Source organism: Ceratotherium simum, chromosome 17 (genome assembly GCF_057802395.1).
Source record: "Ceratotherium simum simum isolate JZ-2026a chromosome 17, ASM5780239v1, whole genome shotgun sequence".
Classification (NCBI taxonomy): Eukaryota; Metazoa; Chordata; class Mammalia; order Perissodactyla; family Rhinocerotidae; genus Ceratotherium; species Ceratotherium simum.
The window spans coordinates 49,785,122-49,929,300 of NC_141916.1; the positions used below are offsets into that span (position 1 = coordinate 49,785,122).

General features: G+C 35.7%; 3 protein-coding genes across 14 annotated transcripts; all 3 read left to right on the forward strand.

The window, feature by feature from the left end:
- Window positions 1-4,026: 4,026 nt before the first annotated feature.
- On the forward strand, window positions 4,027-59,450 carry LOC101388598 (killer cell lectin-like receptor 2). 12 transcript variants are annotated; one of them, XR_015554999.1, is made up of 14 exons: window positions 4,027-5,081; window positions 6,743-6,835; window positions 7,948-8,129; window positions 9,527-9,643; window positions 10,991-11,080; window positions 12,018-12,257; window positions 14,303-14,445; window positions 16,033-16,139; window positions 19,049-19,209; window positions 25,731-25,853; window positions 32,470-32,561; window positions 57,168-57,259; window positions 59,047-59,142; window positions 59,273-59,450. XR_015554999.1 is itself a non-coding variant. In XM_087442756.1 (10 exons), the coding sequence occupies exons 4-9, from the start codon at window positions 9,529-9,531 to the stop codon at window positions 19,194-19,196; spliced, it is 843 nt and encodes a 280-aa protein (XP_087298882.1). In that variant the 5' UTR covers window positions 4,027-5,081; window positions 6,743-6,835; window positions 7,948-8,129; window positions 9,527-9,528; the 3' UTR covers window positions 19,197-19,209; window positions 19,291-20,157. The 12 variants fall into 12 exon arrangements, 1 of the variants encoding a protein (XP_087298882.1); XR_015554995.1 differs by lacking the exons at window positions 57,168-57,259; window positions 59,047-59,142; window positions 59,273-59,450 and adding exons at window positions 37,490-37,607; window positions 39,655-39,778; XR_015555002.1 differs by lacking the exons at window positions 57,168-57,259; window positions 59,047-59,142; window positions 59,273-59,450 and adding exons at window positions 37,490-37,607; window positions 39,655-39,778 and having other exon boundaries at window positions 8,027-8,129.
- Window positions 59,451-75,250: 15,800 nt separating this feature from the next.
- On the forward strand, window positions 75,251-79,414 carry LOC147914804 (C-type lectin domain family 12 member A-like). Its single transcript, XM_087442757.1, has 5 exons — window positions 75,251-75,400; window positions 76,581-76,732; window positions 77,536-77,641; window positions 78,680-78,756; window positions 78,982-79,414. Exons 1-5 carry the CDS (start codon window positions 75,331-75,333, stop codon window positions 79,060-79,062), a joined length of 486 nt encoding a protein of 161 aa, XP_087298883.1. The 5' UTR covers window positions 75,251-75,330; the 3' UTR covers window positions 79,063-79,414.
- A 20,333-nt stretch (window positions 79,415-99,747) lies between these two features.
- LOC147914805 (T-cell surface glycoprotein YE1/48-like) lies at window positions 99,748-115,186 on the forward strand. The gene is made up of 8 exons (XM_087442758.1): window positions 99,748-99,849; window positions 101,269-101,385; window positions 102,972-103,061; window positions 104,014-104,253; window positions 105,983-106,125; window positions 107,924-108,030; window positions 114,095-114,256; window positions 114,341-115,186. Exons 2-7 carry the CDS (start codon window positions 101,271-101,273, stop codon window positions 114,240-114,242), a joined length of 843 nt encoding a protein of 280 aa, XP_087298884.1. The 5' UTR covers window positions 99,748-99,849; window positions 101,269-101,270; the 3' UTR covers window positions 114,243-114,256; window positions 114,341-115,186.
- The last annotated feature ends 28,993 nt before the right edge of the window (window positions 115,187-144,179 follow it).

The window sequence follows — 144,179 nt, forward strand, 5'->3', positions numbered from 1 at the left end:
ATGTGGTTTTTATTCCTTGTTTTGTTAGTGTGGTGTATCACATTATTTGATTTGCAGATGGATGTTGAACCATCCCAGTGTCCCTGGTATAAATCCCACTTGATCATGGTGTATGGTCTTTTTAATGTATTGCTGTATTCAGTTTGCCAATATTTGTGAGGTGAGGATTTTTGCATCTATGTTCATCAGCAATATTGTTTTGTAATTTTCCTTGTTTCTATTGTCCTTGTCTGGCTTTTGGTATCAGGATGATGTTGGCCTCATAGAATGTGTTATGAAGTGTTCCATCTTCTTCTATTTTTTGGAATAGTTTGAGAAGGATAGGTATTAAATCTTCTTTGAATGTTTGGTAGAATTCTCCAGAGAAGCCATTTGGTCCTGGACTTTTATTTTTTGGGAGGTTTTTGATTACTGTTTCCATCTATTTACTTGTGTTTGGTATATTCATATTCTCTGTTTCTGTTTGATTCAGTTTTTGGAGGTTATAAGTGCCTAAGAATTTTTCCATTTCTTCTAAATTGTCCAATTTGTTGGCATATAGTTTTTCATAGTATTCTCTTATAATCTTTTGTATTTCTGTGGGATCCGTTGTAATTTCTCCTCTTTCATTTCTGATTTTATTTATTTGAGCCTTCTCTTTTTCTTAGTGAGTCTGGCTAAGGGTTTGTCAATTTTGTTTATCTTTTCAAAGTGCCAGCTCTTAGTTTCGTTGATCCTTTTTATTGTTTTTTGGTTTCAATTTCATTTATTTCTTCTCTAATTATTATTTCCCTCTTTCTGCTGACTTTGGGCTTTGTTTGTTCTTCTTTTTCTAATTCTGTTAGGGGTAATTTAGGATTGTTTGTTTGAGATTTTTCTATTTTGTTAAGGGGGGGCCTATTACTATGCATTTTCCTCTTAGGACTGCTTTTGCTGCATCCCATGTTTGTTGGTATGGTGTATTTTCATTTTCATTTGTCTCCAGATATTTTTTAATTTCTCCTTTAATTTCTTCAATGATCTGTTGGTTGTTAGGTAACATGTGGTTTGTCTCCACATCTCTGTCACTTTCCCAGTTGTTTTCTTACAATTCATTTCTAGTTTCAAAGCATTATGGTCAGAATAGATGCTGGTTATTATTTTAATATTCTTAAATTTATTGAGGCTTACTTTGCTTCCCAGCATATGGTCTATCCTTGAGAATGTTCCATGTGCACTTGAGGATAATGTGTATTCTGCTGTTTTTGAATGTAGTGCTCTATATATGTCTATTAAGGTCATCTGGTCTAGTTTTTCATTTAAGTACACTATTTCCTTATTGACTTTCTGTCTGGATGATCTATCCATTGATGTAAGTAGGGTGTTAAGGTACCCTACTATTATTGTATTGTTGTTAATATCTCCTTATATGTTTGTTAATAGTTGTTTTATGTACTTTGGTGCTCCTGCATTGGGTGCATATAAATTTGTAAGTGTTATGTATTCTTGGTGGGGTGTCCCTTTTATCATTATATATTGCCTCTCTTTGTCTCTCATTGTTTCTTCTATCTTGAAGTATACTTTGTATGCTATAAGTATGGCAACACCCGCTTTCTTTTGTTTTCATTAGCTTGGAATATCATCTTCCATCCCTTCACTCTAAGCCTGTGTTTGTCTTCAGAGCTGAGATGTCTTTCCGAGAGGCATCATATTGTTGGGTCTTGTTTTTTAATCCATCCTGCCACTCTGTGTCTTTTGATTGGAGAATTCAATCTATTTACATTTAGAGTGATTATTGATATATCAGGACTTAATGCTGCCATTTTATCACTTGTTTTCTGGTTCTTCTACATTTCCTTTGTTTCTTGTCCCATGTTTTTCTGAATACTAATTCAGTTTGGTAGTTCTCTGTGATAGTTTTCTTAGTTTTATCTTTATTTATCATTGGTCTCTCTGTTCTGATTATTTGGTTAATGGTTACCATGAATTTGTATAAAAAAATCTCATAGATGAGATAGTCCATTTTCTGATAGCCTCTTATTTCCTTAGACTAAGTCAATTCCATCCCTTACCCCTTCCCCTTCTAAGTTATTATTGTCACAGCTTATTCTATCGTGTCTTGTGAGTTTGTGGTTAAATTGACAAGATTATATTTATTTTTGGTGTTTTCCTTCCCTTTATTATGGTGCTATACTTAAGTTTTGCTAACCTGTTCAGATAGAGAGCTGCAATTTTTCTGGTTTTGTCCACCAATTTTTCTCCTTGATCAAGGCTTTGTAGCCTCTTTTGGTTTTTTTTTTCCCCCCTGGTATGAGGGATTCTTCAGTATTTCTTGTATGGAGGATCTTGTGGAGATGAACTCCCTTAGCTTTTGTTTATCTGGGATAATTTTTATTTCCCCATCATATCTGAAGGATACTTTCACTGGATAGAGTATTCTTGGTTGAAAGTTTTTGTCTTTCAGAATTTTGAATATATCATTCCACTCTCTCTTAGCCTGTAAGTTTTCTGCTGAGAAATCCACTGAAAGCCTGATAGGCATTCCTTTGTAAGTTATTTTCTTCTGCCTTGCTGCCCTTAATAATTTTTCTTTGTCATTAACTTTTGCCAGCTTTACTATTATATACCTTGGAGAAGGTCTTTTTACATTGATATAATTAGGAGTTGTAACAGGTTCTTTCACTTGTATTTCCAGCTCTTTCCCCAGGTTTGGGAAGTTCTCAGCTATTATTACTTTGAAAAAGCTATCTGCTCTGTTCTCCTTCTCTTCTCCCTCTGGAATTCCTATAATCCTTATGTTGCATTTCCTAATTGAGTTGGATATTTCTCAGAGAATTTCTTCATTTCTTTTTAGTCTTCTCTCTCCTTCTCCATCTGAAGCATTTCTATGTTTCTGTCCTCCAGCCTGATGATTCTCTCCTACATAATATCAGCTCTTTTATTTAGAGTCCAGATTTTTCTTTATCTTATCCATTGTGTTTTTCACCTCCAAAATTTCTGATTGGTGTTTCTTTTTAGTTTCAATCTCTTTTGTGAAAAAGTTCCTGATTTCATTGAATTTTCTATCTGTATTTTCTTGTAACTCATTGAGTTTATTTATGATAGCTATTTTGAATTCTGTGTCATTTAAATTATAAATTTCTGTGCCTTCAGGATTGATTTCTGTGTGCTTGTCATTTTCCTTCTCTTCTGGAGTATTAATATATTTTTTCATACTTTTTGATGGTGTGGATTTTTGCCTCCATGTAGTAATAGTGTCTTGTTGCAGATTCCACCTGCCGCCACTGGGCGGGGGTCAAGATCTGTGTATTCTTAGCCCACCATGTTCCCTGGCTTTCTTGCTCACATCTGCTGCTTTTCTATTGTATGCATGTGTGCTCTGGCCAACTGGCTGAGCTGGAGTGCCGGGTTGGGGGAGGGGAGCTTTCTTTCACCTGCACGATCCCTGGGATGTTCTCACTCTGCCCTTACTATCTGCTCTATTGGGGTGCTGGCTTGATGAAGACACTCCCATAATAGATTTGTTACCTCTGTGTGAGGCTTTCCCATAGGCTGTGAGGGAACTTGGAGAGTGAAGGTGTTGCCGCTAAGGGCCACCACTCCTCAGTCTTCTGTCTGAGCTGTGTGCGTGGCCCCATGTCCTGGGTCACTGCCATGGGGGAGGGGTAGGAGATCCGTTTACCTCCTTCTACTTCCTCCAGGGGTCCAGCACCTGCACTTTCAGATGTATGGCTGCATGGGTCTCTCATACATCTTTTGTGTTGTGTGAATGTCTTCTGTTGGTATATGAGTGTCCATTTCATTGCACCTTAGGGTGGAGAGTCTAAAGGAACTGCTCACTCCACCATGATGCTGACGTCATTCTCTCAAAATTCTTAATTATAGCACTACTATACAGAACTAATTTCCCTTTCAACCCGTGAATAGACTTTATCCCTTAGTGGTTCAGAGCCCAAATAGCAATCTGAAATATACTTTTTTTGCCATTATTTTTTCATGCTTACGTATTTCCTGAGATGGCCCTCTCATTCAGTTACCTAGAAATTCGAGGAAGGATGGTTACTGTCTGGCTGCTAGAAGCCATTCGCGACAATATAGAGGATTTCAACTCTAGAGCATAAGAATAGCTTTTATTGTAAATAGAAGAAGGGCAAAATTGGGTAACAAATAAGGGGAACAAGAAACCTCAAACAAGAGGTCTTTTGAGTTTTTACTCTAAGAGCCAGGAAATTTGAAATCACTCAGTGGCATAAAGGTTAGGCATTAGGACATTAACCATGGAGGTATAAACCTGGCCAGGTGAGGTTACTCCTCACAATAGAGTGATACAGATCATCTTTCTTTTGCAGCTCCTGGTTATTCTAGGCATTCTTTGCTTCAACTTAGGACTGAAAGAATAGCATGCTGTTGTGAAATAATAAGGCACTGAGGTTTGAAGGTGTGACCAGAAAGCTTGAAGGTGTGACTAGAAGCTGTGTGCTAAGTTTCTAGCTGACAAAGTTAATATTGTCAGCAAAAGATAGGTATTACGTGTGGTTTCCCAAAAGAAAAAAGGCTTTGCAGCAAAGCAGCCAGGAAATAAACACTTGAATGCTTTATTTAGTCATATTGTGTATGTGGATGTGTGTTTTGCAAAAATGTAAATATGGAAGGCAAAGTTCAAGGGCATTCAAAACATTCTTCAAATTTCTCATCTTTCTGTTTTATTAACAGTTGTTTGGATAGATGATGTTTTGTGCTTCCAATTTTGTGCTTCTCTGATCAAAGGGCCGTGCTGGGAGTTTCAGTTAGTCCCATCTGAAGTTACTGCTATTATCTTCTGATGCTGGTTTTCTTCTCATTTAAGAAGAAATTTGCCTTTTCCAGAAATTTAGAGCTTAGTAATAAAAAGGAACTAGAGCTTAGAGGGAACAGCTACACAATTTGGCTTTTCAATCATTACTCTCATTCTGCCTCCTTCTAAAACTGAAAAATCTAGATTTTGTAGTCAGTTTCTCTTAACTTGAACATGTTCATCAAGTGCACATGTAGGATCGCATCTCTTCCATGTGATGCAGTTATAATAATGAACAAGACAGATGTCCTCACCCTATGGGGTTCTTACAGAAGAGACAGACAACTGTGTAAGTATAAAAAAGTATTCTACACCTGTCCAGCTTCCATCATGAGAACTATCTACCCTCCACCAGCCGTAGGGATGTAAATCAAAACAGAAAAAAAAGCTCAACATTACCAATATCTCCATGGGGCAGTAAGATGTTAATAACCAGATCTGAGGTTACAGAATGGCTTTTCTAGAGAAGTAGCGATATGCTGCTGCATGTTTCCCAGCTCCTAAATTATAATAACCTGTGTCCCCTCCCCCAATACATGCACACTTTCCTCCAAGCATCTGCACTCCAAACATGACACGTTAGGATGGAGAACCCAGCTCAGTGTGTCAAGATTTCTGGGTTGCAGTCCTGGCTCTTCCACTATTTATAGAACCTTGGGAAACAAGGAAAAAGTGTCTAAGAAACTCTATCTGTAGTGATAATCTCATTGAATTCTTCCAAGTCTAGGAAGTGAGTGATATTCTTATTGACCATGTGAGGAAAATGAGGCTAAAGATTTGGGGTGACTTGTTCAAATTTTTACAGCCAGGAAGGATTTGAATCTTAGACCTCAAATAATAATGTTTAGCATTTAATGAGTGCCTACTATATATTTTCCAGGTCTAGTGAGGCACTTTATATACCCTATCTCATTTAATCCTCACAGCAACCTTGGAAGGCAAATGTTATCCCTATTTTACTGTGGTGAATCTGAGGTTTAGAGAAGTGAAGTGACTTGCCGCAAATCACACATAGAAGCTAGGGCTAGTGTTTCAAGCCAGATTGCCTGGTTCCAGAATTCATGATTTGTGGCAGAGGTTTGTTGAAAATCCAGGCCATTTGAATCCATAGTCCATTTGTGCTCTATATATTCAGTTATGCCTGATTTTAAACATGGGTCAAGCATTAGCAATAATGTGTCCTTTGGCAAGTCAATTAACCTGTTTACATTAATTTCTTCATTTGCAAAATGGAGATGATAATAAAAGGCAGGGTTGAGTTGAGAGGTTTCAATATGGTTATACACACAGTAAATCCTTCAATAAATGATAGTGTCTCTCTCTGCCACCTTTTGGCATCCATTACTTTTTCTCCAACCCCTATACCCTATGTTCTCTCAGCAGAGCTTCTTTTATTTCTTTATTTTTGGCATTGGGATAGAGAGCTGGGGATCTTTCTCTGTTTTGAGATTGACAAAGCCAATCCAGGATTAGGGTAAAGAGAAGGAAATGCCCAGCAGCAAGTATTCCTGAAGTGTCCAGACTCCACTCATGAATCTTTGCTTATATTATTGAAATAAATTAGTCTCTGGGAGGTATTTCAGTTGACCGCCTGCACGTGGTTATAAGTGGCAGACCTCAGTGGTGATTCAGAGATTAAGGACTTCATCGGGGGACAGAAGTAAGCCAGTTGAGGGTAAACAACAGGCAGAAAACTAGACTGGGTCCTAGTAGTGAGGACACTCAGTAGACCATGTCTGTGAAGTAGTTGGGATGAGAGGTGGGGGCATGAGCAAACTGAAGTATTGGGAAGCCTTCTAAAGTGTGACGGTTTAGTTGTGCCTAGAAGTGGGTAAGAGAAGAAAAGAAAAGCGAGGAATTTGGTCAGAGCCTGGTGAAATAGGAGTGGGTTTGTCTCTGCATAATCAATTTCCTCTTCTGTTCCATATCTCACTCTTTCTCCTCTACAAGCCATATTAACCACTATCACTGATTTGAAGAGCAATTTAAACTGGCTTCATAGAGCTGTACGTCAGAAGATTGACAAGCCTGTGTCAAACGAAGGTAAACTTCATGAGAGATTTAGTTGTATTTCAGCAGGGTGTCGCTCATAGAAACAGAGTTCTAGAAATAAATCTCTTTTACCTGGAAGGTTGTAGGTCTTCATGAAGTGAGATTCATACACAAAACTCAAGTAGAGGAATAATTCACCAGTATGTCTTAAATCAATAGTGAACATTGTCATATACAACTAGTGGTGTATAAAGGGGAACAACTTTTCTGGAGGTCATTTGTTAATATGTGTCAAAGTTCTTTACTGTAGATACCCCTTGACCCCATAATTTGATGTTTAAAAAGTTTTCATAACAAAATATTGGAAAGTACAGACCAAATAGTTTTTATGCTTGGGAACAACCTAAATGTCCACCAGTATGTGATTATCTAAATAAATTGTGGTATAATCCATATGGGTAATAACTATATATGGTTTTAAAATCAAATTTTAGATAAATAGTTTTTAATTGAAGAAACACTTACTTATTAGAAAATAACAGATCAAAAACATTGTGTATGGAATGACAACAACTTTGATAGTAAACATAATATACAGATAAAAATCTAGAAGAATATAGACCAAAATTTTTATAGTGGAATTACGGATGTTTTAAAATAATTTCTAAAATACATTTATCTGCAATAAACATAAATGGAAAAAAGAAATAATCTATTTTTCAAATAGCAACATGTAAGAGAAAGTTTGTACCATGTTATTTAAGAGTTAAAAAATTTAGTGATAATATTTCACGAGAAATATTATTAAAATACATATTAAATATATACATTAATAAAATTATACATTAGTAATATTAATACATTAATAAAATTATACTTTAATAAAATTATACATTAATAAATAATATTAAAATATACATTTTAATCATTTGTTTTTACCAGTAGTTTCTTTTAAGTATGCTACTTTTTGTTAAAGATATTAGTATTCATTTTTTTCCAAAGCTGTGTTCCTTTATCTTTTCAGTCCTCAAATATAGTTTTTGAACGTTATTTTGCAAAGAGTACTAAGTGGTTGGTTAGTTCAAATGGAGGAAGGTATAGCTCATGACCATTTTTCCTTTCCCATCAACCTCAGCTTTTATCATACAATTTCCTTTTACCAGTTTGGTCAGGAGGAGGGGCAGAGAATTTTGAGTTGTGGTACCACTCAGAGACAATTCATTTCTGCCTGCTGTCTAGCAGCCTCTCACACATCCAAGTGATCCAGGATTGGAAAAGCTAAGTTCTCCCATCTCGTTTTTGGGTCAGCTTCCTCCACCTGCATGACTGCATGGCACAGACACAGGTAAAGTCTACTTTTATTCCTTCAGATCTTTGTACCTGAGTATACTGTTAGTCCTACTTATAAAGAAAAGATTCTAGGAATATGGCATTTTATTACAGATGACTTGGCATGAACATGGGATTGATGGGAAAACATTCTCTATTGATTGCTTTACAACTGCATTAACTCAAGGATGTGAAAACCGTAGTTCAGCATTCATGGAAAGTAGTTTTCTTTTTCTGAATATGCTACGATTTTAGCTTTGTGTTATCTAAATGAAGAGAGATTTGTGGGATTAATTACTTTTTATTTGGGTCTAATGATTTACATATTATCTTATAAATCTTAAAGGATTCTGTAATAGAAAAGACTCCTTTTCCATAGGAAATTAGAGAAAATGTGAATAATTAGGTTTAGAAAATTTTATAAATTAAAAAAACTTTTAAAAGAATATAGTTACATGTGCAATTTGTTTTCCATATTTCTTATTTTCTGGATGTCATCTTTTCACACTGATGAATATAAGCAGTAAGGTAAATTTCAAATATTTACTGTTTAAAAATTTCTTTTCATATTAATATTCATTAATAGATTGAATCCTTTATGGATAATAACTAATGACTGCCCGCTGACAAATTTTATTTTCACATAGGCTTCTCTGGCAACATCATACACTAGAAGATTATTTCTAAAATTTTAATATACATGGAATCATTTGGGATTAAAAATACAAGTGTCTAGGTTCCAACTTAAGAGATTTTTATTCAGCACTTCTCACATGGGGCACTGGAATCTGGAATGTTAACCAGTCTGCAATGGTAACCCTCAATAATTCTTTTGCAGATAGTGTATGGGATACACTCTGGCAGAGTCATGTTGTAATTGAAAATAATGCAAGATCTTTTTAATATTGATATGTAGATCTGAATGTGTATAATTTTTTTTAAGGAAAGAAGTTTATATTTTTTCAGAATTTCAAAATCATAGAATTTTTATTTTTTGAATCGATAGTTTAAAATCGTCTCAGTAATGTGGGATGGTATCAATTCTGCATAACATTTGTATATATATGTTGAACATTTTGAGCTATATTGGCTGGATTAGTAGGACTCAGCCTATTCAATCAATTGGTAGATTTAAAAAAATTCTTTCTGTATTTTCTAATAATTATGGCAGTAATCACTAGGAATATAAATGACTTTATCAGAGATATTGAAGGTCTTCCATTTCTTATATAAATCAAACTCAGTCTACATGCTTTAGGCACTTAAAGGAGTTAATAAACACACCCCCACATACAGATATACACAATACCTCTTAATCCTGGGTATGTTCCTATAGACTGATGTTCAATTTTTCATTAGAAATCATCCTGTTTAAAAGTTTTAATGCAAAACATATTTCTCTTCTTACTCTAGACATGAGCAATCAGGAAGTGATTTATTCTTCTGTGAGATTTCTTCAGTCTCCATCAGAGTCACAAAATAGATTAAGGCCTGGTAGTACTCAAAGGCCTGGGAAAACGGACAACAAAGGTATATGTTTTAAGCATCTAGATTCGCCTGTCTCTTATGGATTGTCAAACTTTAGACGTTTGAAAAAAGTGTTCCTATCTGTACTTCAAGTTCTCAGATGGTAATATGAAATCATAATTGTGTAGACTAGTAGAACAAATCTTTTATCTTTTAAGTTTGTGAGAATGGAGAAATTAATGAATTCTTTCAAATTTGAGAAGCTAATGTTTTCATTCAAATTTGTATAAGAGCAATTCGTGAAGCCTTTAAAAGTAAAGGACAGAGGCAGCCTGCTTGGCCTAGCAGTTAATCTTCGGCCTGCTCTGATTTAGCTGCCCAGGTTCGGTTCCCAGGTGCAGAACCACACCATTCGTCTGTCAGTAGCTGTGCTGTGCCAGCGGCTCACATAGAAGAACTAGAAGGACTTACAACTAGAGTATACTACGATGTACTGGGGCTTTGAGAAGAAAAAAAAAAAGAGAGAGTAAGATTGGCAACAGATGTTAGCTCAGAGTGAATCTTTCAAAAAAAATTAAAAGTAAAGCACAGACTAGAGTCTCAAGAAAAGATTGCATTTTCTAGAGAGATAGAAGTCTTAAAGAATGAGAAATGAAAAATATGCAGTAGAAACACTGTTTTTATTCAGACAAAAGATATTTTTGGTATCTTAAATATTTACCAAACCTTAATGGCAATGAAGAAGCAAAAATGTTCAAATCAAAAGGAGCATTCTAATTTTTCTATTCTTTCTCTCTCCCCTCAAATATTGTTACAAACTCTTAAATGAGAATAACTTGTACTTGTTTAATTTAGTGACAGAGATACAACTTTTAGATACCGAGGACCTCAGAAGTAGGAGGATAAATATACTATTGACTAGAGAAAAATAGAACTGATGAAAAAGAAAGGAAAGTTGATTTCTAGAAACTCCTTTAAGGATGAACCCCAATCACATTTGCAGCTTCAGAATATCCACTATTGGCCACAAAATTCTCAAGAATATTGACTGCTTTCTCCTTAATCTTCATGGTTAATTGTGATCATAGGAAGGAGTATACATGTCAGTGTGGATTCTCATATATGTGTATTGTGTCTGTTGCCATCTGTGCTTTTGTCAGAGATCTAGTTTTGAAATCCTATAGGACTGTTCTTGTGTGTAGGATTTCTACAATGGGTGTATGTCAGTCAGTAATCTGCAACTTTAAAACTGTAATGACTAGATCACAAATTTAAATCCATTTGTATGATATATTATTGTAAAATTTTTAAAGAAGATTGTCTTTTTGTTCCAAATTGTGTCCTAGGTGAAGGTTAGTAGTAGGCCAGGCTGTATTCCTAATGATTATTTTCTTCCTTCCTTATTTAAAGAGTTTTCAGTGACCTGGCATCTCTTTGTGGTGACTCTTGGGATCCTCTGTCTACTTCTTTTGGTGACAGTCACAGTGTTGGGGACAAAGTGTGAGTAACTGAAATAATCCTTTAAGTCTGAGTCATAGCAGTAACCACTAACTGTGCAGGTATTAACCAGACTCCAACAATTGTTCCTTGTCTGTAATTGGAGAATATCCCAGGTGGCTCTTTTTTGGTGATTTTTCCTCAGACACATCACAATGTCATTTTCATTTTACTTACCTATCCCACTGACTGCATCTGTAAAGAGCTGTCTCATTCTGTATAATACATGGTAACATTCCTTCTGATAAGGACTTAGTAATATTCTGCCTTCTGAGTTTAGATCATTGTGCATCTTAGGGAGACATTCTTTGAGAAGCACTCTTGAAAAGAAATTATGACTTTCTCTAAGAATACAATGAAGAAATGGTTTAGTAAAAAAAGTGATTTTATACATGGACGTTAGATGATCTTCAATTCACCGTTTATCTTCTATTTGAATTCCTTGACATCTTTAGAGAAAATCACTAATATGTTACACTCAGATAAAATTACATAGTTGGATCTTCCTCTCTTCTCTCCTATGGATATTCCGTCTACTCCAATAATAATGGTACCATTTCTTCATGTTGTTAGTGCAGATTTTCATACTCAGATGATGTGTCACTAAATGTTGATTGACTGATTTTTACTTTGGTGCCTATTTGTAAATGATGTTCTAACTGTTAAAAAGAAACTAAATTGAACGGTAAGGTGTTACCATTATAAGTTTATGCAGATATCTTATTTTATTTAATATACACTTAAGTTGCTAATAGTGAGAAATTTGATGATTCTATTTTTGTGGTCAGTTTATTGAGGTGTTACTTTCTAAATGTCAAATTGCTAATTAAAGTAATGAAATGGGTTGGTTGTCAAAGTGAGACTTTTTCTCTTGTATTAAATTTCAACATTTAAGCAGTATGAGTACTTTTTTGTATTGTATCTATGTTATTAATTTTAGTTTTTCAGTATATTCAAGAAAAACATCAACAGGAGGAAATTCTACGAAACCTCCGTCAAAAGAACGACATTATACAAAATGAAAACTACTTAAAGGAGCAACTTTTGACAAATAAGACTTTAGAATATGACATTCTCAAAAATGAAACCCTTCAGCAGAAAAAAGAACTGGACTCACTCTTTATAGAAAAGAAGAGATGTCATAGAAAACAGATCTTTTCAAAGTCTTTGCAAAATACAGGTACAGAAGAACTCGTGAATGAAAGACAGCATGATTTTCTTTATTTCTTCCCCCTCCAGAAGCTTTGAGGCCTAATAAAAGACTTATGATATATGCTAGTGATCTAAGGCTACTAAACAACTTTAATTTGTGCCTCTTAGATGGAGTTTGGGTATTTGGGTTTACTGGTTTCAAATATCGATTACAACCCCAGAAGCCATGTTTGAATTAGTAGAGCCCTATGTTTCCAGAAACTCAGTGGCATTTTTTGCATTCCTACGGCTCCCAGAAGGTGAAATAGTATGTCAGCTCCCCTGAAAATTTGGGTCATTTTGGAACTGTCGGCAAATTAGGCACGCGCACTTTGTTACTGACATGAAATATGGAGGCTATCAGTGAAAATATATTTAGGCAAAAATGGGCACAAAGCCTTTTATTCTGATGCTGTTGTAAAGATAATTGTGTATGTGTATGTGTTTCCATTCTGCCTTGACTTCAGGTATTTGGTCTATTTGTGATCAATACATATTCCCTGCAGCACATCTGCAAGATTCGCCGTAGTGTTGATGCTTGTGCAACTCTGTATGATGATACCATTAAAAATATCCAAGAGCTAAGAATATTAAATCTCATACAGTAAACTCTGTTATCATGCACAACAGTGAAATGAATTGACCTGGTTAATCAACAACTACTAAATATTTGTTTAGGATTTAGAGTTTACAAAGACATTTTGCATATTTAATATCATTTAGGTATGGTAGTTAGTAGAAATTCACTGTCTCTATTACTAGAGGATCAAAAACATTTTAAAAATTTGGTATACTGGGCCGGCCTGGTGGCTTAGCGGTTAAGTGTGCGCGTTCTGCTACTGGCGGCTGGGTTCGGATCCCCGGCGCACACCAACACACTGCTTCTCCGGCCGTGCTGAGGCTGCGTCCCACATACAGCAACTAGAAGGATGTGCAACTATGACATACAACTATCTACTGGGGCTTTGGGGAAGAAAAAAATAAAAGGAGGAGGATTGGCAATAGATGTTAGCTCAGAGCCGCTCTTCCTCAGCAAAAAGAGGAGGATTAGCTCGGATGATAGCTCAGGGCTGATCTCCCTCACAAAAAAAAAAAAAGAAAAAGAAAAAGAAAATCATTAAAAAAAATTGGTGTACTGTAAAATACATGTAGAAAAGAAACAAATCCAAAGAATACTGTTTATTTTATTTAGAAGGCATTTCAGAATCTTCTTTTAAATTTTATTTTATTGTTTTTAAAAACAGTTTTATTGAGGTATTATTATTATGCAAAGAACTGCACATATTTAATGTATGCAATTTGATGCACTGGGGCCTGTGCGTATATCTGTAAAACCATTTACAATTAGGGTAATAGACATATCCATCACCTCCAAAAGTTTCCTCCTATTCCCTTCTATTTTTATTTTTGTGGTAAGAACACTTAACATGAGATCTACCCTTTTAACAAGTTTTCAAGTGCACAATTCAGTATTGTTAGCTGTAGGCACTATGTTATACAACATATCTCTAGAACTTATTCATTTTGCATGACTGAAACTGTATACCCATTGAACAACAACTCCTCATTCCCCCCGGCCCCTCCCCCAGGTCCAGCAACCACCATTCTACTCTCCGTTTCTCTGAGTTTGACTATTTTTTATATCTCATATAAGTGGAATCATGCTATATTTGTTCTGTGATTGATTTATTTCATGTGATTAGCATAATATCCTCAAGCTACATCTATGCAGTCCCATATGCCAGGATTTCCTTCTTTTTAAGGCTGAATAATATTCCATTGTATGTATATACCACATTTTCTTTATCCATTCATCCATTGATGGGTTGTTTCTATACCTTGGATATTGTGAATAATGCCGCAATGAATATGGGAGTGCAGATATCTCTTGGCATTCCAGAGTATTGTTGGACCTCATATTATCTTTATTGATAGCTATTAAGAGTTTATTTGTTGAAGGCTGATATATATATTACTCTGCTTAACAGAATACCAGATGACAACAAGTTTAATGTTTCACCTTATGTGTTGTAGGCAAACTCTATGAAGACCGCTGGTCCTGTTGTGGAGGAAAGTGTTATTATTTTACCACTGAAAAAAAAGACTGGAAGGGATGTAAACAGACTTGCCGAAATTACAATTTATCTCTTTTGAAGATAGATGATAAAGATGAACTGGTATTATGCATTGTTATATTCACTTTTGTTCTCTTGAACTCTGTCTCTCATTCTTGGACCTAAGATATTGATGGGGGAATCCAGAAAGAGGGACCTTCAGTTATTCTTTGTGTTGTGTCTCTTGAGTGAACAAAAACTGTATAGTTAAGAGTCAACCAGGAGACCCCTGCCTGCTAATAGGCATATGATCTTGTTACTAAACATTCAATACATATTATCTATCCTGATGACTGTTATTATTTCTAAAATAGAACTCTCCTTGAAGGTACAGTTTGGGTCTTTGCAATCATCTCCCTCTCTAAGGAGTCTGCAGGAGACTTGCTCACAGCAAAGTATGCTTTTCCTTCCATGAAGTACTTAACCCTTTGATAAATTGCAGCCTGGAACCAGCAGTTATGTCTCCCTATAAAGTGGTAACTAAGAACCTGGAGGTGATATAGTCTAGTAGTTACTGTTTGGAACACAGGAGCCAGACTGCCTAGGATAAAATTCAGTTCTGCCACTTACTAGCTGGATGACCTTGGGTAAATTACCTAACCTCTCTGGGCCCCAATTTTCCCATTTGCAAAATGGAGATAATAATGAGGAACATAAGAGTGATAACAGTTTTACAAGTTAGCTTTATGATGATTTTCATTGCATCTGTAGGTAACATTTACTTGATCGGTATTCTTATATGTTACATCAAGATGTATGTCTTTCAAAAAGAATTATAGAAAGAGAAAATACAGTGACAATAATAGCAAAATTATCTTTTTAATTTATTACTGATAAAACTATCCACACAGACAAAATGTGTTTTTATAGAGAAAGGTTTGCAAAGATCAGCCTGAAACCTCTGCCATTTAGGAAAACAACACAAAATTTATATGCAAATCTAATAGATGTTTTAAATCACAACACAAAAGAATTTGTGATATTATGTCATAAAATAACTTTATATTTGTTGCAATAAAACAGTTAAAATTAAACCTAAATTTTAAAATACATTCAGTCATTTAATCAGACGTTATATAACATGTCACTTAGCTACGTTACATTTTTGGACAGTAAATACTTCCAAATACTACCACTTTTCCCTTCATCTCTTCCAACTACTGAACTAAAGCCAGGCTTTTTCTTATGAGGCTGAAGGCTGAAGGCTCTCAAGTACATCTCCCCAGGTACACTTTTGTTTTAATAAATTTATTTTGAAGATTCCTTTTTCACTTAAGAATGTGTAATGATCATTTTTCTACATCCTTAAGTATTTTTCTGGGGCATGATTTTGAATGATTTCATAAAGTATCATAAATTATTTAACAAATCTCCTATTGTTAAATATTTAGATTTAAAATTTTTCCATGTTTTAAATAATCTATGAGACTGGCAGCCATTTTTAACATAAATAAATAATCCTGGAGATAATTACTTTGAGAAATGATAATGCAGGGATTGAGGGGAGGGCAGGTTTTCTAGGAAGAAGCGATGAAGGATGAGGTAGCAGTGTAGTGGCCGTAGAAACACCTGGGCCCTTTACCTATCCTTCTTTTCATTCATCTAACAGGTGGGAATTTAGTCACACGATATGTTTTGTTTCCTTTATAGGCCTTCATTCAACCGCAGACTTATCCTGATAACTACTGGATTGGCTTATCATATAATGCAAAGGAAAGTAAGTGGAAATGGATTGACAGTGGCACATCTTCTGGAACGTAAGTCTCTGGAATGCATTCGAACTCTAACATTGGTGTTGGGGTTGGAAGGATTGTATCTAAAAGGAATCTTATTTCACACAGCTTAACTCATTTTTAAGTAGAGGTCATTGGTAAGAATAAGTAGAATGATTAATAAAGTGTTTTAGGAAGTATAGCTAAAAAGGAACGGATGCATCATACAGTTATTAATAATAATAAGATTATGATGCTAAACACATAGAAGTGTTTAACACTTAACAGAAGAGCATAACACTCAGAGGTATGTGTTATGAGGTGCACAAAATAAAACAAAATCATAAAATAAAGTGATATGGAGAGATTAGACCATCCTGACTTAGCGATAGTGATCCCTCCCACAACCTCAAATGAATATCTTGAGTATCCTCAAAATTCATTTGAAACTCCTTTACATGATTAGTTTATATTATTTATAAATATAAATATACGTGAATATGCACACAAACACGTATACCTTCACTATAGTTCTATTTTGAAGTATAGTATTTAGTAAACTCTTGAGTTTACATTCAATTATAATCTACTGTTAAACTGTTACATGATTTTTTTTATTGATGTCATAATAGTTTATAACCTTGTGAACTTTTAGTTGTACATTAGTGTTTGTCAGTCACTGTATAAATGCCTCCCTTCACCCCTTGTACGTACCTCCCAACCCCCTTTCCCCTGGTAACCGCCAAACTGTTCTCTCTGTTTGTATGTTAGTCTATCTTCCACATATGAGTGAAATCACGTGGTGTTTCTCTTTCTCTGTCTGGCTTATTTCACTTAGGATAATACCCTCCAGGTCCATCCATGTTGTTGCAAATGGGATGATTTTATCTTTTTTTATGGCAGAGTATTATTCCATTGTGTATATATACCACATCTTCTTTATTCAATCATCAGTTGATGGACACTTGGGTTGCTTCCACTGGCTATAGTGAATAATGCTGCAATGAACACAGGGGTGCATAAGTCTCTTTGGATTGTTGATTTCAGGTTCTTTGGATAGATACCCAGTAGTGGGATAGCTGGATCATAAGGTATTTCCAATTTTACTTTTTTGAGGAATCTCCATACTGTTTTCCATAGAGACTGCACCAGTTTGCATTCCCACCAGCAGTGAATGAGGGTTCCCTTTTTCCCACAACCTCTCCAACATTTGTTATTTTTTTCTTGGTGATTGTAGCCATTCTAACAGGTGTAAGGTCATATCTTAGTGTAGTTTTGATTTGCATTTCCCTGATTAGTGACGTTGAACATGTGCCTATTGGCCATCTGTATGTCTTCCTTGGACAATGTCTATTCATATCCTCTGCCCGTTTTTGATCCAGTTTTTTGCTTTTATTGTCGTTCAGTTCAATGATTTTTTAAAAATCTGAACAATGTATTATATTTTTTATTTCCAGATGTTCTGTTTTATGTTTCCAAATCTTCTTGCTAGTTACTCATGTTTTCAAGCTGTCTTTTATTTCTTGAAAGATACTAAACGTTCTTATTTTATATTTGGTATCTGGTAATTCTTATATTTGAAGTTTTGTGGGTCCACTCAATTGTTGCTGCTGGCTTTCATTCATGATGCCATTTTCTTTGTAGTGTTGAGTGATTTTTTTTCTCCTTTTTGAGCTGCTGTGGAAATTATTCAAGGACTGAGATGAAGGTGGCTCCTCAAGAAAGAATTTGCTTTTGTTGGATGCCTTGGGGCACTATGAGTCAGGGCCACTTTTAATTCTAAATATGAGCCCTGCAAGTAGTGTAGTTCTGGGCTGCAAACCTACAAAAGATGTCATGCGGGAAATTACCTTCATGTAATCATAGCCTGTAAGTACACTTTCAGGAAAACAATCTCAGAGGTCACAGAACAGAGGCTCATGGGCCAAATTAAGATGCTCAAATTGCACAATTAAATCAATTTAAAACACATCGTACTATGCAAGGGGAAATAAATGGTATTGCTATCGCACTTGGATGGGATGGGATAGGTTGTCACACTTAGGATGAGGTGCAAGTCGGTGAAAGGATCACCTGGATCCTGGGTCATGCAATCTTCATATGGCCTGCCTTTCTCTGCTGCATAACCTTTTCCTGATGATGGAGTGGTTTCTAGCACCAGACTTGAGGTTTGAGTAAAGGGGCCCAACAGACAGAAGGTTCTTGTGGCCAACATACACATTTTCTCTATCCGGGAGATGCAGGTGCATGTAAGATCAGCCACGGCCGCAGCTTCCTAGTTAACCTTATGAGCAGCTATGGATTTTATTTGAGTTTCTTAGACAGAGGGCCAGAATGAGTGTCACCAATGGGTGGGGAACTTAAGACCTCATGAATGTTGAGTATCTATGTGCATCAGGTATATTTGGAGTATTATATTTAGTGTCTAGTTGGTTCTTTGTTCCTTTCCTATGTTCAGCACACACATGCTCTACTTAATGTATCTATACCTAATATGTTTCATAGGTTACTAATTTTCATATACATACTTAACACATCTTATGTGTCATGCCTATGCCTCACAAGCTACTTAGTTTCATTTATCGTCCTTGTTTATTCCTCTTTATTGCTGTAGCATATTTGAATATTTTTTAATATAGCAAATGTAAATTACGTGAGGGATGCTGTATGATTTTGAACTCTTTGGTGGGATTATCTGTTTAAGTCCAAGATTCAAAACAGTTCTTGGGTGGTTTGTAGCGAAGATATATCCCTTTGTGATCTCAACTCTGTGTAGCTTTTCTTCTATTCAGAATCTTGGGTGGAATTCATTATTTAGCCTACTACATCCATTAAGGGAAAAACTGACTTCAGAGCTTCATGTAAAAAGTGCAAAAGACTTAAAAAGATTATGATTTATATTATTGTAAGCTGAAGAGTTCAACAGTTGACCATGTATGTTTTCTGTCCCACAGTAATTTTATAATAAGGAGTTTGCCTTCTGGGAGTAGAAGATGTGTGTTTTTAACTTCAACAAGAGTAACAGATATTGATTGCTCTAATACCTATAATTGTATCTGTGAGAAGAGACTTGATTGTGTTTCCACTGCCTGCTTCAATTGACATAAAAGACAAGGTGAAAAGGAATTTTGCCATTTTTTTCTTTGTTTCCTGTGATAATTTGTGATTACTTACAAATTAATGTTTTTGACAGCAGATCTTATTCCATTATGGAAACAGAGATGAGTTGGAAGAGGAAGAATATGCTCTTCTGGACTATGACTTATGAGATCAGATGCCAGCTGTCTTCTTGGAGAAGAGGGGAAGGTTTTGCTTTTGGAAATCAGTTATCCCTCTCTTAATGGCCCTGAGAAATTCTCTCTTTCTCTTTCCCTGAACCACCCACAGAGCCAATTAGAGAACTCTGGGTCTTTTCCTTATCCATAGGCGAAATCATTTCAATAGCCTTAGGCTTGGAGAGATAGCACGATTAAGAACTAAAAAATAGTTATACTGCCCATCCCCCATCTAGATGCTTATTACCTCTCATTTAAAAAATTTTTTTTTTATTTTGCTATGATTTCAAACTTATTGAATTGTTGAAACAGTAGTACAAGGAACTCTCATATAACCTTTACCCATAGTTAGCATTAGTTTATGTTTAATAAACTAGCTGCGCTTTATAGTTCTCTCTCTCTCTCCTTGCTAGTCCATTTGATAATAAATTGGGGGCATTATGTCCCTTTGTCTAAATATTTTACAAGAACAAGGACTTTGTCTTGTCTAACCATGTACAATTATCAAAATCAGGAAATGTAGCATTTCTACAGCACTATGATTTCATCTATAATCCATATTCAAATTTTGTCAACTGTCCTGATAACGTCATTTATAGGATCAGGCACTACATTTAGTTGTGATGTCACTTTAGTCTCCTTCAATCTGGGATAGTTCTTCAGGATTTCTTTTTTTTGTAAATTCATTGTGGTGTTTTTTTTTTTTTTTTTTTTAAACATCAAATTCCAGTACAGTGCATCTGCAGAAAGCAGGCCTGGGAAAGAATACTGGAATGAGAGTTAAGAGATCAGGTTTTGTTTTTTTTTTTTTGAGGAAGATTGGCCCTGAGCTAACATCTCTTGCCAATCTTCCGCATTTTCTTTTTTCTCCCCAATACCCCAGTACGTAGTTATATATCCTAGTTGCAGGTCCTTCTAGTTCTTCTATGTGGGACGCTGCCTCAGCATGGTTTGATGAGTGGTGAGTCTGTCCACTCGCAGGATCTGAACTGGTGAACCCTGGACCGCTGAGATGGAAAGCTTGAACTTAACAGCTGTGCCATCAGGCCAGCCCCTCTTCAAGATTTCTTTGTCTTTCATGACATTTGTAATTTAAGAATCAGCTTTATTGATTTATACTTTCATGCAATTAAAGGTATCTATTTTAAATCATGACATCAATGGGTTTTTAACAAATGTATACACCTCTTAAATACCATCAAATCAAGACATAGAACATTTTCATCACGTCCAAAAATTCTTTTCTGCCCCTCCCCACCCACCTGGCCCCAGGCAACCAGTGATATGCTTTCTGTCACTGTAAATTAGTTTTGCCTATTATAGAATTTCATACATCATGTGCTCTTTTGTATCTAGCTTCTTTTTGCTCAGCATGTTTTTGAAATTAATTCATGTTTTTTCATGTATCATTAGTTCATTCTTTTTGTTACTGAGTAGTATTGCATTGTACGGATATACCACAGTTTGTTCATCCACCTATGGACAGTTGATGTGTTTCCAATTTTTAGTTATTATGAATAAACATACCATGAACATTGTGTGCCAGTCTCTGTGTGGGCATGTGTTTTCATTTCTTTTTATTAAATACCTAGGAATTTGATTGTTGAGTCTTATGGTAAGTGCATGTTTAATTTTGTAAGAAACTTCTAGTTTGTTTTCCAATGTGGTTGCATCATTTTATTGTCCCAGTAGCAACATACGAGAGTTTTAGTTGCTTCATATCATTGTTAAGACTTGATATGGTCAGTCTTTTTAATTTTAGCCATTATGGTGGGTGTGTAATGATATCTCATTTTGGTTTTTAATTCACATTTCCCTGAAGACTAATGATATTGAGCATCTTTTCATGTGTTTATTGGCCATTTGTATATCTTCTTTTGTGAAGTGTCTGTTCAATCTTTTGCCCATTGAATTGTCTGTTCTATCTTTTCTAAAATTGGATTTGTCTGTCTTATTATGGAATTGTAAGAGTTCTTTATATAATTTGGATACAAATCCCTTGTTAGATATATGTATTGCAAATACTTTCTCCCAGTCTATGTCTTCTCTTTTCATTTTCTTAGTGGTGTCTTTCCAGAAGAAGAAGTTTCAAAGTTTTGATGAAGCATAATTTATTCATTTTATCCGTTTTTTGTGCTTTTTATGTCCTATCTAAGAAATCTTTGCCTACATCAAGATCACAGAGATTTTTCTTCTATGTTCGCTTCTAAAAGTTTTATAGTTTTAACTTATATGTTTAGCCTATACCCATTTCAAGTTAATTTTTGTGTGTGAGAAAAGGGTCGAGGCTCACTATTATTTCATATAGATATCCAGTTTTGTTGCACTATTTGTTGAAAAGACTTCCCTATCCTCCATTGAATTACTTTGGTGTCTTAGTAGAAAATTAATTGACCATATCTGTGTAGGTCTATTTCTGGATTTTCCATTTTGTCTCAGTGATGTATACACCTAATCTTGCAGTAATACCATACTGTCTCCATTACATAGCTTTATAGTAAGCCTTGGAATCAGATGTGCTAATCCTTTAAATTTGTTCTTTTTCAGAAGTATATTGGCTATTCGGGGATCTTGCCTTTTTTCAAAATTCCTTCAAAAATGCTTGATGAGATTTTGCCTGGGACTGCATTGAATCTGTAGACTAATTTGGGACAATTGCCCTCTTAACAATATTAAATGTTAGAATTCACGAACATGATTTATCTCTTCATTAAGTTAGGTTTTTTTAGAATTTCTCTCAGCAATTTGATACATTTCAGGATATATGTCTTATACATATTTTGTTAAATTTATATTTTTGATGCTATTGTAAATGGCATTTAAGATTTTTTCAAATTATTTATTGTTAGTTTATAGAAATAAAATTGGTTTTTGTAAATTGACCTCATAACCTATCACCTTGCCAAATTTACTTATTTCCGGTAGGGTTTTTTTCTTTTTTTTTGTAGATTCCTTAGGATTTTTCTTTTCAATGTATATAATCATGTCCTAAGAGAACACAGAAAGTTTTACTTATTCCTTTCCTTCATTTTTTCTCTTCTTTTATTGTACGGGCTAGGACCTCTGGTTGAGGACAGTGTTGAGAAGTGATGATAGGTAAACATCCTTGCCTTGTTTCCAGTCTTACGAAGAAAAGTACTTAGTCTTTCGCTATTATGTGAGGTCAGTTGTAGGTTTTGTAGATCCTCTTTATCATGTTGAGGAAATTGCCTTCTATTCTTGTTGATTGAGACTTTCATCATGAACGGGAGTTGAATTTTGTTACACAATTTTTCTGCATCTATTGAGATGATTATGTAGATTTTCTCTTTGAGTCACTTAATATGGTGAATCGCATTGGTTGATTTTTGAATGTTAAACAAAACTTACACTTCTTGGATAAATCTCACTTGGTCATGCTGTATTTATCATCATTTTTTATATATTGCTAGATTTGCATGAGTAGTATTTTGTGAAGGAGTTTTGTGTTTATCTTGATAATAAATATTGGTCTGTTATTTTCTTTTTTAAAACATCTTTTTATGTTTATGGTATTGCAGAACTACTGGTCCTATATATTCATTTGGGATATTTTTGAATATCTCTCTATTTTGGGAGATAGAATTTGTTCTTTCATTCCTTAAATGTTTGATCAAATTTACTAGTGAAATAATCTGGGTCTGAAGTTTTCTTTGGGAGAAGGTATTTAATTAGGAATATGATTTCTTTAATAGACTCAGGGCTATTTAGACATTCTGTTTCTTGTCAATTTTGATAATTTTTCTCTATCAAGGAATTTGTCCATTTTGTTTAAATTGTCAAATTTATTGTCATATTGTTTTTCATAGTTGTATTAGAGTCACAGAGCTGTTGTAACAAAGTGCCACAAATTTAGTGGCTTAAAACAACCAAAATTTGTTGTCTCTTTGTTCTAGAGGACAGAAGTCCAACACCAAGGTGTCAGTATGCTTCCTCTGAGACTCTGGGTGGACTCTTTCCTTGCCTCTTCCTGGCTTCTGGTGGTGGCTGTTGATCCTTGATATTACTTGGCTTGTAGCTGCATTCCTCAATTTCTGCCTCTGTCATCACATGGCATTTTTACCTGTGTGTCTCTGTTTTTACATAGAGTTTCCTCTTCTTAGGAGGACACCCGTCATATTGGATTAGGACCCACTCTAATGACCTCATCTTAAGTTAATTACATCTACAAAGACTCTATTTCCAAATAAGGTCACATTCATAGGTGCAAGGGTTAGGACTTCAATGTATCTCTTTGGAAAATACAATTCAACCCGTAACAATAATATTTCCTTATTATCTGTTTGCTGTTTGCAGAATCTGTAATCATGTGTTTTCTTTTCTGACATTGTATTTCTAATATTATTGTATTTGTGTTATTCTTTCTTGATCAGTCTAGCTAGAAATTTATACCAATTTTGGTGATCTTGTCGATGAACCAGGTTTTTGTTTCATTAATTGTTTTATACTTTTCTGTTTTCCATTTTACTCATTTCATCTATTATCTTTCTTATTTCCTCTGATATACTATTTTGAATTTAACTGCTTTTATTCCTGGCCTTTTAAGTGAAAGCTTATATATCCTCGCGTCAAATTAGGTCTTTACCTATATGAGATCAAAGTTAAACCTAGAAAGTTTGTAAAACTTTTGATATACATGTTCAAGCATCTCCCCTCACAGCGCGGTATACTGGACCTAGTTGATGTGCTTCCCCTGATCTCTCAGCCCGTCTGTCTCACTCACTTGGAGGCTTGCCCAGCTTCCCAGCCAGAGCAGCCACAGCAATGCTTGTTTTGTACCCACGGTTGTAAATCTAGGTTATCATAACCAGTACAATGGCCAGATGTTGGCATGATCTCCATCATGTCCACCTTGGCAGAAGCCACAGCAGATTCAGTGCCCAGGTTGGCCAGATCCCTCAGAGGCTGCGGCTTTCAGAGATGGCCTGAAGTGTTCAAGCAACACAATCTAAAAATGCAGGGATATAAAGGCCCTATTTGGCAAATTTTCACTGGAAAAAGACAAAAGACAGGAAAGAGGCTGCCAATGAACTGCCAGCCCCCTCCTCCAACCTGATGGACTCTTTGAAGATGCAGTGTTTGTGTAAGGGTTCTGCAGACGTGTTCCATGTAAATGAGTAAAAAACTGTTTTCTTATGAAGCTGTGGCCAGCTTCTGAAAATGTATCATCTTGTACTTCCTTTTCTTCCTTCCCTGTCTCATTTCTCTTTCCTTTTGCCTCTCATTCTTGCTTACTTTGGATTTCATTCTTTCCCCCAGTTAAGTGTGATGACATAATGTTTTCCTCAGGCTCTGTTTCCAAGAAACCCTGGGTTAAGATGGTGCCATCTAATGAATGGCAGGATTGTAGCCATTCAGGGGACTTTGGAATGAGTATTTGGTCCACATCATATAACCCCTCTCTAAATAAGCACATATACCATCAGCCAGTGATAAAGCCTGTAATGTCTACAATATAACAGAAGATATAATTCTATATGATATTCAATCCCTTCATTGGGATCCATACCATACCTAGAAAGGAGGTATAGGGAAAGCTGGCCTCATGCCTGTCTTATGCCTGCCTTGGAAATGAGAACTCAAATCTCTTCCCCAGAAAATGGTTAATTATTTTTACTACTACCATTGCATTGCCAAGTGACTTACAGAGTTTAAATTTAATCAAGAATGATTGAAAATTATTTATGAAAAACCTGTTGAATATAGAAATGCTGATAATATGTGATCATCAGATGTATGTAGAAAGCAGATCTTCTGTACTGTGAAAAGATATTGGATGTCTAGAAGATATAAACTACAAAATTTCTATATAAGGAAGAGAGATAAAGGAAAGGAAAGTCAAGAAGGCTGGGCATTGCCCATTGTCTAAAGCTAAGAAGCTAAGACCCACATGTGACCTCCTAACCTTAAATAGTGCAGTAGGCATAAGATGGAGGAGTTAGGCAGAGACTGAACATCTGTGATGGGGGATGTCCCTCAATAAGATTGAGTCCTAGTTCCCTATTATGCCTAGTATGGCAGGATTAGTTGATGGGGAGTTATATCAATGCAATCGCTCAGAGACCCTACGGTGAAGGAAGACATACTGGAGATAGTCCAACCAAATAAAACTTGTATGTAAAGTAAAATAGGAAAGGAACACTTGGGAGGAGTTATCACACGAGATAAGAAACCCCAACCAGTGGAGACGTTAGCTTAATGAGGAAAATGAATGGATGATGGTAGCAGAAAGTGATAAATATCAACTATCACTTCATGACCTATTACAGAAGTGAGGACATGATGATAAGTATATGATATGTGTGTATGATAAGAGATTGTATCTTTTTTCTTCTCTTTCCAGTGGCATTTAGTATAAGAAGTGTTAGTGGACTTTATCATTGCAATGCAGATTTCCAAACTATGCGGGGCCACATCTACAGCTGATGGGGAGGACTGCATATCCTTTGGAGGCCTGATATTTGAGGTAGATAGACTCAATGACTAAATGGGCATTTTGTCTCTCCTTGTGCAGAGGGTAAGAGCCTCTTTCTTGGTATAGCTGATTGTTGCCTCATATTAGGTGAAAGCATGAAGTTGTTACATAAATTTTAAATATGAATATAAGGATGGGAATGAACGTTGAGGTTAGTATATGCCACTCTGGGCCTGTTTGTGCTCAGACCTTGCTCTTCCTCTGCTCGGCTTTGCATTGCAAGGGAGTTAACCCCTCCAGGCTGCATTTCCCAGTGTCTCAACCAAGCAAAGCCTGAGGAGAAACTTAAGTGCTTTCAATGCTTTACAGGGAGGTAAAAATAAGGGAAAAGAGATTTGAGGCAAGGAAGGATGGGAAACAAATACAAGGTGGTACATGCCTGAGCTGACCACTGCTTCATGAAGAAACAAAGCTGGTAAAGTGGGGGAAGTGGCCATACAGAAACACAGTAAGTGTAAACAGTACAGGGAAGGGAGGAGTGGACAGGAATTTATGTGCCAATTGCTTTCCATCTCTGTCTCCCACTGGCTATAGTTCATTCCAAGTGGGAAGAAGTAACAGGCACTTCTAGCCTGTAGAGCTGCTGGTGAATCCAGCTCTCATATCCTGTGGTGTGTTGCTTACCAGAGTCTGGAAATGGTGTTCAGAGCTAGACAGTTCAGTTGTAGACTTCAGACAGTAGAATCATTCACCCTAACCTGCAGGTGGTCATTGCAGGGACAACTGTGTAAAGCAAGTGGTTACGAACCAAAGAGACATGTGAAGCTGAGGCTGAGAATCTGAGAAGGTGCAGAAGATGTGTTCCATAAAACTGGGTTTCTGCATTCGATGTGGGTTTTGTCAATAGGAGATGCAAACAGGAATTTGGAAGGTGGGAGGAAGGGAGAAGCCAGGCTAGTTTTAACCCCTCTCTAGTTTAGGTTGCATCTCTAGCAATAGCTGCCTTACTTCATGGTCCTCTCATTGGACAGATCTTCTGTGGTTCTAGCTTCCACCGGTGGTCTTGGTTCTGAGAAAACCACCTCCTTCATTTTTTTCTTTTTTTGTGAGGAAGATCAGCCCTGAGCTAACATCTGCCAGTCCTCCTCTTTTTGCTGAGGAAGACTGGCCCTGGGCTAACATCCGTGCCCATCTTCCTCTACTTTATTTGGGACGTTGCCCCAGCATGGCCTAACAAACGGTGCATTGGTGCATGCCCGGGATCCGAACCCGGGCCGCCAGCAGCTGAGCATGTGCACTTAACCACTACACCACGGGGCCGGCCCCCACCACCTCCTTCTTTTATTCCTAGTTTAGAGGGTAGTAGAGGCTTCCTGGTATTGTTAAACTCTGAATTTCCTTATAGACTCCCAAGCGGTTTCTTAGCTTCTTTGTCACCTGCTTAATCAATTCCCTGAATTCAATTCCTGAATTCCTGAATTCCTCAATTCCTGAATCAATCCTGAATTCAATTCCCTTTGTTTTAATCATTCAGAGAGATTTCTGTTTTCCTCCTGGATACACATATGTTTTCTCATTTTCTCATTATAACAATCATATGAGATAATATCATTACTCTCATTTTATAGATGAGAAAATAGAGGCTTGTAAGATTATTCAATTAATTAATAATTGGAGTTGGGAGTTTGAATCCAGGCTGCCTGACTCTGCTCTTGACTGTGATATATCTCAGATCTTCATCTTTAGCTGAGATATCTCTGCATTATCTTAATAGCCTGAAAATAATGGACATTCTCCTGAGTACAAAGGCAGATATATATATAGGTTATCACAGGCACTTAAAAATGACCGATGCAATGCTTTCATGCAAGTAATTATTTAAAATAGGCCGTTCAGTCTGTGACAGTAGCAATAAGACCAAGTGGAGATACAAATCGAATCTGAATTAACAAAAAGTTGAACCTGTTCCTGAGTTCATCCTCAATGGGTAGATGCTGACTCATGATGTCAAGAGAAAGATATTGGAAAGCAATAATGTGGAATAGGATTGTTTTCAGTTTTTCCTCTTTTGATTTTATCTGTCATATCTGTGTCAGAATCTCAAAGTAGAATCCAGATATTTTACACAAAAATCCATAAGATAATTCAGTTTTAGAAGTGGTTATTGTGTGCTTTGAATTCTCTGTGCCAAATGCTGGTTGTTTCACCCCTTACTTGCCCTAGTTATGAGTTTCATTTGGCCTGATATGTTTTTTTCTCTTCCCTTTTCTATAGCTAAAATTATTTTTGTTTCAATAATCAGCTTAAATGGCACATCCTTGTACAGTTGCTCACATTCTAGCTCAGTCAGAGTTAACTGCCCATTTTCCTGTTCTATAAAACTCTTTTGTCTTCTATTATGTTCCTTCATCTGAGTTGCCCTGAAAAATATTTTTTACACCCTCTTTCATAATTTGTATGAATTTTAAACAAGTTTATTTCCTCAGTAACAGTTTGCTTTTGTCATTAAAGCAACACAAAACGGAACACATCAGTGGCTTTTATCAGGGATATCTTAGAAGAGAAGTGAGCATTCTTAAAAAAAGGAGAAGAAATTTCTTCAGTTGAATATTATGAAAACTATCCTCCAGTGGAGAAAAGTATAAGCAGAGGAGTGGTAGCTCTAAGACTTCATTTGAAAAATCTCTCAGAGTATTTATGATAAAACCATCAGAGGAAATAAGGCTCTGGATGGTGTGTACTTTAAGTGTCAAATACACAAAATGTACTTCAAAAGTAAATCACAAGGAAATTTTAAGAATTCATTTTTATTCAAGTAATATTCATTAAGCAACTACTCTGTATAGGAAACTGTGGTAGGTACTAGAAATTCAAAATGAATATGACATCGTTATTGCCTAAAATCTAGGTGACCGGGCAAAGTGATCATAAATTAAAACATAAATATCCACAATAGCAAATAACTTATTAATGAGGAATGGATAGTATAACTATTCAGAATATACGTATATATATTACATACAGAGTGGCTAAAGTTTAGAAATATAGATAATATTTTCTCTCCCTTTTGAAGATGAACTCATTTGATTAATTCTGGGATGTGCTAAAGGTGCAGGTTTATAAATAAAAATCAGAGACAAAAATCATTGCAGGCAAATCATCGCAGAAGCGTGTTCCAAGACTGATGGAAATGTTACATTATTGTACTACATGTATTCCTAATTTGTGTAACACACTGCTAATGAGGAAGAACACAGTGAACATATCATGTAATGTCATTGTATTGTAAAGTGATAGCAACAAACCATTACTATATAATTTTGCTTGTTTCCAGATGTGGTGGCCATGTTGTATATATAATATAATACATATTTAATAATATAACTTAAATATTTGACCATCACTCTTTTTTTCTTTCATTGAAAGAGAAGAAAGTTATGTGGTTTTCTTCCCAATAATTTAGCAAAGTAAAACATAAGAGCAGTGGCACTTCTAAAATGACAATATTTCAGTATTTGCAATCTTTCCTCTCACTAATTAAGAGACAATTATTCTTCTCTCTCTTTCTCTCACAGTTTGAATTTATAATTATTTCAATGGAGAGAGTTCTCTCGTGTATTTTCTTTGTTAATTTTGTCTGCCCCAATGTGGGAGGTGCCGTCTGACAGAACATTCTTCCATCCTCTTAGTTCTCGCTTGGATTTCCTCTCACCCAACATTAGGGAAAGGTGAGATCTCTGCATGGAAACTACACGCAAATGATTATAGAGATTCCCAGCTAACCCGCTCCCAATTTTGACTAGATTATTTCCCATTCTTCTCTCTTCCTCCCCCTTCTTGTCTTTTTGTTCTCTCTCCTTTCTTTCTTCTTTCCCTCCTTACATTATCTAGTTATCTATAGTATTATTATTTCCTCCATTTATCAGTCAAACCTATTTACCTCACAAGTACGTGTTCTTCACTTATGCCCTAGGGTAAGAAAGGAGAAAATGTCCTTTAAAGAAAAGTGTAAACATATATAAGAATTCTGAGGAGAACAGAATCTTTCAGAAAGTCTCTGAAATGTCAAGATCTCTTGTTCTACTGCTGAGGATATTTTCAGTTGTTCTAGACATCAGATCTTTCCCTCCTGTCCAGCCTCTATGAGGGAAATTGAACCACTCTCAATTCTATCTCTGACCAAGCTATGGAACTTTCAAGTAAGGTCAAAGGTGTCATCAGCTACCATTTCTAGAGATTTTTCTTAACATCCTTAATTCTATCTGATGGGGATTGGTATTTGAAATTCAAGAACAGTAGAGGAAACTCAGAACAATTGAACTTTAGGGAAGGGAAGTGAAGCTCCTGAATTAGAGTATTTTCAAGTAGAATTGAGTTAAACGCAAAGCAGGACATTGAGTAGAAGAATTTTTGTTCTGGTAAAGGAATAATGCTGGGCCCTCCAAGGCTTCTTTTCTTTGGAACGGAATAAAGTGAACTACAAAGACGGAGGAAAGTGGAGAAGTTGTATGTTTACCTTTCTCTTTCTTTAGAAGTAATATTTTTGTGAACATTTTGTATCATCCTTTTTAGTTAGACTTTATTCTTAGTTATAAACTATAATAATCTAGATAGGGAATTTTTTGTTCTCTGGAGGTATACAGACAAACTACGATATGAGATTTTTCTTTTTTCCTTATAACATGAAACTTTTAAAGATGAACACTTTATATTTTAGTGTAAGAAAAAAGCCATTCAAGGAAATCAAACTATTCTTTCTTAGATACTTTAAAACAGAATTAATTGCCCCTTCTTTTTAATTTTCCTTATTTATAATTGTCTTCTCAAAGAAATCCATTCAGTTGGATTTGGATTAATAGTACGTATTTTGCAGTTGGACAAATAGGAGAATGGTATTTCATTCAGAATGATTATAGCAAAAATGCATAAATTTCTACCGACTATTAGCCCCGCTGGAAGGTAGGATATTGGGCATTGCTGGAGGAGCTGTGAATAGGAACAATCAGCATGGTGTTTATCAAGAGCAGGCAAATGAAAGCAATTATTTAAAGAATAGAGGTAAGAATGAATATTGTAGAGAGATCAAAAAGTATCTGAAAATTCCTACTGAGGCCGAAACTGATTTCCTTTACTTCTTTGATGCAAGTCCCAGAAACAACTCATCCTCCTTCTTTTTCCATTTAAAGTTGTTACTACCTATGGTGTCCCTTAGTGTCACCACTGACTCGGACATGTACCTTAGATGGAATCTTTTAACTCTACCGTATTTGTTTCCTCAAAGGCAATTATTTGGGTTTCTTTGCTTTTAAGGTTTTTTACTGATAATTGCTACAGATAAACTAGCAGACAATAACAATGCCAAACAAGTAATATAGTATAAGATATTTCCTTATTGACTATATACTGTGGTATATAGTTCCTCATTCCTTTTCTGAAAAGTAAAAGAGACCTCTTGGATTCATTACTTTTATATTTATCTTGGGGTATAAATAGTAAGTCCTCAAAAATTTGTTCATGTTTGGTTAAATCTTGTTTAGCTTTAGTGTAGGGTGGCAGAGACTGTTGACCAATCCATGAGCCATTCCAAATCATCTTTTCTCTTGCCATTCCCACGAGTTACTCACCATCCCAGCTCCCCTTGCAGCTAGAGTGACCATGTGGCCACTGAAGCTTAAGACAAAGTTGGCTAGAGGATTACTGGAATGGCTTACATTGCCTCTGTTCTCTTTTTGTTGTCTTGAATACTGACAAGTTATCTGGAGCTGTGGCAGCATGTTGTGGCCACAAAGTTATCAACAAGCCCAAGGACAGATTAGAAAGATTTAGAAAGCCAATGGCATTGATGATCTTGTTGAATTGTTGGACCAGCCCTTAGTCTCTTGACCTCTGGATTTTTTAAAATATATGTCCAGATGTATGGTTGTTCTCAATTTCAGTGGGGTCCTTATCACACAGAAGAGGTACCTCATACTGAATTAAAAATAAAAACTGCTTGTTTGACAAGTGGGAATGAATGACCTTAGGAAGAACAGGATGGAGAAATCAGAATAATTCTGGATTTATTATCATTGTAGCTATAAATTGGTTTTTTATAATCTGACATCACTGTATAATTGGATGTGCTGTGCTACAAAACATGATGGTTTAAGATTAAAAACAGAACAAAACAGGAAACCTTTGTGATTTATGGTTTAAAAATAAAAGTGTCTGATATCTCTCAGGTCTCCAGAACTGCCTCTTCTCAGCCTGCCTTTTTCCTGACAGCTCTGCTTTTATGTGTTCAGATCTGTCGTTTCAATTTTCTTCTGATCATAGTAGGAGGAGAACCTCTCTGAAGTGATAATCTTTTGTCTTAACACCTTATAGTTTTGTTTTCCTCAAATTAAACTATTTCTCCATCCATCATGGCACAGCAGCATCCCCCAGCCTGCGAAAGGCCACAATTGGTGGGAAATTCCCACATAAACTTTACTTAGGAAGGCACTTCCTGGGTAAAGGAATTGTTATAAAGGGGGAAGAAATTCTACTCACATATCATTTTTCTTGACAGTTAATTCCCATATGTTGTACGAGTGTGTGAAGTACAATGATTTTTTTCTTGAACTATTGTGGAGGAGGTTCTCCTTTCCCCATATCTTATCTCAATATGTTTCTCTGCTCTCCCCAGAAACAACTGAGAAGGATATTTACACAGAGGTGAAATCTCATGCCAAAAGGAAGAAAATACAATCCAGAACTTCTGACTGGAAATATGATTATGTAAGCATCTATTTTCACAGAATCATAAAATTATAGGTTTGAACAGGATCTTATATGTCCAAGAATCCAAAGAATTTGTAACTTCCCTGCGAAGTGGTTATCTACCGTGTTGAACACCGTGTTGAATACCAGAGAAATGTAACTCATTTTTTCCCAAGGTAATGAGTCACAGACTTTAACTACTCCAGAATATTTTTCTTTATTCTGAATCAAAATATTTCTTCTAGCATCTAATATGCACCAACATTACTTATAAGCTTGTTAATGGTGAAGAAGAAATAATTCTCATAAAATGTCTAATGACTTCTGAGGCTAAGTCCAGCATCTCAGAGCAACTGGGTCCATGCATTAATCACAGTGCAGAAAATACAAGAAAGATCATCTTGTTTTATTTGACAGAGTCCATGTATGTTTGCTATTTAAGAGTCTTTTGTTATTTAGGGAGGTAAATACTAACGTCAGAGAACTGTGTGTATGCATTATAGAGTAATGTTTTGGCCCTTTTCGCCATTCTTTTTCTCTTCTAACTATCCTTCTCAATAATCCAAGTGAGTGTGCTGTGCTGGACCGTGTTTCCTGTATCAACAGATGGCTGTACCAAGGGAAGAAGTGAAAGAAAATCTCTTGGCTTTCATGGCTTTGGAGAGTTTGTGGAAACTCTTTGTATACAAAAAGTCTGACTTGTAATTTTTTTGCTCTTGTGGTTATAGCAGCTGTAAACAAAAATCAAAGAAAATGAAAACACATGCTGTAATTTGTTGTGAGTGGCATTAGGAAGGGGGGCTTAGGACCAACATGAATCATATCATTCCACTTTAATGATTTATTAGATGTTAAAATTCTGCACATTAGCCATTTCTTCTTAGATATTGTAGGAGGTCATTATTTGTTGATACACATTTACGCATATAAAGTAAAGGCAGCATATAAAGACATGCTCTTTAAGCAACTTGTGGCAGAGACTCCAGCACATGCATAGCAGGTTTCCAGGAAAAGATTTTTCTTTTTTTTTTTGTTGTTGTTGAGGAAGATTTGCCTTGAGCTAACATCTGTTGCCAATCTGCCTCTTTTTTGCTGAGGAAGATTTGCCCTGAGCTAACATCTGTTGCCAATCTTCCTCTGTTTTCTATGTGAGCCGCCACCATAGCATGGCCACTGAGGAGGAGTGTAGGTTCATGCCCTGGAGGTGAACCCAGGCTGCCAAAGCAGAATGCCCTAAACTTAACTGGTAGGCCACCGGAGCTGACCCAAAAAGATTTTATTAAACTCAAGTTTTTCCATGTTTTTCACTGGGCAGTGTTCCATATCATGCTGCAGCCATCTCCAATAATTTTATGCTTCTGTAATTTTTTTGACCTAGATAATTAATATTTGTTTTGTTTGAAATACTGTTGCAAAAATACTTTTAATTTATACATTAATTTCTTTCCTCTGGTTTATCACACCAACAGACTCTTACTTTAATTTAATCACAAATTGTTTACTGCAGGTCAGCTATGATCCAAGCGCTGTGCTAGGTGCCAGTGATACCAAGAACATATTGTGTTGTTGTTGTTGTTGTTTATTGCAATGCTTTCTTCCACTAAACTAAAAAATCCTCAAGAACAGAAATTATGCCCAAATACTTATCTTGGTGCATCTGAGACCTCAAAGGAGGCCAGTGTGGGAGGAGATTACAGGTAGTGGCAGAGTGACAGAAAATGAAAAAATTTTAGATGTTCATCTAAAGTTCAAAAGGAAGTCATTAAAAACTTTTAATGGAGGAGAGAAAGAACCAGGGCTCTTTAGAATTTAGCTGATTTCATGTCTTCAAGAGGGAAAAATAAAGGTTGGACCAGGAATATCATATTGTTATCAGCAAACAAGGAAACACATAAGACGAAGTACATAGAAGTCAGCTTGAAGGGGGCTTTTTGGGGGCAAGTTGTGACACTTTGAGCATTAATAATATTAATAAATTAATTAAAGTAAATTAATTTTATTAAGTGTATTAATATATCTAAATGAATTTGTTTCCTCTTTTTAAATGTATGTGTAAAGTATATAGAGTATAGAGAGGTATTTGTTTTAACTGTACAAGTAAAGACAGGAAACTATTGGGAATTGTAAGTCAAACAGTCAGGAAAAAGCAGAATCAAAAACAGAATGATCGGGCTGGTTCCGTGGCGTAGCAGTTAAGTGGCAGCGCTCCGCTGCTGGCAGCCAGGGGTCGGATCCCAGGCGCACACTGATGCACGGCTTGTCAGGCCATGCTGTGGTGGCGTCCCATATAAAGTGGAGGAAGATGGCCACAGATGTTAGCCCAGGGCCTGTCTTCCTCAGCAAAAAGAGGAGGATTGGCATGGATGTTAGCTCAGGGCTGAACTTCCTCAAAAAAAAAAAAAAACAACAGGATGATCATATACAATAAGGGAGTAGAAAAGGGAAAAGAGAGTTCAATAGCGTGTTTTAAAATGATGATTTCGCTAAATGTCTTAAAAAGGGATCTTGCTACAAAACTATGATTCCTCTTTTCCTAGGATATAAAATTTTTAAATGGCCCTAAAATTTAAATAATACAAGGAAGCATACCTAACCTATAACAGTGCTAACAGAGAATATCAATATATAATAATAAGATAATACATAATGAAATGTTGGCAAAGTGAAATCTAAAACACATATCATTTATAATGGGGATTTTAGGTTATAAAAATCCAAACTATGTGAAAAGTCAGAATTTAAAATGTCCTATTTTTTTCCAGTTTTATTGAAAAATAATTGGCATACATCACTGTATAAGTTTAAGATGTATAGCATGATAGTTTTGATTTAGATATGTTGTGAAATGATTACCAGAGAAGGTTCAGCGAACATCCATCATCTCATATAGATATAGTAAGAAGAAAAGAAAAAAGAAAAGTAAAAAGAAAAAAAAATTCTTGTGATGAGAAGTTTTAGGATTTACTGTTAACAATTTTCCTACCTATCATACAGCAGAGTTAACTATAGTCATCGTGTTGTACGTTACATCACTAGTACTTATCTTATAACTGGAAGTTTGTACATTTTGACCACCTTCCTCCAATTCCTCCTCCACCTACCCTCTGCCTCTCTTAATCACAAGTGTGATCTCTTTTTCTGAGTTTGTTTTTTTTTGGTTCCATATATGAGTGAGATCATTCAGCATTTGTCTTTCTCTGTCTGACTTTATTTCACTTAGCATAATGCCGTCAAGATCCATCCATGTTGTCACAAATGGTAGGATTTCTTCATTTTTTGTGGCTGAATAATATTACATTATTATATGGAATTGTATACATTGTATACAGTAGTCCTCCCTTTACCAGGGGAACACCTTCCAAGACTCCAGTGGATGCCTGAAACTGTAGGTAGTACTGAACCCTATATATACTATGTTTTTTCCTATACATAAATATATATGATAAAGTTTCATTTATAAATTAGGCACAGTAAGAGATTAACAACAGTAACTAATAATAAAGTAGAACAATTACAACAATAAACTGTAATAAAAGTCACCATAGATCTTTTAGCAACCTCAGCATATGATTTTTTTTTCTTCATTAAGTAAAGAACTTGCACCTTTTCACTTAAAGGAAGCGCTTTATTGCTTATCTTTGGCATGTCTGAACTGCCAGCATCACTACTCTTGTGCTTTGGGGCCATTAGTAAGTAAAATAAGGGTTACTTGAACACAAGCAATGCAATAGTCATCTGATAACTGGGATGGCTCCTACATGACTAAGGAGTGGGTAGTTTATACAGCGTGGATATGCTGAACAAAGGGATGATTCATGTCTGTGGTGGGACGGAGCAAAATAAGGTGCAGTTTTTATCACGCTACTCAGAATGGCACAAAATTTACAATATATTAATTTTTTATTTCTAGAATTTTTCATTTAATATTTTTGCACCATGGTTGACTGTGGGTAACTGAAACCGCAGAAAGCAAAATCTGGGATACAGGGGGCCTACTGTGTATACACCACAACTTCTTTATCCATTCATCTATTGATGGATCTGTAGTTTGTTTTCATATCTTCACTGTTGTAAATAATGCCGCCCTGAATAAAGCAATTATTGGAAAGTACAGTCGTAGCCTTAGAGAAGTATAAAAACTTATAGGAATAACAAAAAATGAAGTTTAATAACTGTTATATTTTAGGATAGGTTTAAGTAAAAGAATAGCAATAGATTTTGTAATAATTTTTTTGTGTGTGTGTGAGGAAGATCAGCCTTGAGCTAACATCCATGCTAATCCTCCTCTTTTTGCTGAGGAAGACTGGCTCTGAGTTAACATCTATTGCCAATCCTCCTCCTTTTTTTCCCCAAAGTCCAGTAGATAGTTGTACGTCATAGTTGAACATCCTTCTAGTTGCTGTATGTGGGACGCGGCCTCAGCATGGCTGGACAAGCCGTGCGTGCCCAGGATCCAAACCTGGGCCCCCAGGAGCGGAGCGTGCGTGCTTAACCGCTAAGCCACCTGGCCGGCCCCTGTAATAATTTTATTTGTGTGTGTGTTTGTTACTTAAGGTGTTTGAGGTGTTCAAAAGAATTAGCTGCACTGACTCTTTAATTGCAGTTTAAATTAACTAAGTCAGTATTTACGTTCAAATTAATATTCAAATGTGAAGATAGGACTCCAATTCTCTTTATTAGCGAATTAGCTATATCTGTGTAATAAATTACCCCATAACTTATCTCACATTTTTGTGGGTCAGTAGCAAGTCCTGTCTTAGCTGGGTGACTCTGACTCAGGGTTTCTCACTGTAGCTGCCTGTAGGGTGTGGCCCAGGGCTGGGGTCTCATCTCAAGGCTTCATTAGGAAGGATTTGCTTCCAAGCTCACTCAGGTTGGCTTGCCTCAGGTCCTCACTGCCTATTGACTGGAGAGTTCAATTCCTTGTCTTTCGGGCCTCTCCACAGGGCTATTCACATCCTAGCAGTTTGTTTCCCATGGAGCAGAGAAGAGATCGAGAGAGGGATATGGAAACCAGCTCACACTCCTGGAAAGGGGATTACACAACAGCATGAACAGCAGGAGGTGGGAGTGATGATTGGGGGCAATTTTAGAAGCTGCCCACAGAATTAGATATTATGGATTTTATAAAATAAGGATGATTCAAATTACAAATTTTAGTAAATATTATTTTCCATTTGCAAAAGCCTTTGGTCAGGTTTGTAATGATGTTTGCTTCTATGTATCCCCATTAAATGATAAACTCCTTGATGTCGTGCACTGTGACTCATCTCTGTTTTCAGCACTTAATAGAATAGCCACCACGTGGGAGGTGCTCAGGAAATTCAGGTTGAAGAGATGAATTAATAAGTATCATTTGAAACCATCTCTAAGCTTTATTTCATATAGTTAGTGAGAATATTTAGAAATCCAAAGAGCAAGAGTGCTTTTTGAAAACTTATAAGCCCTAAGATAGTTGCTGCCACTTTATAAATTTAATTTCGCTTAATACAGTTTCCAAAGGATCATTTTCACTTCTGATTTTGTAATTTTGTACTATGGCCACCAGATGGCATCACGACATAAACCAAGCTCTAAAATCAAGACAAATTTAAAAATGTCTTGCTCATAAGAATAAAGCAATAAATATATTCTCATAAACTGCTACTGGGAATGTTAGTTAGACTATTACTGCAGACAAATATAGCAAAATATATGTATAGTCTTAAAAATGATAGTACTTTTTTGAGGTCAGTATTCTACTTCTAGAAATCTATCTTCAGAAAATATGTGGGGCTGGCCTGGTTGGGTAGTGGTTAAGTTCGCGCATTCTGCTTCCATTGGGATCCTGGGCATGGACCTCTCACCACTCATCAAGCTGCATGCTGAGGTGGCATCCCTCAAAGAGGAGCCTCAACTCTACAACTATGATACACAACTATGTAGTGGGGCTTTGGGGAGAAAAGAGAAAAAAGAGGAAGATTGGCAACAGATGTTAGTGCAGTGTCAATCTTCCTCCAAAAAAAAAAAAAAGACAGCAAAATGTATCATTAAGAAAAAAAAAGAAAATAATATATGTGAACAAAATGCTACACACTTAGATTTTTACCTCAGCATTATTTGAATTGCCAACTACTATGGAAAATTTTCTGTCCAAAAATGGTAGAAGGGTTAAATATAGGTGATAAAACCATACCATTGAAAAATATGAAAACTTTAAAATTATTTTTATGAAATAGTCAATGATACGAGAATTGTTTCTGACATAATGTTAATCGAAAAAGTTAGATTGTAAAATAACATATGATTCCTCCTATAAGCAAAATATGCATAGAAAATATGATAAGCAAACATATTGACATAATTTTATAGGGAGATTTTAAGGTGCTTTTCTTCATGTTTATCATTGTTACACCAATTTTCAACATTGACTAGCTGGATATAAAATCTTATGTCATTAATAAAAAGAAATCAAGTGTGACAACAAAATAACAAGGGAATAAAAGTTTTCTGTGTTTACCATAACTGAAAATTCTTTGTCTTCTACTATGTTAAGCCATAAAGATATTCATTTATTCAATAATTTTCTGGTGGTTTTTATATGCCAGACATTGCACGGGGTGGTGGTGACACAAAAGTGAATAAGACACAATTTCTGCCTTTACTGAACCTATGGTCAGCTTAGAGAGAGAGATATATAAGCAGATATTTTGTAAAATAATATGACAGAAGCAATGCTAAACACTAATAATGGTATGATAGATTTTCTTGATCCCATTTAATAATCTCAACTCTCCCAATTTGAACTCTTCTAGAATATTTGATTCATGACCATAATATACTGAACTTTGTACATATTTTTCATTGTTTAAGGATTTCCAAGAACAAACATGATACATGAGTAAATGATGTTTGCGTTATTTATCCAGTGGCTACAAGTATTTATCTGCTGGAAAAGATATTCTCTACCTGTGAGAAAAGGATAATAGATACTGCTATTAAGATAGATCATGGTATAGATCACTGTTACTAAAAAGTCTTGGTTGTTTGAGTTTATGAAATTTGTATTGTGAGGCTGAGATGATTTTACTAATATGGATTTCCACACGATTTTCCTTTTCTCTTGACTCAGTGTTTTAGCAAAATAGAGTGTGTATGTGAAGAAGGAGAACATGTGTGAGCAGCTCTTTTTGGAGAGGAGGACTCACTCTGTGAAAAGCTGCCTTTTGGGATGGTTTTCCTCTTTCTAGAAGCAGGTAATGGAATTAGGATGGACAATACAGAGACTTGAAGAGTTCTGAGCCCCACAGCCGTCGAAGGTATTGCTAGGACACTGCATGGTGAATCTAAGGATGTCTTAGGAAGATTAGGAGATCTTTCTTCCTAAGAATAACAGGAGAGTTCATGCTGAAAGTCTGGTCCAGGGCCCTTTGCTTGCTAAACGCTTAAGATGCAATCCTGATGAGGGAGAGACATTGAACAATCATTTTGAAAGGTGAGTGGGGAAATGCTTTCATCAAGGTAATGAGAGTGAACATCTTTCCTTATTTAGGCGGCAAATGGTGCCGGAGCTTAGTGGCTGTCTCCTCATTCTCCAGCTCTCCAGAAAACTCCCAGACTGACCACTTTTGAACTCTTGAGCTAGTCACTCCCTCTCTCCTCATTCATTTCTAGGTATCACTGTGAGCTCATACTAGCCCTCTAGAGGCAAAAATCTAGCCTGTCCCAGTTTTGTCTCTGTCTCTCACTATTAAATTTTGTACATGATATCCTTTGAATGTAAAAAAAGCAAAGTGGTTTTGTGGAAAGGCTATTTTTTATTTTGAATTTGACAAAACACTTTCTGTTATGAATTACAGAAAAGAGGGATGAGAATGGACACATAATTCATACTCTTATTCCTTACCTATAAAAGTATAAACAAGGATTAAAACTTACTACATAAAATCTTATGTGCATTTACCAATTCAGTGTCCTTTTGTCAGTCACCCAGTATCCTGGAGTCTGAGTTTCTTCTTTTATAAAATGAGGATAACAATCTCCTGACTCAATTTGTTGAGGGTTAGATGAGGTGATATATTTGGAACAGCAACAATAACAAAAAAGTCCCCCAAAATCTAAAAAATATTGTGATTGGCAGTTGAATTCCCTAAATGTCAGTTTTCTTCAGCTAGTAAACAGTGAAACAGAGATGATAACAACGACAACACAAAGAATTTGTCCATAGTTACTCATCTTTGAAGAGAGTCAAATCACATGAATGTTTTGTGTGGCAGGAAGACAAATCCTCTATCCTCTAGGTCCTTCTGGCTGGTCTAAGAATTAAATTGAAATAAGACAGAATAACAGGAGAAAGTCAAACAAAGCTTTATAACGTGTATACATGGGAGAAATGCAACAGAATTGAGTAACTCAGCCAGAATGGCCAAATCCACCACCTTAAATACCATCTTCAGCTAAAAACAAAGGAGCATGTTGGGAGTAGTGCTTTGGGACTTCAAAGGGGAGGAAGGCAATTCACATGGAAATGCAAAAGCAAATGTTTGATAGACAGAACTTTGATAAGAATGGGCTTAGCAAGGACCCTCACAGTATAGGGATACCCAGTTATCTATGGTGATGGCCTTCCACCTTAAATTCTTTTAGGTGGTTAGGGGGAGGGTCAAAAATTCTTTCTGAGTCTTTTGTTCTTAAACATAATCAAGGCAAAGAGACACATTTTGGGGTGGCAAATTCTGATCCCCCACATTTTGTTATGTTATTTACATACTGGGAGAATCCATATCCAAGAGGCCAACTTTAAAGTAAGCCAAGGAGGGGCCGGCCCCGTGGCTTGGTGGTTAAGTGAGCGCGCTCCACTGCTGGCGACCCGAGTTCGGATCCCGGGCTCCCACCGGCGTGCTGCTTCTCCGGCCATGCTGAGGCCGCGTCCCACATACAGCAACTAGAAGGATGTGCAGCTATGACACACAACTATCTACTGGGGCTTTGGGGGAAAAAATAAATAAATAAAATCTTTAAAAAAAAAAAATAAAGTAAGCCAAGGATTTTAAAGTTTAATCTTGAATCAATGTTATTTTAAAAATTTACATTTTGCCTTGTTCCTAGACCTTGCATGAAAATTAGGAAAGAGAGGAGGCCCTTATTGGGGTCACCGTGCCTCACACAGTGAGAGGTTCCTTGCTCCGGGCCTTGTGGTCAGTAAGTGAGCTCCTTGAGTTTGAAACTTCCTGTGTGGTTTTAGCTCAAATATGTACCCTGGGTAGGTCCAGCCACTGCTCTTCCTCTGCTAGGCCAGCTGTGTTGATAACCTCTCAGGAAGTATCTGGGTCTATTTTTATGTTTTATTTTTATAGAGCATTTTGTAGTGTCTTTTATAATGGACTTTGTTACCCTTATGATGGTGAGAGTTGAGTTGGCACAAATAGTTGATCTAAAACTCACTTATGTGTTATTTAATTATTTTATATTTTACTATTGGTGTGAATACACTTTGACAAAGGAATATCAACTGATGACATTCTCTGAGCTTTAACCAATTGATGGCCAGCGAAGGTGGTCTATGAAGGGTGAGGGGCTGGTAGGAAACTAGGTGAGCAATAAGGCAAACGTAAATCCACTAAGTGGAGAAGTCATTGGGACGTATCACTGAAAAGTGATTGCAAAGCTATATCTCTACCTAGGCTATGAATTGCCCCCCTGTAAGCACTGTGCCTGCTCTTGGTATTATTACCATCAGGGGAGGGTAATGCTCTATTAGCCTGAACCTGGAGATGAACTTTTTCAGGTTTCAAAAATTTTTATTTATCCCACCTATGGGTTTAACATTTGAGACTTGTGATAGCTGTGACTAATTTGTTTCCATTGTTAGTACCAGTGGATTTCAAACTTTAGTTTCCATCAGAATCACCTGGAGAGCTTATTAAACTACAGCTTGTTGGGCCCCACCTCAAAGTTTCTGATTCAGTGGTTCTGGGGTGGACCCCAAGAATTTGCATTTTTAACAGTTCCCAGGTGATGCTTATGATTCTGGTCTCGGGATTACACTTGAAGAACTTCTGCTCTTGTTTATTTTCACTTATGTCACACTGAAAGTTTTAATCATGCTTACGAATACCCTTTCGGCATTCTGAGAATTCTCTCCCTAGAATTGCTTTCTCTGACAAGAGAAACTGCCATCCCTTTCTTCAAATCCCCAATTAGTCTTCCTGTTTCAGAGCCATATTTTCAAATTAAATGCTGTTTCCTCAATAGAATCTGCTCACAGAATGAAGGTTTACATTTTTTTCCATCATTAAAGTTCATTTCTTCCTTCTGTATCAGAAGCTCCCTGCTTCTCTTGTTCACATGGGAATCCCACTTGTGAACAACGAATTCAATTTGGTTTCATCATGGTCAGGAGGTAAAAATATCCCTTTGTAGTTCCCAACACCACACAGGATGTCCAGGCTTTTTACTGTCAATGCAAATAATCCATAACCAATCTGTGAATTGAAATTGGGTTGAGTTTATTATGTGCCAGATTTGAGGACCATATAACCTGGGCCCTTCCTTCCCCAAGGAGGGAAGGGCACCGAAGAAGTGACGTGTGTAGAGCACTTATATACCATCAAAGAGAATGTATCACATATGATTGTGATGTCCATTTTACAATAGTCATGAGATTTCCCTGTCAGCACAGTGATTGATTGACATAGCTGGTAGCAGGTCTGTTGTCTGGAGCTGGGTGATCAGAGGGTTAGCACAGGAATCAGTTCCTAGCCTAGGGAGAGATGCTTATCCTTAAGGGAATGCCAAGGTGGGGGAAGTTACATCTTTATCTTAAGGGCATTTGTTCTTGTCTTTGGGACATAGTAAATGCTTAAAGCAGATATACAATGCATGCTCAAAGGCCATGTCAGGCTCTTTTGGAAAAACAAGGTCAACCCAAATTAGTTTTACACCAAATGGCTTCCTAATATTGCTTGCCATTTACTTATCACTACCTTCTCTTGAGGGAGCTTAAAATTTTCCAGAACTGTTGAGATGGTAAGTTGTCCAAAGATGACAGAGAGGTGGTAGAAAATGCATGACCCAAGACAGTTGGGTTATTTCTTGCTTTCTGTTCCATTATGTTCAAAGGTTCTCTGGTTAGTATCCATTTCCACTCATCTTGTACTCTGCTTTTCTGCCTTTCCCTGGGGAAAAACATCTGGTTCAACAAGTGAGCTTCTACTTCAGTCTCTTAGAGTACTTTCTTTGCAAATTAGTTTCAGTTTTGTCCCAGTCTGGGCGAGAAAGAATGCCTGTCAAGATATGAGTGAGAGGAAGGAAAAACCTGGAGAACAAAAAAACAACTGGGGTAATAACCCTATAATTCTGTCTCTCTATGTGTATATATTCATTCATATATACAATCATACATTCCTTCATTCAGCAAATATTTATTGGGCCCTGGGTGACTTCAGTTAACACTAACCACCCACTTTTTAAAAGAGATTAGTTCTCCTCCCCATGTACTATTTTCTAATTAAATTTAAATGATATATATTTAAATACATGTTAAATATATGTAAATTTAAAATATTTAAATCTATACTATTTTAATGTATGTATATCAAATGTATTTAACATATATGTGTTATAGGCTTTATTTTTACCTCTCTTTTATTGACATATAATTGGCATATAACATTATATTAGTTTCAGGTGTACAACATAATGACTCAATATCTGTACATGTTTCAAATGATCACCACAATAAATCTAGTTAACATCCATCACTGTACATAGTGACAAATTGTTTTTTCTTCTGATGAGAACTTTTAAGATCCACTCTCCTAGCAACTTTCAAATATGCAATAGAGTGTTATTAACTATGGTCGCCATGCTATATATTAGATCCCCAGGACTGACATTTTATAACTGGAGTTTGCACCATTTCACCCCCTTCACGCATTTCACCACCCCGTCCCTCATAGGCTTTATTTTTAATCTCTAATCAAAGATGATATAGAATTGATCATCTATGGTACAAATGTACAGTTTTTCTTGATCTCAGAATCACCAAGAAATTAAAATACATTTTTTTTTTTTTTTACTTTAAAGTGCTCTACATTATTGAATACACTTCTGGAGATTCTTAACAATGTTTTCCAGTTATTGAATGTTCTCCTCTACTGTGTCTACTTGGTGACAAATATGACACGCAAAACAAAAAAGTTTGTTCAACATTCTTAATGCATGACAACGTACAGATAAAACATCTTTATGAAATAATTAAAAATTATGAGAAATTATTGTAATACATGAAAGTACAAAGAAGAAAAATACCACTGTCTATAATCACTTAAAAATTCTTTTAGACTCCCTTTCTAGTCATTGTTTTTCTTGTTTAATTAAACTGACAATTGTTTTTTAAAAATATATTGTAAATTCTTTACAAAAATTAAAATTTCAGGTAAATAGAAAAAGTTTTTAAAAATTTGAAATGTTATGTGCCATGTAGAAATAATCATTGTGAATATACAATCTATATCTGTATAACAGTAAGATATATAGATAGATAAATAGGTAGATACATAGAAGATAGAAATGCATTTAGTAAAATAAGATCATACTATACATGCTATGCTTTAATTTTAAAACAGGATTAAATTTTATTTTAGCAGGATCTAGAATAAAATATAAGAATGGCAATTAAAGGAATTCATACTTCAAATGAATGCTTCTTTAATATAAGACATTATTCCCTAGATTTTTCCTTATAAGGCTAAGAGAAAATATTACTTAAAAAATATGTTGAAATCATATGGTATTTGACCTTCTCCCTCTGACTTATTATTTCACTTTGCATAATGCCCTCAATGTCCATCCATGTTGTCACAAATGGCTGGATTTCATCGTTTCTTATGGCTAAGTAGTATTCCATTGTGAAGATCAAATACCATATGATTTACTTCATTAAGTAGTAGATAATAACAACAATAAACAAACACATAAAGACAGAGATTGGATTGGTGGTTACCAGAGGGGAAGGGAGGAGGGAGGAGGGTGAAAGGGATAATTTGACACATGTGTGTGGTGATGGGTTGTAATTAGTATTTGGGTGGTGAACATGATGTAATCTATGCAGAAATAGAAGTATAATGATGTACACCTGAAATGCTATAAACCAATGTTTCTGCAATAAACAAAAAATTTAAAAAAATGTTGAAATCATTAGACTTTTATTCTTTTAAACATGTTTTAGTTTTATTTATTTATTATATTATTTAAAAACATTTTCAGGGCTGGCCTGGTTGGCATTGTGGTTAAGTTTACGCACTCTGCTTCGGAGGCCCAGGGTTCACAGATTCGGATCCCAGATGCAGACATACACACTGCTTGTCAAGCCATACTGTGGTGGCGTCCCTCATGTAAAATAGAGGAAGATGGGCACAGATGTTAGCTCAGGGCCAATCTTACTCACTAGAGAAAAAAATAAAGCCAACTTTTTCCCTGGATTGATTGAATATAATTGACAAAATTGTCTATGTTTAAAGTGTACATTGTGATGATTTGTTAGACATATACATTGTGAAATGATTTCCACAATCAAGTTAATTAAAAAATCCATCAGCTCACATAGCTACCTTTTGTGTGTGCATGAGAATACTTCAGATGTCTTCTTTTAGCAAATTTAAAATATACAATACAGGATTATTGACTATAGTCACCATGCTGCACATTAGATGCTTAGAGCTTACTCATCTTAAAACTGCAAGTTTGTACTTTTTGACCAACATATCCTCAGTTCCCTCACCCTCCAACCCATGGCAACCATCATTCTACTCTGTTTCTAGGAGTTTGACTATTTTTTAGATTTTACTTATAAGTGATACCAAACAGCATTTGTCTCTCTCTGACTTATTTCACTTAACATAAAGCCTTCAAGTTTCATCCGTGTTATTGCAAATGGCAGAATTTCCTTCTTTCTCATGGCAGAATAATGTTCTGTTGTATATATATACCACATTTTCTTTATCTACTCATCTATCAACAAATGGCTAGGTTATTTCAATATTTTGGTTATTGTGAATAATGCTGTAATGAACATGGGAGTGCAGATATCTTTTCAAGATACTGATTTTCTTTCCTTCAGCTATATATCCAGGAGTTGGATATACTAGATCATATGGTAGTTCTATTTTTAATTTTTTGGAGGAGGTTCCACACTGTTTTCAACAGTGGTTGTACTGGTATACATTCCCATCAATAGAGTACAAGAGATTCCTTTTCTCCATATCCTCACGAATACTTATTATCCCTTGTCTTTTTTGGTGATAGCCATTTTAACAGGTGTGAGGTGATATCTTGCAGTTTTGATTTGCATTTCCATAATTATGAGTGATGTTGAACACCTTTTCATATACCTGTTATCCATTTGAATATCTTCTTTGGAAAAATGTCTCTTCAGATTATTTGCCCATTTCTTAATTGTATTATTTGATTTTTTATTGAGTTGTATGAATTTGTTATATATTTTTGATATTAAACCCTTATTAGCTATATAGTTTGCAATTATTTTCTCCTATTCTGTAGGTTACCTTTTCATTTTGTTGTTTCCATTGCATGCCAAAGCTTTTTAGTTTGATATAGTCCCCATTCTCTATTTTTCTTTTGTTGCCTATGCTTTTGTTGTCATATCCAAAAAATCATTGCCAAGACAATGCCAACCAAGGAGCTTTTTCCCTGTTTTCCTCTAGAAGTTTTACAAGTTCAAATCTTACATTTAAGTGTTTAATCTATTTCATGTTAATTTTTGTGAGTGGTATAAGATAAAGGTCAATGTCATTCTTTGGCATGTGGATATCCAGTTTTCCCAGAACCCATTTTTGAAGAGATTGTCTTTTACCCATTTTGTGTTCTTGGTACCCTTGTCAAAGATTAGTTGACTGTCTATGTGTGAATTTATTTCTGGGCTCTCTATTCTGAAGTTCCTCTGATATGTGTATCTGTTTTACATGCCAATACTATATTGTTTTGATACTATAGTTTTGTAGTATAGTTTGAAATCAGAAAGTGTGATGTCTCCAACTTTGTTGTTTCTTAGGGTTGTGTTGGTTATTTGGGGTCTTTTGTGGTTCCACAAAAATTTTAGGATTTTTTTTCCTATTTCTGTGAAATTGAACTGGAATTTTTATAGAAATTGCATTGAATTCATAGATCACTTTGGGTTGTATGGATATTTTAAGAATATGATTTTTTGCCAATCCAAGACATAGAATATCTTTCCATTTGTTTGTGTCTTCAATTTCTTTCATCAATGTCTTTTAGTTTTCAGTATACAGATCTTTCACTTCATTGGTTAAATTTATTTCTAAATTTTTTATTCTTTTGGATGCTATTGTAAAAGGGATTGAATTTTTAATTTCTCTTTCAGATATTTTTTGGTTAGTGTATAGAAATGCAACTGATTTTTGTATGTTAATTATGCATACTGCAATTTTATTGAATTAATTTATTAGTTCTTATACGTTTTTAGTAGAGTCTGTAGGGGTCTCTAGATATAAGATTATGTCATTTGCAAAGACATGTTTACTTATTCTTTTCTTAATCTTGCCTTTATTTCTTTTTCTTGCCTAATTGCTCTGGCTAGGACTTTCACTGCTATTTTGAATAGAAGTGGTGAAAGTGAGCACCCTTCTATTGTAACTGATCTTAGACAAAAGGCTTTTAGCTTTTTACTGTTGAGTGTGATATTATCTTAGACCTCTCATATGTCTTTTATTTTGTTGAAATACATTCCTTTTATACCTAATTTGTTGAGAATTTTTATTATGAAAGGATGTTGAATTTTGTCAAATGCTTTTTCTGCCTCTATTGAAATGATCATATGATTTTATCTTCTTTCTGTTAATGTGGTGTATCACATTTATAGATGTGTGTATGTTGAAACATTCTTGCACTTCTGAAACAAATCACACTCTACCATGGTGTGTGATTCTTTTAATGTATTGTTGAAATCAGTTTGCTAATATTTTGTTGAGGATTTTTGCATGGATGTTTATCAGGATATAGACTTGAATTTTTTTTGTAATGTCTTTCTCTGACTTTGACATCAGGGTAATTCTGGCCTAATAAAATGAGTTTGGAAGTATTTCCTTCTCTTTTATTTTTTGGAAGAGTTTGAGAAGGAGTGACATTAATTCTTGAAATGTATGGTAGAATTCACCAGGGAATCCATCTGGTCCCTGGCTTTTTTGTTTTGGGAGCTTTTTGATTACAGATTCGGTCTTCTTACTACCTATACATTTATTCAGATATGCTATTTCTTCAGGATTCAGTCTTGGTAGGCTGTATGTTTCTAGAAATTTATCTATTTTTCTAGGATATCCAGTATGTTGGTATATAGTTGTTCATAGTAGTCTCTTAGAGTCCTCTGTATTTACATGATATCAGTTGTAATGTTCCTCTTTTATTCATAATTTTATTTATTTGGGTCATCTTTTTTTTCTTGGTTCGTCTAGCTAAACGTTTGTCAGTTTTGTTTATCTTTTCAAAAAGCAGCTCTTAGTTTCATTGATATTTTCTATTGTCTTTCAATTCTCTATTTTAATTATTTCTGCTCTGATGTTTGTTATTTCCTGTTTTCTGTCAACTTTGCTCTTAGTTTCTTCTTTTTCTAGTGACTTGAGATGTAAAGTAAGTTTGTTTATTTGAGATCTTTCTTTTTCTTAAAGTAGGAATTTATCACTGTAGACTTTGTTCTTAGAACAGCTTTTGCTTTATTCCATAATTTGTGGTATGCTGTGTTTCCATTTTTGTTTATCTCAAGATTTTGGTTGTGTTCCCTTTTGATTTCTTTTTTAATCTGTTGACTTTTCAAGAGTGTGTTGTTTAGTTTCCACATATTTGTGAATTTTTCTCCTTTCCTCCTCTATGGTATAATATTTAGTTTCATACCATTGTGGTTAGAAAAGAATGCCCAATATATCAACCTTCTTAAATTCATTCATACGTGTTTTATGACCTATCATGTGATCTATACTGGAGAATGTTCTGTGTGCACTTGAGAAGAATGTGTATTCTGCTGCTGTTAAATGGATTGTTCTGTATATATCTGTTAGGTCCATTTGGTCTAAAGTGTAGTTTAAGTTCAATATTTCCTTATGATTTTCTGTCTGGATGATCTATCCATTGCTGAAATTGGTGTATTAAAGTCTCCTAATATTATTGCATAGCTGTCTATTTCTACCTTCATATCTGTTTATATTTGCTTAATATATTTAGGTGTTCTGAAGTTGGGTACATGTATATTCACCTTTGTTGTATTTTCTTGTTGAATTGACCCCTTTATCATTATATAATGACCTCCTTTGTCTCTTGTTACAGTTTTTAACTTAAATTTATTTTGTCTGGTATAAAAATAGCTACTTCTGCTTTCTTTTGGTTTCCATTTACATGAAATATTTTTTTCACCTCTTCAGTTTGTGAGTGTGTGTGTCCTTAAAGCTGGACCAAGTCTCTTGTAGCAAGCTGATAGTTGAGTCTTGTTTCTTTATCCATTTACCCAGTATACGTCTTTTGATTGTAGGATTTAATCCACTTAGATTTAGAGTAATTATTGATAGGTAAAGACCTACTATTGCTATGTCATTAGTTGTCCTCAGGCTAGTTTGGAATTCCCTTGTTCCTTTCTTCCTCTCTTGCTGTCTTTCTTTGTGATTTGATGATTTTCTGTAGTAAAATGCTTTAATTCTTTTATCTTTATCTTTTGTGTATCTGTTATAGGACTTTGCTTTGTGGTTACCATGAGGTTTACATAAAACATCTTATAAGTATCTGTTTTAAGCTGATAGCAACTTAACTTCAATGGAATGTAAAAAGTGTACTCTTTTTCTCCCCTCCACATGTTTTATGTTTTTGATGTATACAATTTATATTTTTTTATATTGTGTATCCATTAACAAATTATTGTAACTATAGTCATTTTTAACTTTTTTCTTTTAGCCTTTATGTTAGAATTAAGTGACTTACACACCACCATTACAGTATTAGAGTATTCTGAATTTGACAATAACATAGAACCTGCCCAAGACTGAGGATAGTCCAAGAGAACTTAGAATTTCTACTTTCTCCCAACATTATCATATTTAATGTAACAGAATACAAGTCTACCAGTGGAGAAGGGACAAGAGATTAGAGAGGGTCTCCCTTCTTCTTTTTTTTTTTTTTTGCTGACCAGGGCCTGCCCACTCCAGCCATGCCAGTTCATTGTTCATATGACAATTCATTTATTGTTTTTTATTGCAGTAACATTGGTCTATAACATTATGTAAATTTCAGGCGTACATCATTATATCTCAATTTCTGTGTAGAGTACATCAGGTTCACCACCCAAAGACTACAATCCATCAACATACACATGTGAATAATCACCCCTTTCAGCCTCCTCCCTCCCACCATTCCCCTTTGGTAACTATCAATCCAATTTCTGTCTCTATGTGAATTTTTGTTGTCGTTTTTATCTTCTATTTATGAGTAAGATCATATGGTATTTGGCTTTCTCCCTCTGACTTATTTCACTTAGCATAATACACTCAAGTTCCATCCATGTTGTCACTAATGGCAAGATTTCATCCTCTTTTATGACTGAGTAGTATTCCATCATCACATCTTCTTTAACCATTCGTTCCTTGATGGGCACTTAGGTTGCTTTCAAGTCCTCGCTATTGTGAATAATGTTGCATTCATATGTCTTTATGCATTCGTGTTTTCATGTTCTTTGGATAAATAGCCAGCAGTGGAATAACTGGTTCATATGGTAGTTCTATTCTTAATTTTTTGAGAAAGCTCCATACTGTTTTCCATAGTGACTGCACCAGTTTTCACTCCCACCAGCATTGTATGAGAGTTTCCTTTTTCCTATATCCTCTCTAACACTTGTTATTTCCTGTCTTGTTAATTATAGCCATTGTGATTGGTGTGAGATGACATCTCCTTGTAGTTTTGATTTGCATTTCCCTCTTAGTGATGTTCAATATCTTTTCACGTGCCTGTTGGCCATCTGTATGTCTTCTTTGGAGAAATGTCTGTTCAGATCTTTTGCCATTTTTTAATTGGGTTGTTAGCTTTTTTGTTGTTGAGATGTATGAGTTCTTTATGTATTTTGGATATTAACCCCTTATCAGATGTATAGTTTGCAAGTATCTTCTCCCAATTGCTGGGTTAGCTTTTTGTTTTGTTGGTGGTTTCCTTTGCTGTGCAGAAGCTTTTTAGTTCGATGTAGTTCCATTTGTTAATTTTTTTCTAACATTTCTCTTGCCCAGACAGACATGGTACTTGAAAATATGCTACTAAGACTGATGTCAAAGATCGTACTGCCTATGTTTGCTTCTAGAAGTTTCATGGTTTCAGGTCTTACATTCCAGTCTTTAATCCATTTTGAGTCAATTTTTGTGTATGGTGTAAGATAATGGTCTACTTCCATTCTTTTGTATGTGGCTGTGCGGTTTTCCCAGCACCATTCATTTATTGAAGAGACTTTCCTTTCTCCATTGTATATTTTTGGCTCCCCCTGTCAAAAATTAGCTGTCCATAGATGTGTGGGTTTATTTCTGGGCTCTTGATCCTTTTCCATTGATCTGTGTGTCTGTTTTTGTGCCAATACCATGCTGTTTTATTACTATAGCTTTGTAGTATATTTTGAAATGAGGGAATTTTGTTTTTTTTCCTCCAGCTTTGTTCTTTTTTCTCAGGATTCCTTTGGCTATTTGGGATCTTTCCTTATTCTGTATAAATTTTAGGATTCTTTGTTCTATTTCTGTGAAAAATGTCATTAGAACTTTGATAACATTTGCGTTGAATCTGTAGATTGCTTTAGGAAATATGGACATGTGAACTATATTAATTCTTCCAATCCAATAGTATGGAATATCTTACCATTTCTTTGTGGAGAGACTCTCTTCCAAGTGCAGGTGTACAGGACCTGTTGAAATTAGAGAGTGGAACAAAAACACTCAGAGACACCCTCCAGTTCCCCCGATCCCACATTAAGTGCTAGGTAGCAGTAGCACATTGCTAGAAGAACTTCAAGTCTGTGGTGTACTGAATAGACCACAGAAACAATAACATAAATCGACATGTGGTCCCACAATAATAGCCTTACAGAATAAGAGATGTCTCCATTTCTGGCCAGACATACAATGTTTACCGTTCAAAAAAAAATTAGTAGATACAAACATGCAAAAATCAAGAAAATAGTCCATTCTCAAAAGAAAAAATAGCTGAAATTAGCTCAGGTATATTCAAGATGCTTGAATTATCAGTGAGAAACTTTTATAATAACTTTTTTAATATGTCAAAAAAACTAGTGGAAAGCATGCATGAAAATATGGTGAAATTATTAGAGAAGTGGAAACTATATAAAAAAGAGCCAAATAGAAATATCATGTGTAGAACTGTGGTATCAGAAAAAAAGAATTTCTTCCTTGGGCATACCAGAAAACTAGACTCAAGGTAGGGGAAATTTCCAGTAAACTTGAAGATGCTTCAACATAACTTATCTCAAATGAACCACAAAGAATAAAAAAATTGAAAGGAGAAATAAGCAAATCTTCACTTGTATTGGGACATTTCAACATACTTCTTTCAATAATAATTTAGAATATTTAGACAAAAGTAAGTAAGGATATAGAAAATCTGGAAGAGCACTAGAAACTAAATTGACCTAAGTGACATTTATATATATATCACTCCACTCAACAATAGAAGAAAACATATTCTTTTCAGGTGCACATGGAACATTCCCTGGAATAGACAGTAATTCTCTCCCTCCCAAAGTCCACAAATGGTAAAGCCACTTTGGAAGGCAATTAGACATTTCTTATAAAGTTAAATATACACTTACTATAGGACCTAGAATTCACACCTAGATATTTACAGAAGAGAAATGAAAACATATATCTACACAAAGCCCTATAATGTGAATGTTATGGCTTTTTTATTCATAATCACCAAAAACTAGAAGCAGCCCAAAAGTCCACCAACTTGTGAATGGATAACAATTGAACAATCGGTGAATGAATAACAATTCATACAATGGAAATATCTCAGCTATAAAAAGGAATGAACTACTGATACATACAACAACATTCATAAATCTCAATAGCTTTATGATAAGAGAAAAAAGTCATAATCAAAAGCCTTCAGGGCTGGCCCCGTGGCTTAGCAGTTAAGTGCGTGTACTCCCCTGCTGGCGGCCCAGGTTCGGATCCCGGGCGCGCACGGACGCACTGCTTCTCCGGCCATGCTGAGGCCACGTTCCACATACAGCAACTAGAAGGATGTGCAGCTATGACATACAACTATTTAGTGGGGCTTTGGGGGAAAAAATAAAATAAAAAAGTAGACCTTTTAAAAAAAAAAGCCTTCATATCACTATGAATCCATTCCTATGATGTTGTAGAAAAAGCAAACTTATAGAGCAAGAAATTAGATTAGTGGTTGCCTGTAGTTGTCTGGAGAAAGGTTGGTGGGAGACGATTGTCTACAAAGAGGCATGAGGTAACTTTTTGGGAGATGGAAATGTTCTATATCTCCAATATGCATGGAGGTACAAACTATATACATCTGTTAAAACTTATCAAACTGTACGCTTAAAAATGATGAAAATTACTGTATGTAAATTATAAATCAATAAAATGTTTTATTTAGGGAGATGCTTGAGCTTATATTAGAAGTTTTATGAGCTTTCTAGGTTTAACTTTGATTTCATATAGGTAAAGATCTAAGTTTGACAAGAGCACCTATTTTGGTAGTAAGACAAAGAACTTAGCTCCCCTGTTCACATTTCACTGTGACATTGAGTAAGCTATTTAATTTCTGTGAACTTGAATATAAAATTCCCTACCTACTTCACAAAATCTTTATAAAAATAAATTCATTTATTATTTTTTTATAAGATAATGTAACACATATGTATTCAGTGTTTAAAATGTGCCAGATGCTGTGATTGGCAAGGATAGATTAATAAGCAAGTCAGGTCTCAAACCTCACAGGTTATATAATCTAATGGGAACAGTGAGAAATAAGCACGAAGTCATAATATTTTTATGATAGGGAATATTGGGAATAATGGGAACATATAGTGAGATTATAACCTAGTTTAAGTATCAGTAAAAGCTTTCCTAAATAAGTGATTTTCTTTTTTTTCATCTAATGCCTGAAAAACACATGGTATTTATCCAGCTATGGTTTGGGAAGAGAGAAGAGAGATGAGTGAGAGGAGTGGAATTGTGCAGACAGGAGAAGGAATGGGCTCAAGTCAAAATAGTGGAGTCAATGAAATGAATGCAGAGTATAAAATTAGAGAAAAAAAGCAGAGAATAGCTAGAGTTGTAAGCAGGGGCCGAAGAAAATAGAATAACTATACAACTCACGTCTTTGAAATGTCTTGTTATTAAACAAACTATCCATATGTGTTTTGATCTCTGTCTCTGTAATTTTGATTTGTCTTTGCTTGCATGAGTATTGAATAATTTTATTTATTGACAAAATAGTAAGCACACAGAAGTTGTTCTAAACGAATTTATTCAATTCTTATTTATATGGTGAATAAGAAGACATTGTTTCTGCTCTGAGGGAGCTAATCTACATTTAGACTCATAATCTCTTCTCATATCTTTTAGGATTTTATTGAAGTGTTTTCTTCTCAAGTGAGATCTTCTATTACTACCACCAGGCTCTCTGCCCCTCTTCCGATATATTTTTCTTAGTTTTTAAAGTCACAATTTAACATGCTTTTGACTTGTTTACTGTCTTCCTCTTACTGCAAAATAAACTTCACAAGCATAGAGATATTCATTTACTTGATATATTTGTTGACTGCTGTATTCCTAGCTTCTAGAACATAGCCTGGCATAAAATTATGTGATCAGTAAATATATATTAAAAGAATGAATTAATGACTGTGTGACTTTCATGAAGAAAGAAAAATAATTTTTAGATCTACCTGAGAGAATTATACTTTTTAGGTTAAAAATCCCTTAAAAATGTGCATCCCAATTCTTGAAATAAAATTGGCAAGAATTCTGAGAAAAATGTAAAAATTTCTACCTTTTGGTGTTATGCCCATTTTCATAGCTCAGCAACAGTGGGTCGTAGACTCAAATGTACTTATTGAATACAGGATCGTAAGATCTGATAGTGTGCAGACTTTAAATATCCTCGTCATTTCACCTATGGTGTGAAGGGAGAGCAACCTGAATGTGACTGTGCGAGGAGACTTCCTCTGCAGGGGTTAGCTGGAACATCACAGAGCAATTAGACTCTCCTTTCTCTGCTCGTATTGTCTCTTTGCTAACTTGCTGGTTAGTAAGACAGACTTCCTGCCCAGGACCTGGAACACCAAACCATGAGGCATAAACCACACAGAGGTGAGATGATCTCAGGATAAGAGGCTATAAGTACAATTTAATAATTTATTATACCCTCTTGGGAATTAAGTTTCATCATATCTATTTTGTATTAAATATAGTTTTCTATAAAATATACATCACAAGAGCTGATTAAGTTACATGCACTGATACTAGAGAGATGCTTGGGGTTTTTTTCTTTGTAGTTTAATGGAATTTGGTCTATGAGATAGGCATGCATAGACCCACACATACAAGAGACAAATGGTGCCAAGGAAACTTTTGGGATAAGCCTCCATATTCTTATCATTAATTAAAGTTTCTACCAGAAATATATGAATATAGTCGTATATCTTGTGCCCATGTTCTTTTTACATATATTTGTAATTCCATTTAGTATATATAGCTCAATAGATTTTTCTGCACTTTTTTGTGCCTCAGTTTCCTCTTCTGTAAAATGGGATATATATCTTTACAGTGTCTATCATAAAGACTTGTGAGGAGTCAACAAGCTAATACATATAAATACCTGGAATAGTGCCTGACACATAATGAGTGCCAATTATTATTATTGTTGTTATTTTTACCTAAATGAAAAGAGCAGTACTGATTGTGCCTAAAAATGATATTGTGGGGAAACTGTGTCAGTTACCAGAAATTAGATTAAGTGGATGGATTCAAAGAGTTGTACATATTCACAGAACCAGATATCAAATCCCTTACAGAACATGTTTTAATGATTACTTTATTTACTGAGGGATTATTTTTTTGGCTGTTGTTTAGCTCTCAATGTATAGGGATCAGCCTGTTTTGAACAAGAGGCTTTGATTTGATTTTATGAAAATATCAGTTCAATGTGATCAGTTCTTTGAGCATAAACAATGATATAAATGGTATGGATGTCTGACTTAGAAAATGACAACTCAGAAGACACCATTATTGCCTTAATCTCTTTGTGATATACCTAGCTGCCTTTTTTTTAACACCTTTATTCAATTGGTAAATTGAAGTTACAGAACATTATATTGATAAAGAAGAATTGAAAAATGCATTCTCAGCACACTTATCAGGCAACAGCAGGTACTTAATAAATGCTTGTCCAAGAAACCAGAAATTATGTGGTTACTTCTTTTTGAGAGCTATTATTTGAAAATTATTGATATTTATTTAAAATTGGATATTCATCTTTGTTTAGATTATAACACAAATATTTATTTTATGAAGTTATTATGATGAGAGTGAACTTTTGTTCTCCTTTATTTCCTAGAAAACAGTGAAAAGAAGATGGTTTACATGAAGTTTGCACATATCACCTCTAACTCACAGACAGATAACAGACTTGAACGTCTAAAGGAGAAGGTAAATATTTGCATATGTTTCAGCCTTTATAAGATCTTACTTTGAAGTTTCTGTTCACATAACTCCTGTCAAAAGAATATATGCTTAGCGTCCTCATCTGAATGAAAAAGTCCTGTTAATCTCCAAAATTTAATTTTGGAAGATAATTAAAAGAAGAAAGTAAGAATGAAAGCAATAGTGGTATGTGGGTTGATGCCCATTTTGAAGCCTCCCTTCCGCTGACAACTTTTCTCCATTCGATCTCATGATTACCCACAGGCTCACTGCAGAATAAGCTTCACAATGTCAAATAATGTTTTCTCTTTAGTTTACTAATATATCAACAGCACTTAGGTGTGGCTTATTACTTGCAGAAAGTTCAGAGTTTTGCAGAATTCAATAGGTCCAATAGAAGAGTATCCTAACCTGAACTTGAGTATACTTCTCTTAGAAAAATACCTGTTTTCCTTCGAAATGGTGCCTTCACTTCAAATTGTCATCCCTGGAAGTTGGAGGTAACTTAGTACAATGTGTTTTAGAGGCAGATGGAATTTGGTTTTAATATTTTCCACCAATAATTAGCTATGCAACAGTAGACCAATTACTTAATTACTAATATCTACACCTCAGATTTCTCATCTGTAAAATGAGAATGACAAAAATCTTAGAGTTATTGTTGGGACTAATGGAGTTTATATTAGTAAAGCCATTACCACATGATAGGCATTCAATTTTTGGTAGTTGCTATTAATTTATATATATATATATAAGTGTGTGTATATAAAGTATATATTTATGTGTATATATAGAGAATATGTTCCAAATACTACTTTTTTTTTCCCCGGACTATGCATTTTTCTTCTTGAGGTTTAGCAAAGAAGAACTTTTCACCAGGACAATCTTCACATAGTTTCTCAGTTTGTTCCTGAGTGATTCATTCAACTAGTTAAGAACATTTATTGTCTTTGAGTCATGGTACTAAAGCAAGACCAGTAAGCAGGCTTTTGTGATAGTTCAGACCACATGTGGCTGTGACTTGGAGCATCATGATGAAAGCAAGACAGAAGATCAGGGATGCCTTTAAATTTAGACCTGATTTTTTTCTTTAGAAGACTTTTCTAGGACCTGCAATGTGTTTTCCCATTTCCTCCTTTCTCCATTTCATAAAGATCTCCTTTTGCCATAGTCTGGAATTTTTCCCTTACCATTTGGATTGAATTTTGGCTAGTTCCTAATTGACTATACTGCACAGTATTTCCTGGATGTTTGTTTATTTTCCAGAGACATTCTCTGTTACTACATTCCTCAATGGTGGACTGGGGAGGGATCCTAGTAGTCATCGAAATTTTAAAATCAACAGCTTTTATTATTGGTAATCCTCTTTTCTACCCTAACAATAATAAGATTTAGGAGGAAAGTAATTCCAAATAAGGGAAATGCCATGCAGATCGTAGCATTTGAAGAAAAGAACAGATTGGTGATTTTAAGAAGTATATGGTTATTTTGAAAAGAAAAGGGAAAATTATACCCTTTCCCCGAGCTCCTCTACATTACTAAGTAATCTTTAAGGCAGTAGCACCAACAATTTAAAATAAGAGGCAAATACTTCTAATACATGGTAAGTTTTCTATAAATGAAATACTTGTGTGAGCTGAGTGGGTTATAATACCTATGTAATGACAATGCTAATTCATGCAGTAGTTCCATTCTTAACCTGTATGCTTTTTTGAGACAAAGCTCTCACGTAACAGCTTGTTGACTGAAGCCTTGCAATAATTCCTCTGCAATTTACACGTTCTCTTGGACAGATTTCCAAGCAACGTCTTCTGGATGTATTGCTGCAGTAATATTGGGAATTATGTGTTTCATTCTTTTGGGAATATCAGCATTTTTTGCAACTAAGTGTAAGTATTCTATAGAAACGTTGTTCCTCATGTTGAATTTTATCTAAATACTTTTTCCCCCAAAGGGAGGATGAAGGGTAAGTCTAATGAGATAATCACATTCTGACAGTAGAAATATTTTTATTTCTAGGCCTTTCTGGACTTGAGGAAAAATATGCATGAATTCAAAGCAGAAAGTCTTTAGTAAACAGTTATTAACAAGGAGAACTACATGTTTATTCCATTTAATATCCTTTCCATTTCACTGTGAATCATGCACATTTACTGTCTGAATCCAATAGCATTAATATTTCTCTGTTTATTTTATGTATTCCTGATGACATTGGTTTGAAGACAAATCTAAAAGAGTTCTTTATACCATTTTACTGTAAATTTGCACACTTCTGTATTTCTATAATTTGGATATTTTCCCCTTAATATTGAGATTGAATCTCAGTTTATTATTAATAGTGGATATAATGACTCTGGAAGTTTTTCAGGCTCACTGGATCAATCTTTTAATTTTTCTTTGAAATTACTATCAATAATTTTACTTATGTTAATTATACCCAATAATATTTGGGTGACTGTTTTCATCACTATATTTATAACTTCTTTACCTTCTCCCTCCTCCCACCCCTGTCACACATGCGCTACTCTTGGTAAGGAATACTTACAGCATGGTGTGTATTCTTTCCTATCTTTCCCTACATCCACCTGCAGGGGGAGCTACCTAATTCATTGTTTGCATTATAATGGGGGGCTATATTATATGCACTTTCTTGCATCTTGTCTTTCTCATTTGAAAGTAAGTTTTGACAATCAAGCTGTAATTCATTCTTTTTCATGATAACCTCATAGTCCACGTTGAGAATTTACTGTAGTTTATTGAACTAGCCCCTCTGGGTGGGCATTCACTTTAGTCCAAATTTTTACTGTTATAAATAATCCTACAACATACATTTTTACAGACTGATGCTTTAATTTTTGTGGGCTAGATTCCCAGAATTGGAATAAATTCTCAGAGTTAGGATTTCTGGGCTCGAGAGTCTGTATGTTTTAAATAAAATACATTTTGCAAGATTACTTTCTAAACATGAGGTATTAATTTGCATTTCCACTGTCAAAGCATAAGAAGATCTTTTTCATCACACCGTGCTAGCAATAAACATTTTTAGTCTTCTAATGTTTGCCAGATTGAAGGGCAAGAGTAATAGATGCTCAACTCCAACTAATTTAAACAAAACAAAGGAATTTATAGGCTCATTTAACTGGTGACTGCAAGGGCAGTTTTGGATTCTAGTAAAGCTGCATTTATGAACTCCCAACAATACGGTCAGGGCTCTCTCCTCTGAGGGCTCTTAGATTTGGTCAGCCACCTTTGACTTTATTTTCAGAATAGTTTTCTCCACTGGCAGAAACTCATATAATGTCAGCCGAACCACCATAATTATGATAGGTTTCTGTCATATCAGTGAAAATGCCCTGTGCATGACGCTTCTAATCAGTTTATCCTTAGTCATGTGCTCCATCCCTTCAAAACACCGTGAAGAGCATTTTCCTCAGGAGAAAGGAATTATATTACCAAAAGAAGGGGAAAAGGGAGATGAATACCTACTCAGAGAAAGTTATTTCCTGCTTCTTTCCAGTGTCATTACATGCAGGGAAACATGAACACACACAAACCTACTCAAGAACAATATATTTAATGGATACAGTCTCCTCTCCTTTTTTCCCTATCATTTTCCCAGTTTCAAGGTAATTAAGAGTCACTTCCTATAATATTCTTTTGTAATTCAGATCTTAGCATCAAATATTTGAATTAATCTTTACTTAATCCAAGAAAGCTATGTTCCACTCTGTTTAAGAGTTCAAATATGTAAATCCAAGGATTGCTGTTTAGCTAAGGAACTATATCTTAATCATAATAAGTTATAAGGATTATTTTCCCAGAATCTCTTAAATTACTGTCTGATGGAATCATTTGGATCTGAATAATTAAAACATTTATAACAATATGAGAAGATATATTGAGCAATTTAGTCTAAGTTTATGTTCTTTGGAGAACTGAAATAATCAAAATATCTAAATTTTGTTATAATTTTCCAGGGATCCCAGGTTCATCAGAACTCATCTACATATAGAGATGTATTAAAAATAACAGAAAGTAGTATTTATGCACATTTAAAGATTAGTCAGAATCAGAAGCATATAACTCCGGTTTTTTTTACTATTTTTATTATTAATAAATATTTAAAAATCATCACATTATTTAGGCCTGTGCTATAATTAAAAATTAGACTATGTAGTAGATCATGAATAAGGACATCATAGACCATATTTTTTCCCAGCATTATTGAAATATAATTGACATATATCACTGTGTAAGTTTAAGATATACCACATAATTATTTGATATATGTATACATTGCAAAGTGATTCTCACAATAAGGTTAGTTAATACATCCATCATCTCACATAGTTTGATATGATTTCATCACATGTCTGAGGTGTGAGGTCATATCTCATTATGATTTTGATTTGAGTTTCACTAATAATTAGTGATGTTAAACATCTTTTTATGTGCCTGTTGGCCATGTGTATATCTTCCTTTGAAAAATGTCTGTTCATTTCCTAAGTCCAGTTTTTGATCAGATTGTTCATTTTTTGTTGTTGAGTTGTATGGGTTCTTTATATATTTTGCATATTAACCCCTTATCACATATATGATTTGCAAATATGTTCTCTCAGTTGGTGGGTTGTCTTTTTGTTTTCTTCATGGTTTCCCCTGTTGTGTAGAAGCTTTTTAGTTTGATGTTGTCTCATTAGTTTCTTTTTTCTTTTTTTTTTCCCTTGCCTGAAGAGACAGGATATTCAACAAGATGCTACCAAGACTGATGTCAAAGAGAGTACTGCCTATGTTTTCTTCTAGGAGTTTTATCTTTTCAGGTCTTATATTCAAGTCTTTAATTCATTTTGAGTTAATTTTTGTGTATGGTGTACGATAATGATCTACTTTCATTGTTTTGCATGTGGCTGTCCAGTTTTCCCAACACCATTTATTGAAGAGACTTTCCTTTTTCCATTGTACGTTTTTGGCTCCTTTGTCGAAAATTAGCTGTCCATAGATGTGTGCTTTTGTTTCTGGGCTTTCAGTTCTGTTCCATTGATCTGTGTGTCTGCTTTTGTGCCAGTACTGTGCTGTTTTGATTACTATAGTTTTGAAGTGTATTTTGAATTCAGGGATTGTGAGGCCTCCGCCTTGTGCTTTTTTCTCAGGATTGCTTTGGCTACTCAGAGTCGTTTGTTTTTCCATATAAATTTTAGAATTCCTTATTCTATTTCCATGAAAAATTTCATTGGGTTTCTGGTTGGGATTGCATTGAATCTGTAGATTGCTTTAGGTAACACGGACATTTTAACTATGTTAATTCTTCCAATCTATGAGCATGGAGTATCTTTCCATTTCTTTATGTCTTGTTGCATTTCTTTCCATAATATGTTATAGTTTTCAGTGTATAGCTCTTTCACTTCCTTGGTTAAATTTATTCTTAGGTATTTCATTCTTTTTGATGTGATTGTAAATGAGATTGTATTCTTGATTTCTAGTTTGTTGTTAGTGTATAGAAAGAGAACTGATTTTTGTATGTTGATTTTGCAAGCTGCAACTTTACTGTATTCATTAATTATTTCCAATAGATTTTTGGATTCTTTAGGGTTTTCTAAATATAGAATCAGATCATCCACACATAGTGACAGTTTTACTTCTTCCTTTCCAATTTTGATCCATTTTATTTCTTTTTCTTGCCTAACTGCTTTGGCTTGGACTTCCAATACCATGTTGAATTATCATGGCAAGAGTGAGCATACTGGTCTTGTTCCTGTTTTCAGAGGAATGGTTTTCAGTTTTTCATTGTTAAGTATGATGTTGGCTGTGGGTTTGTTGTATATGGCCTTTATTATGTTGAGCTACTTTCCTTCTATACCCATTTTATTGAGAATTTTTATCATAAATGGATGTTGGATCCTGTCAAATACTTTCTCTGTGTTTAGCAAGATGATCATGTGATTTTTTTATTCTTCATTATGTTAATGTGGTATATGACATAGAGTGATTTCGGATGTTGAACCATCCTGCATCCCTGAAATGAATCCCGTCTAATCATGGCGTATGATCCTTTTAATGTATTGTTGTATCCGATTTGCTAATATTTTGTTGAAGATTTTTGCATCTATCTTCATCAACAATATTGGTCTGTAATTTTCCTTTTTTGTGTTGTCTTTGTCTGGTTTTGGTATCAAGGTAATGTTGGCCTTGTAAAATGAGTTAGGAAGCATTCCCTCCTCTTCAATTTTTTTGGGAGAGTTTGAGAAGGATAAGTATTAAATCTTCTTTGAATGTTTGGTAGAATTCTCCAGAGAAGCCATCTGGTCCTGGACTTTCATTTTTTTGGGAGGATTTTTGATCATTCTTTTAATCTCTTGTGATTGGTTTATTCAGATTCTCTATTTCTTTTTAATTAGGTTTTGGGAGGTTGTATGATTCTAAGAATGTATCCATTTCTTCTAAGTTATCCAATTTGTTGGCATACAGCTTTTTATAATATTCTCTAATAATCCTTTGTATTTCTGTGGTACCCATTGTAATTTCTCCTCTTTCACTTCTGATTTTATTTATTTGAGCTTTCTCTGTTTTTTCTTAGTGAGTCCAGCTATCTTTTCAAAGAACAAGCTCTTAGTTTTGTTAATCCTTTCTATTGCCTTTTTAGTCTCTGTTTCATTTATACCTCCTCTGATTTTATTATTTCTTTCCTTCTGCTGACTTTGGGCTTTGTTCTTGTTTTTCTAGTTCTTTAAAATATAGTGTCAGATTGTTTATTTGAGCTTTTTCTTGTTTTTCTGAGGTGGGCCTGTGTTGCTATAAACTTCCCTCTCAGTACCACTTTTGTTGCATTCCATAAGTTTTGGTATTTTGTGTTTTCATTTTCATTTGTCTCCAGGTATTTTTTTATTTTTCCTTTCATTTCTTCATTGATCCAATGGTTGTTCAATAGCAAGTTATTTAGTCTCCACATATACATGACTTTCCAGTTTTGTTCTTGTAGTAGATTTCTATTTTCAGACCATTTGGTCAGAAAAGATGCTTGATATGATTTCAGTCTTCTTAAATTTATTGAGGCTTGTTTTGTTTCCCAACAGATGGTCTATCTTTGAGAATATTCCATGTGCACTTGAGAAGAATGTGTATTCTGCTGCTTTTGGATAGAATGTTCTATATATATCTCTTAAGTCCTTCTGGTCTACTGTTTCATTTGAGGCCACTGTTTCCTTGTTGACTTTCTTTCTGGAAGATCTATCCACTGATGAAAGTGGGGTGTTAAAATCCTTTACTATTATTGTGTTGCTGTCAATTTCTCCCTTTAGGTCTGTTAATGGTTGTTTTATATACTTTGGTGCTTCTATATCTGGTGCATATATATTAATAAATGTTATGTCTTCTTGCTGGAATGTCCCTTTTATCATTATATAATGCCCATCTTTGTCTCTTTTTATACCTTTTGTCTTGAAGTCTGTTTTTTCTGATATAAATATTCCTCTACCCACTTTCTTTGGTTGCCATTTGCTTGGAGTGTCATCTTCCATCCCTTCACTCTGAGCCTATGTTTGTCTTTAGAGCTGAGATGGGTCTCCTGGAGGCAACATATTGTTGGATCTTGTTTTTTAATCCATCCCACCACTCTGTCTCTTTTTATTGTTGAATTCAATCCATTTACATTTAGATTCTTGATATATGCGGGCTTAATGCTACCATTTTATCTTCTGTTTTCTGGTTGTTCTATATTTCCATTGTTTCTTTCTCCTTGTATCTCTGTCTTCCATTTCATTATGGTTGTTTTCTGTGATGTGTTTCTCAGTTTTCTCTTTATTTATGATTTGTGACTCTGCTCTGATTTTTTGTTTTGTGGTTACCATGAGGTTTTTATAAAAGGTATGATAGATGAGATAGTCCTTTTTCTGCTGGTAGCATCTTATCTCCATTAACCTGTGCAGGGTCTATACTTCTCTTCCCCTTCTATGTTTTTCTTGTCACAAATTATGATTTTTTTGTATTGTGAGTTTTTTACCAAATTGAAGTGGTTACTGTTATTTTTGAAACTTTCTTTCTCTTTAAGCTTTATGTTAAGTGTTTACTAACCTATTCTAATATAGAATCACAATTTTCTGATTCTCTCTCTTTATCACCTTGATAAAATCTTTGTAAATCTTAGCCTTTTTGTTTCAGGTAGGAGGGCTCCTTTCAACATTTCTTGCAAGGCAGGTCTACTGGCAATGGACTCCTTTAGCTTTTGTTTGTCTGAGAAAGCTTTTATTTCTGTTTCATAGATGAAGGATAACTCTGATGGATAGAGTATTCTTGGCTGAAAATTTTGTCTTTCAATATTTTGAATATATCATTCCATTCTCTCCCAGCCTGTAGAGTTTCTGCTGAGAAATTTCTGATAGCCTGATAGGGGTTCCTTTGTAAGTTATTTTCTTCTCTCTGGCCACCCTTAATATTCTTTCTTTGTCATTGACTTTGGACTGTTTTAATATTATATGCCTTGGAAAAGTATTTTTGCATTGAGATAATTAGGAGTTCTATTATCTTCATGTTCTTGTATATCCAGTCCCTTCCCCAGATTTGAGAAGTTCTCAGCTATTATTTCTTTGAATAAGCTGTCTGCTTCTTTCTTCCTCTCTTCTCCTTCTGGGATACCTGTTATCCTTATACTGCTTTTCCTAATTGAGTTGGATATTTCTGGTAGAATTTCTTCATTTTTTAAAAATCTTAGTTCTCTCTCTTCCATTTGCATCATTTCTATATTTTTATCTTTGAGCTTGCTAAGTATCTCTTACACATGGTCTTCTCTATTTCCAATGCTTTCTACTTTATTTTTCATCTCATTAATTGTGTTCTTCATCTCCAGAATTTCTGGTTTTTTTTTTTTTTTTTTTTTTTTAGTATTTCAATCTCTTTGAGGAAGAGGTGAATCTCTCCTTCTATTCATTAATTTTATTTCTGAGCCGTTTGGAATTCTCTGTCAGTTTCATTGTATCTTTTTTACTTTAAGTTTGGTTTCTGGAGAGTTGGCATTTTCTGTCTCTTCTACAATGTTACTATAGTTATTCAAGGTGCTTGATGAGTTGATCCTCTGCCAACACATTTGTGGTAGTAAACACCTTTCTTATTTTGGTATGGCTATGGTTCCTTTGATTCTGAGCTGCCTCTGGTTGTATTTGAGAGCCTGCACTTTTCACCATCCAGTGTCTCTACCAGAGACATTGCCAGTGGCCTCCTTGTGCTGCATGTGCCTTTGAGGTTCCTAGTGGCTTGTTGCTTATGACGTCACTGCAGTCTCGGGTGTTGCCACTGGAGTCACCAGGCTGTGAGCACTTCTGCTGCTTCTGGGGTTGCCTGGATCTTGTGTTACCCCATTGGCTCTCCATGGGCTTGAGTGCTGCCGCCCTGTGTGCTATCTTAGCTGCTGCTCCCAGGTTATCTGGGAGTGCTGGCAGCACTGCTGCCTGATTGCTGGGTTCACAGGTGTTGCTGTTACTGCCAGGGGCCCAGGATTTTGGCCGCATCCCCTGCTGCTAGTAGAGTCAGTATCATGGTAACACCACTGCGGGCTGGGTCATGGGTTCTGCTGTGACACCTGAAACCTCAGGTCACAGGTACCACCTGCCACTGCTGGGGGAGTGGCAGGGACTAAGCTATGCATGCCATTGCTGCCTCTGCAGCCTCTGGTCACTCATCTGCACTGTTGTACTTTTCAAAGTCTCAGAGGTCAGGGAACCACTGCCACTGCTGGTGGTATACGTGATTTGGATGCAGCCCTTGATACTGGAGAGACACGATTTGTAGTCATCACTGCCTACAGAGGGGGTGGGGACTGGGTTGCTGGCATCACTGTGCTTCCTGAAGCCACGAGTCATGGATGCCACCTGCCACTGCTTCATTAGAGTTGGGGGCTAAGCCATAAATTCCGTTGCTGCTCCTGCAGCCTGTGGTAACAGGCATTCACCCTGGTGTGCTTTTTGAAACCTCAGGTCAGGGCCCCACCACCCCTGCCTGGGATATATGCATTTTGACTACTGGACAGACCAGGGCTGCTGCTGGGGGAGGGGGCTGGGTCATCGGCACCACTGTGCTTCTGGAAACCTCAGGTTGTGGGTGCCACCTGCCAGTGTGGGAGGTGGGCCAAGGACTAAACTGTGAGTGCCATTGCTGCTCCTGCAGCCTATAGCTGCCTGTGTGTGTCACTGCTGGGAGAATCCACGTTTGGTATTGATGCCACTGGTGGAGTGGGAGGGGGCTGTTCCCCTAGTACCACTACCTCCTGGAGGTCTAGTACACCCACATTCAGAAGTATAGATGCACGGATCTCTCAGGCATTCTGGTGTGCTGAGCGAGGAGTCCTTTGTTGGTCAATGGATGTCCCACTGGCTGTTACTTAGAGGGGAGAGACAGAGGGAACAATTCACTCTGCCATGATATTGGCATCACTCTCCTTTTTTTTGTGATGAGAAATTTAAAGTCTCTCTTAGCAATTTTCAAATATACAATACAGGATTGTTAACTATAGTAACTATGCTGTACATTACATATCCAGAACTTATTCATCTCATGACTGAAAGTTTGTACCCTTTGACCACTTTTACCCATTTCCTCCATTTCCCACCCCCTACCTATGCAGCCAGCATTCTGTTCTCTCTTTCTATGGGTTTGGTTTTTTTAGATTCCATTTTAAGTGAGATTATACAGTATTTGTCACTCTCTGTCTGACTTATTTACTTAGCATAATTCCCATAAGATTAATCCATGTTATTGCAAATGGGAGGATTTCCTTCTGTTTTTTTATGGCTGAATAATGGTCTATCATATATATATATATATATATATGTCATATATATATGTGATAGACCATATATGTATATATATACCACATTTTCTTTGCTTATTCATCTGCTGATGGACAATTAGGTTGTTTCCATGTCTTCGCTACTGTAAATAATGCCACAATGAATGTGCAGATATCTCTTTGACATAGTGATTTTGTTTCCTTAGAATATATACCTAGAAGTGAAGTTGATGGTCATATGGTAGTTCTATTTTTAATTTTTTGAGGGACTTCCATGGTGTTTTCCAAACTGGCTGTACCAATTAACATTCCCACCAACAGTATACAAGGGTTCACTTTTCCACACATCCTCACCAGCATTTGTTATCTTTGCCTTTTTGTAACAGCCATTCTAACAGATGTGAGATGATATCTCATTGTAGGTTTAAGTGCATTTCCCTGATAATTAGTGAGTTGAGCACCTTTTCATATTTCTGCTGACCATTTGAATATCTTGTTTGGAAAAATATCTGTTCACCTCCTTTGCTCATTTTTTGATTGTATTATTTGTTTTGTTGCTATTGAGTTATAATTCCTTACATATTTTGAATATTAATCCTTTGTCAGATGTATGGTTTGCAAATATTTTTTTCCCATTTTATAGGTTGTCTTTTAATTTTGTTGATGCTTTCTTTTGCTGTGCAGAAGCTTTTTAGTTTGATGTAGTCTCACTTGTTGGTTTTTTATTTTGTTGCTTGTGGTTTTGGTGTCATATCCATAAAATCATCACCAAGACCAAATGTCAAGGAGCTTTGTCCTTATGTTGTCTTCCAGGAGTTTTATGGTTTTTCAGGTCTTATGTTTAAGTCTGTAATTGATTTCAATTTTATTTTTGTAAGTAGTGTAAAATAGGGACCTATATTCATTCTTTTGCATGTGACTATCCAGATTTTCCAGCACCATTTATTGAAGAGACTGTTTTTCCACCACTGAGTAGTCTTGATTCCTTGTCAAATATTAGTTGACCATATGTGCATGGGTTTATTTCTAGGCTCTTGACTCTGTTCCATTGTTCTGTGTCTGTTTTTATGCCAGTACCATACTGTTTTGACAACTATAGCTTGTTTGTGATATAGTTTGAAATCAGGAAATATAATGCCCTCAGCTTTGTTCTTTTTTCTCAGGATTGCTTTGCCTATTTGGGGGCTTTTGTGGTTCCATACAAATTGTACGATTGTTTTTCAATTTCTTTGAAAAATGCCTTTGGAATCTTGGTAGGGATTGCATTGAGTGTAAATCTGGCTTTGAGCAGTATCAATATTTTAACAATATTAATTCTATCAATCCAAGAACACGGGATATCTTCTCATTTATTTGTGTCTTCTTCAATTTCTTCATCAATGTCTTACAGTTTTTGGTGTGGAGATCTTTCACCCCCTTGATTAAATTTATCATAAAATATGGTGTTGTTTTGATGCTTTGAAAGTGGGATTGTTTTCTTTATTTCTTGGTCAGAAAATTCATTGTTAGTGTATAGGAATGCAACTGATTTTTGTATGTTGATTTCTATCCTGCCGCCTTACCTACTTGTTTATTTGTTCTAACATCTTTTTGGTGGTGTCTTAAGATTTTCTATACACGCAATCATGTCATCTGCAAATGGAGATGATACTACAGCTCCTTTTTCAGTTTGGATGCCTTTCATTTCTTTTCCTTGCTTGATTTCTCTGGCTAGGACTTCCAGTACTTTGTTGATTGAGAGTGGTGAAAGTGGGCACCCTTGTCTTATTCCTATCTTAGAGGAATAACTTTCAACCTTTTACCATTGAGTATAATGTTTGCTGTGCATTTGTCATATATCAAATGCTTTTTCTGCACCTATTGAAATGATCATGTGATTTTTATCCTTCATTCTATTAATGTGATGTATCGCCTTGATTGATTTGTGTATTTTGAACCACGCTTGCATCCTAGGAACGAATCCCACTTGATCATGGTGTATCATCCTGATAAGGTACTGCTGAAATTAGTTTGCTAGGGAATTTTGCATCTATATTCGTTAGGGATATTGGCCCATAGTTTTCTTTTCTTGTAGTATCCTTTACTGTCTTTGGTTTCAGGGTAATACTGGCCTCATAAAATGAGTTTTGGAGTGTTTCCTTCCCTTCAATTTTTGGAAGAGTTTGAGAAGGGTTTGCTTCTCAAGGACATTTCTTTAAAAGTTTGGTAGAATTCACCAATGAAACCACCTGGTCCTTGGATTTTCTTTGTTGAGAGGTTTTTGATTACTGACTCAATCTCCTTACTTATTATTGGTCTGTTCAGATTTTCTATTTCATCATGATTCAGTCTTGGTAGGTTGCATGTTTCCAGGAATATATCCATTTCTTCCAGGTTGTCCAATTTTTTGGCATATACTTGTTCATAGTGGTCTCTTATGTCCTTTATATGTCTGGGTGTCCATTACAATGTCTCTGCTTTCATTTATAAGTTTATTTCTTTGGATCCTCTCTTGTTTTTCTTGGTTAGTCTAGCTAAACTTGTCTCAATTTTGTTTATCTTTTCCAAGAACCAAATCCTATTTTTGTTAATTTTTTTGTTGTTTTCCTGTTCACAACTACACCTACTTCTGATTTAATCTTTATTATTTCCTTCATTTGATTAACTTTGGGCTTAGTTGTTATGCGTTTTATAGTTCCTAGAGGTATAAATTTATGTTGCTTGTTTGAGATCTTTCTTTTTTCTTTATGTATGCATTTATCACAGTGAAGTGTCTCTCTTACAACCATCTTTGCTGCATCTCATAAGGTTTGGTATGCTGTGTTTCCATTTTTGTTTGACTCGTGATACTTTTTTATTTCCCTTTTGATTTCTTCTTTGATCCATTGGTCGTTCAGCAGTGTATTAGTTTCCATGTGTTTATGAAATTTTCAGCTTTCATCTGTTAATGATGTCTAGTTACATTTAATTTTGGTTGGAGAAGATACTTGCTACTATTTATCCTTAAATTTTTTGAGACTTGTTTTGTTGCATGACGTATTATCTATTGTAGAATATGTTCCATGGGCACTTGCGAAGAATGTGTATTCTGCTACTATTGGATGGAGTATTGAGTATAGGTTTGTTAAGTTCATTTGGATTGTAGTGTTCCAATCCCCTGTTTCCTTATTGATTTTCTGTCAGGATGATCTATCCTTTGTTGAGAGTGAGATATTAAAGTCCCCAAATGTTATTCTATTGCTATTTATTTCTCCTTTTATTTCTCTTAATATTTGTTTTATATATTTAGGTAGGTTGATGTTATGGTATGGATGTTGTCAATTGTTATATCTTCTTGATGAATTGACCCACATGTCATCATAATGCCTTCTTCCTCTTTTGACTAATTTTACGTAAAGTTTCTTTTGACTGATATAAATATTGCTACTTCTTCATTCTTTTGATTACCATTTGCTTGAAATATAATTTTCCTTCTCTTTACTCTTAGTCTGTATGTGCCCTTTAATTAAAATGAGTCTCTTTTAGGCAGCATATTGTTGGATTTTGTATTTTTATCCATTCAACTGTTCTATGTCTTTTGATTAGAGAATTTAAAATATTTATGTTTAAAGTAACAATTGTTAGGTAAAAAGAAACTATTTACAGTTTGTTAATTGTAATTCTGTTAATTGTATTCTGACTGTTTTATGGGTCCTATGGTTTTTGCTTCCTCTCTTGCTGTCTTCCTGCCTGATTTTATGACTGTTTGTAGTGGTATACTTTGCCTCACTTCTTATAATATTTTGTGTATCTACTACAGAGTTTTCCTTTTTGTTTACTATGAGGCCTACATAAAACATCTTATATTTATAACATCATGTTTTAAACTGATAAGAACTTAACTTCAGTAGCATACATAAGCTTCACACTTTTAATTCCCACCTCACATTTTAGGTAATACATGTCACAATTTACATCTTTTTTACATTGTTTATCCATCAATGAATTATTTTAGTTATGGTTATTTAATATATTTGTTTTTTAACTTTTAAACTAGAGTTGTAAATAAATTATGCACTACTCTTACAATATCAGGGAATCTGACTTTAACTATATATTTACCATTTCTACTGAGTTTTACACATAACATCATGTTTTTGCATCATTTATTTCCTCTCAGAGAACTGCCTTTAACATTTCTTGTAAGGCAAGTCAAGTTGTGAAGATCTCCTTTAGCTTTTATTTGTTCAGGAAAGTCTTTGTTTCTCCTTCATTTCTGAAGGGTAGCTTTGTCAGGTATAGTATTCTTGGTTGAGTTTTTCTTTCAATATTTTGAATATTGTTCCAATCTCTCCTGGTCTGCCAAGTTTCTTTTGAGAAAACCATCTATTGTCTTATGGAGTTTTTCTGTATGTGTAAAGTCATTTTTCTCTTGATGCTTTCAAAATTCTTTCTTTGTCTTCATCTCTTGACAATTTAATTCTAATGTACCTCATTGTAGCCCTTTTCAGATTCAATCAATTTTAGGTCCTTTGTGCCTCATGAATCTAGATGACCATTTCTCTCGCCATGTTTGAGGAGTTTACAGCAATTATTGCTTTAAATATACTTCTTGTCGCTTTCTTTTTCTCTTCCCCTTCTGGGATTCCCTAAAGCGTGTATAATTTCTATTGATGATGTCCCATAAGTCCCTTTGGCTTTCTTTTCTCTTTCATTCTTTTTTTCCTTTTGCTCCTCTGAATGTATAATTTCAAGTGACCTATCTTCTAATTCACTAATTCTCTCTCTCTCTCTTTTTTTTTTTTGGCTTGATCAAGTGCTATTGAAGCTCTCAATTCATTTCTCCAGGACAGTCATTGTATTCTTAAACTCTAAGATTTCTATTTGAGCTGTTTTTTTTTCTTTGATGGCTCATTTCTTTTTTGAACTTCTTGGTTTTTTCATGTAATGTTTTCCTAATTTTGTGTAGTTGTCTTTCTGTGTGTTATTGTAGATCATTAAACTTCTTTAAGAGAATTATTCTGAATTCTTTATCAGATAGTTCATAGATTTCCATTTCTTTAAGGTCAGTCATTGGAGCTTTATTAATTTCCTTTGGTAGTGTCATGTTTACCTGACTCTTTGTGATCCTTGATTCCTTTTCTTGGTTTTCCACATTTGAGTAAGTGATCTTCTCTCCTAGCTTTACAGATTTGCTTGGCAGGGACAGCCCTTTATCAGTCAGCTCAGCTTGGGGTTGTTGACAGTCTGCTCATATTATCCTTCAGCAGGTGGGCCTTGATGTTGAGGTCTCTATTTGGGTGGGGTCTTTATCTGGGTGAGGCCACTAGCTGTTCACTGAAATAAGGAGTGGTTCTGCTGGCCAGGCTCTGTGGTTGTATAGGCCTGCTGTGTGGCTCCACATTCAAGTAGGGCCATAGGGTGTGCTCCCTCATTGGGCGGAGTTCCTGGCTATGCTCCATAGTCTCATGGGGCCTCTGGCTGGGCTGTACCTTTGTCAGGCAAGGTTGCTGGCTGTGTTCCCTGGCAGGGTGATACCACTGGTTGGACTTCTCAGGTGGGTTAGGCTATGGGCTTGGCTCTGCAATCATTCATGGTTGGGTGAGATTCAGGCTGAAGTCCTCGAATGGATGGTATTTCTGGCTCGACTCTGCATTTAGGCCAGGGCTCAGAGCGAGCTTTTTGGTCAGACAAAGCTTCAGGTTTGTTCTGCAATCAGTTGGGGCTGCAGTCTGTGACCTGAAGTTGGGCAATGCCACAGGCTGTGCTCTGCTGTTGTGCAAAGTCACTGGCCAGTCTCTTTTGTTGGGAAGGGACTCCTTTGTGTCCTGCAGTTGCATACAGCTAGAAACCGTGTGCCACAGTCAGGCAGGGTTCTGTCCAAGTTCTTTCATCAGGTTGGGCCACAGGCAGTGCTCCATAATTGGACAGGGTCGCTGGCTTGGCTCCTTGCTTGGGTGAGGCCACAGGTTGTGTTCAGCAATCAGGCAAGGCCATAGGCTGGGTTGTGATGTGGGGTGGGGCTGTAGGCTGAGGTCCATGGATGGGTGGTACCATAGACTGTGTCCTGAGGCTATCCAGAGTCACTGTTAGGATCCCTCTTTATGTAGAGCCAGAGGCTTTAATTAACAGTTGAACAAGATTGCTGGCTTAATTCTCTGCCCAAGTGTTGCTGTAGGATGGGCTCCACAGCCTCCTCAATTCTCTAGTCTGGCTTCCTGGTAGAGCAGGACTAGAGGCTATCCTCCACAGCTGTGTGGGCCTGCCAATTTGATTTCTTGCCAAGGCAGGGCTATAAAATGGGCTCCATAGCCAGCATGGCTTGCTGGCTGGTGATCTAAACTAGGCAGAACTGCCCCTTGAGCTCCCTGGCCAGACAGGGCCACTAGCTCAGCTCTGCAGATGGGCAGAACCACTGGCTGGGCTTTCTACTTGGATGCTGCTGCAAGCATGACTGTAGGATGGGCTACTCAGCTTCACAAGTTCTCTAAATAGGCTTTCTGCTCTGGTATATTCAGCAGTAGGTGGGCCTTTGAATTAGCTTCCCTGTCTGGGAAGGGCCATAGAACAGGCTCCATGGTCAGCATGGCTCGCTGACTGGTGACCTGAACCAGGAAGAACTGTCTGTTGTGCTCCCTGGCCAGATGGGGCCACTGACCTGGCTTTGTAGATGGGCAGCGTCACTGGGACACTGCTGTAGGTAAGTATATGATCCACCAATGTCTGAGCACTGATTATAGTCAAGCTGCACCGATTTCCCCAATGATCCCGTGAGTTGAGACCCAAATGGGCGTCCTGGGAAGTCCTCTAAGTGCTTCTTCGTGTTGAAAGTGGACGTCTACCTTCAGCTCTCTTTTACCCACTGGAGAAACCATAAGCCCAAGGGACCCTCTCAGTGAGGCACTGTGCTGGCATGGGGGAGGGACAATGCAGTCAGAATGTCTGTTCCTCTTGCTCCTCTAATGCAGTGCTTCTCAGTCTCTGTGGTTCACATGGGTGCTTCAGACTCACTCCCAGTTTCTGGGATTTTTCACAGTGGTGCTTTGTCTATGGATAGTTGCTGGGTGGTCTTATGAAGAGGACTGAAGTTGAGAATGACTTACATCACCATTTTGATGATGTCATGCTCTCATATAATTCCTAAAATATGAGAAACAAGATGGAAATTATGGGAGAAAATATTTTATTTTTTTTCTGATTTAATATTATACATGTATTTTCTTCGTTTTGAAAATGAAAAGGAAATCTTTGTTTAACAGGATTATATTTTACGTATTATCTCATCTTGTTCTGATGAATTTGAGACTTTCAAACTTCTTGTAAATATCAGAATACGTTGGATAATGACATGCAGGAATATGGGAACTCCATGATTCACATGAAAAATAGACACTTTTCAAAGGATAAGTTAAATTCAGGTATGTAGTAAAGTATGAGCATTAGTAATTAAAAATTGGTGTAACAAGTTATTGCCAGGCAACCTCCATTTCGTTATTCAACTAATGATCTACAAAAATTAAGTATGGTAGAAATATTTTTCTAGAGGATTTCAATTTCTTACCACATGGGCTGCTGACATCTTTAAATTGGGGATAATCAAAGTTTAGTAGTTTCTGTTCATTGGCCCATCAGCTAATTGACTTTGCAAATAATAGGGGAAATGAAATAGTTTTTAAACTTTTTTCAGAGCCATATCAATCAGGAGAGGGATTTTTTTAGTGCATTTACTTTATAGTATGCATATGGTATACTATAATTGTTTCATATTTGGCTATAGGACAATATTGTCCATTGATCCTACCATTGTATGTATAGTTTTGCTAACTAAACTTCTTTAAAACAAATGCCAACTCCTGACCTGCTCATATAGGTGAAATTCACCTTGCAGGCAATTCCATCTTGTCTCTCAATGTCATGAACAGAATGAAAATCAGGGAATTTCCCTAAAGTTTCCTTAAGTCATCAACTGAAACAGCCAATTCAATAGTACTCATATCTGTATGCATTTACTCATTTTGAACAAACACTGTGGTAGGCCTTTCACCTTCTGTACATATTGCACATCACTACCAGTTGCCTTAAATTTTTCCTGCTATAGTATAATTCGGTTACCTTGGTTTTGCCTTCTGTGAAAATAACTTTGAGGATGACTTTTTAGTAAAGTATATTTTTTGTTTTTACATTTTTCAGATAGCAAAATTTGATGAGTAGGAGAAGGGAGAAATGGAATGTTTTCTTTCTTTAAACAAATAATAACTGTTCTTTTATGAAGCTAGAAAAGTCATGGAGGAAAAGGGTTCTTAGTATAGGTACAAAAATTAAATGATGAAAACAATGCAGTTGTAAACTCTTGAATATTTCCTTCTTTTGCACTCATTTCGTGGTGCCCATGGCATTGGAGAAAGCTTTGCAGAAAAAGAAAACTACTGTTTCCCTCTGAACAACAAATATGTTATTTTTGCCTCCTGAGGCAGCAATGATGTCCTCAGATTTTATGGAGTGCAATAACACTGCAAGACAGGGAAGTGTGTCTGGATCACAGCTTCCAAGAGCAGAAATTTTCCAAAGAGAATCAAACTAACTTTTATTTTTTTAAAGAAAAGTACAGAGAGCCATACAAAACCAAATTATCGTGCTGTGGAGAGAAATGCTACTATTTTTCTGACAGAGATAAAAACTTTGAAAAGAGTCGTAAATTCTGCGTCAGCCTGGGCTCCCATCTTTTGAAGACAGAGGATAAGGATAAACAGGTAAAGAGTTTTGAAATTGTAATTTTTTCCATATATTTTGTATCCAAGGAGAAAATTGGATTTTAAAAACAGCTGAAAACAATATGTTTGTTAAATGACGATGAGTTATCATTGCAAGTCAAATGGAATGATTTATGGGAAATAAAAGGGCTCCTTTGTTCTTGAGAACTACAGTACCTGAGTTATATTTTTGTTTAGGGACAAAGATTTAAGCTCTGGTGCTGCTCTGTCTGCTCTAGGAAGCAAACTGAGGTTTCTGAACAAAAGGGCATCTCTCATGAAGCTATCTTGGGAGTTGTCCTGTTTTCATCTTATGTTTTGAGGTTCTTTGATAATAATGGATCTTTTAGTGTGTGAATACTTGTGGCACATAGAGAATGATTAGGCAATGATAATCAATCTTAATAGAAATATAAAAAGAGTTTAAAAAATATTATCATTCTTTGTGTTCACACTATTTTCATGGTTGTATTGTTAAAAAGAGACAGAAGGCAGGGCCGACCCGGTGGTGTAGCGGTTGGGTTCATGTGCTCTGCCTCAACCGCCAAGGGTTTGGCGGTTCGGATCCTAGGCACGGACCTACACACTGCTCAGCAAGCCAAGCTGAGGTGGCGTCCCATATAGATCAACTAGAAGGATGTACAGTTATGACGTACAACTATCTGCGAGGGCTTTATGTAGAAAAAAGGGAAAAAGGAGGAAGACTGGCAACAGATGTTAGCTCAGGGCCAATCTTCCTCAAAAAAATAAAAATAAAAAAGAGACAGAAGGAGTGAATCACATGAGTAGTTCTCTCTTCACAGGAATTTATTCGACCTTTGATGTCTTATTTTCACTGGATTGGATTATCTCCAAATGGGATGTCAGCCCCTGGAGGTGGGAAGATGGCTCCTGGATTCATTATAATTTGTGAGTATTCAAGACACACTTGAGATCTCAGTTTATTTGTTATTAACTATGGAAATGAGTTACTCAGACAAGTTTCACAAAGCGAGGTTTTCTTACCTCAACAGCAACTCTAACAGATTAGTTATAGTTTCATAAAACATCCTGGGCACTAGAAACACACTGCAGACTTCCCTGCTTCTACACTTGTATTCCTGTGGTTTCCTCAACCAGCTATGCTTTTCCCTTAGTACTCTCAGTTAAAATTTATGTTCTCTTTGAAGCCATTCTTGATCTCCTATTTTGGACTTCATTCCTCCTCTATGATCCTAAATCACTTGTTTCCCTTTTACCATTTCATGTCCAATCTAGAATTTAGCGACTCTCATTTCTTGTTCACCCACAGCACACAACACATAATACTTGGGGGTTGTTTAACAAAATTTTCAAAATTTATCAATATGGATAGTAATAAACTTTTCTAGATTTGAAAATATATAGAGAGAAGGTAGCTACAAATTTGGAGTTTCAGTGACTAGTCCCATGATCTAAATCAGATAGTTATACAGTGTTATGCTGTATTTATTTTCACTATCTATGTAGATAGTCTTTACTATCTAGCAAAGAACAGTCCATATCACAAACAAGTACAGACTAACAAGAAACAGTTTGAAAATGACTTGGATTGGGCTCAGTGTAATATTTTTTTCCATTTTTTCATGATATGTTTCTCTATGATCTGCGGAATTACAGAAGTTTAGAACTATAAATAATGTTGGAGATCAGATGAATGTTTTTTTACAGATGCTACATAAACTAACAAAGTCCTAACAACTATTAATGGCAGAGTACTTCACTCTTTGCTGTATTTTGTTCCAAATTATCAGTTTCTCACATGTGATATGCTGTTTTATATATCCTCATATTTGCATATGCTATACTGTTTATCTGGAATACCTGTAACTCCACTCTTCATCTGGTTAGATCCTATTCAATAATTTATTAGACAATTAGATCAGTCATTTATTCATTCATGCATTCATTGATTTAATCCTTCATCAGCCATGTACCAGGTTCTGTGTAGTGGATGGATATATAATGGAAAGCAAGGTGGACATAGTCCCTCCTCATGCATGCAGGTAAGTGCTCTGTGTTCTTGACGTTGCTTTATTTGTGAGGTTAATTGCATGTCTAAGGGAACTTGTAATTTGTTGTAGATATTTTGAGTATCAGAGTTTCATCTGCATGGGAAGTGGGTTGATAACCAGCTTCTTTGACTTGATTTCAAGTTGCATTTATTTTGATAGAAAATAAATATTATAATTCAGAAATGATTAATGATATTCCTTTTTCTTCTATTTTAGCTGAATTTCCTTGCAACATATTGTATCCGTTATATACTTTGTGAAGAAATGATCAATACTTTTGAGTTGTTTTTGAATTGATGTTCGGAAATACAACTTCTGAAATCAAGATGGACTATGACTTGGCTGTTTACATACATTTTCCTTTTTCTGGGAAGTATATGAGTACCTTCAGATAGAATGAGTCTCATTTCTGTAACTTCTGTTTAATCACTTTTAGGTTTCAAAAATTTTCACAATTAATATAAAAATTAATAGTTAAAAATAAAAATAAAAAGAATAAAGAAGTACATAGAACAAAAACTGACTCTACATTCCCTTCTCCTAATTTGTTTGCCTCTCCAGTGTACACTGTTAATTTGGTTTGTATCTTTCCAGACATTTTTTTCTAGCATTTGCTACAAATAATGCATGAACCTTTGTTATGTATATATCTCTGACTGTGTCTAAATATTTCTATAAAGTAGAAATCTAGAAGAGAAACTGCTATGTCAAATTGTATGCATCTTTTAAATTCTGAATTATAAAGAAATATTTACCTTCTACAAATGCTGTCAACTAGCACTCACACTTAGTTTTTCAAACCCTTAATAATATTTTGTATTATCAATTTTCTTTTTGTTAGGAATATTAGCCCTGAGCTAACATCCAATGCCAATCCTCCTCTTTTTGCTGGGGAAGATTGGCCCCAGGCTAACATCCATGCCCACCTTCCTCTCCTTTATATGGGATGCTTCCACAGCATGACTTGATAAGTGGTGATTAGGTCTGGGCCCGGGATCTGAACCTGCGAACCCCGGGCTGCTGAAACAGAGCGCACGAACTTAATCACTATTCCACTGGGCCGGTCACTATATTATAAATTTTTCAAGGGACACAACTGTTCTTTTATTGTTGTTTTAACTGGTACTTTCAATATTATCTGAGAGATAAATCATCTTTTCTTTTGCTTATTAGTCACTCATTCTTCTGTGAATGGCTGTTTTCTTTATTTACTGATTTTTCTGTTTATTTATTTTCTTGCTTTTTTTAGTGATTACAGAAAATGCCATATGTCTTTTTATGTTTTTACAAAGTATACATTTATTGTTTATTGGCTTAGTTTTTCATGATTTTTATTAGATATATCGTATATTGTCATATATATATGATAATATTTTCTTTTATGACTCTTGGAATTCATGCCTCACTTTGGGAGGCATTGTATCCCTAGTATTTAAAATAATCTTCTACCTTTTTATTGTTCTAGGGAAGTTTTAATTTTTGGAATAGGTGAGGGTTTCTGTGAACTGAAATAAGTACTCAGTTCCTTGGATTTTAACTAATATTAAATTTATTGAAGCACTTGTCTCTTGTAAAGCTAATGTATCAAACCAAAAATTTAGTATATAGAATTCAAATATTTTAAAGCAGAGTTCCCCTCACAAGGAGACCAACTAGCAGCTACCTATAGACAAGACACCATTGTGAAAATCCCAGAACACAGAGGAGAAGCTGAAGCAGCCCCTGGATCACAGAGACTGAGCAGGGATCCATCAGAAGGGTAAGAGGAGTGGCTACAGTCTGACCACATCGCCCCTCCCTCAGGCCAGCACAGCAATGCACAGTGAGTGCCCTCCTGGGCCTACAGTTTCTCCAGTGGGTAAAAGAGATCCCAAAGTGGACATCCAGCTCCCCCAGCATTGTGGGTCACTTCCCAGGAGGACCACTTGGGGCTTACCTCACAGGGATTGTGGGAGGAATCTGTGGGGCTTGACACTGGAAATCAAATTGGGACAGAGAAGGGGAGTGGGGCTGAGAAAAACCAGCACTTGGATCTTGGCAGGCCATGTTCCTCCTCACAGTGGCACCTGAGTAGAGATTCCAGCCACCAGGTTTGCCCAGCCGAAGAACCAAGCAGGTGGCCCCATCTGTCAGAGAACTCAGTGTGCAGTTCTGCCTGATTTGGGACACCAAACAATAAGGTGTGCAGACCTTGGAGCCTGTTCTGCTGCCTCTCCCAGGTGAGAAAGATAATTCATAGCCCCTCCTACTGCTGAATACAGTCCCAGCCCCATCCAATTGGAAACCTAACCAGAGAACCTGGGAAGCTGTATAGCCCATTCTACAGCCTGCTTACACTGGCATTTGAGCAGACGACAGTTGGCAACTATGCCCATCTGTAGAGCTGAGCTGGTGGCCTTAGTCTGGCCAGGGCAATCAGTGTGAAGTTCTGCCTCATTTCGGGCCTCCAGCCAACTAGCTGTGCCTGTCTTGGGGCCTGATCTGCTGCCCTGCCTAGACAGGGAAGTGGGTTGGTGGCTCCTCCTACTGTTGAGTATAGCCTTTCGTCCCACCGAACTAGGAAGCCTAACCAAAGTACTCAGGAGGCTGCACAGCCCATCCCACAACCCAAGTCGCAGCAGTGCCAGAGCAGAGCTCATCTGCAAGGCTGAGCTGGTGTGCTTATCTGGCCAGGGAGCTTGGTGAACAGTTGTGCCTGATTTGAATCCCCAGCCAATGAGCCATACTGGCATGGAACCTCTTCTATGGCCCTGCCTGTGTTGGGAAGCAAATTCAAAACCTTGTGTAGGCCTAAATATAGCTTCCTGCCCTCGCTGACCAGGAAGCCTAATCAAAACATCTACAAAGCTGCATAGCCTATCCTATAGCCCCACTTACAATGGCACCCAGGCAGAAAGCCCAAGCAGTGGCTCTGCCCATCTGCAAAGCTGAGCTGGTAGCCCTCTCTGGCCAAGGAGCTTGGTGGGCAGCTCTGCCAGACTTGAATATTCAGCCATTGAGCTGTAATAGCCATGGAGCTCAATTTAGGCTTCACCCAGGCAGGGAGACAAATTTGCAGACACAACCAACTACTGAATAGAACACTCAATACCCATCAACTAAGAAGTCTGGTCAGAGAATCTGTGCAACCACTGAGACCATCATGCAGCCATGCCTGGGCAGGGAACTAAGCCAGCAGTCCTATCCAAGTGTTCCCACCCAGTGGCACCCCCCAACCTCAGATCTCAGGCAGTAGCCTCACCCCAAAAGAAACCCCAATAGCAATCCCGATCCGCGCAAGGATGATACCTGCTGACCCGCCCAGAACCTCAAGCTAAGCTGAATGATGAAGGACTGTTTCTGCTGAAGTGAACATGTAAAATCTGGAAGAGGAGATGGCTTACTCAAATGTGTAGATACTAAGAATAATGGATCATGAAGAATCTGGTAAACATGACACCAGCAAAGGAAACTAATAAGGCTCCAATAACTGACCCTAAAGAAATGGAGATCTATGAACTATCTGACAAAGAATTCAGAATAATCCTCTTAAAGACATTTATTGATCTACAATAACCCACAGACAGACAACTAAATGAAATTAGGAAAACAGTGAATGAAAAAAACAAGAAGCTCAACAAAGAAATAGAAATCATTAGAAAAAAAAAAAACTAACAGAAATCCTAGAGTTAAAGAATACAGTGACTGACCTGAAGAATTCAATAGAGACTTTCAAGATCACTTGACCAAGCAAGAAAAAAAAAAGAATTAGTGGACTGGAATATAGCCCATTTGAAATTATCCAACAGAGGAACAAGAAGAGAAAAGAGTGAAGAAAGCCTATGGCATGTCCGAAACACCATCAAAAGAAATGGTATAAGCATTATGAGAATCCCAGGAGAAGAGAAAGAGAAAGAGACAGAAACTATATGTAAACTAATAATATCTGAAAATTACTGAAACTTGGTGAGAGAAATGGACATCAATATTCATGAGACACAAAGGACCCCAAATAAGTTGAACTTGAAAGGGCTACAATCAAAACACATTATAGTTAAATTGTTAAAAGTCAAAGATAAGGAGAACTTTGAAAGAAGCAAGAAGGAACAACATATCACATACAAGGAAACCCCCATAGGCAGATTTCTCAACAGAAAATTTGCAGGCCACAGGAGAGTGGGATGATATATTCAAATTATTGAAAGAAAAAAACAGTTCACTGAGAGTACTATATAGAGCAAACCTGCCCTACAGAAATGAAGGACAGGTAGACTTTCTTGAATAAAAACAAGCTGAGGGAGTTCTTCACCGTTAGACCTGCCTTATAAGAAACGCTAAAAGGAGTTCTTGAAGATGAAATAAAAGGATGCTAATTAACATTACAAAAGCATATGAATGTATGTGTAAAACTCCCCAGTAAAGGTAAATGTATATTCAAAGTTGGATTCTATAATGATGGTGCATAATTCACTTACAACTCTAGTTTAAAAGTTAAAAAACAAACATATTAAAAATAACTATAACTATAATAATTTGTTAATGGATACACAATAAAAAGTAACACCAATAACCTAAAATGTGAGGGGGGATAAGTAAAAGCTTAAAGTTTCTGTATGCTATCAAAATTAAGCTGTTATTAGATTGAAATAGGATATTATAAATATAAGATATTTTATGTAAGCCTAGTGGTAATTACAAAGGAAAAATGTTTAGTAGATCCACAAAAGATTATGATAAAGGAGTCAAAGCACATCACTATACAAAGTTATCAAATCACGGAAGAGACAACAAATAAGCTAGTAACAAAAGGTCTAAAAAACAGTCAGAAAACAATGAACAAAATTCTTCCCTATCAATAATTGCTATAGATGTAAATGGATTAAATTTTCCAATAAGAAGATATAAAATGGTTGAATGGGTAAAAAAACAAAACCCAAAGATATACTGCCTACAAAAGACTCACTTTACCTTTAAAGACACACATACACCAAAAGTAAAGGGATGGAAAAAGTTATTTCAAGTAAACGAGAACCAAAATAAATCAGAAATAGGTAGATTTTTATCAGACTAAATAGACTTTAGGCTAAAAATGGTCAAAACCAACAAAGAAGGTCATTAAATAATGATAAATGGGTCAATTAATCAAGAAGTTATAACAATTATGAATATTTCTGCATCCAACATTAGACCACGTAAATATATAAAGCAAATACTAACAGAACCAAAAGTAGAAATAAACAGCAATACAACAAAAGTTGAGTTCTTTCATACCCCACTCTCAACAATGTATAGATCATCTAGACGGAGAATTAATAAGCAAAGAGTGGATTTGACAACACTATTGACCAAATGGACATGACAAATGCATACAAAACATTCCATCCAACAACATCACAATACGCAGACCTCTTGAGTGCACATGGAACATTTTCTAAAATAGATCATATGACAGGCCACAAACAAGTCTTAGCAAATTTAAAAAGATTGAAATCACGGCAAGTACCTTTTCTAACCACAATGATAAGAAAGCAGAAATCAATAGCAGGAGGAAAATTGAAAAATTCACAGATATGTGGAAATTAAACAGCACCCTGCTAAACAACAAATGGAACTAAAAATCAAAAGGGAAATAAATCAAATGAGAAATAAAAAATATTTTGAGACAAACAAAAATGAAAACACAACATATCAAAACATATGAGATGCAGCAAAAGCAATTCTAAGAGGGAAGTTTGTAGGGATAGATGCATACATCAAGAAAAAAGAAAGTTCTTAAGTAAACAACTTAACTTTAAACCTCAAGGAACTAGCAAGAGAATAAAAACTAAGCCACAAGTTAGGAAAAGGAAGGAAATCCTAAAGATTAGAGCAGAAATAGATGAAATAGAGAACAGGAAAAAATAGAAAAAATGAATAAAACATGATCTGGTACTTTGGTAAGACGAACTGGCAAACTTCTAGTTAGACTAACCAAGAAAAAAGAGAGAAGACTCAAATAAATAAGATTAAAAATGAAAGTGGAGACATTGCAATTGATAGCATTGGAATACGAAGCACATAACATACTACTAAGAACTACTATGAACACTACTATACTATGAAGTATATGTCAACAAATTGGACAACCCAGAAAAAAATGGATAGGATTTTAGAAACACACAACTTATAAAGATTGAATCATGAAGAAATAGAAAATCTGAACAGACCAGTAACATGTAAGAAGATTGAATCAGTGATCAAAAACCTCCCAACAAAGAAAAACCCAGGACTGGATGATTTCACTGGTGATTTTTACCAAACATTTAAAAAAGAATTAATGCCAATCCTTCTCAAACTCTTCCAAAAAATTGAAGGAGAAGGAACACTCTGAAACTTATTTTACAAGACCAGCATTATCCTGTTACCAAAGGTAGACAAGGATACTACAAGATAACTATGGGTCAGTATCCCTAATAAATATAGATAACCAAATTCATTAGCACCTAAAAGGATTATACCTCATGATCAATGTAAGTCATCCTCAAGATGCAAGGATGGTTCAACATACACAATTTAATAAATATGTTCTATCATATCAATAGAATGAAAGATAAAAGTCACATGCTCATCATAATAGATCCAGAAAAAGATTTTTACAAAATGCAACACCCTTTCATAATAAAAACTCTCAATATACTGGATATAGAAGGAATGTATCACAATGTAACAAAGTCCATATATGACAAGCCCCCACCTAACATCATTCTTAATGGTGAAAGCTTGAAAGTTTTTCTTCTAAGATTAAGAATACGACAAGGGTACCCACTTTTACCGCTCTTATTCAACATAGTACTGGTAGTCCTAGCCAGATCAATCAGGCAACAAAAAGAAATAAAAAACATCAAAATCAGAGAGGAAGAAGTATTATTGTCTTTATATGTTGATGACATGATCTTATATCTGGAAAATCCTAATGAGTCCACCAAAATTGTTAATTCCTATCAACAGTTAGGTGAGGATAGTATTTAGAAAAGTGGATCATTGCTCAAGCAATGAAATCATATCTGGTACAGAGGCTACAACTGGAGGTACTTCTTGGCTAAGCTTACAATAATTCTTATCATTCTCCAAGATTAATCTGTCTTCTGCACAATCCAAATAAGCAAATTGAATGAGGATGTGGTGGGAATCACCACCTCTGTATACTTCAAGTCCTTAACGGCGGCACTAATTTTTGCAGTTCTTTCAGGAATGCAATACTGCTTTGGTTTACTATTTCATATTGAAACCGGCAAAAAGTTGGCCACTGACGATTAAGTAGCTAGGGACTAAAGACTCAAGTTTTTTTCTTTTTTGCAATTACTGGCTATAGCTTTTAGCTATTTACCTGCCCATTGTTAACCGTGCTGTTTAGGCAATATGCTATCTGACTCCCACTAGATTCCTATAGATAACATCTCCTTGAAGCCTGGGTCACCATGGTAACGGGTGTTTGAGCTGTTTTTCAGGAATTAGAACCCCGTGTCCACTTCAGGCCAGTGGAGACCACCCACTCATCAACTGGGCCGGAGCAGATGTCCGGTAAGTTACATTTTGACGTCAAGAGGCTAAAAATTCCACGCTTGGGTCATGCCAACACTGCCATTTTGTTAACATGCGTCCTATGAAGAAGCATGAAAACTGACGACGCTTGTGCAGATCATCACCTCACCTCTTCTCATCCCCAGTCATCTATCTCCACATTTCAGACCACCTTGCCCCTTCCAGATAAATATCCCTGAGTCCCTATTTTCGGGGAAGAGGATTTGAGACTCATTCTCCCATTTCCTCACGTGGCTGCCTTGTGATTAAACTCTCTCTGTCTCTCTCTGCAATCTCGTCGTTTTGGTGATTGGCGTTCTGGGCGGCAGGCAAGATGAACCTGGTTCGGTAACACTATGTAGAAAATGTTTTAGTGGCTTTCACTTGGCCTTTTCCACCATGATAGCCCTAAATCCATAGGTCAGGAAACCAACATGGTGATTTTTTGATGAGTATATCTCTTTCAGTTGTGCATTCTGAAGCTGGAGAAATAACCACAGGATGGGTTCAAGGACCCACTGTGCTCACAGTGAGACAGATCTGAGCTAAAACTTGATTTATCACCTGACCTCCATAAGACCCTGTTCTGGCTTTTGGACCATGGTGATGTTTTGGTTCTCCTAGAATTAGTGTCAGTTCAGAGCTAGTGTCTAGTAGCCCCCAAAAGTTCTGCTTATTTTCTTTACCCCAATGCACCTTTACTATCCTTGTAAAAGGTTATAGGCATCTTTGGAGAAGGCTGGGAGAAAGATAAACAGTATAAATATTTGGTAGTGTTCCAAGGTCCTTCCTCAAGGAGACCTGTTCTCCTCTTCTTTCAGGGAGTCTGGGTCTATAAACTGGCTCAAGTCTGGGATTTGACTGAGAGAATGACTCTCTGTTTTTATTATTCAGGTTAGACATTTGTTCACTTGACCTGGAACTTTTCTATTTATACAGATCAAGTAAGAATGTATTATGTTTCTCATCTATTTCACCTCTATGATCACTGTGATCAACTAGCCAATGCCATAGATCTGCACAAGTAAGACAATTCTGACTGCTGCTTTGAATCTGCTGCCAATTATGGGAACTGTGCCCACCTTTCATTTGGCAATTAAGGGCCACAACTTGGCCCTTGCACTCTGGGATCCAATTACTCCCTATGTATTTAGGTTTTCCAATTCAGTGACTACAGTTCCCTCTGTAAGTTCTGGCCTACATGGAAGAGTTATTACAGAGCTCTTCAAGATGGCTGGGACTCCCCTCACACTTATTTCTCACAGTAGGAGTGAAAGGTATGTCTTCTGTACCCTTCCCATGTGCTTGAGTATGTCTTAAATGATAAATCCTCTCTAACATTCCAATCTCCCTAAGCCTTTGAATTCCTTCCTCTTCATTAAACCAAGGTGGGTCTGGCATTTCCAATTTGCTCACTGTGGGCCACCTTTTGGTTCATGTTTCAGCCAACCAACCAAACAAACAAATTGTTAGAGTCCTTCCTAACACCCCAAGCTGCAACGTTAAATGCTGAATCTCTGCTTTGTGAGCCTGCATTAATATATTCAGCCTCATCCAACTTTATGTTCCTTCCACCATTATCCCACACTCTTAGTATCCATTCTCACACAAGTTTTCTGGATTTCTGTGTATATAAATTAGAAAACTCTGGTATTCTTTTCGAATGTAGCTCATCTCATCCTAGGTCACACCCTGAAGGACCTGCTAGGACTTGAATCTAGTTATACATGCAGAAGCAAAGAGGTGTATTGAGGGGTGTCCTGAGGAGAAACAATATTGTCTCCCATGGCTACTGCTTCAGGGGAGGCCATCACAGTTTACTCAGGCAATGCAGGGTTGATCTCATCAGACAGGGATGGAGAAGCTGCTATCGGTGGGGGTAGGGAAGCTGCCACTAGAGTTGGAGAGGCCACTTGTGCTGTGAGTGAGGAGGCCTCTTCCACTGGCAAAGAAGACTCTTCAGAATTTATGGACTCAAGGTCTCCAGCTTCACCAGGGTCTTCCTACACGCCCCCATTTCAAATTAACAGCATCTCATTCTCTCCCTATCAATGCCCTTACTTTAACAGTACACTGTGAAGTTGAGAGTTTAATTTGTGTTGCAATTCAACTAGAAGCAGGATGAGATTCTGCATTAGATTTTCAGCAATCTCAGCCCTGTGGCTGTAAGGGGTAGGGGCTCCTCCAGGGCTCACAGAGAGGCTTTCAGGTTATGTATGTGGTGCTTGAGTGGCTGCTCCATTGTACATCCCGACCAACAATGTACACAGATTCCAGTTGCTCCACATCCTTCCAAAACTTGCTATTTTCCGTTTTTTCAATAGTAGCCACTGTAATAGGTATGAATCTGAAGCCATATTCGTGTCACTGAAGTCATAGAATTAGTTGGGAAGCATTTTCTTCTTTCAAAATTTTCCGGAGGAATTTGTATAGAATTGATAATATTTCTTGTTTAATGTTTAGTAGAATTATCTGATGAAGCTGGCTGGCCTTGGAATTTTGTGGGGTTTTTTTTTTTTTTTCCTGTGGAGTTTTTAACTAAAACATCAATTTCCTCAATACAGATAGGGCTTATTCAGGTTGTCTATTTTTCTTGAGTGAGCTTTGGAAGTTTGTGGCTTCTAAAGATTTGCCCCATTTCATCTAAGTTGTTGGATTTATCGGTATAAAATTGTTTGAAATGTTCTCTTATTTTCCTTTTAATGTCTGTAGAATCTTTAGTGATGTAACCTCATTCTTGGTTTTGGTAAGTCATGTTTTCTCTCTATTTTTCATGCTCACTCTGGTTAGACATTTATCAATTTCATTGTTCTTCTCAAAGTACCATCTTACCAAGAGCTCCTATGAACCTACTTTAATAACTAGATCTAATTAATATTAATCCTCACATAATTCTGTAACTGATATTTTATTTTATTCTTACAAAATGAATTGAAAGAGAACTTTCCACTCCATATAATAAAAATTTGAATATCATGAATGGAAACTACCATTAACATAGGTGTTCCCTCTACGAGATTGTAAAACTCAGGCCATCTTACTTCTTTTCTTTTCCTAATGATTAACATTTTATTTATTTCTTTTGTTTTGTTTGTTTGTGAGGAAGATTGGCCCACAGCTAACATCTGTTGCCAATCTTCCTGTATTTTTTTTTCTTATTGAGATCATAATAGCTTATAACATTGTGAAATTTCAGTTGTACATTATTATTTGTCACTCACCATATAAATGCACCCCTTCACCCTTTGGGCCCACCCCCCAATCCCCTTCCTCTCTGGTAACCCCCAAACTGTTCTCTCTGTTGGTATGTCAGTTTATTTTCCACATATGAGTGAAATCATACCATGTTTGTCCTTCTCTGTCTGGTTTATTTCGCTTGAAATAACACCCTCAAGGTCCATCCATATTGTTGCGAATGGGACTTTTTTTATGGCTGAGTAGTATTCCATTGTGTATATATATATATATATATATACCACATCTTCTTTATCCAGTCATTAGTTGATGGACACCTCAGTTGCTCCCACTTCTTGGCTGAAGTGAATAATGCTGCAATGAACAGAGGGGTGCATAATTCTCTTTGGATTGTTGATTTCAAGTTCTTTGTATAAATACCCAGTAGTAGGATAACTGGGTCATATGGTATTTCTATTTTTAGAAATAGAAATGTTTGGTTTTTGTTGTTCAGTTATGTGAGTTCTTAAAGTATTATGGAGATTAACTCCTTGTCAGATATATGATTTTCAAATATTTTCTCCCAGCTGGTGGGTTGTCTTTTCATTTTGATCCTGGTTACCTTTGTCTTGCAGAAGCTCTTTAGTCTGAGTGAGTCCCACTTGTTTATTTTTTCTTTTGTTTCCCTTGTCCAGGTAGACATGGAATTCAAAAAGCTCCCTCTAAGACTGACATCAAAGAGTGTACTGCCTATTTTTTCTCCTAGGAGTTTTATAGTTTTAGGTCTAACTCTCAAGTCTTTGATCCATTTTGAGTTAATTTTTAGGTATGGCCAAAGATAATGGTCTACTTTCATTCTTTTGCATTTGGCTTTCCAGTTTTCCCAGCACCATTTTTTGAAGAGACTTTCCTTTCTCCATTGTATGTTCTTAGCTCCTTTGTCAAAAATTAGCTGTCTGCAGATGTGTGGTTTTATTTCTGGGCTTTCAATTCTGTTCCATTAACCCGTGCATCTGTTTTTGTGCCAGTACCATCCTGTTTCGATTATTATAGCTTTGTAGTATATTTTGAAGTAGGGATTATGTTGCCTCCAGTTTTGTTCTTTTTCTTCAGGATTGCTTTAGCTTTTGGGGGTCTTTTGTTGCCACATAAGAATTTTAGAATTCTTTGTTCTATTTTCATGAAGAATGTCATTAGGATTTTGATTGGGCTTGTGTTGAATGTTTAGATAGCTTTAGGGAGTATGGACATTTTAACTATGTTTATTCTTCCAATCCATGTACATGAGATATCTTTCCATTTCTTTATGTCATCATCAATTTCTTTTAATAATGTCTTATAGTTTTCATTGTACAGCTCTTTCACCTCCTTGGTTAAATTTGCCCCTAGACATATTTTTTGTTGTTGTTGTGATTGTATATAGGATTGTCTTCTTGAGTTCTCTTTCTGTTAGTTCATTATTAGAGTATAGAAATGCAATGATTTTTGTAAGTCGATTTTGTACCCCGCAACTGTGCTATAGTTATTGATTATTTCTAATAGTTTTCAATGGATTCTTTAGGGTTTTCTATATCTAAAATCATGTCATCTGCAAAGTTTCACTTCTTCATTGACTATTTGAATTCCTTTTATTCCTTTTCTTGCCTAATTGCTCTGTCCAAAACCTCCAGTACTATGTTGAATAAGAGTGGCATGAGTGGGCACCCTTGTCTTGTTCCTGCTCTCAGAGGGATGGCTTTCAGGTTTTCCCCATTGTGTATGATGTTGGCTATGGGTTTGTCATATATGGCCTTTATTATGTTGAGGTGCTTTCCTTCTATAGCCAGTTTATTGCGAGTTTTTATGATAAATGTATTTTGCATCTTGTCAAATGCTTTCTCTGCATCTATTGAGATGATCATGTGGCTTTTATTCCCAATTTTGTTAATGTGGTGTATTGCATTGATTGATTTGAAGTTGGATGTTGAACCATCCCAGTGTCCCTGGTATAAATTCCACTTGATCATGGTGTATGATCTTTTTAATGTATTGCTGTATTCGGTTTGCCAATATTTTGGTGAGGATTTTTGCATCTCTGTTCATCAGCAATATTCGCATCTAATTTTCCTTGTTTGTATTGCCCTTATCTGGCTTTCGTAGCAGGGTGATGTTGGCTTCATAGAATGTGTAAGGAATACACATTCCATCTTCCTCTATTTTTTGGAAAAGTTTGAGAAGGGAAGGTATTAAATCTTCTTTAAGTGTTTGGTAAAATTCTCCAGAGAGGCCATCTGGTCCAGGACTTTTATTTTTTGGGAGGTTTTTAGTATTGTTTCCATCTCTTGACTTGTGATTGGTCTATTCAGATTCTCTGTTTCTTCTTGATTCAGTTTTGGGAGGTTGTATGAGTCTAAGAATTTAACCAATTCTTCTAGACTGTACAATTTGTGGGCATATAGTTTTTCATAGTATTCTCTTATAATCTTTTGTGTTTCTGTGGGATCCATTGTAATTTCTCCTCTTTCATTTCTGATTTTATTTATTTGAGCCTTCTCTCTTTTTTTCTTAGAGAGTCTAGCTAAGGGTTTGTCAATTTTGTTTGCCATTTCAAAGAACCAGCTCTTAGTTTCATTGATCCTTTCTATTGTTTTTTGGTTTCAATTTCATTTATTTCTGCACTAATTTTCTTTATGTCTCTCCTTCCTCTGACTTTGGGCCTTGTCTGTACTTCTTTTCCTACTTCTATTAGGTGTAGTTTAAGATTGCTTATTTGAGATTTTTCTTGTTTGTTAAGGAGGGCCTGTATTGGTAAGCATTTCCCTCTCAGGAACTGTTTCCCTCTCAGGACTGCTTTTCCTGCACCCCATATGAGTTGGTATGGTGTATTTTCATTTTCATTTGTTTATAGGTATTTTTTAATTGCTCCTTTACTTTCTTCTATGGTCCATTGGTTGTTCAGTAGCATGATGTTTCTCTCCACATCTTTGTCACTTTCCCAGTTTTTTTCTTGTATTTTATGTAGTTTTATAGCATTATGGTCAGAAAAGATGCTTGTTATGATTTGAATATTCTTAAATTTATGAAGGTTTACATTGTTTCCCAACATGGTCTATACTTGACAATGTTCCATGTGCATGTGAGAAGAATGTGTATCCTTCTGTTTTGGGATGCAGTGCTCTATATATGTCTGTTAAGTCCATCTGGTCTAGTTATTTATATAAGTCCACTATTTCCTTATTGACTTTCTGATCTATACCTTGATGTAAGTGGGACATTGAGTTCCCCTACTATTATTGTATTGTTGTTAATATCTCCTTATAGGTTTGTTAATACTTGCTTTCATACTTTGGTGCTCCTGTGTTAGGTGCATATATATTTGTAAGTATTATGTCCCTTTTATCATATGTATTGCCCCTCTTTGTCTCTCATTACCTGTTTTATCTTGAAGTCTACTTTGTCTGATATAAGTATGGCAACACCTGCTTGCTTTTGTTTGCCGTTAGCTTGGAGTAGTATCTTCCATCCCCTCTCTCTGAGCCTGTGTTTGTCTTCAGATCTTATATGTCTTTCCTAGAGGCATCATATTTTTGGGTCTTGTTTTTAACCCATCCTGCTACTTTGTGTCTTTTGATTGGAGAATTCAATCTATTTACATTTAGAGTGATTATTGATATATGAGGGCTTAATGCTGTCATTTTATTGCTTGTTTTCTGAATCTTCTGCATTTCCTTTGTTTCTCATCCTGTGTGTTTCTGACTACCCATTCAGTTTGGTAGATCTCTATGATGGTTTTCTTAGTTTTCCCTTTATTTATCATTTGTGTCTCTATTCTGATTATTTCTTTAGTGGTTACCATGAGGTTTGCATAGGGCATCTCATAGATGAGATAGTGCAATTCTGATAGTCTCTTATTTCTTTAAACTAAGTTGATTCCATCCCTTTCTTCTTCCCCTTCTAAGTTATTGTTGCACAGCTTATTCCATATTGTGTTGTGAGTTTGTGGTTAAAATGATGAGATTATATTTAGTTTTGGTGTTTTCCTTCCCTTTATTATTGATGTTATAATTAAGTGTTTGCTAACCTGTTCTGATAGAGAGCTGCAATTTTTGTGGTTTTGTCTACCTATTTTTCTACTTGCTCAAGGCTTTGTATCCCTTTTCTCTGGTTTTTTTTTTTTTTTTTCTGGTATGAGGGCCTTCTTGAGCATTTCTTGTGGAGGGTGGGTCTTGTGGTGATGAATTCTCTTAGCTTTTGTTTATCTGGGAAATTTTTTATTTCTCCATCATATCTGAAGGATATTTTCACTATATAGAGTATTCTTGGCTGAAATTTTTTGTCTTTCAGAATTTTGAATATATCACTCCACTCTCTTTTAGCCTATAAGCTTTCTGCTGAGAAATTTGCTGAAAGCCTCATAGAAAATCCTTTGTAAGTTATTTTCTTCTGCCTTACTGCCCTTAATATTTTTTCTTTGGCATTGACTTTTGCCAGCTCTACTACTATATGCCTTGGAGAAGGCCTTTTTATATTAATATAATTAAGAGTTCTAATAGCTCCTTTATGTGTATTTCCAGCTCTTTCTGAAGGTTTGGGAAGTTCTGAACTATTCTTACTTTGAAAAGTTTTCTGCTCCATTTTTCTTTTCTTCTCCCTCTGGAATACCTATAGTCCTTATGATGCACTTCCTAATTGAGTTGGATATTTCTCAGAGAATTGTTTCATTTCCTTTTAGTCTTAATTCTCTGTCTTCCTCCATCTGAAGCATTTCTATATTTCTGTCCTCCAGCCTGCCAAGTCTCTCCTCCATAATATCAGCTCTCTTATTAAGTGAGTTCAGATTTGTCTTTATCTCATCTATTTTGTTTTCATCTCCAAATTTCTCATTGGTGTTTCTTTTTAGTTTCAATCTCTTTTGTGAAAAAGTTCCTGATTTCATTGAACTTTCTATCTGTATTTTCTTGTAACTCATTGAGTTTTTTATGATAGCTATTCTTCATTCTCTGTCATTTAGATTATAACTTTCTGTGCCTTCAAGATTGATTTCTGGGTGCTTGTCATTTTACCTCTGTTTTGGAGTATTAACATATTTTTTCATACTGTGTGAAAATAGTAACAGTGTCAGCTCGCAGATTCCACCTGCCGCCACTGGGTGGAGGTCAAGAGCTGTGTATTCTGAGCCCACCGTGATTCCTGGCTTGCTTGCTCACAGCTGCTGCTTTTATATTGTATATATGGGTGCTCTGGCCAACCAGCTGAGCTGGAGCACTGGGTAGGGAAAGGGTGCTTTCTTTCACCTGCATGATCCCGGGGATGTTCTCATTCTGCACTTGCTATCTGCTCTCCTGGGGTGCAGACTTGATGAAAACATCCCCATAATAGCTTAGCCACCTCTGTGTGGGGCTTTCCCATGAGCTGTGAGGGAACTTGGAGAGCAAAGGTGTTCCCGCTGAGGGCTGCCCCTCTTGCCTCTCCTCTCAGAGCTGTGTGTGTGGTGCCGTGCCAAGGGTCATTGCTGTTGGGGGAGGGAGAGGAGATCCCCTTACCTTCTTCCACTTCCTCCAGAGGTCCAGCACCTCCGTCTTCAGATGTACGGCTGCATGGGTCTCTCACACATCTTTTGTTTTGTGTGAATGTCCTCTGTTGGTGTATGAATGTCCATTTTGTTGTATATTGGGGGAAAGTCTAAAGGAAGAGCTCACTCCACCATGATGCTGATGTCACTCTCTGAAAATTCTTAATTATAGCCCTACTACACAGAACTATTTTCCCTTTCAACCTGTGAATAGACTATCCTTTAGTGTCACAGAGCCTGAATAGCAATCTGAAATACTTTTTGCCATTATTTTTTTATGCTTACATATTTCCTGAAGTGGCCCTTTCATTTAGTTGCCTAGAAATTAGAGGAAGGTTGGTTACTGTCTGATTGACTGCTGGAGGCCAGTTGGGACAATATAAAGCATTAAAATAGCTTGTATTGTAAAGGCAAGAAGGACAAATGAGGTAGCTAATTAGGGGAACAGGAAACCTCAAATAAGAGGTCTTTTGAGTTTTTACTCTAAGAGCTGGGAAATTTAATATCACTCAGTGGTGTAAAAGGTTAGGCATTATGACAAATAACCATGGAGGTAGGAACCTGACCAGGTGAGGTTGCTCCCTACAAAGAAGTGATGCAGACCATCTTTCCCTGGGAGCTGCTGGTTATTCCAGACATCCTTTACTTCAGCTTAGGACAGGAAGAACAGCGTGCTGCTGTGAACTGATAAGCCACTGAGGTTTGAAGGTGTGACCAGAAAGCCTGAAGGTGTGACTAGAAGCTGTGTGCTAAGCTTCTAGCTGACAAAGTTAATGTTGTCAGGAAGGGATGGGTAACATGTGTGGTTTCCCAAGTGAAAAAAGGCTTTGCAGCAAAGCAGCCAGGAAATAAATACATGAATGCTTTATTTAGTCATATTGTGTATGTGGATGTGTGATTTGCCAAAAAGTGATTATGGAAGACAAAGTTCAAGAGCGTTCAAAACATTCTTCAAATTTCCCATCTTTCTGTTTTATTAACAGTAGTTAGGATAGATGAATTTTGGTGCTTGCAATTTTGGGCTTCATTTTTCAAAGGGCCATGCTAGGAGTTTCAGTTAGTCCCATCTGAAGTTATTGTTGTTATCTTCTGATGCTGGTTGTCTTCTCATTTAAGAAGAAATTTGCGTTTTCCCTGAAATTCAGAGCTTAGTAATAAAAAGCAACTAGAGCTTAGAGGGAACAGCTACACAATTTTGCTTTTCAATCGTTAATCTCATTCTGCTTCTTTCTAAAACTGAAAATCTAGATTTTGTAGTCCAGTTCTCTTAACTTTAACATGTTCATGGAATACACATGTAGGCATCATATCTCTTCTAAGTGCTGCAGTTATAATAATGTACAAGACAGATGTACTCACCCTATAAAGTTTATATAGAGCAGACAGACTATTATGTAAGTATATAAAAGTATTCTGTACCTGCCCGGCTTCTATCATGAGAACTGTCTACCCTCCACCAGCTGAAAGGGTGTAAATCAAAAGAGAAAAAAAGCTCAACGTTACCAGTATCTCCATGTGGAAGCAAGATGTAAATAACCAGATCTGAGGTTACAGAATGGCTTTTCTAGAGAGGTAGTGTTATGCTGCCGCATGTTTCCCAGCTCTTAAGTTATAGTAATGTGCATCCCCTCCCCCAATACACACATGCTTTCCTCCAAGCATCTGCACTCCAAACATGACATATTAGGGTGTAGAACATAGCTAGTGTTTAGGATTTCTAGCTTGCATTCCTGGCTCTTCCACTAGATATAGTATCTTGGGAGAGAGGGAAAAAAAAGAACATTTACCTATTTTTAAGTCTAATAAGTCCTATCTATAGTGATAATCTCATTGAATTCTTCCAAGTCTATGAAGTTAGTGATATTCTTGTCGAGCACATTCAAATTTTTAAAGCTAGCAAGGATTTGAATCTTGGACTTTAAATAATAATATTAACATTTAATGAGTGCCTGCTATATATGTTCCAGGTCTGGTTAGGCACTGAATATACCCTATATCATGTTAAATATTAATTAATTTAATATTAATTTAAATATTATTAAAGTATTATCCCTATTTTACTGTGGTGAATTCAAGGTTTACAGAAGTGAAGTGACTTGCCACAAGTCACACATAGAAGCTAGGGCTGGTGTTTCAAGCCAGATCTGCCTGGTTCCAGAATTCATGCTTTGTGGCAGAGAGTTGTTGAAAATCCAGGTCCTTTATAATCCATAGTCCATTTGTGCTCTGTGTATTCAGTCAGGCCTGATTTTAAACACGGGTCAAGAATTAGCAATAATGTGTCCTTTGGAGGGTCAATTAACCTGTTAACATTAATTTCTTCATTTGTAAAATGGGGACAATAATAAATAGCTGTCAGCATTGAGAGGTTTCAATCTGATTATACACACAGTAGGTCCTCCAATAAATGATGGTGTCTCTCTCTGCCACCTTTCGGCAACCATTACTCTTTCTCCCACCCCTGCACTCTATGTTCTCTCAGCAGAGCATCTTTTATTTCTTTATTTTGGGGATTGGGTTAGAGGGCTGGGATCTTTCTCTGTTTTGAGATTGAGAAAGCCAAACCATGATTAGGGTAAAGAGAAGAAAATGCCCAGCAGCAAGTATTCCTGAAGTGTCCAGACTCCACTCATGAAACTTTGCTTATGTAATTGAATTAAATTAGTCTCTGGGAGGTATTTCAGGGGACCACCAGCACATGGTGACAAGCAGCAGACCTCAGTGGTGATTTGGTGATTCAGAGATTGAGGACTGCATCAGGGGACAGAAGTAGGCCAGTTGAGGGCAAACAGCAGGCAGACATCTAGACCAGATCCTAGTGGTGAGAACACTCAGTAGGTCATGTCTATAAAGTAATTGGGAGCAGAGGTGGGGCCATGAGCAAACAGTATGACTGTTATTTTTGGCTACAGCTGGGTAAAAGAAGAAAAGAACTAGGAAGGAATTTGGTCAGAGCCTGGTGAAATAGAGGTGGGTTTGTCTCTGCGTGATCAATTTCCCCTTCTGTCCCACATCTCACTGCTCTTCTTCCACACTCCATGTTACCACTCTCATTTGATTTGAAGAGCAATTTAAATTGGCCTCACAGAGCTACATCAGAAGATTGACAAGGCCTATATCAAACAAAACTGAACTTGAATGAGAGATTTGGGTGTATTCTGGCAGGGGAACATAGAAACAGAGTTCTAGAAATAAATTTCTTTTAGCTGGAAGGTTGTAGGTCTTCGTGAAGTAAGATTCGTACACAAAACTCAAGTAGAGGAATAATTCACCACTATCTCTTAGAAATCAATAGTGAACATTTTCACACACAACTTAGTGGTGTATAAATGGGAACAACTTTTCTGGAGGGCATTTGATAATGTGTATCAAAGTTCTTCATTGTATATACCCCTTGACTCCATAATTTCATGTTTAAAAAATTTTCCTAAGAAAGTATTCAAAAGTACAGCCTAAATATTTTTCATACTAGCAAAAAATTGGGGACAACCTAAATGTCCAACAGTAGCAGATTACCTAAATAAATATGGTATAATCCATATGGGTAATAACTATATATGGTTTTAAAATCATATTTTAGGTAAATATTTTTATTTTTTAATTTTTTATTTATTTATTTATTTATTTTTTAATTTTTTGTTTATTGCAGTAACATTGGTTTATGACATCGTAAAAATTTCAGGTGTACATCATTGTACTTCTATTTCTGCATAGATTACATCGTGTTCACCACCAAAATACTAATTACAACCCATCACCACACACATGTACCGAATTATCCCTTTCACCCTCCTCCCTCCCCCCTTCCCCTGTGTTCATTGCAGCGTTATTCACAATAGCCAAGACTTGGAAGCAACCTAAGTGCCCATCAAGGGACGAATGGATAAAGAAGCTGTGGTATATATACACAATGGAATACTACTCAGCCATAAGAAATGATGAAATCCAGCCATTTGTGACAACATGGATGGACATTGAGGGTATAATGCAAAGTGAAATAAGTTAGAGGGAGAAAGTCAAATACCGTATGATTTCCTTCATTAAGTAGTAGAAAATAACAACAATAGGTAAATATTTTTTAAGTGAATCAATTGTTATTTATTTGAAAATAATAGAACAAAAACATTGTGTATGGGGTGACACCAACTTTGATAGTAAATCTAATGTACAGATAAAAACCTAGAAGAATAAAAACCAAAATTTTTATAGTAGAATTATGGATGTTTTAAAATAATTTCTGAAATACAATTATCTGTAATAAACATAAATGGAAAAAAGAAATAATCTTTTTTTCAAATAGCAACAGATAAGAGAAAGTCTTTAACAGGTTATTTAAGACATAAAGAGTAGTAATTATATTTCTTATGTATATATATAAATATTTATACATATACATTTTAATCATTTGTTTTTACTAGTAGTTTCTTTTAAGTATGCTGGTTCTTGTTAAAAATATTAGTTTTTGTTTTCTACAAAACTGTGTTCCTTTATCTTCTCAGTCTTCAAATAGAGATTTTGAATGTTATTTTGTGAAGAGTACTAAGTGGTCGTTTAGTTGAAATGGAGGAAGATATAGCTCATGACCATTTTTCCTTTCCCGTCAACCTCAGCTTTTATCACACAATTTCCTTTTACCACTTTGGTCAAGAGGAGGGGCAGAAAATTTTGAGTTGTAGTACCACTCAGAGACAATTCATTTCTGCCTTCCGTTTTGCAGCCCCTCACGCACCCAAGGGATCCAGGATTGGAAAGACCAACTTCTCCCACCTCGTTTTTGGGTCGGCTTCTTCCACCTGCATCACTGCATGGCACAGACACAGGTAACATCTGCTTTCATTCCTCCAGATCTTTGTACCTGGGTATACTATCAGTCCTACTTATAAAGAAAGGATTCTAGGAATATAGCATTTTATTACAGATGACTTGGCATGAACATGAGATTGATGGGAAAGCATTCTCTATTGATTGTTTTAGGGCTGCGTTAACTCGGAAGGATGTGAAAACTGTAATTCAGCATTCACGGAGAGTTATTTTCTTTTTTTCAGTATGCAATGATTTTTGCTTTGTGTTACCTAAATGAAGAGGGATTTGGGGGCTTAATTACTTTTTATTTGGGTCTAATGATTTACATATTATGTTATCAATCTTAAAGGATTCTGTAATAGAAAAGACTCCTTTTCCTTAGGAAATTAGATAAAATGTGCATAATTAAGTTCAGAAAATTTTGTAAATTAAAAAAACATTTAAAATAATGTAGTTACATGTGCAATTTGTTTTCTATATTTCTTGTATTATGGATATAATCTTCTCGCACTGATTAATATAAGCGGCAAGGTAAATTTTAAATATTTACTATTTAAAAATTTCTTTTTATATTAATACCATTAATAGATTGAATTCTTTATGAATATTAACTAATGACTGCCCGCTGACAAATTTATTTTCACATAGGCTTTTCTGGCAACATCATACACTAGAAGATTATTTCTAAAATTTTAATATACATGGAATCATTTGCGATTAAAAATACAAGTGTGTAGGCTGCAACCTGAGGTTTTTATTCAGCATATCTTGCATGGGTCACTGGAATCTGGAATGTTAACCAGTCTTCAATGTTAACCCTCAATAATTCTTTTGCAGATGGTGTGTGGGATACACTTTGGGAAACATTCCCGTAGAGTCATGTTGTAATTGAAAATAATGCAAGAACTTTTTAATATTTATATGTAGATCTGAATGTGTATATTATTTTTTTAAGGAAATATATTTATATTTTTTCAGAATTTCAAAAACATAGAATTTTTATTCTTTGCATTGATAGTTTTAAAAGTGTCTCAGTAATTTGGGATGGTACCAATTCTGGTTAACGTTTGTATATGTGTGTTGAACATTTGGAACCATATTGGCTGGGTGAATAGGACCCAGCCTGATCAATCTATTGGTAGATTTTTACAAAATTCTTTCTGTATTTTCTAATAATTATGGCAGTAGTCACTAGGAGTACAAGTGACTTTATCAATATTGAAAACTTTTCCACTTCTTATATAAACCAAGCTTAGTCTACTTGCTTTAGGCACTTAAAGGAGTTAATAAGCAAACTCCCATATACATATACACATATACACACATGCCTCTTAATCCTGGGTATGTTCCTGTAGACTGACATTTTAGTTTTTCTTAGGCAGAAATCATCCTGTTTCAAAGTTTCAATGCAAAATATATTTCTCTTCTTACTCTAGACATGAGCAATCAGGAAATGATTTGTTCATCCTTGAGAGTTCTTCATTCTCCTTCAGAGTCACAAAGTAGATCAAGGCCTGGAGGCACTGAAAGCCCTGGCAAAATGGATGACAGAGGTATATATTTTAAGCATCTAGATTCACCTGTCTCTAATGGATTGTCAAACTTTAGACTTTTGAAAAAAGTGTTCCTATCTGTACTTCATGTTCTCAGATGGTAATATGAAATCATAATTTTGTAGCCTAGAAGAAGAAGTCTTTTTTTTTTTTAAGTTTGTGAGAATGGAGAAATTAATGAATTATTTTTATTTATTTATTTTAAAGATTTTATTTATTTTATTTTTTTTCCCCCTAAAGCCCCAGTAGACAGTTGTATGTCATAGCTGCACATCCTTCTAGTTGCTGTATGTGGGACGTGGCCTCAGCATGGCTGGAGAAGTGGTGAGTCAGTGCGCGCCCGGGATCCGAACCCGGGCCGCCAGCAGCGGAGCGCACGCACTTAACCGCTAAGCCACGGGGCCAGCCCTAATGAATTATTTTAAATTTGAGAAGCTAATAGCATGTTTTCATTAAAATCTGTTTAAGAGGAATTCATGAGGCCTTTAAAAGTAGCAGACAGAACCACCCAGGATTGCCTAGTGGTTAAAGTTTGGCCCAGTCTTCTTTGGCTGCCCGGGTTTGGTTCTGAGGCACGGAACCACACCAGTCATCTGTCGGCAGCCATGCTACAGTGGCGGCTGACACAGAAGAACTAGAGGGACTTGCACCTAGAATATACAACTACATACTGGGGCTTTGAGAAGAAAAAAAAAAGTGAGGAAGATTAACCAAAGATGTTAGCTCAGAGCAAATCTTTCAAAAAATAACATTAAAAGTAAAGGACAGACTAAAGTCTCAAGAAAAGATTGCATTTTCCAGAGAAATAAAAGTCTTAAAGCATAAGAAATGGAAAATATGCATTAGAAACTATGTTTTTAATCAGACAAAAGATATTTCAGGTGTCTTAAATATTTACCAAAGCTTAATGGCAATGAAGAAGAAAAATGTTCAAATCAAAAGGAGCATTCAAATTTTTCTGTTCTTTCTCTCTCCCCTCAAATATTGTCACAAACTCTAAATTGAGAATAACTTTTACTTGTTTAATTTAGTGACAGAGATACAACTTTTAGGTACCGAGGACCTCAAAAACAGGAGGATAAATATAGTATTGACTAGAGAAAAATAGAATTGATGAAAAATAAAGGAAAGTTGATTTCTAGAAATTACTCTAAGGACGAACCCCAATTACATTTGCAGCTTCAGAATATCCACTATTGGCCACCAATTTCTAAAGAATATTGACTGCTTTCTTCTTTCTCTTCATGGTTGGTTGTGATCACAGGAAGGAGTATACATGTCAGTGTAGATTCTCATGAATGTGTATTGTGTCTATTGCCATCTGTCCTTTTGTCAGGGATGAACTTTTGAAATCCTATAGGACTGTTCCTGTGTGTAAGATTTCTAGAATGGGTGTATGTCAGTCAGAAATCTGAAACTTTAAAGCTGTAATTATGAGATCACAAATTCAAATAAATTTGTATGATATATTTACTTAAAATTGTTAGAGAAGATTGTCTTTTTGTTCCAAATGGTGTCCTAGGTTAAGGTTAGTAGTGGGCCAGGCTCTATTCCTAATGATTATTTTCTTCCTTCTTAATTTGAAGAGTTTTCAGTGCCCTGGCGTCTCATTGTAGTGACTCTTGGGATCTTCTGTTTACTTCTTTTGGTGACAGCCAGAGTGTTGGGGACAAAGAGTGAGTAATTGAAATATATCCTTCAAGTCTGAGTAACAGCAGTAAGCACTAACTGTGCAGATATTAACCAGGATCCAACAACTGTTCCTCAGCCGTAATCTGAGAATGTTCCAGATAGATCTTTTTTGGTGATTTTTCCTCAGACACATCACAGTGTCATTTTCATTTTACTTATCTATCCCAATGACTGTGTCAGTAATGAGCTTTCTCATTCTGTATAATACATGGTAACATTCCTTCTGATACAGGACTTAGTAATATTCTGCCTTCGGAGTTTAGATCGTTGTGAATTTTAGATAGACATTCGTTGAGAAACAACTGTTCAAAGGAAATTATGACTTTCTCTTGACTTTTTCTAAGTATACAGTGAAGGAATGGTTTAGCAAAAAGAGTGACCCTATGCATGGATGTTAGATGATCTTGAATTCAACATTTGTCTTTTATTTGAATTCCTTGACATCTTTAGAGAAAATCACTGGTATATTACACTCAGATAAAATTACATATTTGAATCTTCCTCTCTTTTCTCCTGTGGATATTCCAACTACTCAAATAATAATAGTGCTATCTCTTCAGGTTTGTTAGTGCAGATTTTCATACTCAGAAGATAGGTCACTAAATGTTGATTGACTGATTTTTACATTGGTACCTATTTGTAAATGATGTGCTAACTGTCAAAAAGAAACTAAACTGAATAGCAGGGTGTTACCATTATAAGTTTATGCAGATAGCTTATTTTATTAATTCTATACTTAAGTTGCTAATAGTGAGAATTTTGATGTTTCTATTTCTGTGGTCAGTTTATTGAGGTGTTACTTTATAAATGTCAAATTGCTAATTAAAGTAATTAAATGGGTTGTTTGCCAAAGTGAGACTTTTTCTCTAATATTAAATTTCAACATTTAAGCATTATGAGTACTTTTTTGTGTTGTATCTATGTTATTAATTTTAGTTTTTCAGTATATTCAAGAAAAACATCAACAGGAGGAAATTCTACGAAATCTCAGTCAAAAGTACCACAATATAAAAAATGATAGCTACTTAAAGGAGCAACTTTTGACAAAGAAGACTTTAGAATATGATATTCTCAAAAATGAAACTCTTCAGCAGAAAAAGGAACTGGACTCACTCTTTATAGGAAAGAAGAGATGTAGAAAACAGGAGAGCTTTTCAAAGTCTTTGCAAAATACAGGTATTTTGGATATAGGAGGAAATCTTGAATGAAAGATTGCATGATTTTTTATTATTTTTTCCCCTCCAGAGGCTTTGAGGCCTAACAAACAGGCCTATGGTATATGCTAGCAATCTATGTCTACTGGACAACTTTAAATTGTGCTTGTTAGATGTAGTATGGGTATTTGTGTTTATGTGTTTCAAATATGGGATTAAGACCCTAGAAACCATGTTTGGATTAGTAGAGCCCTATGTTTCCCAAAATTCAATGGCGGTTCTTGCATTCCTACTTCTCCTAGAAGGTGAAATAATATGTCAGCTCCCCTGAAAATTTGGGTCATTTTGGAACTGTGGGCAAATTAGACACTCCCATTTTGTTGCTGACATGAAATATCGAGGCTATCAGTAAAAATATACTTAGGCACTAGTGGGCACAAGGCCTTTTATTTGGATGCTGTTGTAAAGATAATTGTGTGTGTGTGTGTGTGTGTGTGTGTGTGTGTGTGTATCCATTCTGCCCTGACTTCAGATATATGGTCTATTTGTGATCAATACATATTCCCCAGTACATCTGTAAGATTCGCCATAGTGTTGATGCTTGTGCGACTCTGTGTGATGATACCATTAAAAACATCCAAGAGATAAGAATATGAAATCTTATACAGTAAACTCTGTTATCATGCATGACAATGAAATGAATTGACCTGGTTAATCAACAACTACTAAATATTTGTTTAGGATTTAGAGTTTACAAAGAGATTTTGCATATTTAGTATCATTTAGTTATGGTAGTTAATAGAAATTCACTGTATTTATTACTAGAGGATCAATAATATTTTTAAAATTTGGTATATTGTAAAATACATGAGGAGGAAAAAATCCAAAGAATAATGTTTATTTTATTTAGAAGGCATTCCAGAATCTTCTTTTGAATTTTATTTTATTATTTTTAAAACACCTTCATTGAGGTATTATTATTATACAAAGAACTGCACATATTCAATGTATGCAATTTGAGGCACTTGGGCCTGTGCATATATCTGTGAAACCATTCACAATGTGGGCAATAGACATATCCATCATCTCCAAATTTTCCTCCTGTTCCTTTTTTTGTGTATGGCAAGAACACTTAACATGAGATCTACCCTTTTAACAAGTTTTTAAGTGCACAATTCAGTATTGTTAACTGTAGGCACTATGTTGTACAACAGATCTCTAGAACTTATTCATCTTGTATAACTGAAACTATATACCCATTGAACAACAACTCCTCATTCCCCGACCCCCACCCCACCCCAGTCCTGGCAACCGCCATTCTACTTGCTGTTTCTCTGAGTTTGACTATTTTTTATGTCTCATGCAAGTGGAATCATGCAGTATTTGTCCTCCTGTGATTGGCTTATTTCAATTAGCACAATATTCTCAAGCTTTATCTACGCTGTCACATATGCCAGAATTTCCTTGTCTTTAAGGCTGAATAATATTCTGTTGTATGTATGTACCACATTTTCTTTATCCATTCATCCATCGGTGGACTTTGGGTTGTTTCCATATCTTGGTTATTGTGAATAACGCTGCAATGAATATGAGAGTGCAGATGTCTCTTGGCCTTCTAGAATATGGATGAACCTCATATTATCATTCTTGATAGCTATTAAGAGTATTTATAGAGGGCTGATAAATATATTACTCTGCTTAACAGAATACCAGACGACAAGAAGTTTAATGTTTCACCTTATATGTTGTAGGCAAACTCTGTGAAGACCGCGGGTCCTGTTGTGGAGGAAAGTGTTATTATTTTACCACTGAAACAAAAGACTGGAAGGGATGTAAACAGACTTGCCAAAGTTGCAGTTTATCTCTTTTGAAGATAGATGATGAAGATGAACTGGTATCATGGATTGTTATGTTCACTTTTATTCTCTTGCACTCTGTGTGCCATTCTTGGACCCAAGATATTGAGGACAGGAGGGAGTCCAGAAAGAGGGACCTGTAGTTATTCTTTGTGTTGTGTCTCTTGAGTGAGCAAAAATTGTATAGTTAAGAGTCAACCAGGAGACCCCTGCCTGCTAATAGGCATATGATCTTGTTACTAAACATTCAATACACATTATCTATCCTGACAACCTTTATTATTTCTAAAATAGAAACCCCCTTGAAGGTGCAGTTTGGGTCTTTGCAATCACCTCCCTCTCTAAGGAGTCTGCAGGGGAACTTGCTCATGGAGAAGTATGCTTTTCCTTTGATGAAGTACTTAAGCCTTTGGTGAATCGCAGCCTAGCCCCAGCGGTTCTTTCTCCACATAAAGTGGCAGTTAAGAGCCCTGAGGCAGTGTAGTCTGCTAGTTACTATTAGGAATACAGGAGCCTGGGGTAAAATCCAGTTCTGCCACTTACTGGCTGGGTGACCTTGGGTAAAGTACTTAACCTCTCTGGGCCCCAGTTTTCCTATTTACAAAATGGAGACAATAATGAGGAACATACAAGTGATAACAATTTTACAAATTAGCCTTATGGTGATTTTCATTGCATCTTTAGGTAACATTTACTTGATCACTATTCTTATATATTACATCAAGATGTATAGCTTTCAAAAAGAATTATAAAAAGAGAAAATGCAGTGACAACAATATCAAAATTATCTTTTTAATTTATTACTAATAAAAACTATCTACAAACATAAAATGTGTTTTTATAGAGAGATGTTTGTAAAGATCAGACTGAAACCTCTATTTATCGTTTAGGAAAACAACACAAAATTTATATGCAAATCGAATAGATGTTTTAAATCACAACATAAAAGAATTTATGACATCAAGTCATAAAATAAGTTTTTATGTTTGTTGCAGTAAAACACAGTTAAATTTAAACCTATATTTTAAAATACATTGTCATTTAATCAGACATTATGTGATATGTCACTTTGATATATTACATTATAGGACAGTAAATATTTCCAACTACTGCCCTTTTTCCCCTCACCTCTTCCAACTATTGAACTACCGCCAGTCTTTCAGTTTTGAAGCTGAAGGCTGAAGGCTCCCAGGCACATCTCCCCAGATATACCTGTTGTTTTAATAAATTTATTTTGAAGATTCCTTTTTTCACTTAAGAATATGTAATATCATTTTTCTCCATGCTTAAGTATTTTTCTGGAACATGATTTTTGAATGGTTTCATAAAGTTCATAAATTATTCAACAAGTCTCCTATTGTTAGATATTTAGATTTAAAATTTTTCCATTTTTTAAATAATCTATGAGACTGGCAACCATTTTTAACATAAATAACCCCGGGGGCCAGCCTGGTGGCATAGTGGTTAAGTTCGTGTGCTTCGCTTCGGTGGCCCAGCATTCGCAGGTTCGGATCCCGGGCGCAGTCCTACATGCTGCTCATCAAGCCATGCTGTGGCAGCATCCCACATACGAAATAGAGGAAGATTCGCACAGATGTTAGCTCAAGGCCAATGTTCCTCACCAAAAATAAATAAATAAATAAAATAATCTTGTAGAAAATTACTTTGAAAAATGAAAATACAGGAATTGTGGGGAGAGAAGGTTTTCTAGAAGGAGGGATGAAGGAGGATGTAGCAGAGTAGTGGCCTTACAAACAGTTGGGCCCTTTACCTATCCTTTTCATTCATCTGACAGGTGGGAATTTAGTCACATGATATATTTTGTTTCCTTTATAGGCCTTCCTTCAACCCCAGACTTATGGAAACTACTACTGGATTGGATTATCATATATTGCAGAGGAAAGGAAGTGGAAATGGATTGACAATGGCACATTTTCTGGAATGTAAGTCTCTGGATTGCATTCAAACTCTAATATTGGTGTTGGGGTTGGAAGGATTGTATCTAAAAGGAATCTTCTCGTATTTTGCACAGCTTAAATCATTTTCAAGTAGACATCATTGGTCAGAATAAGTAGAATGATTAGGAAAGTGTTTTAGGAAGTATAGTTAAAAAGGAAGAGATGTGTCACACAGAGTTATTAATAACAATAAAATTATGATGCTAAATACATGCTCAGAAGTATGTGTTATGAGGTACACAAAATAAAACAAAATCATAAAGTGAAGTGATATGGAGAGATTGAACCATCCTGACTCAGCCAAAGTGATCCCTCCCACAACATTAAATGAATATTTTAAGTATCGCAAGAATTCCTTTGAAACTCCTTTACTTTATTAGTTTATATTATTTATAAACATAAATGTATGTGAGTATATACACACACACACACACACCCACCCCTGCACTATGGTTCTTCAATTTTGAAGGGCAGAATTTTGTAGACTCTTATGTTTACATTTAGTTATAAACTGCTGTTAAACTGTTCCATGATTTTTAAAAAATCTGAACTGTTACGTTATTTATTTCTAGAAATTGTTTCATGTTTCCAAATCTTTCTAGTTACTCATATTTTCAAGCCGTCTTTTATTTCTTGAAAGATGCTAAACATTGCTATTTTATATTTGATATCTGGTAATTCTTATATTTGAAGTTTTGTGGGTCCACACTATTGTTTCTGCTGGCTTTTGCTCACGACGCCATTTTCTTTGTAGTGTTTAGTGATTTTTTTTTTTTTCTTTTTTGAGCTGCTGTGGAAATAATTCAAGGACTGAGATGAAGGTGGCTCCTCAAGAAAGAATTTGCTTTTGTTGGATGCCTTGGGGCTCTATGAGTCAGGGCCACTTTTAAAAATTATTATTATTTTTATTGAGGTCATAATAGTTTATAACATTGTGAAATTTCAGTCATACAGTATTATTTATCTGTCACCATATATATGTGCCCCTTTAACCCTTATGCCCACCCCCAACCTTCTTCTCCTCTGGTAATCACTACTCTGTTCTCTTTGTCCATGTATTTGTTTATCTTCCACATTTGAGTGAAATCATATGGTGTTTGTCTTTCGCTGTGTGGCTTATTTCACTTAACATAATACCCTCAAGGTCCATCCATGTTGCTGCAAATGGGGAGATTTTGTATTTTTTTATGGCTCAGTAGTATTCCATTGTATATATATACCACATCTTATTTATCCATTCATCAGTCGATGGGCACTTGGGTTGATTCCACATCTTGGGTATTGTGAATAATGCTGCAATGAACATAGGGGTGCATAAGTCTCCTGGAATTGTTGATTTCAAGGTCTTTGCATAAATACCTAGTAGTGGGATAGCTGGGTTGTGTGCTATTTCTATTCTTAATTTTTGAGAAATCTCTCTCTCTATATATATTCCATAGTGGCTGCACCACTTTGCATTCCCACCAGCAGTGTATGAGGGTTCTCTTTTCTCCACGTCCTCTCCAACTTTTGCTCTTTTTTGTCTTGTTGATTACAGCCATTCTAACAGGTGTAAAGTGATATCTCAGTGTAGTTTTGATTTGCATTTCGCTGATGATTAGTGATGTTGAACATCTTTTCATGTGCTTATTGGCAATCTGTATATCTTCTTTGGAAAAATGTCTGTTCATATCCTCTGCCCATTTTTTGATTCGGTTGTTTTTCTGTTGTTGTTGAGTTGTGTGAGTGGTTTATGCATTTTGGAGATTAACCCTTGCTGCATATATGACTTGCAAATATTTTCCCCAGTTGGTGGGTTGTCTTTTCGTTTTGTTCCTGGTTTCCTTTGCCCTGAAGAAGCTCTTTACTCTGATGAAGTTCCATTTGTTCGTTTTTTCTTTTGTTTCCCTTGTCCGAGTAGACAAGGGTATTTGAAAAGATCCATCTAAGACGATGTTAAAGAGTGCACTGTCCATATTTTCTTCTAGGAGGTTTAGGGTTTCACGTCTTCCTTCAAGTCTTTAATATAGTTTGAGTTAATTTTTGTGTATGGCAAAAGATAAAGGTCTACTTTCATTCTTCTGCTTGTGGCTGTCCAGTTTTCCCAGCACCATTTATTGAAGAGATTTTCCTTTCTCTGTTGTATGTTCTTGGCTCCTCCTTCGAAGATTAGCTGTCTGTAGATGTGTGGTTTCATTTCTGGGCTTTCAATTCTGTTCCATTGGCCTGTGTGTCTGTTTTTGTGCCAGTACCATGCTGTTTTGATTACTATACCTTTGTAATATATTTTTAATTCAGGGATTGTGATGTCTCCAGCTTTGTTCTTTTTTCTCAGGATTGCTTCAGCTATTTGGGGTCTTTTGTTACCCCATATGAATTTTAGGATTCTTTGTTCTATTTCTATGAAGAATGTCCTTGAGATTCTGATTGGGATTGCATTGAATCTGTAGGTTGCTTTAGGTAGTGTGGACATTTTAACTATGTTTATTCTTCCAATCCATGTTTATGGAATATCTTTCTATTTCTTTATGTCATCATCGATTTCTTTCAATAATATCTTATAGTGGTTTTTATTCCTCATTTTGTTAATGTGGTGTATCACATTGATTGATTTGCACATTTTGAACCATGCCTGCATCCCTGATGTAAATCCCACTTGATCATGGTGTATGATCCTTTTAATGTATTGCTGTATTTGGTTTACCAATATTTTATTGAGGATTTTTGCATCTATGTTCATCAGTGATATTGGCCTCTAATTTTCCTTCTTTGTATTGTCTTTTTCTGGCTTTGAGATCAGGATGATTTTGGCCTTGTAAAATGTGTTAGGAAGTATTCTGTCTTCTTCAATTTTTGGAATAGTTTGAGAAGGATAGGTATTAAATCTTTTTGAATATTTGGTAGAATTCTCCAGAGAAGCCATCTGGTCCTGGATTTTTATTTTTTGGGAGGTGTTGATTACTGTTTCAGTCTCTTTACTTGTGATTGGTCTATTCAGATTGTCTGATTCCTCTCAATTCAGTTTTGGGAGCTTGTATGAGTCTATGAATTTATCCATTTCTTCTAGATTGTCCAACTTCTTGGCATATAGTTTTTCATAGTATTTTCTTATAATCCTCTGTATTTCTGAGGTGTCCATTGTAATTTCTCCTCTTTCACTTCTAATTTTATTTATTTGAGCCTTCTCTCTTTTTTTCTTAGTGAGTCCAGCTAAGTATTGGTCGATTTAGTTTATCTTCTCAAAGAACCAGCTCTTAGTTTCATTGATCCTTTCTACTGTTTTTTTTTGTTTCAATTTCATTTATTTCTGCGCTAATTTTTATGATATCTCTCCTTCTGCTGACTTTGGGCTTTGTTTGTTCTTTTTTTCCTACTTCTGGTAGGTGTAGTTTAAGATTGCTTATTTGAGATTTTTGTTGTTTATTTAGGTAGGCTCATATTGCTATGAATTTCCCTCTTAGGACTGCTTTTGCTGCATCCCATATGTGTTGGTATGGTGTATTTTCATTTTCATTTGTCTCCAGATATTTTTTGATTTCTCCTTTTATTTCTTCAGTGATCCATTGATTCTTCAGTAGCATGTTGTTTAGTCTCCACATATTTGTCACTTTCCCAGCTTTTTTCTTGTAGGTGATTTTTAGCTTTCTAGCATTATGGTCGGAAAAGATGCTTGATATGATTCCAATCTTCTTATTTATTGAGGCTTGGCTTTGTTTCCCAACATATGTTCTATCTTTGAGAATGTTCATGTGCACTTGAGAAGAATATGTATTCTGCTGTTTTTGGATGGAGTGTTCTATATATATCTATTAAGTCCATCTGGTCTACTTTTTCATTTAATTCCAGTATTTTCTTGTTGACTTTCTGTCTGGATGGTGTATCCATTAATGTAAGTGGGGTTTTAAGGTCCCTTAGTATTGTTGTGTTGCTATTAATATCCCCTTTTAGGTCTGTTAATAGTTGCTTTATATACTTTGGTGCTCCTGTGTTAGGTGCATATATATTTGTAAGCCTTATGTCCTCTTGCTGGAAAGTCCCTAGGTCACTGCAGTTTGGGGAGGGAGGGGATATCTCCTTACTGCCTCCTGGAGGGTCCAGCACCTCCACCTTCAGGCGTATGGCTGCATGGGTCTCTCAGATGTCTATTGTGTTGTGTGAGTGTCCTCCGTTGGTTTATGAATGTCCTTTTCATTGCATCCTAGGGAGGAGAGTCTAAGGGAAGAGCTCACTCTGCCAAGATCCTGACATCACCCGTTTTCCAGGGCTACTTTTATTTCTATATATGGGCCCTCCAAGTAGTGTAATTCTGAGCTGCAAACCTACAAATGATGTCATGCAGGAAATTACCTTAAGGTAATCTCAGCCTGTAAGTACACTTTCAGGCAAACAATCTCTGAGGTCACAGAACAGAAAGGCTCATGGACCAAATAAACATACTTAAATTGTATAGTTAATTAAATTAATTTAAACCACATTGCACTATGTCAAGGGAAAGAAATGGAATGCCTCTCACACTTGGATGAGTTGGGTAGGTTGTCACATTTAGGATGAGGTGCTAGGGGGTGAAAGGATCACCCGAATCCTGGGTTAGGCAATCTTCATATGGCCTGACTCTCTCTGCCCCATAACCCTTTCCTGATGATGGTGTGGTGTCTAGGACCAGACTTGAGATTCAAGTAAAGGGTCTCAACAGACAGAAGGTTCTTGTGCCCAGCATACACATTTTCTCTATCCAGGAGATGCAGGAGCATGTAAGCCTGACCACAGCTGCAGCTTTCTAATTAACCTTATGAGCAGCTATGGATTTTATTTGAGTTTCTTAGACAGAGGGCCAGAATGAGTGTCACCAATGGGTGCGGAACTTCAGACCTCATGAATGTTGAGTATCTATGTGTGTCATGTATATTTGGAATATTATATTTAGTGTCTACATTGTTCTTTCTTCCTTTTCTACGTTTAGCACACATATGCTCTACTTTCTGTATCTATACCTCACGTCCCATAGGTTACTAGCTTACTTATCTATACTTAATACATCTTATGTGTTCTGCCTATGCCTCACAAGCTACTTAGTTTCACTTATCTTCCTTCTTTGTTTCTCTTTATTCCTGTAGCCTATTTTAATGTTCTTAAATAATATAGCAAATGCAAATTATATGAGAGATGATTTATGGTTTTGAACTCTTAGGTGCGATTATTTGTTTTCTCTTCTAAGTGCAAGGTTCAAAGACAGTTCTTGGGTGGTTTATACTGAAGATATATCCCTTTGGGGTCTCAACTCTTTATAGCTTGCCTTCTGTTTAGAATCTTGGGTGCAATTCATTATTCAGCCTACTACATCAATTAAGGGTAAAATGACTTCAGAGCTTCACTTACCCTTTTGAGTTCCCATCTTTACTTAACCCTCAGCCTGAGTATGAATTTGTTTCTTTCCAGTTCATAAATTTATTGAAGAAGTTTTAAATTTATTTTCAGCATTTTTAATTATTTCAATAGGAAGATAGTTCTGGTGTCTAACTCACCACTTTGCTAAAATAGAATTCCTGCATTTAGATATTTTTCAATGGATTGTCATATTTTAGCTAATAATTATTAACTATGGGGTAGAGAAGGAAAAGAAACAAAACAAATTAAAACATCAATTAAACAATTTCATCTCTGGCTATATTCCAATTCTGCTTTTTCTCTTTAAGGTATACGCACATGAGACCCGGTTATCTCTGTCACAGAAATTCAGTTCTTCTCCTTTTTAATCTCTTGTTTTACTGAAAAAATTAACATAAGAGAGCAGGTTTGCTATATATCCTGGTCCCTTAGCAGTATTACAAGGTAATTTTGCCTTCTGAAAAAAAATTCCCAGTATGGAATAGAATCGAAGATTACGGGTGTGATCCAGAGGCTCTTATTCTATTTAACAGGATAAGAGCAAAAGAAAATCTTTCAGTGATGAAGTTGTGATTAACATTTCCATATTCCAGATCTTTAGGCAACACACTTAAAAAGATGATGATTTATGTTATTGTAAGCTTCAGAATTCAACAGTTGACCATATATGTTTTCTGTTCTACAGTAAATCTACAATAGTGAGTTTGCCTTCTGGGATAGGACGATGTGCATTTTTAAGCTCAACAAGAATAACAAATATTGATTGCTCCAAAACCTATAATTGTATCTGTGAGAAGAGAATTGATTGTGTTTCCACTGTCCACTTCAAGTAGACACAGAAGAAAGGGTGAGATGTAATTTTGTCCCTTTTTGTTTGTATTTTTCCTGTGATAATTTGTGATTATTTACAAATTAATGTTTTTGACAGCAGGACTTACTCCATTATGGAAAAAGAGATGAGTTGGAAGAGGAAGAAAATGCTCTTTTGGACCGTGATTTAAGAGATCAGATGCCGGCTGTCTTCTTGGGGAAGAGGGGAAGATTTTGTCTTTGGAAATCAGTTACCCCTCTCTTTAATGGCCCTGAGAAATTCTCTCTTTCTGTTTCCCTGAACTACCCACAGAGCCAATTAGACAGCTCTGGATCTTCCTTATCCATAGGATAAATCATTTCAATAGGCTTAGGCTTGGAGAGATAGCACAATAAAGAACTAAAAAAATAGTTATCCTGCCCATCCCTCATTTAGATGCTTACTTCTCATTTAAAATTGAAGCGATAGTACCAGGAACTGTCATATAACCTTTACCCATAGTTAACATTTGTTTATATTTTGCTCTAGGTGCACTTTACAGTTCTCTTTCTCTCTCTATACTGATCCATTTGATAATAAATTGGGGACATTATGCTCCTTTGTCTAAATATTTTACAAGAACAAGGACTTTGTCTTCTATAACCATAGTACAATGATCAAAATCAGGAAATTGAGCATTTCTACACTACTATGATTTCATCTATAATCTACATGCAAATTTTGTCAACTGTCCCGACAATGTCATTTATAGGTATTTTTCCTCCATGTTCAGGATCATGCAATACATTTAGTTGTGATGTCACATTAGTTTCCTTTAATCTGGGACAATTTCTCAGGATTTCTTTGTTTTTCTTGACCTTGACATTTTAATAATCAACCTTACTGAGTCATACATTCATGCAATAAAATGCATCTTTTTTATATCATGAGATCAATGGGTTTTTAACAAATGCGTACACCTCTTAAATACCATCAAATCAAGACAAAGAACATTTTCATCACCTCCAAAAGTTCTTTTCTGCCCCTCCCCACCCACTTGGCCCCAGACAACCAGTGATATGCTTTCTGTCACTATAAATTAGTTTTGCCTATTATGGAATTTCATACATCATGTGCTGTTTTGTCTCTGGCTTCTTTTTGCTCAGCATGTTTTTGAAATTAATTCATGTTCTTTCATGTATCATTAGTTCATTCTTTTTGTTACTGCGTAGTATTGCATGGTACGGATATACCACAATTTGTTCATCCACCTATGGACATTTGATGTGTTTCCAGTTTTTGGCTATTATGAATTAACTTACCATGAACATTTATGTGCCAGTCTCTGTGTGGACATGTGTTTTCATTTCTTTTTATTAAATATCTAGGAATTTGATTGTTGAATCTTATGGTAAGTGCATGTTTAATTTTGTAAGAAACTTCTAGTTCATTTTCCAATGTGGTTGCATCATTTTCTTTTCACAGTAGCAACATATGAGAGTTCCAGTTACTTCATATCATTGCAAGATTTGATATTGTCAAACTTTTTAATTTTAGCTATTTATGGTGGGTATGTAATGGTATCTCATTGTGGTTTTTAATTTGTATTTCCCTGAAGACTAACGACATGGAGCATCTTTTCATGTCTTTATTGGCTATTTGTATATCTTCTTTTGTGAAGTATCTGTCCAATCTTTTGCCCATTGAATTGTCTATTCTCTCTTTTTTAAAATTGTATTTGTCTGTCTTATTATGGAGTTGTAAGAGTTCTTTACATAACTTGGATACAAATCCCTTGTTAGATATATGTATTGCGAATACTTTCTCCCAATCTGTCTTCCTTTGTCATTTTCTTAATGGTGTCTTTCAAGAAGCAGAGGTTTTAAAGTTTCGATGAAGCCTAGTTTATCATTTTCTTCTTTTTTTGTGCTTTTTATGTCCTATCTAAGAAATCTTTGCCTACATCAGGATCACAGAGATTTTTCTTTTGTTTGCTTCTAGAAGCTTTATAGTTTTAACTTATATGTTTAGCCTATACCCCTTTCAAGTTAATTTTTGTGTGTGAGAAAAGGGTCGAGGCTCACTATTATTTCATATAGATATCCAGTTTTGTTGCCATATTTGTTGAAAAGACTTCCCTATCCTCCTTTGAATTACTTTGGTGCCTTTGTAGAAAATTAATTGACCATATCTGTGTGGGTCTATTTCTGGATTCTCTATTTTGTCTCATGATCTATATAACTAATCTTGCAGTGATAGTACACTGTCTCCATTACATGGATTTATTGTCAGCCTTGGAATCAGATGTGCTAATCCTCCAAATTTGTTCTTTTTCAAAAATATATTGGCTATTCCGGGATTTTGCATTTTCTCAACATTTCTTCAGAAGTGCTTGATGAGATTTTGCCTGGGATAGCATTGAATCTGTAGATTAATTGGGGAGAATTGCTACCTTAACAATATTGAGTGTTATAATTCATGAATATGATTTATCTCTCCATTTGGTTAGGTCTTTTTAAGTTTCTCTCAGCAATGTGATACATTTCGGGATATAGGTCTTATACATATTTTGTTAAATTTATATTTTTGATGCTATTATAAATGGCATTTAATGTTTTTTTCAAATTATTTGTTATTAGTTTATAGAAATGAAGTTGGTTTTTGTAAATTGACCTCATGTCCTATCACCTTGCTAAATTTACTTATTTCCAGTAGGTATTTTTTCCTTTTTGTAGATTCCTTAGGATTTTTCTTTTCTATGTACATAATCATGTCCTATGAGAATATAGAAAGCTTTATTTATATTTTTCCTTCACTTTTTCTCTTGCTTTATTGTACTGCTTAGGACCTCTGGTATAGTGTTGAAGAGAAGTGATGATAGTAGGCATCCTTGCTTTGTTCCAGTCTTACAAAGAGAAGTATTTAGTCTTTCACTATTATGTGTGAGGTCAGCTGTAGGCTTTTTGTAGATCCTCTTTATAATGTTGAGGAAATTGCCTTCTGTTCTTGTTGATTGAGACTTTCATCATGAATAGGAGTTGATTTTTGTTATATGATTTTTTTACATCTATTGAGATGATTATATAGATTTTCTCTATTAGTCACTGAATATGGTGAATTGCATTGAGTGGTTTTTGAATGATAACAAAACTTAGACTTCTTGGATAAATCCCACCTGGTCATGCTGTATTTATCATCTTTTTTTATATATTGCTAGATTTGTTTGGGTAATATTTTAAGGAATTTTGTGTTTATATTCATAATGGCTATTGGTCTGTTATTTTCTTTTTTAAAATATATTTTTATGTTTATGGTATTGGAGAAATGTTGGCCTTATATATTCATGTGGCATTTTTTTCAATATCCATCTGTTTTTGGAGGATAAGATTTGTATTTTCATTCCTTAAATGTTTGATCGAATTTACTAGCGAAATAATCTAGGTCTGAATTTTCTTTGGGAAAAGGTATTAAAAATTAGGAATACCATTTCTTTAATAGACTTAGGGCTATTTAGACATTCTGTTTCTTGTAAATTTTGATAATATTTATCATTCAAGAAATTTGTCAATTTTGTTTAAATTGTCAAATTTATTGACGTTATTTTTCATAGTTGTATTAGTTTCCTAGAGCTGCAGTAACAAAGCACTAAAAATTTGATGGCTTAAAACAACTGAAATGTATTCTCTCACTGTTCTGGAAGATAGAAGTCCAGCACCAAGGTGTCAGTATGCTTCCTCTGCGACTCTGGATGGAAACTTTCCTTGCCTCTTCCTGGCTTTTGGTGGCCGTTGATCCTTGGCATTACTTGGCTTGTAGCTGCATTCCTCAATTTCTGCCTCTGTCATCACATGGCATTTTTACCTGTGTGTCTCTGTCTTTACATGCAATTTCCTCTTCTTATAAGGACACTAGTCATTTTAGATTAGGGCCCACTCTAATGAGCTCATCCTAAGTTGATTACATTTACAAAGACCCTATCTCCAAATAAGGTCACATTCATAGGTGCCAGGGTTAGGACTTAAACATGTCTTTTTGGAAGACACAATTCAACCCATAATAATAATATTTCATAATTATCTGTTTACTGTTTGTACAATCTGTAATCATATCCTTTCTTTTCTGATATTGTTTCTACTTCTAATATTGCTGTATTTGTGTTTTTCTTTCTTGATCAGTCTAGCTAGAGCTTTATATCAATTTTATTTATCTTGTCGATGAACCAGCTTTTTATTTCCTTGATTTTTTTTGTTTTTACATTTCCCTTCTTATTTATTTCATCTTTTATCTTTATTATTTCCTCTCCTACTTTTTTTAACTGCTTTAGTTTTCCTGGCTTCTTAAGTGAAAGTTTATATATCCTCTTGTCAAACTTCAATCTTTACCTATATGAGATCAAAGTTAAACCTAGAAAGTTCATAAAGCTTTTAATGCATCTCCCATCACTGAACAGTATAGTGGACCCAGTTCATGTGCTTTCCCATCACTGGGCAGTATACTGGACCTAGTTCATGTGCTTTCCCTGGTCTCTCAGCCCGTCTGTCTCACTCACCTGGATGTGTGCCCAGCTTCCTATCCAGAACAGCCCCCGCAATGCTTGTTTTGTATGCATGGTTGTAAAACTAGGTTATCATAACCTGTGCAAGACCAGATGTTGGCATGGCCTCCATCATGTCCACCTTGGCGGGAGCCACAGCAGCGTCAGTGCCCAGGTTGACCAGATCCCTCAGAGGCTACGGCTTTCAGAGGTGGCCTGAAGGGTTCAGGTAACACAATCTAGAAATGTAGGGATATAAAGGACCTACATGACAAATTTTCATTAGAAAAAGACAGAAGACAGGAAAGAGGCTGGCAATGAACTGCTAGCCCCTCCTCCCACCTGTTGGACTCTTTGAAGATACAGTGTTTGTGTAAGGGCTCCTCAGAGATGTTCCATGTGAATGAGTGAAAAATTGTTTTCTTGTGAAGCTGTGGCCAGCTTCTTAAAATGTATCATCTTGTACTTCCTTTTCTTCCTTCCCTGACTCACTTGTCTTTTCTTTTTGCCTCTCGTTCTTGCTTCCTGTGCATTTCACTCCTTCCCCTCTTTAAGTGTTATCACATAATATTTTCCTCAGACTCTGTGTCTGGCTTTCAGTCTTTCCCCATTGAGTATGATATTGGCTGTGGGTTTGTCATAAATAGCCTTTATTAAGTTGAGGTACTTTCCTTCTATTCCCATTTTGTTGAGAGCTTTTATCATAAATGGATGTTGTATCTTGTCAAATTCTTTCTCTGCGTCTATTGAGATGACCATGTGGTTTTTATTCTTTGTTTTGTTGATGTGATGTATCTCATTGATTGATTTGCCGATGTTGAACCATCCCTGCGTCCCTGGTATAAATCCCACTTGATCATGGTGTATGATCTTTTGCTGTATTTGGTTTGCCAATATTTTGTTGAAGATTTTTGCATCTATGTTCATCAGCGATATTGGCCTGAAATTTTCTTTCTTTGTGTTGTCTTTGGCTTTGGTATCAGGGTGATGTTGGCCTCATAGAATGATTTAGGAAGTATTCCATCTTTCTCTATTTTTTGGAATAGTTTGAGAAGGATGGGTATTAAATCTTCTTTCAATGTTTGATAAAATTCACCAGAAAAGCCATCTGGTCCTGTACTTTTATTTTTTGGGAGGTTTTTTTAATCACTATTTCAATCTCTTTACTTGTGATTGGTCTATTCAGATTCTCCATTTCTTCTTGGTTCAGTTTTGGGCGGTTGTATGAATCTAAGAATTTATCCATTTCTTCTAGATTGTCCAATTTGTTGGCATATAATTTCTCATAGTATTCTCTTATAATCCTCTGTATTTCCGTGGTATTCATTGTAATTTCTCCTCTTTCATTCCTAATTTTATTTACTTGAGCCTTTTCTCTTTTTTTCTTAGTAACCCTGGCTAAGGGTTTGTTGATTTTTTTTATCTTCTCAAAGAACCAACTCTTTATTTCATTAATCCTTTCTACTGTTATTTTGGTCTCAATTTCATTTGTTTCTGCTCTGATTTTTATTATTTCTCTCCTTCTGCTGACTTTGGGCTTTGTTTATTCTTCTTTTTCTAGTTCTGTTAGGTGTAATTTAAGGTTGACTATTTGGGCTTTTCCTTGTTTGTTAAGGTGGGCTTGTATTGCTTTGAATTTCCCTCTCAGGACCGCTTTTGCTGCATCCCATATGGTTTGATATGGCATATTTTCATTTTTGTTTGTTTCCAGATAGTTTTTGATTTCTCCTTTAATTTCATCAATGATCCATTGGTTGTTCAGTAGCATGTTGTTTAATCTCCACATTTTTGTCACTTTCTCAGTTTTTGTTTCATGGTTCATTTCCAGTTTCATAGCATTATGGTCTGAAAAGATGCTTGTTATGATTCCAATCTTTTTAAGTTTATTGAAGCTTGCTTTGTTTCCCAACATATGGTCTATCCTTGAGAATGTTCCATGAGTGCTTGAGAAGAATGTGTAGTCAGATGTTTTTGGATGGAGTGCTCTGTATACGTCTACTAGGTGCATCTCGTCCAGTTTTTCATTTAAGTCTACTATTTCTTTATTGACTTTTTGTCTGGATGATCTATCCATTGATGTAAGTGGGGTATTAAGATCCCCTACTATTATTGTGTTGTTGTTAATGTCTCCTTTTAGCTTTGTTAATAGTTGCTTTATGTACATTGGTACTCCTATGTTTGGTGCATATATATTTATAAGTGATATGTCTTCTTGGTGGAGTGTCTCTTTCATCATTATATATTTCCCTTCTTTGTCTTTCTTAACCTGTTTTATCTTGAAGTCTACTTTGTGTGATATGAGTATGGCAACACCTGCTTTCTTTTGTTTACCATTATCTTGGAATATTGTCTTCCATCCTTTCACTCTGAGCCTGTGCTTTTCTTTAGAGCTGAGATGTGTTTCCTGGAGGCAGCATATTGTTGGGTCTTGCTTTTTAATCCACCCTGCCACTCTGTATCTTTTGATTGGAGAGTTCAATCCATTTACATTTAGGGTAAGTATTGATATATGAAGGCTTAATGTTGCTGTTTTGTCACTTATTTTCTGGTTCTTTTGCATTTCCTTTGTTTCTTGTCCCATTGGTTTCAGACTGCCAATTCAGTTTGGTTGTTCTGTCTTATTACTCTTCTAGTTTTCTCTTTGTTTATCATATGTGGTTTTGTTTTTATTATTTGTTTAGTGTTTACCTTGAGGTTTGTGTAAAAAATCTTGTGTATGAGATAGTCCATTATCTGATGGCCTCCTATTTCCTTATACAATGCAATTCAATTACTTTCCTCTTCCCCTTCTAATTCGTTCTTGTTATACCTTATTCTACCTTGTGTTGTGGCTGTGTGTTTACAGCGATGAGGTTAAATTTATTTTTGATGAATTCCTTCCTTTGATCTTTGATTTTGGTATTTAAGTGGTTGCTAACCTATTCCGGTATGCTAACCTATTCCGGTAAAGATCTACTATTTTTCTGAGTTTATCTACCTATTTTTCTCCCTGCTCCAAGCTTTGTATTCCCTTTCTCTTCTTTTTTCAGGCCTGAGGGGCTTCTTGAGTATTTCTTGTAGTGGGGGTCTCATGGCCAAGAACTCCCTTAGCTTTTGTTTATCTGGGAGAGTTACTATTTCTCCACCATATTTGAAGGATATCTTTTCTAGATAGAGCATTCTTGGCTGAAAGTATTTGTCTTTCAGTATTTTGAATATATCATTGCAGTTTCTCCTCGCCTGTAAAGTTTCTGTTGAGAAATCCACTGAGAACCTGATGGGACTTCCTTTGTACATTATTTTTTGTTTTTGTCTAGCTGCCCTTAATATTGTTTCTTTGTCATTGACTCTGGCTAGCCTTACCACTAGGTGTCATGGAGAGGGCCTTTGTCTGTTAATATATTTAGGTGACCTGTTGGCTTTGCTTACTGGTATTTCCTGCTCCTTCCCCAGATTTGGGAAATTCTCAGCTATTATTTACTTGAATAGGCTCTCTGTTCCTCTTTCCCACTCTTCTCCCTCAGGAATACCTATAATTCTTATGTTACATTTCCTAATAGAGTCAGATATTTCTTGGAGACTTTCTTCATTTCTTTTGAGGCTTAGTTTTCTGTCCTCTTCCATCTGGAGCATATCTGTATTCCTATCCTCTAAAATGCTAATTCTTTCATCCATATTGTCAGCTCTGTTCTTTAAAGATTCCAGATTCTCCTTTATCTCCTCCATTGTGTTCTTCATCTCCATCAGCACTGATTGGTTTTTCTTTATGATTTCAATCTCTTTTGTGAAGAAACTCCTAATGTCATTGAATTGTTTGTCTGTGTTGTCTTGTATTTCGTTGAGTGTTTTTATGATAGCTATTTTGAAATCTTTGTCATTTAGATTATGGATTTCTGTGTCTTCAGGATTGGTTTCTGGGTGCTTGTCATTTTCCTTCTGGTCTGGTGATTTCATGTATCTTTGCATTGTGGTTCCTGTGTTGGCTTTGTTTTTCCTCATCCTGGAAATCTGGTTGCAATTTCCATCCACCGCCACTGTATGGTGGTAAAGGGCTGTGTAATCTAAGCCCCTTGCACTCTGCCGCAGTTTTTCTGCTGCGATCCTCGGTTTTTCCACTGCGATCTGCGGGTCGGGTCTCTTGATCTGGTCTGCTGCAGATCGCTTGGTCTGGTCTGGTCGGCTGAGCTGCAGGGTCTGGTTTATGGGGAGCGGGGGCCTCTCTCTTTTGCCCTCTGGGTCTCTGGCATGGAGGGCTTCTCATTCATCCCTCGTTATCCAATCTCTGGGGTGCTCAGATGTTGATGGTAGCCCTGTGGCTCTTCTGAGTCCTCTGTGCGGGAGTTTCCCACTGGCTGAGAGAGCCCGAAGAGCTATGGTTTCCCCACCGAGGGCCGCTCCTCGCCCCTCGCTGGGAGCCGCATGGACTGGGATCGCTGATCTGAAGGGGAGGGAGAGGAGTTCTCCTTACCTCTCCCCACTTCCTCCAGGGGCCCAGCAAGTTCCACTCTCAGATGTGCGGCAGTGTGGATCTTTCTGATCTAGCTTTTCACTGTCTGGGATTCCCTTGTTGGTCTGTGACTGTTCCTTTTGTTGTATTTTATCGGGGGGAAGAGTTCACAGGAAAGCTCACTCCACCATGATGCTGACATCACTCTCTTCTGGATCTTTTTAAGTATATGTCCAGATGTATGTCTAGGAACCATTTACCCATTGCTCTCAATTTCAATGGTCTCCTCATCACACAGAAGAGGGAACTCATACTGAATTAAAAGTAAAAGCAGGTTGTTCCACAAGAGGGAATGAATGGCCTGAGGAAGAACACAATGGAGAAACTAGAATAATTCTGGATTTATTATCATTGTAGCTATAAATTGGGTTCTTATAATCTGGCATTATAGAATAAGAATGTGTACTGTGCTACAAAACAAGATGGTTTAAAATTAAAAACAAAACAAAACAAAGTAAAACAGGAAAGCTTTGTGATTTGTGGTTTAAAAATAAAAGTGTCTGACTTCTCTGAGGCAGCCAAAGCTGCAGCTTCTTAGCCTGCCTTTTCCCTGACAGCTCTGCTCTTGTGTATTCAGACCTGTTATTGCAATTTTCTTCTGATCGTAGTAGGAGGAGAACCTTGCTGAAGTAATAATCTTTTATCTTAACACCTTATAGTTTTGTCCTGCTCAAGTTAAACTATTTCTCCATCCATCATTGGCACAGAAGCATCCCTCAGCATACAGAAGACCACAATTGGTGGAAAATTCCAATATAAACTTTACTTAGGAAGGCCCTTCCTGTGTAAAGGAATCGTTATAAAAGAGGAAGAAATTCTACTCACGTATGATTTTTATTGACAGCTAATTCCCATATGTTGCGTGAGTGTATGAAGTGTAATGATTTTTTTTTCTTGAACTATTGTGGAGGAGGTTCTCCTTTCCCCATATCTTATCTCAATATGTCTCTCTACTCTCCAGAAATGATTGAGAGGGATATTTACACAGAGGTGAATCTTATGCCAAAGGGGAGAAAATACAATCCAGAACTTCTGACTGGAAATATGATTATGGTAAGCATCTGTTTTCACAGAATCATAAAATCATAGATTTGAACAGGATCTTATATGTCCAACAATCCAATGAATTTGTAAATAATTTCCCTGCCAAGTGGTTATCTACCATGTTTGAACACCTTCAGGGAAATGTAATTCATTTTTACCCCAGGTAGTCAGTCATAGACTTTAACTGCTCCTAGAATATTTTTCTTTATTCTGAATCAAAATGTTTTTTATTGCATCTGATATGCACACACACTAATTATATGCCTTTCAATGGTTAAGAAGAAGTAATTCTCATAAGATGACTAATGACATCTGAAGCTGAGTCCAAATCTCAGAGCAACAGATCTTCATCTCTCCCTGGGTCCATGCCTTAATCACAATACAGAAAATACAAGAAAGATCATCTTGTCTTGTTTGACAGAGTCCATGTATGTTTGCTATTTAAGAGTCTTTTGTTATGTAGGGAGATAAATACTAATGTCAAAGAATTGTGTATATGCATTATAGAGTAATGTTTGGGCCCTTTTCGCCATTCTTTTTCTCTTCTGACTATCCTTCTCAATAATCCAAATGAATACCATGCCCTGGACTGCGTTTTCTGTTCAACAGATGGCTGTACCAGTGGAAGAATTGAAAGAAAATCTCTTGGCTTTCATGGCTTTGGAGAGTTTGTGGAAACTCATTGCATACAACAAGTCTGACATGTAATTATTTTTGCTCTTACAGTTATAGCAGTTGTAAAAAGAAATCAAAGAAAATAAAAACACATTTTGTAATTTGTTGTGAGTGGCATTAGAAAGGTGGGCTTAGGACAAATATGAATCATATCATTCCACTTTAACAATTTATTAGATGTTAAAATTAGGCACATGGTCCATTTATTCTTGGATATAGTAGAAAGTCATTATTTGTTGATATATATTTATATATGTATATATATAAAGCTGGGGCAGACATGCTCTTGAAGCAACTTGAGGCAGGGACTACAGCACATGCATCGCAGGTTTCCATGAAAAGATTTTCTTAAACTCAAGTTTTTCAATATCTTTCACTGGACAGTGTTCCACCTCATGGTGCAGCCTTCTCCAATAATTTTATGCTTCTGTAATTTTGTTTTGACCTAGATAATTAATATTTGTTTTGTTTGAAACACTGTTGCAATAATACTTTTAATTTATACATTAATTTCTTCCATTTGGTTTATCATGCCAACAGACTCTTACTTTAATTTAATCACAAATTGTTTATTGCAGGTCAGCTATGATCCAGGTGCTGTGCTAGGTGCCAGTGATACCAAGAACATATTGTGTTGTTGTTTATTGCAATGCTTTCTTCCACTAGACTAAAAAGTCCTCAAGAACAGAAGTTATGTCCAAATACCTATCTTGGTGCATCTGAGATCTAAAAGGAGGCCAGTGTGGGAGGAAATTATGGGTAGCGGGAGAGGGAAAGAAAATGAAAAAATTTTAGATGTTCATCTAAAGTTCAAAAGGAAGTCATTAAGAACTTTAATTGGAGGAGAGAAAGAACCAAGGCTCTTTAGAACTTAGCTGATTTCATGTCTTCAAGAGGGAAAAATTCAGGTTGGACCAGGAACATCTTGTTATCAGCAAACAAGGAAACATTTAAAAGAAAGTCCATAGAAGTCTGCTTGAAGGGGGCTTTTTGGGGGCAGTTGTGACACTTTCAGCATTAATAGTAAATTAATATTTGTTATTATTAAATAATAATAAATTAATTAATTAAAATAAATTAATTTTATTGTTTTAATCTATCTAAATGAATTTGTTTCCTCTTTTTAAATATATATGTTTATAAAGTATAGAGATGTATTTGTTTAAACTGTATAGGTAAAGACAGGAAAATATTGGCAATTGTAAGTCAAATAGTTCAGAAAAAGCAGAATCAAAAACAGGATGATCATGTACAATAAGAAAGTAGAAAGAGGAAAAGAGTTCAGTAGCGTGTTTTAAAATGATGATTTAGCCAAATGTCTTAAAAAGAAAGCTCACTACAAAACTTTGATTCCTCTTTTCCTAAGATATAGAATTTCTAAATGGCCCTAAAATATAACTAATACAATGGAGAATACCTAACTTGTAACAGTGCTAACAGATAATATCAATATATGATAATGATAGGATAATACATAATGAAATGTTGGCTAAGCGAAACTTAAAACACATATCATTTATAATTGGGATTTTAGTTTATAAAAGCACAACCTATGTGAAAGGTCAGAATTTAAAATGTCCTATTCTTTTCCAGTTTTATTGAAAAATAATTGACGTACATCACTGTACAAGTTTAAGATGTACAGCATGATGGTTTGATTTACATGTATTGTGAAATGATTACCACAAAAAGTTCAGCTAACATGCATCATCTCATATAGATACAATAAGAAGAAAAGCAAAAATAAAAAAAGTTCTTACAATGAGAGCTCTTAGGATTTACTCTAACAGCATTCCTATATATCATACAGCAGTGTTAACTGTAGTCATCCTGTTGTAGATTACATCCATCGTACTTATTTATCCTATAACTGGAAGTTCGTACATTTTGACCACCTTCCTCCCATTCCTCCTCCTCCTCCCCTCCACCTCTCTTAACCACAAGTCTAATCTCTTTTTCTATGAGTTTTGTTTTTTTTAGGTTCCACATATAAGTGAGATCATCTAGCATTTGTCTTTCTCTGTCTGACTTATTTCGCTTAGCATAATGCCTTCAAGATCCATCCATGTTGTCGCAAATGGTAGGATTTCCTCACTTTTCATGGCTGAATAATATCCATTATTGTCTGAAATTGTATACAATTGTATACAGTAGTCCCCCCTTTCCCAGGGGAATACATTCCAAGACCGCCACTGGATGCCTGAAACTGCAGATAGTACCGAACCCTGTATATACCACGTTTTTTCCTATACATACATATACATGATAAAGTATAATTTATAAATTAGGCACAGTAAGAGATTAACAATAACTAATAATAAAACAGAACAATTACAACAATATACTATAAATTACTATAGTAATAAAAGTTACCGTAGATCTTAGCAAACTCCGCATAGGATATTTTTCCTTATTAAGTTGAGAACTTTCACCTTTTCACCTATAGGAAATGCTTTACTACTTCTCTTTGGTGTATCTGAACTGCCAGCATCACTACTCTTGTGCTTTGGGGCCATTAGTAAGTAAAATAATGGTTACTTGAACACAAGCAATGCAATAGTCATCTGATAACTGGGATGGCTACTAGATGAACAAAGAGATGACTCATGGCTGGGGTGGGATGGAGCAGGATAATGCAAGATTTTTATCACACTACTCAGAAGGGTACACAATTTAAAACGAATGAATTTTTTATATCTGGAATTTTTCATTTAATATTTTTGCACTGCGGTTGACTGCGGGTAGCTGAAACCAGGGAAAGCAAAACCATGGATACAGGGGGACTGCTGTGTACACACCCAACTTCTTTATCCATTCATCTATTGATGGACCTTTAGTTTGTTTCTGTATCTTCACTGTTGTAAATAATGCTATTATGAATGTGGGGGTGTAGATATCTTTTTGAGTCAGTGTTTTCATTTCCTTTGGATAAATTCCCAAAAGTAGGATGGCTGGATCAAATGGTAGTTCTATTTATAATTTTTTGAGAACCTTCACACTGTTTTCAGTATTGTCTGTACCAATTTACAATCCGACCAGCAGTACACAAGTGGTCTTTCTCCACATCCACTGCAGAATTTGTTGTCTCTTGTTTTTTTTTTCTGCTGAGGAAGATTCGCCCTGAGCTAACATCCATGCCAATCTTCCTCTATTTTATATGTGGGTCGCCGCCACAGCAAGACTGATGAGTGGTGCAGGTCCACACCCAGGATCCAAACCCGAGAACCTGGGCTGCCAAAGGGGAGCGTGCCGAACTTTAACCACTATGCCTCTCTTGACATTTTGATACTAGACATCCTAACAGGCATGAGGTGATATCTCATTGTGGTTTTAATTTGCACTTCCCTAATGACAGAGCATCTTTTCATGTACCTGTTGGTCTTTTGTATATCTTCTTTGGAAATATGCCTATTCAGATCCTTTGCTGATTTTTTAATTGGATTATTTATATTGTTGCTATTGAGTTATATGAGTGCTTTATATATATATATATATATTTTATTGTGGTCACACTGTTTTATAACATTATATAAATTTTGGGTGTACAACACTATATTCCAATTTCTGTATAGATTACATCATGTTCACCACCCAAAAACTAATTACAATCTGTCACCACACACATGTGCCTAATCACCCCTGTCACCCTCCTCCCTCGCCACTTCCCCTCTGGTAATCACCAATCCAATCTCTGTCTCTCTGTGATTGTTTGTCGCTGTTTTAATTTAATTTAATTTTATTTATTTATTGTTTTTCCCCCAAAGCCCCAGTAGATAGTTGTATATCATAGTTGCATATCCCTCTAGTTGCTGTATGTGGGATGCGGCCTCAGCATGGCTGGAGAAGCGGTGTGTCAGTGTGCGCCCGGGATCCGAACCTGGGCCGCCAGCAGCAGAGCACGCGCACTTAACCGCTAAGCCACGGGCCAGCCCTGTTTGTTGCTGTTTTAATCTTCTACTTATGAGTGAGATCATACAGTATTTGACCTTCTCCTTCTGACTTATTTCCCTTTGCATAATACCCTCAAGGTCCATCCATGTTGTCACAAAAGGCCAGATTTCATCCTTTTTTATGGCTGAGTAGTATTCCATTGTGTGTATATACCACATCTTCTTTATCCATTTGTCCCTTGATGGGCACCTAGGTTGTTCCAAGTCTTGGCTATTGTTAATAATGCTGCAATGAACGTAGGGGTGCATGTATCTTTATGCACTCGTGTTTTCACATTCTATGGATGAGTACCCAGCAGTGGAATAGTGGGTCATATGGTAGTTCTATTCTTAACTTTTTGAGGAATCTCTATACTGTTTTCCATACTGGCTGCACCAGTTTGCACTCCCACCAGCAGTGTATGAAAGTTCCCTTCTCTCCACATCCTCTCCAACACTTGTTATTTCCTGTCTTGTTAATTATAGCTATTCTGACAGGAGTGAAGTGATATCTCATTGTAGCTTTGATTTGCATTTCCCTGATAGTTAGTGATGCTGAACATCTTTTCGTGTGTCTGTTGACCATCTGTATATCTTCTCTGGAGAAATGTCTGTTCAGATCCTTTGCACATTTTTAATTGGGTTTTTAGTTTTTTTGTTGTTGAGTTGTATGAGTTCTTTATATATTTTGGCTATTAACTCCTTATCAGATATATGGTTTGCAAATTTATTTTTCCCATTCTGTAGGTTGTCTTTTCACTTTGTTGATGGTTTCTTTGGCTGTGCAGAAGCTTTTTAGCTTGCTGTAGTCCAACTTGTTTATTTTTGATTTTGTTGCTTGTGCTCTAGGTGTCATATCCAAAAAAATCATTACCAAGACCCATGTCAGGGAGTTTTACTTCTGTTTCTTCTAGCAGTTTCATGATTTCGGGGCTTATATGTAAGTCTTTAATCCATTTCAGGTTAATTTTTGTGAGTGGTTTAAAATAGGGGTCCGGTTTCATTCTTTTACATGTAGTATCCAATTATCCCAGCACTGTTTATTGAAGAGACTGTCTTTTCTCCACCGAGTATTCTTGGCTCCTTTGTCACATATTAGGTGACCGTATATTCTTGGGTTTATTTTTGGGCTCTTGTTTCTGTTCTGTTAGTCTATTTGTCTGTTTTTGTGCCAGTACCATATTGTTTTGATGATTATAACTTCATAGTATGGCTTAAAATCAGAAAGTGTGATGCCTTCTACTTTATTCTTCTCTCTCTTTGGCTATTTGGGGTCTTTTGCTGTTCCATATAAATTGTAGGAGTTTTTTTCTATTTCTGTAAAAAAATGCCATTGGACTCTTGGTAGGGATTGCATTAAATCTATAGATGGCTCTTGGTAGTATTGATAAAATAGCCTATTTTTGTAACAAATAAAGCAACTTTTAAAGTTAAAGTAATTAACTCTAAAACAAGAGCTAATGTAATGACCTGTGGCTTGAGTTAAGTCAACTGTGGGAAAAGCAAACATGTCCCAAACAATGACTAAAAATCAGTTGTTCGATAAACTTTTTCCTGAAATATTTTGCTTTTTGGTCTATGTAGATCACTACGAGCTCAGGAAGGTATCAAAGGATGTAATAAAACAACTATTGGAAAGTACAACTATAGCCTTAGAGAAATAGAAAACATTAGAGGAATAACAAAGAAAATGAAGTTCAAAAACTTATATTTTAGGATAGGTTTAACTATAAGAATAGCAATAGGTTTTGTAATAATTTTATTTGTAGATGTTTGTTACTTAAGTGTTTGAAGCGTTCAAAAGAGTTAGCTAGACTAACTCTTTAATTGCAGTTTAAATTTTGTATAGGACTTAATTTGAGTAATTAAGTTGAAATTAATATTCAAATGTGAAAATAGGTTTCCAATTCTCTTTACTAGTGAATTAGTTCTTTCTGTGTAATAAATTACCCCATAACTTATCTCATATTTTTGTGGGTCAGTAGCAAGGCATGGCTTAGCTGGGTGGCTCTGACTCCCGGTTTCTCACTGCAGCTGTCTGTGGGGTGTGGCCCAGGGCTGGGGTCTCATCTCAAGGTTTCAGTTAGGGAGGATCTGCTTCCAAGCTCGCTGTTGGTTGACCTCAGGTTCTCACGGACTATTGACAGGAGAATTCAATTCCTTGCCTTGTGGGCCTCTCCCTAGGGTTTTTCACATCCTAGCAGTTTGTTTCCCAGGGAGTGGAGAAGAGATGGAGAGAGAGACACGGAAACCAGCTTATACTCCTGGAAAGAGGATTACACGATGGCATGAACAGCAGGAGTGATGGGTGGGGTGAGGATTGGGGGCCATTTTAGAAGCTGCCCACATAATTAGACATTATGTAATTTATAAAATAAGGATGATTGAAATTACAAGTACTGGTAAATATTATTTTCCATTTGCAAAAGGCTTTGGTCAAGTTGTAATGAGAAGTTTGCTTTTATATATCCTCGTTAAATGATAGACTGCTTGAGATCGTGCTCTGTGACTCATCTCTGTCTTCAGCACTTAATAGAATAGCCACCATGTGGGAGGTGCTCAGGAAATTCAGGTTGAATAGATGAAGTAATAAGTAGCATTTGAAACCGTTTGTAAGCTTTATTTATAGGGTAGTGAGGATATTTAGAAAGCCAAATAGCAATAGTGCTTTCTGAAAACTTATAAGACCGAAGACAGTTTGCTGCCTCTTTATAAATTTAATTTCGCTTACTACAGTTTGCAAAGGATCGTTTTCACTTCTGATTTTGTAATTTTGTACTATGGCAACCAGATGGCATCACCACACAAACCAAGCTCTAAAATCAAGGTTTGTAAATTTAAAAATGTCTTACTACTCATAAGAGTAAAGTAATAAATATATTCTCATAAACTGCTACTGAGGATGTTAGTAGACCATTACTACAAATAAATTTAGCAAATATATTTGTAGTCTTAAAAATGGTAGTACTTTCTGAGCTAAACATTCTGCTTCCAGAAATCTATCTTCAGAAAATAATATGTGAACAAAATTCTACAGGCTTCGATTTTTACCTCAGCATTATTTGAATTGCCAGCTAATACAGAAAATTTTGTGTCTCCCAATAGTAGGAGGGTTAATTATATATGATAGAACCATACAATTGAAAAATATAAAAACTATTAAATTATTTTACTAAGTATTCAATGATATGAGAAATCATTCTGACACAATGTTAATTGGAAAAATTGGATTATAAAATAATGTGTGATTCCTAGTATGTAAAAAATATAAATAGAAAATATGGAAAGGAAACATACTGACATAATTTTATAGGGAGATTTTAAGGTGTTTTTCCTCATATTTGTCTCTGTTGCACCAATTTTCAAAAGTGACTAGCTGGATATAAAATCCTATGTTATTAATAAAAAGAAATCAAGTGTGACAACAACATAGCAAGGGAATAAAATTATTTGTTATTACCGTAAGTGAACATACTTTGCTCTGTACTATATTAAGGCATAAAATTATTCATTTATCAATATTTTCCAGTAGTTTTTATATGCCAGACATTGCACTGGGTGTTTGTGATACCAAAGTGAATAAGACACAGTTTCTGCCTTTACTGAACGTATGGTCAACTTGGAGACAGAGACATATATAAGCAGATGTTTCATAAAATAATATGACAGTTGAGATGCTAAAGACTAATATGGTCTAATACATTTTCTTTATCCCATTTAATATTCACAACTCTCCCAATTTGAACTCTTCTAGAATATTTTATTTATTACTATAATATACTGAACTTTGTGTATAATTTTCATTGTTTAAGGATTTCCAAGAACAAACATGATACATGAGTAAATAATATTTGCTATATTTATCCAGTGGCTACAAGTATTTATCTGCTGGAAAAGATATTGTCTACCTCTGAGAAAAGTATTATTGATACTGCTATTAAGGTAGATTATGGTATAGAACACTGTTACTAAAAAATCTTGGTTGTTTGAGTTTATGAAATTTGTATTGTGAGGCTGAGATGATTTTACTAATATGGATTTCCACACGATTTTCCTTTTCTCTTGACTCAGTGTTTTAGCAAAATAGAGTGTGTATGTGAAGAAGGAGAACGTGTGTGGGCAGCTCTTTTTGGAGAGGAGGAGTTATCCTTTGAAAAGCTGCCTTTTGGGATGGCTTTCCTCTTTCTAGCACCAGGTGATTGAATTAGTATGGACAACAGTAAGGCTTGAAGAGTTCTGAGCCCCACAGCTGCCGAAGGTATTGTTAGGAGTCTGCACCATGGACCTAGGAGTGTATTAGGAAGATTAGGAAATCTTTCTTCCTAAGAATAACAAAAGAGTTCATGCTGAAAGTCTGGTCCAGGATCCTTAGCTTGCTAAACATGTAAGATGCAATCCTGACAAAGAAGAGACATTGAACAATCATTTTGAAAGGTGAGTGGGGAAATGCTTTCATCAAGGTAATGAGAGTGAACACCTTTCCTTATTTAGGCTGCAAATGGTGCCAGAGCTTAGTGACTGTCTCCTCATTCTCCAATTCTCCAGGAAACTCCCAGTCTGACCACTTTTGAACTCTTGAACTAGTCACTGTCTCTCTCCTCATTCATTTCCAGGTATCCCTGTGAGCTCATACCAGCCATCTGGAAGCAAAAATCTAGCCTGTCCCAGTTTTGTCCCTGTCTCTCACTACTAAATTTTGTGCATGATATCCTTTGAATGTATAAAAGCAAAGTGGTTTTGTGGAAAGGCTATTTTTTTTTAATTTGACAAAACACTTTCTGTTATGAGTTACAGAAAAGCGGGATGAGAATGGACACATAATTCACACTCTTACTCCTTACCTATAAAAGTATAAACAAGGATTAAAATATACGACATAAAATCATATATGTGCATTTATCAATTGAGTGCCCTTTTGTGAGTCACCCAATCTCCCGAAGTCTGAGTTTCTTTATTTACAAAATGAGGATAACCATCCTCCTACCCAGTTTGTTGAGGATTAGATGAGGTGATATATTTGGAACAGCGACAATAACAAAAAATCCCCCAAAATCTAAAAAAATTGTGCTTGGCACTTGAATTCCCTAAACGTCAGTTTTCTTCATCTAGTAAACAATGAAATAGAGATGACAACACAAAGAATTCATCCATACTTACTCATCTTTGAAGAGAGTCAAAAAATACTAAAAACAAACAAATAAAAAATAAGTTCTGTGTCCAAATACTACATTTTTAATCATCAGACACTTTAATACAATATTACATTTTCACATGAGTGTTTTGTAAAGGAGGAAGACAATTCCACTACCCTCTAGGTCCTTCTGGATGGTCTAAGAATTAAACTGACATGAGACAGAATAACTGGAGAATGTCAAACAAAGCTTTACAACATATGTACATGAGAGAAACCCAGGAAAACTGAGTAACTCAGCCAGATTGGCCAAAGCTGCCACCTTAAATACCATCTTCAGCTAAAGACAAAGGAGGATGTTGAGGGTAGTGCTTTGGGACTTCAAAGGGGAGGAAGGCAATTCACATGGAGATGGACAAGCAAATGTTTGGTAGACAGAACTTTGATAAGAATGGTCCTTAGCAAGTACCCTGCCAGTCTATGTATACCCAGAGTTATCTATGGTGATGGCCTGTCCTGGGGACAGGTGTTCTATCTTAAATTCTTTCCAGGCAGTTGGGAATGTCAAAATTTCTTTCAGAGTCTTTTGTTCTTAAAAATAATCAAGGCAAAGGGACACATTCTGGGGTGGCCAATTCTGATCCCCCACAGTTTATGTTATTTATGTACTGGGAGAAGCCATACCCAAGAGGCCAACTTTAAAGTAAGCCAAGGATTTACAGGTAAATCTTGAATCAATGTTATTTTAAAAATTTGCATTTTGCCTTGTTCCTAGAACTTGCATGAAAATTAGGAAAGAGAAGAGGCCCTTGTGGGGGTCACTGTGCCTCACACAGTGAGAGGGTCCTTGCTCTGGGCCTTGTGGTCTACAGTAAGTGAGCTCCTTGAGTTTGAGACTTCCTGTGTGGTTTTAGCTCAAATACGTACTCCAGGGAGCTCCAGCTACTTCTCTTCCTCTGCTGGGCTAATGTGTTGATAACCTCTCAGGAAGTATCTGGGTCTATTTTTATGTTCTATTTTCATAGAGCATTTTGTAGTGTCTTTTATAATGGACTTTCAGTTACCCTCATGAGGGTTGAGTTGGCACAGACAAATAGGTGATCTAAAACTCACTTATGTGTTATTTAATTATATTTTATATTTTACTATTGGTTTGAATACACTTTGACAAAGCAATATCAACTGATGACATTCTCTGAGCTTTACCCAATGGATGGCCAGTGAAGGTGGGCCAAGAAGGGTGAAGTGCTGGTAGGAAACTAGGTGAGCATGAAAAAATGCAAGTGTAAATCCACTAAGTGGAGAAGTCATTAGGACAAATCACTGAAGTGTGTGCACACAGCTATAGCTCTACCTAGGCTAAGAATTGACTCCCTCTAAGCACAGTGCCTGCTCTTGGTATTATTACTATCAGGTGAGGATGATGCTCTATTAGCCTGAACCTGGAGATGAACTTTTTCAGGTTTCAAAAATTGGCATGAAAGCAGAAACAATATATAATTCAGTCTAGTTCTTATTCTATAAAAATATATTGAGATGGCTCATAAGTGATTCCACATATAGCCCCATTTTGTATCTAGGTTAATAAATAACTTTATATTCAGTACATCCCTACTTCCAAATTATGGTCAACCTCTGATTAACTGAAACTTTTTAGTTTCTCATTTTTTATTTATCCCACGAGTGGGTTTAATGTTAGGGACTTTTGAGGGCTGTGCCTCATTTGTTTCCATGATTAGTACCAGTGGACTTCCAACTTTTGTTTGGATCAGAACCACCTGGAGAGCTTGTTAAACTACAGATTGTTGGGGCCCGCCTCAAAGTTGCTGGTTCAGTGATTCTGGAGTGGGGCCACACTTGAAGAACTTCTGCTCTTGCATATGTTTAGTTGTTTCACAGTGAAAGTATTAATTATGCTTACCAATACCCTTTGGTCAATCTAAGAATTTCTTCCTTAGAATTGCTTTCTCTGACAAGTGAAACTGCTGTTCATTTCTTCAAAGTCCCAATTAGCCTTTCCATTTCAGAGCCATATTTTCCAATTAAATGCTATTTCCCCATTAGAATCTGTTCTCAGAATGAAGGCTTATGTATTTTTTCCCTCATTAAGTTTCATGCCTTCCTTCTGTAGCAGAAGGTCGCTGCTTCTCTTGTTCACACAGGAATCCCACTTGTGAACAAGGAATTCAGTTTAGCTCCATCTTGGTCAGGGGGCAAAAGTATCCCTCTGTGGTTCACAACCCCATACAGGATGTTCCAGTATTCTACTTTCTCTTGAGGAGAGCTTAAGAGTGATCAGAACTGTTGAGATGACCACCAGAGGGGAAGAGGGGAGGGAGGAGAGCGAAAGGGATAATTTGGCACATGTGTGTGGTGATGGGTTGTAATTAGTATTTGGGTGGTGAACATGATGTAATCTATGCAGAAATAGAAGTATAATGATGTACACCTGAAATTTATACAATGTTATAAACCAGTTACTGCAATAAACAAAAAAATAAAATAAAATAAAATAAAACGTTGAGAAAATAAGGAACTGATACACACTGTAAGCTTCAAATGTTTTCAAGCATAAGATACAATAAGAACTAAAACTAAGAAATGGCAGAGGAAATAGAGATAAGAGGATGAAATTGCAAAACTGAATCTATAATAATATCTCAATGGCTAGCGTTGTGGTGCCAAGAAGGTGGTGAAGTCAAAGAATTCGAAAAGATGATAATAAACAGACTGCAAAGAAAAAAAAAAAAAAAAGAACTGTTGAGATGGTAAGTTGTCCAAAAATGACAGATAGGTCGTAGAAAATGCATGACCCGGGACCATTGGGTTATTTCCTGCTTTCTGTTCCATTATGTTCAAAGGTTCTCTTCTTCGTATGCATTCCCACACATCTACTCTGCTTTTCTGCCTTTCCCTTCCTCAATGCCTGGGGAAGAACATCTCATTCAACAAGTGAGCTTCTCCGTCAGCTATTAGAGTACTTTCTTTGCAAATTATTTTTAGCTTTGTCTCAGCCTGGGTGAGAAAGAATGCCTGTCAAGGTATGAGTGTGAGGGAAGGAAACACCTGGAGAACAATGAAACAACTAGGGTAATAACCCTATAACTCTATCTTTCTACATTCGTCTATTCATTCATATATTATTTCATTCAGCAAATACTTCTTGAACAATGGGTGACTTCAGTTAACCCTAACCACCACTTTTTTACAGAGGTTAGTTTCCATGTACTATTTTCTAATTAAATTGAAATGGTATATATCTAAACACATATTAAATGTGAATATGTAAATTAAACATATATTTAAATCTATATTATTTTAATATATGTGTCAATTGTATTTAATATGTATGTAATATAGGCTTTATTTTTACCTCTTTTTTATTCAGATGTAATTGACATACAACATTATATTAGTTTCAGGTGCACAACATAATGACTCAATGTTTGTATATATTGCTAAATGATCACCACACTAAGTCTAGTTAACATCCGTCACCATATATAGTTACTGAATTTTTTTGGGTGATGAGAACTTTTAAGATTTACTCTCTTAGCAACTTTCAAAAATGCAATACAGTATTATTTACTATAGTCACCATGCTGTACATTACATCCCCATGATTTATTTATTTTATAATAGGAATCTTGTACCAAAAGCTAATTCTTTTAACATGTCAGCAAAATTGATTGTTCCCCCCAAAGGTAAGAAGACACAAATTACCAATATCAGGAATGAAGCAGGAACAACTAAATAGATGCTACAGACATTTAAATCATAATGAGAAAATATTATGAACAACTTCCTGCTAATAGATTTAGTAATATATAAACTGTATTCTTGAATGATACACTCCTAAAGTCCATGTAAGATTCAGTAGTTAACCTAACTAGTTCTATATCTATTAAAGTAATTCAATTTCTAGTTAAAATAAAACTCATATAAAGAAAACTCTACACTTCACTAAATTCTACCAAACACTTATGAAAAACATAATGCCAATTCTACATAACTCTTCCAGATATTAGATGAGGAGGGAACACTTCTCAATTGATTTTATGACACCAGCATTACTCTGATACAAAAGCCAGACAAAGATATTTGAAGAAAAAAATTACAGACCAATATGCCTCTTGGGTATGGAGAAAATTTCCTTAACAAAATGTTAGCAAATGCAATTCAGGAAAATAAAAAAAAAAAAAGGTTAATACATCATGACTAGTGATGTTTACCCTAGGAATTCAAGGTTGTTTCAGCTTTTGAAAGTTAATTAATATGATTTTTTATTTCAACACACCAAAAAAGAGTAACTATATATTTAACTTACTACACGCAAAAAAATACATGACATAATTCAACATCCATTCTTGGTAAAAGTTCTTAGAAAACTATGAATAAAAGAGAATTTTCCTCAACCTGCTAAAGAGCATAGACAAAAAACCTATATACCACATCATACTTGAAGGTGAAAAACTGAATGCTTTACCCTGAGATAGGGAACAAGCAAGGATATCCATTCATTATTGTTTTGCAGTGTTCTACTGGAGGCTCCAACCATTGTAGTTAATCTAGAATAAGAAATAAAACACACCTGAAACTTATACAATGTTATAAACCAATGTTACTGCAATAAACAAAAAATTAAAATAAATAAAGAAAGAAACCACCCCCCCAAAGAAATAAAACACATACAGATTAGAAAAAATAAAATAAAATTTTCTTTATTTTCAGATGATCTGATTGAATAAAAAGTATTTACTCAAAGAATCTATAAAAACTATGATAACTAATAAATAATTGTATGAAGTTATAGGATATGTAGTCAATGTATAATTGTATCTCTATACATGTGTGGCAGGCAGCCCTTAAAATGGCTTCCAGTGATTCCTGCCTTCTCTTATTTTTGCCCTTGTGTAATCTCCTCACCTTGAGTATAGATTGGACTTTGTGACTATCTTCTAAGAATAGTATGTGGTAAAAGTAATGATATGCCCCTTCTGTGATTTGGTTACAAAAAGACTATGGCTTCCATCTTGGGTGCTCTCTCTCACTCTCACTCACTTGCTCTGAGGGCATCCAACCACCATGTTCTGAGCTACCCTATGGAAAGGTCCACATGGCAAGAAGCTGCTGGCATTAAATCTCAATTAGAAAATGATTAAATGATTTAAATAGACATTTCACCAAAGAAGATATACAGATGGAAAAAAAATGGTAAAAAAGTAATTGGTTATTAAGGGAATGTAAACTAAAACTACAGTGAGATACTGTGCAAAAATGAAAATGATGGATGATACCGAGTGCTGACGAGGATGTGGAACATCTGAAAACCCTCATATGAATGAGAAATGGTACAGCCACTTTGGAAGACAATTAAGTATTTCTTATGAAGTTAAATGTACACTTACCATATAACCCAGAATTCACACCTAGGTATTTACACAAGAGAAATGAAAACATATATCTACACAAAGCCCTATAATGTGAATGTTATGGCTTCTTTATTGATAATCTCCAAAAACTAGAAGCAGCCCAAAAGTCCACCAATTTGTGAAGGGACAACAATTGAACAATTGGTGAATGAATAACAATTCATACAATGGAATAATCTCAGCTATAAAAAGGAATGAACTACCGATACATACAACAACATTCGTCAATTTCAATAGCTTTATCATAAAAGAGTCATAATCAAAAACCTTCATATCATCATTAATCCATTCCTATGATGTTGCAGAAAAAGCAAACTTATAGAGAAAGAAATTAGATTAGTGGTTGACTGTAGTTGTCAAGAGAAATGTTGGTGGGATATGATTGTCTACAAGGAGGCATGAGGTAACTTTTTGGGAGATGGAAGTGTTCTATATCTCTATTATGCATGTGAGTACAAACTATATGTATCTGTTAAAACTCATCAAACCGCACTCTTAAAAATGGTTAAAATTACTGTATGTAAATTATAAATCAATAAAATGTTTTATTTAGGGAGATGCTTGAACTTATATTAGAAGTTTTATGAGCTTTCTAGGTTTAACTGATCTCATATAGGTAAAGATCTAAGTTTGACAAGAGGACCTATTTTGGCAAAAAGACAAAGAACTTGGCTGTCCTGTCCACATTTTGCTGTGACGTTGAGTAAATTTTTTAATTTCTCTGAGCTCAAATATAAAATTCCCTACCTACTTGATAAAGTCTTTATAAAAATAAATTTATTTATTATTTGTTTATTAGATAATGTAACATACGTATTCAGTATTTAAAATGTGCTAGATGCTATGGTTGGCAAGCATAGATTAACGAGCAGGTCAGATAGGTCTCAAACATCATGAGTTATATAATCTAATGGGAACAGTGAGAAAAAAACACTAATGCATAATATTTTTACGATAGGGAATATTGGGAATAATGGGAACATATAGTGAGATTATAACCTAGTTTAAGACTCAGTAAAAGCTTTCCTAAATAAGTGATTTATTTATTTATTTTTTTCATCTGAGACCTGAAAGACACATGGTATTTAACCAGCTTTGGTTTGGGAAGAGAGAAGAGAGACGAGTGAGAGGAGTGGAACTGTGCAGACGGGAGAAGGGATTGGCTCATAGCAAGAAAGTGGAGTCAATGAAATGAATGCAGAGTATAAAATTAGAGAAAAAACGAGCAGAGAATAGCCAGAGTTGTAGGCAGGGACTGAAGAAATAATTTATAAAATAGAGGAACTATGCAACTCACAGATTTGAAATGCCTTATTTGTTATTAAACAAACTATCCATATGTGTTTTGATCTTTTTCTCTATAATTTTGATTTATCTTTTCTTGTATGGGTATCGAATAATTTTATTTTTTGACAAAATGGTAAGCACGTAGAAGTTGCTCTAAATGTACTTATTCAATTATTAATTATATAGTAAATAATAAGAGATGGTTTCTGTTCTGATAGAGTTAATCTATATTTAGACTCATAATCTCTTCTCATATCTTTTAGGATTTTATTGAAGTGTTTTCTCAAGTGAGATCTTCTATTACTATCCCCAAACTCTCTATGTCCTCTTCTGATATATTTTTACTCTTAGTTTTTAAAGTTACAGTTTAAGAGGCTTTTGATTTCTTTACTGTCTTCCACTTTATTACAAAATAAACTTCACAAGCATGGAGATATTCATTTACTTGCTATATTTGTTGATTGCTGTATTCCTAGCTTCTAGAACATAGCCTGGCATAAAGTTATGTGATCAGTAAATATATATTAAAAGAACGAATTAATGACTGTGTTGCTTTCATGAAGAAAGAAAAATAATTTTTAGATCTACCTGAGAGAATTATACTTTTTAAGTTAAAAATCCCTTAAAAATATGCATACCAATTCTTGAAATAAAATTGACCAGAATTCTGAGAAAAATGTAAAAGTTTCTACCTTTTAATGTTATGCTCCTTTTCATAGCTCAGCAATAGTGGGTCGTAGATTCAAATGTACTTATTGAATACAGGATCATATTATCTGATATTGCAGACTTTAAATGTCCTCGTCATTTTACCTATGGTGTGAAGGGAGAGCAACCTGAATGTGACTGTGCAAGGAGACTTCCTGTGCAGGGGGTTAGCTGGAACGTCACAGAGCCATTAGATTCTCCTTTCTCTGCTCTTATTGTCTCTTTGCTAACTTGCTGGTTAGTGAGACAGATTTCCTGCCCAGGACCTGGAACACCAAACCATGAGGCATAAACCACACAGAGGTGACATGATCTCAGGATAAATGGCTATAAGTACAATTTATTATACCCTCTTGGGAATTGTTTCAATGTGTCTGTTTTGTAGTAAATATAGTTTTCTATAAAATACACATTGTGAGCACTGATTAAGTTGATGATACTAGAGAGATGCTTGGGGTTTTTTTCTTTGTAGTTTAATGGAATTTGGTCTATGAGATAGGCATGCATATACCCACACATACAAGAGACAAGTGGTGCCAACGAAACTTTTAGAATAAGCCTCCGTATTCTTATTATTAATTAAACTTTCTACCAGAAACATAGAATATAGTTGTCTATCTTGTGCACATGTTCTTTTTACATGTATTTGTAATTCCATTTAGTATATATAGCTCAATAGATTTTTCTGTGCTTTTTTTGTGCCTCAGTTTCCTCTTCTGTAAAATGGGATACATATCTTTACAGTTTCTATCATACGGAGTTGCAAGGAGTAAACAAAGTAATACATATAAATATCTAGAATAGTGCGTGGCACATAATGAGTACTAATTATTACTATTATTACTGTTATTTTTACCTAAATGAAAAGAGCAGTACTGACTGTGCCTAAAAATGATGTAGTATGGGAAACTATATGTCAGTTACCAGAAATTAGATTAAATGGGTGGATTCAAAAACTTGTACATATTCACAGAACCAGATATCAAATTCTCTTACAAACAGGTTTTAATAATTACTTTATTTACTGAGAGATTAGTTTTTTGATTATTGTTGAGCTCTCAATGTATAAGGATCAGCCTGTTTTGAACAAGATGCATTGATTTGACTTTACGGAAATATCAGTTCAATGTGATCAGTTCTTCGAGCTTAAACAATGATATAAATGGTGTGGATGTCTAACTTAGAAAATGACAACTCAGAAGACACCATTATTGCTGTAGTCTCTTTGTGATATATCTAGCTTCTTTCTTTTAACACATTTATTCAATTGGTAAATTGAAGTTACAGAACATTATATTGATAAAGAAGAATTGAAAAAGTCATTCTCAGCACATATATCATGTAACATCAGGTACTTAATAAATTCTTGTCCAGGCAACATGCCATTATGTGTTATTAATTGTTATAGTCCTTTTTTGAGAGCTATTATTTGAAAATTATTGATATTTACTTAAAATGGGATATTAACCTTTGTTCAGATTACAATGAAAATTGCTATTTTATGAAGTTATTATTGATGAGAATGAACTTTTGTTCCACTTTATTTCCTAGAAAACAGTGAAAAGAAGATGGTTCACATGAAGTTTGCACTTATCACTCCTAATTCACAGACAGGTGAGAGCCTGAGCTATCTCAAGGAGAAGGTAAATATTACACATGTATTTCAGACTTGACAAGATCTTACTTTGAAGTTTCTGTTCACATAACTCCTGTCAAAAGAATATATTCTTAGTGTCCTCATCTGAATGAAAAAGTCCTCTTATTCTCCAAAATTTAATTTTGGAGGAAAATGAGAAGAAGAAAGTAAGAATGAAAGCAATAGTTTTATGTGGATTGATGCCCGTTTTGAATCCTCTCTTCCTCTGACAACTTTTCTCCATTCGATCTCATGATTACCCACATGCCCACTGCAGAATAAGCTTCACAATGCCAAATAATGCTTTCTATTTTGTTCACGAATATATCACCAGCACTTGGGTGTCTAGAACATAATAGACGCTCAAGAAATATTTTTTAATGAGTTGTTTATTTATTCATTCATTAATTGAATACTTTTTCAATGGAATGGTGTGTTAAGCATTATGATAGATATTAGTGTTGCATAGATAAAAGAGAGAAATTCTGCCCTTAAGGATATTATAGTCCAGTGAGAGAGATTGCAAGTATACAGGTTTGGGTAAATGCTACGTAGGAGTAACATTGGGGCAATTGGAGATCAAAGAAAGGCACCCTTTTGAGACTTGAGTCAGGAATAAAAGTGAATTAAGCAGATTGATCTTCTCAATTGGGATAACTCTGATGGGGATGGAGATGGAGGAATGTTCCAGGTGAAGGGAACAGCATAGACATGGGAGTGTGGTGGAGCAGTGGCCAGCAGAGTTATGAAGTCAGGATAGTCAGACTGTTTCAAATAATCCAGGAGAGAAATCACTGTTCAAAATACACCTGTTCAAAATACAGCCGTGACAGTGGGAATGGAAAGGAAAGGATTTGGTACAGAGATGTAAGGGGTTAGAAGCATCAAGATTTCGTGAGTTGTAGAATGAGAGGAGTAAGAAGAGACAAAAATCAAGGATGATTCCTAGGCTTTTGACTTGGGAAATTTGGTAGATTATGGTGCCACTCAACAGGATGTGAAATGCAAGTGGAGAATTATGATGGCAGATGGGCAGCAGGTAAGGAGTTTAGCTTTGGGCAGTGAGTTTTCAACAACAGTACAGAATTCTTGTGAGATGCCTGGCGAGATATCAGACA

Coding starts and splice junctions, on each gene's coding strand:
- LOC147914805 (XM_087442758.1), top strand. CDS start 101,271: ATGAGCAATCAGGAAATGATTTGTTCATCCTTGAGAGTTCTTCATTCT. Junction 101,386..102,971: donor TGGCAAAATGGATGACAGAG/GTATATATTTTA, acceptor CTTAATTTGAAG/AGTTTTCAGTGCCCTGGCGT. Junction 103,062..104,013: donor CAGAGTGTTGGGGACAAAGA/GTGAGTAATTGA, acceptor TATTAATTTTAG/TTTTTCAGTATATTCAAGAA.
- LOC101388598 (XM_087442756.1), top strand. CDS start 9,529: ATGAGCAATCAGGAAGTGATTTATTCTTCTGTGAGATTTCTTCAGTCT. Junction 9,644..10,990: donor TGGGAAAACGGACAACAAAG/GTATATGTTTTA, acceptor CCTTATTTAAAG/AGTTTTCAGTGACCTGGCAT. Junction 11,081..12,017: donor CACAGTGTTGGGGACAAAGT/GTGAGTAACTGA, acceptor TATTAATTTTAG/TTTTTCAGTATATTCAAGAA.
- LOC147914804 (XM_087442757.1), top strand. CDS start 75,331: ATGCAGGAATATGGGAACTCCATGATTCACATGAAAAATAGACACTTT. Junction 75,401..76,580: donor AAAGGATAAGTTAAATTCAG/GTATGTAGTAAA, acceptor ATTTTTTTAAAG/AAAAGTACAGAGAGCCATAC. Junction 78,757..78,981: donor GTCCCTCCTCATGCATGCAG/GTAAGTGCTCTG, acceptor CTTCTATTTTAG/CTGAATTTCCTTGCAACATA.